The 142,130-nt window shown below is 45.6% G+C and overlaps 10 protein-coding genes, 1 long non-coding RNA gene and 1 pseudogene across 11 annotated transcripts; 3 read left to right on the forward strand and 9 right to left on the reverse strand.

The window, feature by feature from the left end:
* Nucleotides 1-835: 835 nt before the first annotated feature.
* Nucleotides 836-7,430, forward strand: IFNE (interferon epsilon). The gene is given in 3 exon segments (XM_016218197.2): nt 836-1,399; nt 1,402-1,457; nt 7,253-7,430. Coding segments are annotated over 3 exon segments (798 nt in total).
* Nucleotides 7,431-19,771: 12,341 nt separating this feature from the next.
* Nucleotides 19,772-20,374, reverse strand: LOC107541196 (interferon omega-1-like). The gene has a single exon (XM_087823158.1). The coding sequence runs from the start codon at nt 20,372-20,374 to the stop codon at nt 19,772-19,774; it is 603 nt and encodes a 200-aa protein (XP_087679284.1).
* Nucleotides 20,375-22,004: 1,630 nt separating this feature from the next.
* On the reverse strand, nt 22,005-22,607 carry LOC148091781 (interferon omega-1-like). Its single transcript, XM_087823159.1, has one exon. The coding sequence runs from the start codon at nt 22,605-22,607 to the stop codon at nt 22,005-22,007; it is 603 nt and encodes a 200-aa protein (XP_087679285.1).
* Nucleotides 22,608-30,450: 7,843 nt separating this feature from the next.
* Nucleotides 30,451-30,978, reverse strand: LOC107541197 (interferon omega-1-like). Its single transcript, XM_016218193.2, has one exon. The coding sequence runs from the start codon at nt 30,976-30,978 to the stop codon at nt 30,451-30,453; it is 528 nt and encodes a 175-aa protein (XP_016073679.2).
* An 11,461-nt stretch (nt 30,979-42,439) lies between these two features.
* On the reverse strand, nt 42,440-43,042 carry LOC148091782 (interferon omega-1-like). The gene has a single exon (XM_087823122.1). The coding sequence runs from the start codon at nt 43,040-43,042 to the stop codon at nt 42,440-42,442; it is 603 nt and encodes a 200-aa protein (XP_087679248.1).
* Nucleotides 43,043-55,259: 12,217 nt separating this feature from the next.
* Nucleotides 55,260-55,862, reverse strand: LOC107541199 (interferon omega-1-like). The gene has a single exon (XM_087823123.1). The coding sequence runs from the start codon at nt 55,860-55,862 to the stop codon at nt 55,260-55,262; it is 603 nt and encodes a 200-aa protein (XP_087679249.1).
* A 12,197-nt stretch (nt 55,863-68,059) lies between these two features.
* On the reverse strand, nt 68,060-68,662 carry LOC148091783 (interferon omega-1-like). Its single transcript, XM_087823124.1, has one exon. It carries the CDS (start codon nt 68,660-68,662, stop codon nt 68,060-68,062), a length of 603 nt encoding a protein of 200 aa, XP_087679250.1.
* Nucleotides 68,663-80,862: 12,200 nt separating this feature from the next.
* LOC148091784 (interferon omega-1-like) lies at nt 80,863-81,465 on the reverse strand. The gene has a single exon (XM_087823125.1). The coding sequence runs from the start codon at nt 81,463-81,465 to the stop codon at nt 80,863-80,865; it is 603 nt and encodes a 200-aa protein (XP_087679251.1).
* Nucleotides 81,466-93,655: 12,190 nt separating this feature from the next.
* LOC148091785 (interferon omega-1-like) lies at nt 93,656-94,258 on the reverse strand. The gene has a single exon (XM_087823127.1). The coding sequence runs from the start codon at nt 94,256-94,258 to the stop codon at nt 93,656-93,658; it is 603 nt and encodes a 200-aa protein (XP_087679253.1).
* Nucleotides 94,259-106,462: 12,204 nt separating this feature from the next.
* On the reverse strand, nt 106,463-107,065 carry LOC148091786 (interferon omega-1-like). The gene has a single exon (XM_087823128.1). The coding sequence runs from the start codon at nt 107,063-107,065 to the stop codon at nt 106,463-106,465; it is 603 nt and encodes a 200-aa protein (XP_087679254.1).
* A 12,102-nt stretch (nt 107,066-119,167) lies between these two features.
* On the forward strand, nt 119,168-121,555 carry LOC107531436 (uncharacterized). Its single transcript, XR_001602624.2, has 3 exons — nt 119,168-119,551; nt 119,645-119,737; nt 121,541-121,555. It is a non-coding gene; the product is annotated as an uncharacterized LOC107531436 (long non-coding RNA).
* Nucleotides 121,556-123,057: 1,502 nt separating this feature from the next.
* Nucleotides 123,058-124,567, forward strand: LOC107531435 (large ribosomal subunit protein eL21 pseudogene; annotated as a pseudogene).
* Nucleotides 124,568-142,130: the final 17,563 nt, after the last annotated feature.

Genomic DNA, 142,130 nt, shown 5'->3' on the forward strand with positions numbered 1-142,130 from the left:
TTCACATACATAATTTTAACGTTTGTAATGCTTACATAGCATTTTGGTATATGGGTTTACCAACAGTTTTTAAGCATTCCCCTATTGTTGGACCTATAGGCTGTCTCTGATATTCTGCAACTGCAATAGCTTTTTAATGACCTTCTTTTGCTCATTTTTTATCTTTCATAAAAAATGAAAGTGTCTCATTTGTTACTTCCATAGACTAGCATCTTAGATATTAAACTGCTTGGTTAAGATATAAAACAACTTTAAATGGCCAGATCATATTTTAAGGTTAATTTGCTCAAGCATTTGTGCAAATTTTTAGTTCTCCTTGAGATTTCAAATTTAGTAGTCTGTGTAGATTTTAATTTTTGCTCCTAAGTACCGTATAGATGCTGCTAAGCATCTATCTGATAAATACTACTCTATGAAAAACTACCCCTTAAGAAAATATTTCAGTAAAAGAATTTTAATAAGCTTAACTAAATATTTAGAAAGTGTATTGTGTTGAGTGAAACTTTGTATGTAATAAATAATGAGAGTAATAGATCTTACTGGATGACTAACCTGTAATTGTCTCAAGGAAAGCATACAGTGAAACAAATTGTTTTGATTACTTCCTCAAACAGCCAGCACAATGGGGAAAAAAGAGGAAATGTCCCAGGAACACTATAAATAGGGAACCAAAAAGCTCGAGGTGTAAGCTTGGAGAAATGACAGCTTTAGAAAACAAAACCAACAAAAGAAAACACCTGCCAGAACAATCTGAGATGCAAGAAAGGCAAACATTCACTAGAATTAGAGTTTTACTAAGTCTGCAGAGAGCTAAGTGGCATATTTGACCTTCACCATGGTTCACAAGCACTTCTTTGCAATTGTGTTGGTGCTGTTGGCCTGCTCCACTGTCTTCTCCCTAGAAATGAAACTTGTTCTCCAGCAAAGAAGAGTGAACCGAGAAAGCCTCAAACTCTTGAATAAATTGCAATCCTCATCAATTCAGCAGTGTCTACCACACAGGAAAAACTTCCTGCTTCCCCAGAAGGCTGTGAAACCTCCCCAGGACGAGAACGGATATGCACTGACCATTCTTCACGAGATGCTTCTGCAGATCTTCAACCTCTTCGGGGCAAATGTTTCTCTGGATGGTTGGGAGGAAAGCCGTATGGAGAAGTTCCTCACTGAACTTCATCAACAGCTAGAATACCTAGAAAAGTTCATGGGCCTGCAAGCAGATCAGAAAAGTGGCACCGCAGATAGTGAGAACCTTAGGTTACAGGTGAAAATGTACTTCCGAAGGATCCGGGATTACCTGGAAAGGCAGGACTACAGCAGCTGCGCCTGGACTATCGTCCAGGTGGAGATCAACCACTGTTTGTTCTCTGTGTTCCCGCTCACGGGCAAGCTGAGCAAACAAGAAGTGGACGTTTGAACCATATGGAGCAAGAGGCAACTGCAGGCTTTAAAAGCGTAGGGTAAGTGGAGGGGTGGGAGGGCTTCTCCAGACATTATTCTTTTTGTTGTGAAATGGTGATATTGTTTTGGTTTGGTGTGTGTATACATATGTATTTATCTGCACTTTAATACTACAGATATTGACAACTGTATGTATTTGGTAATGTCACTTTCTATTTTCTATCCGTCTTAAATTTTTATGAGTTGAAATGGATTCACTAGTGTTTCATAATTGGTTCTTTAAATGGGTATATTTTCCTAAAAGTTGGCTGGTAGATATAATGAAATATGTTTCCACTGTAATCATTCTTTTCTAGGCATAGGACATCATTCCAATGATTTTCTTATTTGCTAGAAATTGATAGAAATGATGGGAAATACTAGGAATAACTTACATTACAAGATTCAAAAATACCATCACACTGAATATTTGTTACAGGGGACACAATAGAAATGAAACCAAAATATATGAACCAACAGTTTGCAGAGAAAAAAAAAACATGAAAAGAAGTTCAACCTCATTCATAATAATGAAAATACAAATTAAAAGTGAATGTGACATTCATAACCTATCAAGATAGGTAAAAGCCCAAAGTTTGATTTTTTTAAAAAAAATTCTTGCAGAGACTTTGGGGAGGGATGCTCTTAAATTTTTCCAGAGCACCGGGAGTTAGTGATACGTATTTTTCATATAGTCTGTGACCCATCAATTCCAGGTCTGGAAATATATCTGTAAAAATAATTGCACATGTGTGAGATGACTTACAATATTATTCATTGAAACATTATTTATAGTATTAAATGAAAGGAAACCACCCAATTTCTTCTAATTAGAGACTGGTAAGGTGTAGTCAAACAAAGGAGCACTAAGCTGGAGTAAAGCATGAGGGTTGCTCTTTCTGTAAAAAAGTCAAAAGTAAAGTAAAAGAGTAAAAAACCAGGCAAGATGCAGAAGTGTGTATAAAATGCTATATTTGAGATTACAGTGTAAAATAAATTTTCTGGTTGGCCTTACTTGTGTATGAATAAATAAAGAATATATAAGAAATAAATTACAGTGATTCTTTGTATGGGGGGTGGTGGTGGGGAAGGTGGAGAGACTGTGGGGGAGGAAGACAGTGTGGGAGAGGATTTGCAGCATATTTCTATATTTTAATTTTTAATTATGTGAAATTTAGCAACTAAAATAATAAATCGAAATGTATCCAACAAGTCGCACTTATCAGAAATATGGATGGAGTCTTGCTGGTGAAAGGACGTGCTAGGTGCAGGTTAGAAGAAGCAGGACCGAGCCAGCCTACCCTTGGTTAGGGTGGCCAGAAGGAGGAGGGCTGGACAGACAGACGGACACCCATGCCAAGTGGAGAGGGTTCCTGCCCCTGGGAGGGGCCCGTGATGAAGGAATCCAGCCCTTCCAGCTAGCAGCTCCCAGAAATCATTATGAAGCAAACGGGAGGCCAGAGAAACTGAAGTTCGCAGAGCCTTGGGGACCTCCCCACAGTCACATGGCTTTTGCCCGATGTAAGAAGCAGAGCCATGGCCCCCAAGTCTGCAGCTAGTTCAACTACTTTGTCATGTTCTGCTTCAGGTTCATTGTATAACTCGAGAGAAAAGTTATCACCGCATGTAAAACCTGCTGAGAAACAAAACCTATTCCATGTCAGTTTAATGAGTGTAACTGAGTAAGTGTAAAAGCTCCTGACCGACGCCTCCAGATTTGGCTAAAAGGAAGGAGGAACCCAATGGGTCCTGAGAGGGAGGCGGGTGCCCTGCACGGGCCAGGGGGCGGGAGGCGAGGCTGCCGTCGGGAGGTCTGCCAACCTCCCATTTGGGCCCAAGGTTGACCTCTTTACCCTCAAGTTCACACGGAGGGAGATTTTACAGCGCTCAACTGCAGGCACAGGGCGTTTGCTTTTGTTGTAGTTTTCTTTAAAGCCAGAAAATTTTAAAACTAAGTGATTCATTTATTATATAACATGTTATTCAGTTCTCGAGTTAACCTTGCAAGGTGGTTACATTATTTTCCTTTCTTCTCAGGTGAGGAGTTGAAGACTTTAAAGATTAAGTAACTTGCTCAGAGTAACAGAGCAAACCACAGAGCTAGCAAGCGCCAGAGCCAAGACTGCCTCCCAGGTCCGCTGACCCGAAAGCCAGCCCCGTGTTCGCGACCCCACAGACCTCAACGACATCGTACAGTGTCACTGCAAAGCTGCGACGACACTAGCCATAACACTTTGCGCCTGCCTTTTCTGACCTTCACACACTGTCTTCGTGGAGTAAAAAATAAAGTGTCTTTCTCTGACGGAAGGTGGTTTTGGTTCTTGTATGGGATGGGCACAGTGTAACTAGGACATGATATGTAGAGCAGAAGTCCAGGCGGGGGCCTTTCTTCGGACTACTCTGGTCATCTTAAAAAATGCTCTTCTTGTGGGCCTTTGGTCCCTGTCAGCCTGGTGATGGTTCGGTCATGCTTTCAAAGGCCAAGTAATCTAGAAACCACTGGCACCAACCTGAGTGATACCAATGGGATCTACTTTTGGTTCAGTTTATTTAAAACTTAATATGTTGGGGAAATTATGAAAACGATACATGCAGACAGTGTAAGTGGTTCAGTTGTACAGAGTGCAACACTTCCCATTGTTCGTTCAAAAGACCACTTGCCTTGTCACTGTCCAAAATGCGTGGCCACTGGATTCGTTTTTCTACCAGCTATTGGTAAAACGATGACAATCTCCCTGGTTTCTTTGGATTGCGCACTTGAAACATTAGGGGAGGCAGAAGGTAGCCAGTGTGTAGCGAGTGTTTAGCGGTCAGAGTCTCATTGTAGGTGTGCAGGGAAGGGATCATAATACAAGACAGTCCTGTGGATTTACCTTCAGTGCAAGAAGAATGCAGCTCCTCAGAAGCGTGGAAACCTGTTCAACCAAGTTTGTCATCACTGAACGTGGACATGTGTACCTCCTGGGAAGGGTGGAGCAAGGTTTGACTGAACAAAGGGCAAGGTTCTCTTGACCCATAAATCATGTAACCTTTTCTGGGTAAGAGAGCTAGGTACACATTGTTTTAGTGAATGTAGTCCAAGTTAAGGTTCAATATAAGCCTTATACTAAATAAGATAGAGGTCTCTGGGAAGAAATTTAATTATTTCAGGTAGAAATTCATGTCAGATGAACAAGGTGGTTATCAATCTGATCAAAATGTTAATTTGAGAGAATTAAGAATTAAATTCTTGGTGTATTATTCAGTATAGCAGACTTTTTTTTTTTTTTTTTTTTTAGTAACAGCTTCTAATCTATTCTTACTCCTTGGGAGAAACTATAGCTTTCTTATCTTTTAAAACATATACTTCACTATCAGTGAGGAAGTATCCAATGTGAACAAGCAATTCACAAAAGAGGGTAGCCAAATGATCTATAAACCAAGAAAAACGTGTTCAATGTCATTACTGCTCATGGGTTGCAAATTAAAACCAAAATGTTGTAGTACAACACACACCAGAATGGTTAAAACCAAAGAGATATAATTGAGAAATTGAAATGACGGACATACAATTGTTGATAATGGGACTGTAAATGTTTAAAACTTTGAAAATTATTTGGCAGTACTTATAAAGACAAACATGTAAACATACCCTGTGACAAAGTCAGTTCACTCCTTGGGGTATGTCCAGCAGAAATTATTGCTTAGGTCCACCAAAGAAATGTCCAGGTATAGTCACAGAAGCTTTAATCATAGTAACCCCCACACATGCCAAAGAAACAAAAGTACATTAATACTAGAATTGACACGTCTATTCAAACTGTAATAGTACATAGCAATGAAAATAATGAACTATTGATACACGAAACAATATGCACAGTTTCATAGACACGACACTGAGTGAAAAAACTTGATGTAAAATGTACCTGAAGAGTGTTTTCATTTATAGAAAGTTCAGAAACTGGCTAGAAACCAATCTAGAGTGGTAGAGGACCCAAGAGGTTTTAGATTTAGAGAGGGGACAGGTGTTAAGAGGGCACAAAAGGAGCCTAACTTTTACCTTAAGGAGCCATATTATCTACATATTATAACTTTGATTCCTCTTGTTTGTTTTATAGCTTATTAATTTGCTGTTATCCCACCACAGTATTAAAAATTTGAGTGGGAATAAATATTGCTACGCTTTACCTACTTTTAAAAAATTTATCTTTATTGTGGAAAGTATTACAGATGTCCCCACTTTTCCCCCCACTGACCCCCTCCACCCTGCACGCCCCCACCCCAGGCCTACTGCACTATTATCTGTGTCCATGGGTTATGAATATATACATGTAAGTTCTTTGGTTAATCTCTTCCTGCCCCCCTCCCAACTTTTACCTAATTTTTAAGAAGAATATTCTGTTTTATAAATTTTTTTTGTTTAAAAAGAAACATGTTTGATGATATTATTCATATGTTTATTTATTCTTAGTTTGGAGTCATAAAAGTTGTGTGTGTGTGTATATATATATATATATATATTTTACAAATATCACATCAAAATATTTGCAATGACAGTTTCTTTTCTTCACATTAAATACAGATGAATAGATTGTTTCGAATTGTTTCCAGTAGTTGGATCAAAAGTCCATGTTATTGATCACATTATGCATTGTGGTAACTAGCTTAGAAACAATTTGTACAAAAATTTTCCAAGTGTCATTATATTTAAACAGCAAATATATTTATGGAAATCTAGAATAAGAAATAATGCAAAATAAAGGGCAAAAGGGTAGCTTCAAAATTGTGATGTCATTTTTATCTCATCCGAATGCATCAGGCCATTCAATATAATCATTTTTAAAGGAATTATTGGAAATTTTTTGCATTCGGATTTTAGTAACTTAGCTTTGTCCTCTGGTTCTCTGCTGAGAAGCATATCTGAGTGGCTGAGTGATGGTAAAAAAGGAAAAAAAAAAAAGCCTTAGTTGTGTTCATGATTTTATTTGCTTACGGTTGAAACACTGAGCAAACGCATTCTAGTAACTAATGTTATTCTGCCATCTACTGGTTCAAATTGAAATCCCCTATTTTAATAAATCCCAGGAAAATAGCTTTAGGGCATAATCTTTATGAAATGTTCCCCTTAAAAAGAAGAGGGAAAAAATAAAATAGCATGGAAAACTTGATGTATATACATCATTAAATCAGAATTATTTTCATCCCATTATTTTCCAGGTTTGCATTGTTTAGCCCATTACATCGTTCAAAAGCTTTCAAAACTGCAGCATTTCACCTTAAGCATTCAGAGCCACTGGGAGAGTTCGCCAATGGCTTCCCATGCCATTTTCTGGGCAGAGTCCCATATATTAGTTAGAAATAATATATTAGTTAGAAGTAAAAATAATGGAAAATATTTTTAAACAGTGTGAGAATTGAAAAACTTCCTTGAAACTGAAAAAAGCAACTGCAGTCCTTCAGATGTTCTCTAGAATCAAAGGCATGTTCCTCTCCAGTGTCTAATAGTGTCCATAAAATGGAATATTATTCAGCAATACAAGGAATCACCTTTTGAAACATGATAAAATATGGATGAATCTTAACACTTTGAAACTGAATGGAAGAAGAAAAAGAATACATACTGTGTTTTCCCACTCACATAAAGCCCTAGGAAATGCAAATTCATCTGTAGGGACCGAGAGGGATGGCTGGGGGTGGGGATGGGAGGGTAGAGAGGCATGGAAAAGGGCATTACAAAGGGCCATGAAGAAACTCAGGGTGGCAGTTACCTTCATTGTCTTGATTGTTGGGATGTTTTATGGGTATTTATGTGTGCATGTCAAAACTTATGATTTAGGTTTATGTTCTCTGCAAGTGGTAGATCTCTGCTGCGCCTGTACCAGAAGCCCTTGTCCAGTGCCTGCTGTAGGCTCGTTGCAGTTCATCCAGGAGTGTCCTTCCTAAGTGGGGGAGAGACCATGGGGGATTTCTTCGCTGATGAAACAGCCAAGGGTAAATTTGGAGCAGGATATTGAATCAGGGGAGTCCTGTTTGGTATAAACTCAGGCTCTTTCAAAGGAAACAAATCACTACCAAGAAGAGGAGAAACATAGCTCCAAGGCCTAGAAGAGTCTGGAGAAAAAAATAAAATGAAATTAGCCACTCAGAGAAAGACAAGCACCGTATGATTTCACTCCTATGTGGAATCCAATGAACAAAATGAAATAACAAGCAAAATAGAGACAGACTCATAGATAGACAGCAGGTAGACAGCTGTCGGGGGGTGGGGTGGGGAGGGGTCTGGGTGGGGAGGCATAGAGGGATTGAGCCAAAAAGAAAAAAAAAAAGAACTCATGGAGGTGGAGGAAAGTAAAGGGGATAAATGGTGATGGAAGGAGACTTGACTTGGGGTGATGAACACAAAATACACTGTACAGGTGATGTGTTGTGGAATTGTGCATCTGAAACCTGTATAATTTTGTTAACCAATGTCACCCCAATAAATTCAATAAAAAGAAAAAAATAATTAAAATTGTGCTTTAAAAAATTTATCTTTATTGTTGGAAGTATTACAGATGTCCCCTTTTTTCCCCATTGACCCCTTCTACCCCACACCCACCCCCTGCCCCAGGCCTTCATCACACTATTGTCTGTGTCCACAGGTTATGCATATGTGCATATAGATTCTTCGGTTAATCTCTCCCCACCCACCCCCCCACCCACCCCTGCCTTCCATCTGAGATTCATCAGTATGTTCCATGCTTCTGTCACTGAATCTGTTTTGTTCATCAGTTTATTATGTTCTTTAGATTCCAGATATAAGTGAGATCATGTGTTACTTCTCTTTCTCTGCCTGGCTTATTTCACTTAGCATAATACTCTCCAGTTCCATCCTTGCTGTCCCAAAGGGTAAGAGATCCTTCTTTTTTATGGCTGAGTAGTATTCCATGGTGTGACTGTGCCACAGCTTTTTTATCCACTCATCTACTGATGGGCATTTGGGCTGTTTCCAGATCTTAGCTGTTGTAAATAATGCTGCTATTCATTCATACTACTACTAAAACTCATATATTACAAAAGAAATAAACTTCCAAGATTCAAAACATTAATTTTATATAAAATTATCTTAACATTTTTATTTGTTAAATGAGAACTGTTCATTAGCATTTTCTTATTTCTGTATTGGTAGAAAATTTCTTATTTCTGTATTGGTCAGAACTGTTACCAAAAGTTTTAAGTGATCTGCCCTGGCCAGGTAGCTCACTTGGTTAGAGTGTCATCCCTACACTCCAAGGTTTCAGGTTTGATCCCCAGTCAGGACACATACAAGAATCAACCAATGAATGCATGAGTATGTGGAACAACAAATCAATGTTTCTCTCTTTCTTTCTCTCCCCCCACTTCCCCTCTCTCTCTAAAACTGAAAACTGAAGTTTTAAGTGATCGATGCTCTCTGTTCTACCTCTAGCTTTTAAAAAGTCCAGCAAAGCATTCTCCCCCAAGTTTTCTCCTGGTGATGCAAACACAGTGCTCTTTTTCCAGTTGCAAATGCGTGCAGTACTGAGCAAAGAGGAACATCCCTTACTTCAATCTAACAGAAGTGTTGGAAACAACATTAAAAAATCAATTTTAAACATATAGCTAATTTTTTAAAGTACACAGGAGAGATATCTAGGTTCCAGTAAAACAAAAAGTCAAATGATCCTATATCTACCCTTTTATTTCCTCAAATCCTTATATTTAGGTATAACTAGATATCAATTTTCACCAATGTGATCCTTCCTCATAATTACATAAACACCCTTGAATGCTGATGAGTGTTGATCTGTGTCATTCAACTTAATGTGGCTACATAATAGAACATAAATCAATCATAGTTTTTCTTAATAGTTAATCTTTTTTGTTTATCAGCTTTTTCATTTGCAATTTCATTTGTCTGCAAAATTCATAATCAGTAGGAGGGCTGATTATTTGGTATAAGTATATTATCCACTCAGTTATTTCTGCTTCTTTAAATGGTCTCTTCATATTCTTTTGCTCAGATTTTTATTGAATTCTTAAACTTTCTTGAGCTCTTTCTATATTGAAAATGTTGATACCCTATTATATGTTATATGGTTTTGTAACCTCATGTAATTTAAATTTTATTTTATTTTTGTTGGACAGGCTTTCTAAAAATTAATGTGTTAAAATGTGTTGTTCTATTCTTCTATGTTTTTTGGATCTCTACCTTCTCATATCTTTGATCTAGTAACAGAACAGGCTGATGTGGGTTCTTTCATTATCCTCATTTTATAGAGAAGAAAACAGAGCCACAGAGAGATTAAGTAACTTTCCCAAGATCATGGCCTCATTTGGAATCCAGACCCTCTGACTCCACATCCTGTACCATTTCTGTGGATATTTCTGTCCACAAGAACCAGAGAGATTGCTAAGAATCTGAGCATCCTCTCTGCAGGACAGTCTTAAATAATAAGTTCTTCCTCCTCACTTCCCATTTGTCCCAGTCATGACAGGCACCATTCCCTTGTGACAGACAATTTCTGATACAATTAATTTAGTCATCACTTTCCTCATACTCATCCTGAGGAGGTTTCCTTCTAAGTTTGACTAGCAGAGTTTTCTAAAAATGGAATTTGGGGGCATATACATGTTGTGTTGTATGAAGTGTTTATTTTCAGCCTTTATTGAATTTCCAATCTCAGGCTCCGATTGCCTCCTCCAGCCAGCCAGCCTGCCTGCAATTGCCTAAAATGTAGCTGGAGGTACATCCAGATCTTCCACAGGATAGACCAGCAGACCTCCAACTTGGCAAACCAACACACTTGTAACTTAAATGAAACAAACTTGACATCTTCTATTTTAATCTGCAGCCCAGAGCCCGATATTCCAGAATGAGCTGCATTTCTGACATTTCAAATTCTCGAGCTGCTGCTGGCTCTTACAATATTTTCATTGTCTTTGTTTCTTTGTTTATTGAGCAAATGAGCGTCACCTGCCTGGTGCAGCGTCCTAGTGGAATCAGAACTTAAAAGCATCTGGAGTCTTTGTCAGCTTGTGTCGTGTCGATGTGTGGGCGGCGTCGGTCCCTCAGCTGCCTTTATTTACTGTGTTTCTGTGCCTGGCTGGGTATCGGGGCGCCGTGGCCTCTGCAGAGGGGGATGGCAGGTGGAGAGGTTCCAGGCGTGGCCACGTCCATACAGTCACTCCTGCAGCCAGCAAAACTCAGCTGCTTCTCGCTGACACCGCATCGTGACCCCCTGCACAAGCTCATGGCCACCAGAGCCACCACCCCGTCTCCCCTCGTTCTCCCCCCCAGGGGGCCCCGCGTGTCTTAGGTGGCTAAAGTCCAGAGCCTGGGCAGGACCTGTGCAGGGCCAGCCAACAGCTCAGGTCGTCAGCGGCTCACTCATCCCCAGCCTCGTTTGGCCAGCCCCACGTCTTGCTTCTCCAATACTTTGGAACATACAAGTTAATAGCAAAATGAACAAAAAGTAAAATTATACATGTATTTGCATAGCAACTGCCCAATAGGTCGATCAGGCCCGAATGCTATATTATGAGGTATAGATGACTCCTTAAATTTCATATTATGGATGTCTGTCAACATTTTAAAATTTAAATTTATGCAATCACTAAACTCTCTCTTGTTCCAAGTTCTTCTTTGTGGCTAATGTAATTTTTCCTGCATTTAACTTAATATTTCTTCTTCGCCTTTGGTGTTGGGAGAAAGAGTCTCTGATCCAGTTTCTTGCATTCATTTTTATTGGTTATCTCATTCTTTGTTATAAATAGCCATTTCGGGTTCCACAAATGTTTATGATTTTTATGAAGCCCATGCTCTGGACCTTAGAACAACTCTAAAGTTAAACAGGAAATAATTCAAACAATAATATTAAAAATGGGAAGGAATTCTTGACCTTAGCTACCTTAGCTTTAAATGAGTTTTAACGTATCCTTAGTAAAAGAAGTAGAGCAATACATAAAGTTCAGTAATCATATTAAAAAAGCAAACAAGCTAAAAAAATAGTTGTATTATCAGAATTAATAGATTTAGGGTAAAGGTGCATGTGTTGTCAATAGGAAAAGAATGAACATTTCAGTATAACTTTCTAGGAAAATTGACGCTCTAACAGAAAGCAATTTAGATGGAATACTGAATTTAATGTAAAAATGGATTAACAAAAAAGGGATCTGAATATGTGTAAAATCAAAAGAGGACTGTGACTAGGAGGAGGCTTGGCTCTATGTTCTAAGGCCTTGGAGAAATGTACAAGGAAATGTCCAACTCTTTATATACAGGTGAAATTAAAAACAAGTGTACATCAAAAGAATATGGCTATAATTTACGGAAAATGTTTATGTCAAAGGTTAGAAATTTTAAAATTATAAATAATGTAAATGACCAACATAAAACTAGAGTAAATGAAGTAACAAATAAAAGAAAATGAATCTTGACTGTTAAATGTGGAGGGTCTTCAGGCCTCGGTTTAGCTCTCCTCATTGTCCACGCCATAAGTTACCGCATCCATTCCGATGCTCTAGTTACCAGATATGCAATAAGGAATCCCAGCTTAATCCCTCCTCGTGGCATTTTTGTAAACTCTAGACCCATATTTTCAACTGCCAATAAGACATATTTTCAACTGCCAATAAGACTTCTACACTTATATGTCTCCCAGGCTCTTTATTTTTTTTAACACTTTATTAAATTTATTGGGGTGACAAGGGTTAATATGAACATATAGGTTTCAGTTGTATGTTTCTATGTTGCAAGATCTATATATTGCTCTGTGTGCCTATCACCTAAAGTTGTATCTTCTCCCGTCACCGTCACTGTATATTAAGACCCCCTTCACCCCCCACCCCCTTCCCTCTGGCAACCACCACACTGCTGTTTGTGTCCACGAGTTTCAGTTTTATATCCCACACGTGAGTGAAACCATAGGGTTCTTAGCTTTTTCTGGCTGACTTACTTCACTTAGCATAATATTCTCAAGGTCCACCCATGTTGTTGCAAATGGCAGTATTCCATCCTTTCTCATGGCTGAGTGCTGTTCCATTGTGTACACGTCCCACACCTTCTTTATCCAGTCCTCTAACACAGGGACACTTTGGTTTCCATGTCTTGGCCACTGTGAATAATGCTGCAATGAACACGGGGGGTGCATATATCTTTGTGAATACATGTTTTTGAGTTTTTCTGGTATATACCCAGGAGAGGGATTGCTGGGTCGTATGGTAGCTCTAGTCTTAATTTCTTGAGGAATCGCCAGACTGCTGTCCACAGTGGCTGTACCAGTCCACATTCCCAGCAGCAGTGAACGAGGGCTCCCTTGTCTCCACACCCTCTCCAACACTTGTTATTTCTTGTCTTGTTGATAACAGCCACCCTAACAGGTGTGAGGTGGCATCTCATTGCAGTTTTGATTTGCATTTCCCTAATTGCTAGTGAGGTTGAGCATCTTTTCATCTATCTGTTAGCTGTTCGTATGTCTTCTTGGGAGAGGTGTCTGTTCAGGTCCTCTGCCCTCTTCTTGATTGGGTGGTTTGTTTGGGGTTGAGTTTTATGAGTTCTTTATCTATTTTGGAAATTAAACCTTTGTGGGAGCTACTGTTTGCAATTATCACCTCCCCTCTGGCTGGCTGCCTCTGTGTTTTGTTGTCAGTTTCTTTTGCGGTGCCGAAGCTTTTTAGTTTGATATAGTCCCGTTCATTTATTGTTGCCTTTACTTCCTTTGCCTTTGGGGTCAAGTTCATAAATGTTCTCTATGACCAAGGTCCATAACTTCGGCGCCTATGTTTTTTTCTATTTAACTTACCGTTTTGGGTCTCATATTTAGGTCTTTGATCCATTTTCAGTTAATTTTTGTACATGGGGACAAACTGTAATCCAGTTTCATTCTTTTGCATGTGGCTTTCCAGTTTTTCCAATAAAATATTTGTAAATACAGATACAAGAGACTATCTTTACTCTATTGTGTGTTTCTGGCTCCTTTGTCAAAAATTATTTGCCCATATACATGTGGTTTTATATCTGGGCGCTCTATTCTGTTCCACTGATCTGTGTGTCTGTTTCTGTGCCAATACCACGCTGTTTTAATTATCGTAGCTCTGTAGTATAATTTGAAGTCAGGTAGAGTTGATACCTCAAGCTTTGTTCTTTTTCTCAGAATTGATTTGGCTATTCTGGGTCTTTTGTGGTTCCATACAAATCTGATGATTTCTCATTCTATTTCTTTAAAAAAATGACATTGGTATTTTGACAGGGATTGCATTAAATCTGTATATTGCTTTGGGTAATATGGCCAGTTTGACTATGTTGATTCTTCCAATCCTGAACATGGAATATTTTTCCATTTTGTTGTGTCTTTTTCAATCTCTTTTAATAATGCTTTGTAATTTTAGTATATAGGTCTTTCACGTTCTTTGTTAAGTTTATTCCTAGGTATTTTATTCTTTTGGTTGCAATTGCAAAAGGAATTTTTTTTTTCTTTTCTTTTTCTGAAGTTTTGTTGTCAGTATACAGGAAGGCAATGTATTTTTGTACATTGGTTTTGTATCCTGCAACTTTACTGTATTTGTTCATTGTTTCTAATAGTTTTTTGGTGGAGTCTTTAGGGTTTTCTGTATACAGGATCATGTCATCTGCAAAAAGTGAGTTTTATTTCTTCCTTCCCTATCTGGATGTCTTTTATTTCTTTCACTTGCCTTATTGCTCTGGCTAGGACTTCCAGGACTATGTTGAATAAGAGTGGTGAGAGTGGACATCTTTGTCTTGTTCCTGATCTTAGAGGAAAAGCTTTCAGTTTTTCATCATTGAGTATGATGATATTGGCTGAGGGTTTATCATGTATGGCCTTTATTATGTTAAGATACTTTCCTTATAGTCCTATTCTATTGAGTGTTTTCATCATAAATATATGTTGTATCTTGTCAAATGCTTTTTCTGCATCTATTAACAAGATCATATAATTTTTATCTTTTTCTTTTGTTAATGTGATGTATTACGTTGATTGATTTACATATGTTGAAACATCCTTGTGCCCCTGGAATGAACCCCATTTGATCATTGATGTATTATTTTTTTGATGTACTCCTGTATTCAATTTGCTAGTATTTTGTTTAGGATTTTTGCATATGTATTCATCAGAGATATTGGTCTGTAGTTTTCTCTTTTTGCGTTATCCTTGTCAGGCTCTGGTATCAGGGTTATATTGGCCTCATAAAATGTGTTAGGAAATATTGCCTCTTCTTCAACTTTTTGGAAGAGTTTGAGGATAGGTTTTAATTCTCCTTTGAACATTTGATAGAATTCACTGGTAAAGCCATTTGGTCCTGGACTTTTACTTTTGGGGAGGTTTTTGATAGTTGTTTCAATGTCCTCACTGCTAATTGGTCTATTTAGATTTTCCAGTTCTTCATGATTTAGTCTAGGCATGTAATATATTTCTAGGAACTTATCCATTCTTCTAGGTTATTGAATTTGGTGGCATATAGTCTTTCATAATATTCTAGTATGATCCTTTGTGTATATGTAATGTCTGTGGTGACTTCTCTCTCATTTCTGATTTTGTTTATATGATAAAGGGGACACTACATCAAGAAAACATAATGCTTCTTAATATATATACACCCAAACAGGGAGCACCGCATATATAAAGCAACTACTCACAGAACTAGAGGAAGAAACAAATCAAAACACAATCATAGTTAGGGACCTTAATACTCCATTGACAGCTCTAGACAGATTAACCAAACAGAAAATCAATAAAGAAATATATGATTTCCCTTTTTTTCTTAGTGAGAATCTAGCCAGGGGGGTTGTCAATTTTATTTATCTTTTCAAAGAACCAGTTCTTTGTTGTATTAATTTTTTGTATAGTCTTTTTGTTCTCTATTTCATTCAATTCTGCTCTAATTTTTATGATTTCCTTTCTTCTGCTGACTTTGGGTTGCTTTTGTTCTTTTTCTAGTTCTTTAAGATGTGATGTTAGGTTGTTTACTTGGGATTTCTCCTCTTTCTTGAGATAGGCCTGTAATGATATGAACTTCCCTCTTATTACTACTTTTGCTGCATCCCAGAATTTTGATATGTTGTATTGTCATTCTCATTTGCCTCTATATATCTTTTGATCTCATTTTTAATTTTTCTTTGACCCAGTCATTTTGAGTAGTATGTTGTAGGTTTCTTTACTTCCTTTTTTCAGTTGATTTCTAGTTTCAAGGCATTGTGGTCAGACAATATGGTTGGTACCATTTCAATCTTGAATTTGTTGATGCTAGTTCTGTGACTCAGCATATTGTCTCTCCTTGAGAATGTTCCATGTGCACTGGAGAAGAATGTGTAACCTGATGTTCTAGGATGAAAGACTCTGTAAATGTCAATTACAATGGCCATTTAGTCTAGCGTTTCATTTAAGGCCGATATTTCTTAATTGGTTTTCTGTTTGGTTGATCTGTCTACAGCTGTCAATGGAGTATTAAGGTTCCCAACTATGATTGTGTTTTGATCTGTTTCTTCCTTTAGTTCTGTGAGTAGTTGCTTTATATATTGTGGTGCTCCCTGGTTGGGTCTCTATATATTAAGAAGCATTATGTTTTTTTCTTGTTTTTTTAAATATATCTTTATTGATTTCAGAGAGAGGAAAGGAGAGGGGGAGAGAGAGAGCTAGAAACATCAATGATGAGAGAGTCACTGATCGGCTGCCTCCTGCACGCCCCTGACTGGGGAATCGAGCCTGCAACTGCCCTGACCGGGAATAAATCCCGATCGCCTGGATCCTAGGTCGACACTCAACCTCTGAGCCATGCCTGGCCAGGCAGCATTATGTTTTCTTGATGTAATGTCTCCTTTATCATTATAAAGTGTCCATCTTTTTCTCTTGTTATCTTTGTTGTCTTGAAGTCTATGTTGTCAGATGTAAGTATGGCTACACCTACTTTTTGGTGGATGTTATTTGCTTGGAGCATCATTTTCCACCTTTTTACTTTGAATCTATCTTTGCCTTTGCAGCTTAGATGTGTCTCTTATAGGCAGCATATGGTTAGGTATTGTTTCTTGATCCACTCTGCTACTCTGTGCCTCTTGGTGAGTTCCAACCGTTTATATTTAGGGTAATTACTGATGTGTGAGGATTTCCTATAGCCATTTTACCTTTTGTTTTCTGGTAGCTCTGTGCCTCCATTGGTTCTCTTCCTTTGTATTTCTGTCTGTTGTTTTTGTTTGGTGGTTTTTCATACTTCTTTCCTCTGTGCCCTCTTTTATTAAGCTATGTGTTCCTGGTTTGGGGATTTTTGTGTGTGGTTACCATTAGGTTTATAAAAATTGAAGTTGCATCTATACAATAGTATTTTGTCTTCTGAGTTCCTCCTCCTTTGCCAGTTAAGACCTTTACCCCTCCCTTTTTATGTTTTTGTAGTCACAAGTTATCCCTGTTTATGCTGTAAGTTTTTTGGTGATCTTATTCATAGTGTTGTGACCTTATGTTCTTTGTTTCAAATAGAATCACTCCCTTGAGTACTTCCTGCAATGGAGGTTTTCTGGTGATAAAATCCTTCAGCTTCTGTATGTCTGGGAATGTCTTTATTTCTCCTTCCTATTTATAGGATAATTTTGCTGTATATATTATTCATGGCTCGTAATTTCTCTCTTTCAGACATTTGAATATATGGTTTCACTCTCTTCTGGCTTGTAGAGTTTCTGTTGAGAAGTCAGATGAAATTCTGGTGGGTTTTCCTTTGTAGGTCACTTCTTCCTTTTCCCTGCCTGCTTTGAGAATTTTTTCTGTATCAGTAATTTTTGGCAGTTTTAATACAATATGCCTTGGAGAGGGTCTCTTTGGATTGAGGTAACTAGGTGTTCTGTTTGCTTCTTGGATTCAAGGATCTAGTTCTTCCCATAGGTTTGGGAAGTTCTCATCCACTATATGTTTGAATAGACTCTCAATTCCCTTTTCCCTCTCTTCTTCCAGGATGCCTATTATTCTAATATTGCTTTTTCTGATGAAGGCAGATAGTTCTCGGGGGAGCTCTTTCATTTTTCTTTATGCTCAGGTCTCTCTCTTCTCCCCTCTGCATCATTTCTAGGTTCCTATCTTCAATATCACTCATTCTTTCCTTCATCTGGTTGGCTCTGTTTTCTATGCTCAGTAGCTCATTCCTAATCTCCTAAATTGCATGCTTCATTTCCAGGATTTCTGATTGGTTCTTTTTTAAAGTTTCAATCTCTTTGGTAAAGTTCATTGATTTGTTTTCTGAGTGTACTGAATTGCCTGTCTGTATTTTCTCACATCTCATTGAGTATTTTCAGAATTGCAATCTTGAAATCTCTTTCATTTATATCACATATTTCCATGTATTCCAGCTTGCTTTCTGGGGATTTTTCATTTTCTTTCTAATGATCCTCATTATCATGGTTGTTCATGGTATTTGCTACTCTCCTTTTTCTAGGCATAAATATCCTTTCTATAGCAACGTTCTCTGAAGAGGTCTTTCCACTATTTTTCAGTAGATGGCGCTGCATCACAGGGAGTTTTTACCTCTATGATTTCCCAGACTTGACCTCCGCTGGCTTATGTAAGATAGCACAGCAGCACGAGTTGGGGGTGGGGTTTGTTTTACCCTCACCTTAATGACGACCCAGACCTCCATGGAGTCCAGCCCCGAACACCAAACCCAGAGATCAGTCACAGAGGGAAGCAGCAATTCCACTGCAATAGCTCTTGGTTTACAGATAAAAATGTTCCTCGACCCGACACTGAAGCAATGGGAGGCAAGTTTTGGGAGTCCAAGGGATGCCGGGGCTCTATGGTTCCATTTCTTTGTCAGAAACACCCCCACCCAGCAGTGGGTAGCTGCACAGCAGAACTCCGAGCTCTGTCAGACATCTACAGGCTTAATTGCTGTGCTCTCTGGTTGCCCTACTGGACTGCCCCTATAGTTCTCTGTTCCTCCCAGCTGAAGAAGCGCCTGCTACTGTCAACGTCCTCTCCTGTTTCAGCACACTTAGAGCTCCTGTCTGTAGGGCTGCGCCTGAGGGCCATCCCAGCTTTCCTCCCTTTTCTCCTCCTGACTTATTCCCAGTTGCCCACCTTTAGATGTTTTGATGGGTGGGTCTTTCAGGCATGCCTCTGTATTGAGTATGGAATTCTTTGTTGAATTATAGTTGGTTAACTTTTGAAATTTCAGGGGGGGAGCCAAGGTGATCTCTCATGCTGGCATTCCTCTGACCCCTCCTAGGCTCTTTAGAAAGGGCATCTAATATTGTTTCTCCTTTTTAACCTCATTTGTATGTAAAATTTCTGGTGTGAGCACACCATTTTCCTTTCCTCTGTAGTGTTTAATACAATAGAAATAAAATAAATATTAGACTATTTTTTATTTTTTTGCTAATCATCACCCAAGGATATTTTTTCCATTGCTTTTCAGAAAGAAAGTCAGAAGGATGGGGGGAAGAGGAGAGAGAGAGAAAGAGAGAAACATCAATGTGAGACATACATGACCAGGGAGCAGGGAGTGAACCCACAACCCAGGTACATGCCCTAGACTGGGAATCAAACCAGCAAACATTTGGATGTGAAGGCCGGGGCTCTAACCACTAAGCTACACCTGCCAGGGCAGTACTGTTTTTATGTCTCCTTTCCTGTAAGACAAATTTTCAACAACTATACATATTTATTTTGTTAACTTGTATTTCTTGATGGAAATTACACCATATGTCACTTAGATATGCAACTTATACATATAATCTGAATAGAAATGAATAAATAAATTTTACTATTCATTCTTCAATATCATTTACACAATGAAGGTTTTGATTTTGATTTTATAATAAACAAATTTAAGAAGTTTTCTTTGATAAAAATTTATTTAAAAAATGAAAATTAATAACATGGAAAGGTAAACATGTTTTGTAAGTTTAAATATAATGTAAAGGTGAACATGTAATTACATGATTTTTTAATATTATAGACATGATAGATGCAAGAAAGGACAGATGAAATAAACAAATACAGATAGATAATAGATGGATGATAGATGATGTAGATAGCTAGATAGATGATAGATAGATGAAAGATGATGATAGATAGATAGATGATAGATAGATAGATGATAGATAGATGATAGATAGATAGATGGATGATAGATAGATGATAGATAGATAGATAGATGGTAGACAGATGATAGACAAGCAGTAGGGCAGAAACCTCTTAGGGACTGATAAACCTGGAACTGAAATTTTTAAAATACTCTTATTCAAAAGTACTGATGATATATCTGCTGAATAAAATTCAGTAAATTCTGTGACTAAAGCAGAAATAAGAGCCTTTGACATGACGCAACACTCATGTGCAAAGGTGATCTGGCTCTTTCGTCAACGAGGATCATTTCCAGGAGGAGGCAGGTCTCGGTCCTTGTCGCTCAGCCTTTCCTGCAGGGTCCTTGCTGAAGAGAAGGCCCTCATGACTTCCACTCTGACCACTTCCCAGGCGCAGTCGCTGTGTCCCTTCCCTTTGAGGTAGAGCCGGATGCCCTGGAAGTAGCTCTTCAAGGCCCGCGCAGGGCCCCGCGTCGCCAGGGCCGAGCCCTCCTCGGCCGTCCCCTGCCCCAGGCAGGCGTGCAGGTCCCCCAGCTGCCGGTGGAGCCCCGCGCCCAGCTGGCCCAGGAGGGTCGTGTTCCAGGCGGCAGGGGGGGGCGCTGTGAGCAAGAGGTTGAAGACCTGCTGGAGCAGCTCGTGGAGGACAGTGGCGGCCTGGGCCCCCTGCACCTCACGGCCCTCCACCATTTGCCTGGGGAATCGGAAGTCTTTTCTGTCCTTGAGACACAAGAAAGGGGACATTGTGCTCATTTGGCTCAGAAGCACTAAGTTGTCCCCGCTGAGCAGGACGTGGTGCTGAGGCAGGTGACAGCCCAGAGACCCCCCGGGGCCACAGCTGAGCAGCAGCAGGGCCGAGAGGAGAGAGAGCAGGAGGGCCATGGGCGAGCGAGGGCGCTGCTGGCCTGCTGAGCTGGGTGTCTGGTGAACAGTCTTGGAGAAAGTGACAGAACAAGGCTGGCTAAGAGATTTTTCACACAATATATCATAACAGAATGAACAAAAGTAAAAATTATAGGCGTGAATGTATGTATAGATATGTATTATAATCCTTCTTTAGAAAGTGTAATATTTGAAAGGTGTTAACAATTGAAAGAAACAGAAGAAGTCCAGAATTGCCTGGCTGAGCGTGGCTCAGCGGTTGAGCATGGACCTAAGATCCAGGCGATCGGGGTTTGATTCCCGGTCAGGGCATTTGCCCGGGTGGTGGGCTCGATCCCCAGTTGGGGGAATGTAGGAGGCAGCCGTTCAATGACTCTCTCATCATTGATGTTTCTCTCTCTCTCTCTTTCTCCCTCCCTCTTTTTTCCTCTGTCTGAAATCAATAAAGATATATATATTTTTTAAAAAAAGGTCCAGAATTGACAAGTTTTTCTCCTTTGGCTAAACTGGTTCATAAAGAAGTAGTAGAGGAGAGAAATACAAGGAACAAAAGATTAATGTCTTACAACTTATGGACAAGCAAACTAAAGCATTGGCTGGGCCATCTGAGGCAAAGATTCAAGAAATCCTCTCAAATTGATATTTCTCTCTGTGCTACATGAGAAATTCACACACCACACAAATAATTCAACTGATTCCTTTAACTTCACCACCTATTTCATCATTTTAACAATGACGTTTGCTCAGGGCCCCCAAATATACATCAGGACACTCACAGAAACAAACCTGCATACAACAGTTTTGAAGAACATAGAGCTTCCACTCAACTTTGCTCTCTCACTTTGGCTTTCTATTCAGAATAGAAGCCTTGAAGCTGAAACCACAACAGAGCCAGAGCACCTGTGCTTGGGGCCGGGCACGAAGGAGGGTGCAGGAGGGGATGGTATGAGGGGTGAATGCAGTCACTAAGCAGGACTGGGGACAGGGAGGGAGGAAGAGGAGCGGGTGCCCACATCAGCCACCAAATGCCCTGTATCTTCCCTGCTTCTCCCTACACGACCTCTCTCGGATATTTCTGCCACTGCTCCTTGCTGATGGAATAGAACTCAGTACAACCCTGACATAAGTACTGAATGTCTTCCATGTTTTCCAGGACTCTTCTCAATTCCTTGGAATTTCCAGCTTTTGATAGGCACTTTCTGACTAGTGGTGGAACTGTTCTATAGGATTTAATAGACAGGTACTATTCTGAGATAGATTTATATAGAACAAAATAAGGATTTAGGTTTTCAGAACAAAAGAACTCACGAAGTTTACTTTGATTAGAATTTAATAAATACAGAAAAATGCAATTTTAATAACATAAAAAAGTAAGCATGATTTGTAAATTATAATATGAGGTAAGGGGAAATATTGGTCATATAAATACATAAATATGATAATATGGAATAATAAATAATAAACAATAGATAAATAAATAACATCAGGGCAGGTATTGTTTAGGGACTAATGTCCCTCCCAGGAGCTAAGTTTCATAAAATCTTCTTGCTTAATACTCTGTGACTAAAGCAGAAATAAGAGCCTTTGACATGACGCAACACTCATGTGCAAAGGTGATCTGGCCCTTTGGTCAACGAGGATCATTTCCAGGAGGAGGCAGGTCTTGGTCCTTGTCGCTCAGCCTTTCCTGCAGGGTCCTTGCTGAAGAGAAGGCCTTCATGACTTCCACTCTGACCACTTCCCAGGCGCAGTCGCTGTGTCCCTTCCCTTTGAGGTAGAGCCGGATGCCCTGGAAGTAGCTCTTCAAGGCCCGCGCAGGGCCCCGCGTCGCCAGGGCCGAGCCCTCCTCGGCCGTCCCCTGCCCCAGGCAGGCGTGCAGGTCCCCCAGCTGCCGGTGGAGCCCCGCGCCCAGCTGGCCCAGGAGGGTCGTGTTCCAGGCGGCAGGGGGGGGCGCTGTGAGCAAGAGGTTGAAGACCTGCTGGAGCAGCTCGTGGAGGACAGTGGCGGCCTGGGCCCCCTGCACCTCACGGCCCTCCACCGTTTGCCTGGGGAATCGGAAGTCTTTTCTGTCCTTGAGACACAAGAAAGGGGACATTGTGCTCATTTGGCTCAGAAGCACTAAGTTGTCCCCGCTGAGCAGGACCTGGAGCTGAGGCAGGTGACAGCCCAGAGACCCCCCGAGGCCACAGCTGAGCAGCAGCAGGGCCGAGAGGAGAGAGAGCAGGAGGGCCATGGGCGAGCGAGGGCGCTGCTGGCCTGCTGAGCTGGGCGCCTGCTGAACAGTCTGGGACCTCAGGTCCTCCAGTGGCCTTCTTTCTAAGCATGGCCTTTAAATAGGAAGCATGTTTCCCTTTCTAGACTCTTCTTTCTGTTTTCCGTTCCTTTTTTTACTTTCATTTGAGTTCTCCTTGTGGTCTAAGAGGATGTCATCACTCTACACTATTGGTTTTGCCGTTGTAATTTTCACACTAGATTTCAGATGTGTCCATCCAAGAGGATACATATCGGTCAAATGAGAAAGTTCTTAGTCCTAAAAGCAGAAGTGTATGTAGGTGTGTAAATACTCCCACACGTGAACATTCTCATGTATATACTTTATTACATATATTGCTCTTCTCTATTAGCAACAAGATGTGGCCTTGAGCCCAGCTGGGTTGTCTGAGTGGTTGAGTGTCCACTTATAAAGCAGCAGGTCCTCCTTCAGTTCTTGGTATGGCACATGCCCTGGCTGTGGGCTCCGTCCCAGCAAGGGGCCTGCAGGAGGCAGCAGATCAAGGATCCTCTTATCATTGAAGTTTCTCTCTCTCTCTCACTCTCCCTTCCACTCTGAAATCTATCATCTATCTATCTATCTATCTATCTATCTATCTATCTATCTATCTATCTATCTATCATCTATCTATCTATCTATCTATCTATCTATCTATCTATCTATCTATCTATCTATCTATCTATCTATAATAAAGGCAGTTGGCTTGAATGTGGGCAACATTTGTGGCCTGCTTCCTTTACATATGGAGCCAGGCTCCCTCAGCCCTGGGTGTGTATTTTGTCAGGAACTTATCGGACCATGTATGGTAAATAAGCTCCTTAGAACCAAGGACTGGGTTTTGTTTACTGTTTCATTCACAGCAGAGGCTGAGATTTGAAGTGAACCAGTGTCTGGGATGTTTCTGTCCCCTCTGGATCTCATTCATGCAGGTCTATGTGTTTATGTGTCAGGGGGCCACTAGGTCAGGACTTCTATCCACAGTGCCACTTCTTTCCAGCGTTTTGTAACTGGTCCTTCAGGTTCCTCAGACTGTGCCAGTCTCCACAGCAGGAATCTTCTTTCTTGGCTGGTGATGCCCTTGGGGAGATTCTAATATCAAGATAAGTTTTCCCAGCACCACCTCATTCACAAGTTTGATACGAGCTCTAGTAACCGCTTTCCTCTCAAATCACAGAGTGTCCGCAATGGAAACACTCCTGGACTCACTCCCAGAGGGCAAGCTGACCCCATTGTGAGGTCTTTATGCTTCCCTCGAAGTGGAGAGGCTTGTGTCTTTGCTGCAAAACAGTCTGTCAGGCTCCTAGCCCTGCTCCCTGAAGTGTTTGTGTGAAGGACCCTGGTTCTCAGTGGTGGCCTCCTGCTCTCGGAGCCATTACCCAGGTAGCAGGAAATCTATAGACCTAAACGCTGAGAGAAAAAGTTTATTTTGTCTTTGTAGGTAGAGGAATTAGTGATCCAATTGCATGTATTTTACCTTTAGTAGGCCAATCATTTTTATTTGGCCAGTACAAGTTTCATTGTTCAATTCTTTACCTAAATTATTGAAAACATGCTCAAAGTTTCTCAGCTGGTCACAGGAGATTCAGTGACATCCCTCAGTGGAAACTTTTAGTAGAGAAAGTGGTGAACTCCAGCTGTTCATCGAGTCTGTGAGTTTCCTGGGGCTTCTCTGTTGGTCCATCTCTGCCCCATGCTCAGAGTGGAGGGCAGTGAGGCCCAGGCTGCTAGGTCAGGGAGAAAGAGCCTCCTTTCCCCTCCTGACTCGCTGTGTTTCATTTTAATTTCAGTGACAGCATAGTTCCTCAGAGAGGTCTTCTGGTTGTGGTCTGTCTTGCTCCTCTGGCATTACTTCCTCCTTCATCCTGAGGCTCATACGAAGGGACGGAAAAGAAAGGCAGAGGCGCTTCACTGTTTTTCTCTAAGTTTTCAAGATTTCAGATTTTTCAGTTCAACTTTCCCAGGAAGCAAAACTGGCAGTTGTTTGTGGGGGGAAATAAAACAAATATAATCCTGGATGTCACAGAAGTGAAAGAAGGGAAGGGACCTGTGTGCTGGCAAAATGACCAAGTGTAAGTTGGCAAAATTCACTGTGGCCCACTTGAGGCCCCGGTGCCATGGCAGAGGGAAGGACGGAGGCCAGTGCTGAGCCCCCAAAGGCAGGAACCGGCTGCCTGGGCCAGAGGCTCCAAGAGGCCCCCTGGTCAGCGACCAGCCCCTCATTTCCCTTTCATTTAATCCTCATGGCACCAGTTCTGAGGACAGAAGGGAAGAGTCCCAGCCACCAACTCTCAAGGCACTGGCAACCCCGACCCTCAAGGCGGATATTAACCCTGGCCTGAGGGCTTCATCTAGTTGATAAATCCCCTCAGGCAATGAAAAGATTACCTCGAGGAATCCAGAATTAAGGAAAATGGAGCTTGATGATGCTAAAGTGTTCTGTTCTTCATCTAAATAATAATGATGAAAGTATTTGAAATAACAAAACCAAAATTTATTGAATGCTAACTATGAACTAGCGACCTTCCTAAGATCATTGAAATGATGAAATGAACCTTCTCAATAACCCTATTTGGATTGTGTTCATTTATGCCACTGTTTGGAGGGCACTATAAATCTGGAAGCTCAAGTATTGTGAAGGTACCAAATATATCAAGTGAAATTAGAATATCTTGGGAAACATTTTCCTCCCAAAAATTGTGTGGAAGGGAAATATTTTGATTTAGTTATATTTTTCAGCCTTATGAAGGAATTGTCGCAGACTAGTATTCTCATTGCAATTTCGTTGTCTGTGCATCCTAAAGAGGTTGTGATGTTCATGACCTTGATGCTGTCTACACTGTGAAGTATGTGTTTACCCAGGAAGAAGACAAATCAGGTTAAAAACAGAAGAATGCTTGCCAGATCTCTCTAATCTGGAAAATGAAGATTATAGTAATGATTCTAGAAACAGTGTGATAAAAGGAGAAATTAGGCAAACAAATGATTAAAGCCCACCTCTCTGAAATGCTATAATCGATATTAATTAGATTTAAGATAAAGGATCTGTCTGACAGGAATATGGTGGAAAGAAGTTTTTCACAAACAGTTCTAGGATGGCTAGTTCCACATCAAAGAAGAAATCAATGTCAAATCTCATCTCATAGCACAGGCCATAATAAAATCTTGATGGCATGAAGAGTTGACAGCCAGATTAGAGTTTTGAAACTTTTCTGTTAATCCTCACCTGAGATTTCCGGCATTTAACATTTAATCAGTAGACTTTGCATAAAGCACATTACCCTCCCTAAAGCGGTGGGCCTCATCCTAGTAGATGAGCTTAGTAGAAAAAGACTGACCACACAAGATAAGAAGTTCTGCCAACCTACTGACTATGAACTTGAAATGCAACTCTAATTCTTTGGAGGGTTTCCAAGCTCTTGGCCCTGGTTTTGGAAATTGCCAACTAATATAGTCTTGCCAAGTGATGCCAAGCATTGTCCATCTCCTAAATCATTCCTCCCCTCTCCCCGCAGCCTGAGGGAAAGACAAGGCAGCAAAGACCAAAACCTGTGCAAATTTAACTGAGGGCCTGGGCAAGCCCCAAGTGCAGAGCAGCAAATCCAAATGTTGACCATGAACCCAAAGGAGAGATGTGAGACCCCTGCCCACGTGCAGGCCCTCCCTGCCACCTTAGCAGTTCACACATCCTTCCTGGTGAAACACCTCAATGAAAATATTGTGCTGGTTATAGAAATTCCTTTCAAATTATGCCAAAATTGATACATTAGACTAAATAAAATGTCACTAGCTCTCAAGTAATGACGATACTATGCATTCACATTCCTTAGCTTAAATCAAATTTTGCTCTTCTGCTACCAAGGCAGAGTTTTTACTACTGAGTGAAAAAAATGTCAGGATCATTGTTCAGCAATATTCAATGAGAGTATTGTTCTATTTGATAATAGCTGATGTCCGATATGAGGAATAAATCTGTGGAACTAAAACTGCAGTATGGAGAGTTGTTTAATATTTCATGACATTTTCCTGCTTACCACGGAGTTCCATTCCTGGATCTGCAGGCCGCTCTGCCGGCCCCTAGAGGGCCATAGTGTGTGGAGGGGGGTTCACGGGGATGCTCCGGGCTGCAGAGCGGGTGTTAGGTAGAGAACACGTTTCCCTGTCCCTTTAACTGCCCAGTGCCAGGAACTCTTTCTCTTTGTGTAGACAAAGGGTAAGGAAACAGGCTCCCGACGCCATTAGAATCTACTGTTGCGGAGAAGCAGGCTTTTTGTAGCGCGAGGGGACACCCCCAGGAAGCAGTAGGGTTTCTGTCGAGAGCAGAAGCCTCCCCTCCACTGGGTTGGTGCCCCTTGCTGCGCGTGGCCACCAGGGGGCCGTCTTTCCCTGGGGGGAATTGCATTTGCCCTCCACAAACTGGATCTGGCTTCCCGTTTCCTTTGGCTGCAGGTTGAATTACATCATATCCCACCGACACTAAGGAAGGTTTCTCTTGCAGATGTTTCTGCAAAACCTGGAAATGTTCTTTAACTTTTGCTTTCTGCTTGAGATGTTCTGCTTTTTATGGAAACCTTGAAGCGGAGACCACACCGGAACAGAAAGCGGTTGTGCGAGGAGGCGCAGAGGGGAAGAGAGTAAATGACAGGGTGTGTGGGGATTTGAACCCGGAGAGGAAGGAAGCCGGTGTGACGGGGCAAGTGGTCTGGATTGCTGCGAGGGAGAGGGACCGAGGGGTTGTCCCAGGGACAGAATCATCAAAAGTCATGTTCTTCTGCCCTTTATCTAGGTATTTATTTCCCTCTCTTGGATATTAATACAAGCCACCAATTCAACGTGGAAAAAATAAGACACCTCTGAAATGAACTACAATTTTTCAGTCTTCTCTAGAATTCATGACCAATTTCTGTGTGTGTGTGTGTGTGTGTGTGTTTGGCTGCCTCCTTTGAGAGGTCCGTTACTGACCTGAAACAGGTCCTAAGAATTTTTTATAATGGGTAAATGAATAGTGCCATCTATTCTGGGGTTTTTTAAGTACTCTGTTTTTATGGATCTCTCCGAGAGGAAGGAAGAGAAGGAGAGAGAAATGTCAGTGATGAGAGAGGGTCATTGCTCAGCTGCCTCCGGCATGGTATCTGTGAGCCAGAAACAAGGGCATGGGCCTGAGCAGGAATCCAACTGAGATCTGCTGCATCACGGGGGACGCTTGACCACGGGGCCACGCAGGCCCGGCTGCCGCCGCTCATGAACCAAGGTGCGCCATCCAGCTTGGCGTTCCTCTGTCAATAAACACTAACAGTTTACGGGGGACAAAATAGAATATACACAAAGAAGGCTACATGGCTAAGCATAAAGAACATGTTTTTTAAAATAACACAATATAAAGGTACCCGTGCCTGATATTATATGAGCAAAACCAATGGAAATCTCATGAATAAATAAATACATAAGTAAGTAATAAGGAAAGAAATAATGGAGGTATGAACACACATCAGCATGGGCCTCTGTGAGTCACTAGGGCCTGCAGAGTTGAACCTGATGTGAAATAATATTCCTGAAAATGTAACAAATTGATCTATCTGGCCTTTATTTATATCTGTGTTTTATGCCTACAAGAAGAAAGTGTAAGTAAAATTTAGTCATTTTATTCAGTAAAGGATTAAGAATGGATAAATTAAATGTTAAGCTACAATTACATTTAAAAGTTACTGTCAGTTAATTTAATATCATTAAAATGTCAATTTAATTGACATTGGATTTAATTCTTTTAAAATATGTTTTTCTTGACTTGAGGGAGAGAGGAAGGGACAGGGATAGAGAGAGGACCATGGATGAGAGAGGCTGCCTCTGGCACGCCCCCTACTGGGGGTCAATCCCACAACCCGGGCATGTGTCCCGGCGGAAAATCGAGCCAGAGGCCTCTTGGTTTACGGCTCAATGCTCAACCACTGAGCCACACTGGCTGGGCTCGATCATTTTAATTCAAGTTACTTTAACTTTCTACATAATTTTGAAGAGCAACTTTTAATGTCATATATATTGCTTATAGAAATGGTAATGTATCCAATTATGTATTCAAATAAAAAATTTTATAACACTTCATAATAATACAAGTGTATAGAAAAAATTTAAAATCACTTGCACTGTTAAACACCATTGAAAACTTAGATTATTATTATCACTTTTTTGTTAACTCTCACCTGAGGGTATTTTTTTCCATGGATCTATAGGGGAGAGGGGAAGGGAGGGAGGAAGGGAGAGTGTGAGGGGAAGAGAAAAACAGAGAGGAAGAGACAGAGAGAGAGAGGAGAGAGTGAAACATCTATGTGAGAGAGAAGCGCCGATTTGTTGGCTCCCCCACACACCCTGACCTGAGCCTTGGCTCAGGCCTGCAGCCCGGGCACCTGCTTCCGACAGGGAACCCTGCCAGTGCTCTAACCACTGAGGGACACCAGCCAGGGGAAAACTTAAATTGTTTTTTAACATTTGTTTTTAAGTACTTCACTTGTGTTTCATTATTTTTTAAACATTTTCTTTATTCATTATTTATATGTTTGTTTGTTTAATTATTTATTTATTATATTTTTTCCATCACTTATTTCCCCTAATTCACTTTTAATTTTACTTCGTACAAGAAAATAATCTTTAACTTCACCAGCTGCCAGATATTCATCTGGATATTGTCAACAACTTTTCTGCTTACCATTTGCCACTATTATTGCTGTGTTGAATGACTTTAGTAGAACTAAATAATAAAATTATTTGCAGTGGAGAGAAAGTCCTCCAATGAGCTATCAGGTCTCCATAGGTTTGTAGCACTGATCTTGCATATATTTTGTGTGTCTTCCCTGAACTCAGTGCTAAGCCTTCCAATATGATAGGCAAGAAAATCCAAAGAGAAAAATGAACGCTAAGGAATTTGATTTTGTTACATAGGGTTGAGTTCTGGGGCACCAAGAACCATTGTGGTACCTATGATATCAAACACATTGGTTGGTTGTTTTCACCAAAAGTCCTTTAGTGCAAACAGGGTGAAGATGAAGAGTGGGTTCATTCACTAAGGGTGTCTCCTGATCCACTGAGCACCAGATCAGGGTCTATTTCTCAGCTTCTTTGCACTTAACGCATTTCATGAGAATAGTTTCAGACCAGCTTACAGGAGCATACGTGATATTGCCCTGCTCACTCCTGGCCTCCAACACATCCCATGTGTTCTACCATAATTTCTTTCTTTACAACCGAGTGGAATAGACTCAGGGTCTCAGAGAAATTGGATGTCCCACTACGAATATGGAAAGGTTTCAAAAGTAAACGAACCCATGACCGTCAATCGCTGCCTGCACAAGAGCCAAACGGAAGAGTCACCTGCTCAGGAATGCTTGCCTAGTGCTCCCATACAAAGGACACCTAAAGTCTATAATGATTGAAGTCTGGATAGTTTTCTTTTTATCAGAACAGCCAGCAGCAACTTAACTGACAAATGTCTTTAAGAAAACACTAAACTGAAGAATCCACTAAAAAAAAAAAAAAAAATGGGACCTCACCCTTTGGAAAAAGCAAATAGCCCCCACCAAATTTAAACCCCTAAAGAAATTACATCCTAAAAGTGTTTCCTGAAGGTTGTAGCTCATGAACTCCTCTCTAAATACAATTTTGTAAGTTGGTGATGTACAAGATGGTTTTAAAAGAACCCCACGCTTTTGGTTTCAGCTGTGTCTCAGCTGGTGCCCAAATGCCAGCTGATTGTTTGGGGACCTAGCAAACAATGCAACTGAATAGAGAGAGTCACCAGTATAGCTTTCTTCCTCATTTATTGAACTTTCTCAAAGTAATATTCTAGGATGATAATGCGTATTTTAATCTCGATCCTAACGATCTCCCAGGCACAGCCACTGTATTTCTTTTCCTTCAGGTATTTACGGATTCTTCGGAAGTAATCCTGGACAGGCAGCTGAAAATCGGAACAAACCCGGTCTTCCTGCGTCTCGGAGAGGCGGTCCAGGTGGTGATGGAGGCTGAGGAAGAGGTCGGAGAGGAGGGTGCTGTTCCAGGGAGCGTGGCTCTGCTCTGAGACGAAGAGGTTGAAGGTCTGCTGCAGCATCAGTTGGGTCAAACAGGTGTATTGTGTCTTCGACATTTCGGTGATAATCCGCTTTTCCCAAGGAAACTTGAAGTCCCTTCTGTCATTCAGGCATTGGTGGGGAGCGATATTTTTCATCTGTCTCAAAGCACTGACGATTCCCCAGTTGTCTAGGCCACGGATCCAAAGTTGGTCCCCGTCCAGAGCGCAAGCGGGGACCGAGCAGAGCATCGCTCCAGCCACCAGCCACAAATACATCTCGGCCAAGGGGAATTCCCGTGAGTCAGGGCACGGCCGCCAGGGGGCGCGTGGGCACGAGGGGCGCCAACTGTCTTGGCCGGTGCCCCGGAGCGCGCGGTTCTCCGACTGGCCGCCAGAGGGCGCGCAGGCGGCCTTGAGTGAGGCTGCCGCTGGGAAACGCAGACGCGGGAGCGCGCGGGGCGGTCGGGTGGCGGCGCGCAAAGGCCCGGGCCGCGCGCGCAGCAGCTTCGCGCGGCTTTAATAGCGAGCCGAGCACCGGCCGTTCCTCCGCTCCGACTGCGGAGAACGGAGCCCGGCCTGCGCCTGGCCGGAGCCCTGAGCCTCGGGAACGGAGCGCGGGACCTCGCCTTGGCTTTGCCTTCCCCGGACTCTGGGGCTTTCCTTTCGCCCAGAAACCGCAGCGAGGACATTTTTTACCAAGAATCCGCGTGCCGAGGGGACTGGAGAACGGGACCCGGAGCGTGTTGGGTGGTGTTTACAGACTCGGGGTGGTTTCTGCGCGAGATGCCCAGAGATTCTGAGCCGGGCTCGCGGAAACGATGGGGCGCGACGGCAGGGTGCTGGGGACCGCGGACGGCAGTCGGGCGCCGCCGGACGGGGCCCCGAGGCCGCTGGAGCGGCCCCTGCACGGGCCCGGGAACCGCAGTGGAACAGAAAGCCGCTGCGCGACGGGGCGCAGAGGTAAGGAGAGGGACCGGCCGGTGCCGTGCGCTTTGCGCCCGGAGGAAGAAACCGGCGCGCGGGGGCGCGGGGGCTGGCGGCGGGGAGGGGCGCGCGGGGACGGGCTTCGCGGCAGACCCCGCTGTCCTGCCTTTGCGGAGGCATTTACTGCGGGCTCTCGGATGTGAACGCCCCCTGCCCACCGGCTTTTCAAGCCGCAGCGCGCCCGAGCGGCCGGCTGCTTTGGCCCGCAAGGTGCTTGAAGTTCCTTACGGTCCTCTAAGCGCAGACGCGAGTTTGCTCGTGGGCGGTCAGTGGCGTTGGGACACGGACACGGGTATGCTCGTGGGCGGGCGGCAAGGACATCGAAACCACCATTTCATCATGGAAAAAATCAGACACCTGTTTGCAATGAGCAGTTTTTCAGGCTTCTCTGGAGTTCAGGACGGAATTCTGGGGTGTGTGTGTGTGTGTGTAGCTGCCTCCTTTTAGAGGCCAGTTACTGAACTGAAACAGGTGCGAAGGATTTCTTAGAAGGAACAAATAATGTTCTCCTATGTAGCTGGTCCAAGGAAAACAGGGAAATACCTACCACAGTGAAAGTTCTTCCTCTATGGAAGATATGATGCTAAGTGCCTCGAAATGCATGCGTTCGTCTAATAGTCACAGTAACTAAATATGTTTTGAACCTGTTCGATTGATGGGAAAACTGAGGCTTAGAAACCTAAGTAGGTTGCTCAGCACCGCACCAATGTTCAAGCCGAATGGAACTGCAACAAAATTTCTTCCCGGTGAGTTACGGCTGGTGCCTTTTTGTGAGTTCTGGTTTCTGGACTCCTGCTCTAATTGCTAAGTCTGTTGTTACTCCTGAATGACGCACAGCTTTCTCTTGCTCTGGGTTTACATTGTGTGTTTGATATTTTCAGCATTATTTCTTTTAAGTGTTGAGAAAGAGAGTGCATGGTCCGTTTCCCACGTTCATTTTTGAAGGAAGTTGTCAGTGTTTATGCCCATAGTATTTTGGTTCACTTGAGAGTCACCTGCGCTTGTGATACTCGTAACATTAGAAAAATGGCCAAAGCATCCTATGAAGAAACCCCTGTCACATCCAGCTCGGCCAGAACAGGGCGTGTGTTATAAAGCTGCTGTAGTAAACCAGTGTCACAATGATGTCAGTTAAGGAGCTTACCTAATAAAGGCAGTCATTCCAGGAATCACATTGATGGATTGAATTCGTTACGTATTCCCCCCTAAGAAATTCACAAAAACTGAGCCGCAGACTTATATACAGAGTAGTATTACTAAGACATGATAAATTATCATTGCAGATAATTGAGGAAGTCATGATTTAAAATAAATACAATGAAATGCATTAATATGATTTGCTAGTACATCGATTACATGAAATCATCTATTAAAAATATAGGCTGCATAAGAGGGAAAAATCCTCCGAGAAAAGCTAACCCCCATTCTTTCCCAGATCCCGCAGAGTCCTTCTCCGCTTCAGAGCCACTAACTTCTCTCACTCCCGCTGCCATCTGCTTTAATGTGAGGCTGCCTGTTACCTCCACCAACTGTGGAGGCCCCAAGGCCCCTTGTTTTCCCATCTAGTGGGTCGTTTCGATCCACTCCCAGCATGAACGCACTGATGCTCTTGGAAGCACATTTATTGTCTTAAGGACACTCCTACCACCTTTCTCTCTGGTTGTTTTTCTAATGTATGGCCGTTCTGCCTCGGTTTCCCTTGTAGCTCTTCTCTCCCTTCCCATTCAATGTTTAAGGGCCTCACAATCAAGTTTATGCGTCTTTGTGACTCTACACTGCCTCCCCACATGGCCACCTATGTTCCTGGCTTACAAAGGACACAGACGGACCTCCACCCATTTCTCATTTCTTGTAACTGGCAAACTCAGTATCCAACTGCCAACGGACCTGGCACTTAGACGTCTACCAGTCACTTGTAGCCTCTGTCTGCTGCTTTCCATCGCATTCCCTGGCTTCCTTCACTGTAGCTGCTGGTGAGAGAATTCATTTGGTTTTCCTTCTTCTCAATATAGCATTTAACATAACTGATGTTATTACTTTTTTAAAAATCTATCTTTATTGATTTCAGAGAGAGGAAGGGAGAGGGATAGATAGAGAAACGTGGACGAGAGAGGCTGCCTCTTGCATGCCCCCTACTGGGGATAATTCCCGAGCATATGTCTGGGTCAGGAATCAAACCACTGACCCCTTGGTTTATGGGTAGACTCGCAACCACAGAGCCACACTTGCTGGGCTCAATAATTTTAATTCAAGCTGCTTTCACTCAGAGCAACATTTAATGTATCATATATTGCTTATATAAATGTTATGTATCCAATTATGTATTCAAATAAATGTATATAACACTTCAGAATAATATGAATGTATAGTTAAAATTTAAAATCATTCAAAACTGTTAAACATCATTGAAATCTTAAATTATTATTATTTTTTTGTTAACCCTCACTGGAAGATTTTTTTTCATTGGTTTTTAGGGAGAGTGGAAGGGAGGGAGGGAGCAGGAGAGAGAAAGAGACAGAGACAGAGACAGAGAGAAACATGGATTGGTTGCATTCAGCACCTCGCAGTCCCGCAACCTGAGGATGTGCCCTTGACAGGGAATGCGGCGTATGCTCTAACGACTGAGCCACACTATATGTTTTTTAAACATTAAATAAACATCAATGCAAAATTTCAGAATTTTTAACATTAAAGCATCCTTCTATTAGATTTTAAAAAATGCTTACATTTTAATATTAAAGAAATATCAATGTAAAAGTTTAATTTTTAAAATTTTTTACATTCAGACCATGAAAGCAGCATTTATGAAACTTCACCTTTACTTAAACTCCATTTTATTTATACCAAAACAAGAAGTTAATATAATTGTACTTTTTCTTGGCTTTTAAAGAAGCAAACACATTAGCATTTTCTTTTTTCTTTATTTCCTTATTTTTTTAGAGAGTGGGAGAGGGAGAGCTAGACACATCCCCTGCCTGCCCCGCACAGCCCCTGCCGGGCATGGAGCCCGCAGCCCCCCTGGGCCTTATGCGCCCTGACCCGCAGGAGCAGGGGCCTCGGGGCCTGCGGGGTGCGCAGCCGCTGAGCCACAGCCCCGGGGAAATGGCTTCTTTCCAAGTGAGAGCATCGCCCGGTTGGACGTTTTCTTGTGGCTCCGTGACAACATGGAATCATTTTTAGCCTCACGTTGCTGAAGCGTCGTCACGGAGCCCACCCGGAGCGTATTGTGAGAAACAGATTCGTGCTGCGTGCGAGCGCTTGAGGGTCTTTAGCCGTCGGATCTTCTCTCTTTCTCTGCTTAGAATTTTGTAGACGGAATGGGCTCTGCCAGCATCACCTCTGCGCCGCGCCTCTTCCTTCCCAGCCTCTCAGGGACTCCCAAGGGGAAGGTCATTGCATGTGTTTAGGATTTTGGCACTTTGTTGATCACGGATGTTTTGGCATTAATATTTAGATTTACTATTGCATGAAAGTATTGTTTATTGTGATTACTTAGCTGCGGTGCCTTGTTAACTGCTGTGCCTGAGGGAAGTACTCTACCCTGTTACTGACCCTGGGACAAGCTTTGTTTTATTCTCTGTATTTGGCTGATCATCACTGGATGATATTTTTTCCACTGATTTTTCCGGGGGGGAGGGAGAAAAGAGACATGAATTGGTTGCCTCCTGCCCTCGGCCCCCGGGGGCCAGGCTCCCACCTACCACCATGGGTGGGATCCCATGACCCTTAGGTGCCTGTACCCACGCTCTAACCACTGAGCCACCCGGACCGGGGCCCAGGGAAATAGCTTTGAATTAGTGTTTGGATCTTCAGTGGCTGAAAATCGAGGTATGTCCTGTTTCTTATCACCATCACCACCCAAAACTCTTTTTCGTTTGTTTGTTTTTGTTTTCTGCGCCTTCAAATAATATCACCAGGGGTAGCCTGAATCTGAGGATGAAACAGGGATTGTTCAGCTCCTTTCTCCCATTCACAGAAAGCAATGTTTTCTCAGGAAACTTTCCTCCGTGCTGGTTCTCTGCAATGTGTACTCTGAGACCTCTCTCATTAATGTGCCTGGCAGGGATCTAAGGGTGGAAACGGGGGCTCTGTTCCTTCACAGCCCTACGGACAACCCCTCTGCTCCAGTAGCCATTGGCTGGGGGAGCTCAAGAGGTACCCCAGAGTGTTAAAGAAGATGCAGCCAGAGCCCCGCTTGGCCTGGCTACGCTGGGCGGAATGGGCACCATTCAGGTTATTGTGTGTTATGTGAATCCGAGAGCCAACTCTCATTCCCTGTGTTCTGATTCTCAACCTGTAATTTGCAAATATTATTTTATGTAATCTTTACATTTCCTGTGTGATCACTAGGAAAGTTGTCTTAGTGTTTCAGAAGAGGAAATGAAAATGTAATGTTATTTCAGTTCAGGAGCCACAGACTGATTTTGTCAGAAAGTAAAGCTTTTGTATGAAAGAGTATGTAGGTCCACTAAGAAACCAGACAGCATGGCCTATTGCCTTAAGTATATGTTTCCCTGGGCATGTTAAATAGCAAAACAAAAATGTTCTCTGCCTGGCCTACGTGGGGGTGATAGGAAAATAAATAAAAATACTTTAGGCCCTGGAATCAAGTGGGCTGTTTGTCTTCATTAACAAGATGACAGGTAAACTCAGGAATTAAGGAAATATTTTGACTCTTGTGATGCTGAAATTCACTGACTTTGGTACATGTGGTCTAGCAAAGGGCTTATTTCACTGCCCCTTTCTGACTGATCCCTATGAAATGAAGGATTGATGCAAATCTTTAGACCAGGTGCTACTTAGGGAACAATTGGTTAAATGGCCTCCAAATTCTTTCAAAAAGTAAAGAATAAAAATTGCTTTACACGTTTTATCAAGATTCTAATCTGGGGGGGACCAAACACAAGCATGTCTTTCCCATAGCCTCATCCTGCTTCTTGCAGATTCCTTTCTCTCATGAATACGCGATGCCTGCAGATGGGGCCGTGACTCCCCTTGTCTGTGATTCTGCATGTGTGATTTGTCCTGTGAGCACAGGTAGCAGGTCTTCCTTCCTAGGAAGGGGTTGAGAGTAAGTGTACATGGCAATTTCACCTCTGTCATGTATGACTTGAGCTTGAAATATCTGGGCACAGTGTGAACTAGCGTGTCGTAGGTGCCAAATGAATGATGCCACGTGTCATAGTTCAGGCTGCTGTAGAAAAGTCCCATGGACCAGGAGGCTCATAAACAACAATTTACTTGTCCCAGGTCTGGGGGCTTGAAGGCTGAGAGCAGGGCTGCGGCTGGCTGAGTTGGGTGGAGAGCCCCCCTCAGGGCTGCGGCTGGCTGAGTTGGGTGGAGAGCCCCCCTCAGGGCTGCGGCTGGCTGAGTTGGGTGGAGAGCCCCCCTCAGGGCTGCGGCTGGCTGAGTTGGGTGGAGAGCCCCCCTCAGGGCTGCGGCTGGCTGAGTTGGGTGGAGAGCCCCCCTCAGGGCTGCGGCTGGCTGACTTCTCTTTTAACTTCACATGGTGGAGAGCAGAGGGGAAGCCAGCGGTGAGTCTCATAAAGGCATTAACCCCATGGTGGGGGCTCCACCTTCCTAACTTCGTCTAATCTGAGTTTCTTCCCAAAGACCCCTCCTCCTAATACGTCACTGCATGTACTAGACCATCGCTGCTTTTCCTGGGAAGCCCTACTTCTAGCACATTGATGTCCTTTTATAGACTCCTACCTCCCTGATTGCAAATTCTCTTCCCATTGGTCTTTCACCTCCAAATCTGTAGATTCGTTGACAAAAAGCATTTTGATTACATGATAAACAAAATGAAAGTGTCCACTGGCAATTATTTCTTAGAGCAGTGTGACTAAACTACAATGTTGACTACTTAACTGTAGTCAACAAACTTTAGTAAGAAATATACAATAACCATATTTACTATATCCCGGGTGATTCCCATGTATTGCTGAGTTAACTCTCACCATAAATGGATGAGATGCCTGGGAGACAAGACCCATGAGAGTTAAGCCTCTGCGCCACAGAGTGATTTGAATGATAAACATTTCAGTGACTCCTCTTAGAAAACTCTGAGCTAGTGGCTCTTGTGGATTAAAAGGAGTAAATACATATGTTACCAACGTACATGAATGTGGGCCATGATTGGAGACATAAGATGGCATTTGGGAATGGGTGAAACGTGAGGGATGGGGCAGAGCAGCAGCCTTGCCATCAGTGAAGAGAGTAGGGAATTTGGAAATTCAGACTTCAGCTGGACCTCTGACAATGACAGAGCAGCCGCCACTCTTCAGAGGTTAATGCTCCCTTGTCTGCGCCCCAGAAGCCAGACGGGGGCGCCTAAACTCGCCATAAAGATCAGTGGGTGGTACCAAACCAGTGGGACCTGCCTGGTGGCCCAGAGCCCTGGACTTGGACACAGGGCCCACAGGGAGAACCAGGTTTTCTCCTTCAGCTGGATCTGTTCCTGCTGAAGGACCTTTCCTTCCTCAGGATATTTTCGCCAGACCATTTTACAAAAGTGCCCATTCATTCAGGAGTTGATGTCATAAAATCAGAGCCTGCTGCTTACTATGTGTCCAGATTCAGGAATGGTTCTGGGGGGAAAGACAGGAATTCAGGGAAAGGGGAAATATATACAACCTGGACAGGATCCCATGAAATATTAGGAACCTACCGTGGAATGACTTGGGGGCATGGCTGAGACTTGAAAGAGCTGTGGACATAAGGAAAAATGTGTGTGTGTGTCTGTGTAGTATATAGTTGCATTCAATATTAATGGTTAATTTCTCCTACAATGTTAAAGTGGTGAAAAAAATATGTTCAAGTTTTAAAGTAAGTATTAAAATTCACATTAATTTGAAATATTTTATTTATGCCGAAACCAGACTGTTATGATTTCTTGGCCTTAAGGGAAGGAAACTCGTCAGTAATATTATCAAAATTACTCTCCACTTACCTCTTTCTCAACTGAAAGTATTGCTGTATTTGGCAATACCTTATGACCTAGTGAATGTCCCCTTACAACACCTTTTTCCCTTCATTTGTTTTAAGCCAGGATTTTCTCTTAGGCATTCAGCTACATGTATATAGACATGATTTTTCTTTGGAGAGTTGTACTGACTTTTTCTAAGTGTCATCTCATAGGGATAACTAGCATAAATATTTGTAACCTATTTGTAAGAAGTGGCATCTGGGTGAGCTCTCCAAACTGGCAAAAGAGGAGCCCGGGTGTGTCAAGTGACACGAGGAGCAGGGACTATGTAGGAGACTTAGTGAAATGTTTCAGTGGGAATAGACTCTTTCAAAACTAATGCTCAGGAAATAAAATTCAAGGACAAAGGATGCGTGACAATAATATGAGGTCCACATGTGCATAAAACTTTCACTTTTTTTTCTTTTTTCTTAATTTTATTTTTGTTTAAAATATTACAGATGTCCCTTTTTCTCCCCAATGACCCCTCCCCCCCCAGTCCCTCTCCACACCATTGTCCGTGTCCTTGGGTTGTGCATATATACGTATAAATCCTTTGGTTACTGTCTCCCCCTCCACCCACCCGCCCTCCTCCATCCCTCTGACATTCGTCAGTCTCATCTATGCTTCCATGTCATTGAATCTATTCTGTTCATCAGTTTATTAAGTTCTTTAGATTCCACGTATAAACAAGATCATGTGATGTCTGTCTTTCTCTGCCTGGCTTATTTCACTTAGCATAATTTTCTCCTGTTTTTTTTTAAAGTGTTTTCAGACACATTGACCAAGGTGACCATGGCAACAACTGCAGGAGGTTTGTGGGTCAGGTCCTCTGTCAAGGAGATTGAAACTTAGAGAATTTGACTTCTCCAAAAATATTATGTCATAGTTTTGCCCCCCAAATAATCATTGTTCCACTACATCCCTATGGTCACCTAGAGGGTCAGACTCAGGTCCCAGCTCTGTCCTTGTTTCTTTCACAAGGAAGAGCAAGGACCAGAGCATGGATTAGGAGGTAGGTGTCCCAGGCTCTGATTCCTTTGCTTTCCTGCTGTGAGTCTGTCCTTTGACAGCTCTCCTGAGAAGGACCTGCTCTAGGAGATGAGACCATCAGCAGCTCTGGAGCTGAGACCTTCTGGAAAAGAGAAATGAGATTATACCCGGGAGATCCCCAACTTGAAGAGCAGAATCTGACTTTTTCCAGCTCCCCTTTTCCCTGCTGCTTCTTCATGGCTGCTGAAAAGCCAATAAAGAGAGTTCACGGGCCGGTGCTCTAACGACTGAGCCCGTACAGGCCACAGCCGCAATCATTCTTTAACCAATACGCAATGCTGTGGAAAAGATGACACAGTCTGTAAACACAGTTTGATTCAACACACCTTGGTTTGTGGAGGATGACCACTGACCTCTACATCGCATTTTTCAGAGGCTTTCACACATACCCTTAAAGATCTTATTTCCTAAATTGTGTCTCAAAAGGCAATAGAGGGCGGGAGTTTCAGAGAAGAGACTTGCCCGAAGGCCACAGCTGGTAAGGAACAGGGTGAGATTTGAGCACAGAATAGATGGGGAGCCATTGTTTCCCCCCTCTTCACAGAGAGGAGGAAGGCGGGGCCGGGGGGTGGAAGAGCTGTGGTCTCCCCTCTCCCCCAGGCCTGGCTCAGCTCTGATGTGCTGCTGCTGTCCCCCCATGAAGGCCCAGCTGCCCAGGTGTCTGCACTGGGTGTTTAGATGCTACTCCAACTGGAAACCCTTGGGAGAGGAGGGCCTGGGGTTTGAACTGCCCGTGTGGTGCAGATCTGTGACCCGTGTTCTAGAGAAACAAGGATTAGTAGGAGGAGTGAAGCACAAGTGAGCATGGCAGAGACCCTATGAATTCGGAGCTTCAATAGAGGTGACTGTGGGCACCTGCTGTGTCCTTACAACACACAGCCACCTTGGGGGAGGGTCATGGTGTCCACTCAGATACCCGCAATTTCACATAATATGGACGTCTGGGGTGTTCTTAATTGTCCAACATTGTATATAAACCCTGTGGTGTTCCTCCTTGTATATAGGAAAGATCATTTTGACTAAAAGAAAACTTACTTTAAACCCTTAATCACTCATATGGTTTTCCAGAGGATGTTCCGGGGCGGGGGGGGGGCGCTTCATGTCAGGTTGAAATGACATAACTGAATTCACACACGGTCCCTGTGGCTATAGCTGTACTGGTTAGCAATCCACTAGGTGTAGCAATACTTTATCTTAGATCCTTGTGTTTGTTAATTGTATGTGTCAGTTGGATTGACCCATGAGGTTTGGGATAATTGGTCAAACGTTCTGAGTGTGCCTGGGATGGTGTTTTGGGGTGAGATTGACATTTAAGTAGCTGAACTGAGTAAAGCTACTGTGCTCTCTAATATGAGTAGCCCTCAAGTAACCAGTTGGATGCCTTCATAGAACAAAAAGGATGATCTCCCAATAAGAAGCTGAAAAAATGTATCATTTAGCTAAATTCATAGAGATGCCACTCAAGTTTTTGTCTCTCCCTTTTACTCTGTGCTCTTAAGTAGAAACCTTGAAGCTGAAACGACAACAGAGCCAGAGCGCCCGTGCGTGGGGCGGGCACTAAGGAGGCTGCAGGAGGGGATGGTATGAGGGGTGAATGCAGTCACTAAGCAGGACTGGGGACAGGGAGGGAGGAAGAGGAGCGGGTGCCAGCATCCGCCACCAAATGCCCTGTATCTTCCCGGCTTCTCCCTACACGACCCCTCTCGGATATTTCTGCCACTGCTCCTTGCTGATGGAATAGAACTCAGTACAACCCTGACATAAGTACTGAATGTCTTCCATGTTTTCCGGGACTCTTCTCAATTCCTTGGAATTTCCAGCTTTTGATAGGCACTTTCTGACTAGTGCTGTCCTAATGACTTTAAAGGACAAGCACTATTGCCTGGCTGGGGTGTCTCAGCGGTTGAGCATTGACCCATAAAGCAAGAGGTCAGCGGTTCAATTTTGGGTGAGGGCACATGCCCAGGTTGCGGGTTCGATCCCCAGTAGGGAGTGTGCAGGAGGCAGCCAATGGATGATGTTTCTCTCATTGATGTTTCTATCTCTCTATCCCTCTCCCTCCTCTCTCTCTACAAATAAAAATAAAAACCTACTTTTAAAATAAAGACAAGTCCTATTGTGAGAAGGCTTTCTATAGAGGAAAATATGCCCAGGTTGTGGGTTCGATCCCCACTAGGGAGTGTGCGGGAAGCAGCCAATGGATGATGTTTCTCTCATTGATGTTTCTATCTCTCTATCCCCCTCCCTTCCTGTGTCTCTAAATATAAAAAATTTTATATTTATAATAAAGACAAGTAGTATTCTGAGACAGATTTCTATAAAACAAAATGTGCATTTTGTTTTTCAGAATTAATGAACTCAAGATGCCTCTGATAAAAATTTAATAAATAAAGCAAAATGCAAAGTCAGTAACATAAAAATGTAAACTAATTTTGGAAATTATAGTACAGGGTAAGGCAGATATTGATCATAAGAATATATCACTATGAGTACATTGAAAAAATAAATTAATAATAAATAAATACATAAATGAATAAACAACAATAAATAAATAACATTAGTGCAGACACCTCTTAGGAACTGATATCCCAGGAACTGAATTTTCGAACGTTTTCTTGCTTAATCTGACAAGACATTTGTTGAATAAAGTTCAATCCATTCTCTGATTAAAGCAGAAATCAGAGCCTTTGACATGACCCAACACTCATGTGCAAAGGTGATCTGGCCCTTTTGTCACCGAGGATCATTTCCAGGAGGAGGCAGGTCTCGGTCCTTGTCGCTCAGCCTTTCCTGCAGGGTCCTTGCTGAAGAGAAGGCCCTCATGACTTCCACTCTGACCACTTCCCAGGCGCAGTCGCTGTGTCCCTTCCCTTTGAGGTAGAGCCGGATGCCCTGGAAGTACCTCTTCAAGGCCCGCGCAGGGCCCCGCGTCGCCAGGGCCGAGCCCTCCTCGGCCGTCCCCTGCCCCAGGCAGGCGTGCAGGTCCCCCAGCTGCCGGTGGAGCCCCGCGCCCAGCTGGCCCAGGAGGGTCGTGTTCCAGGCGGCAGGGGGGGGCGCTGTGAGCAAGAGGTTGAAGACCTGCTGGAGCAGCTCGTGGAGGACAGTGGCGGCCTGGGCCCCCTGCACCTCACGGCCCTCCACCGTTTGCCTGGGGAATCGGAAGTCTTTTCTGTCCTTGAGACACAAGAAAGGGGACATTGTGCTCATTTGGCTCAGAAGCACTAAGTTGTCCCCGCTGAGCAGGACGTGGTGCTGAGGCAGGTGACAGCCCAGAGACCCCCCGGGGCCACAGCTGAGCAGCAGCAGGGCCGAGAGGAGAGAGAGCAGGAGGGCCATGGGCGAGCGAGGGCGCTGCTGGCCTGCTGAGCTGGGCGCCTGCTGAACAGTCTGGGACCTCAGGTCCTCCAGTGACCTTCTTTCTAAGCATGGCCTTTAAATAGGAAGCATGTTTTCCCTTTCTAGACTCTTCTTTCTGTTTTCCCTTCCTTTTTTTTACTTTCATTTGAGTTCTCCTTGTGGTCTAAGAGGATGTCATCACTCTACACTATTGGTTTTGCCGTTGTAATTTTCACACTAGATTTCAGATGTGTCCATCCAAGAGGATACATATCGGTCAAATGAGAAAATTCTTAGTCCTAAAAGCAGAAGTGTATGTAGGTGTGTAAATACTCCCACATGTGAACATTCTCATGTATATACTTTATTACATATATTGCTCTTCTCTATTAGCAACAAGATGTGGCCTTGAGCCCAGCTGGGTTGTCTGAGTGGTTGAGTGTCCACTTATAAAGCAGCAGGTCCTCGTTCAGTTCTTGGTATGGCACATGCCCTGGCTGTGGGCTCCGTCCCAGCAAGGGGCCTGCAGGAGGCAGCAGATCAAGGATCCTCTTATCATTGAAGTTTCTCTCTGTCTCTCACTCCCCTTCTTCTCTCTGAAATCAATAAAAGAATATAATAGAGGCAGTTGGCTTGAATGTGGGCAACATTTGTGGCCTCCTTCCTTTACATATGGAGCCAGGCTCCCTCAGCCCTGGGTGTGTATTTTGTCAGGAACTTATCGGACCATGTATGGTAAATAAGCTCCTTAGAACCAAGGACTGGGTTTTGTTTACTGTTTCATTCACAGCAGAGGCTGAGATTTGAAGTGAACCAGTGTCTGGGATGTTTCTGTTCCCTCTGGCTCTCATTCATGCAGGTCTATGTGTTTATGTGTCAGGGGGCCACTAGGTCAGGACTTCTATCCACAGTGCCACTTCTTTCCAGCGTTTTGTAACTGGTCCTTCAGGTTCCTCAGACTGTGCCAGTCTCCACAGCAGGAATCTTCTTTCTCGGTTGGTGATGCCCTTGGGGAGACTCTAATACCAAGATAAGTTTTCCCAGCACCACCTCATTCACAAGTTTGATACGAGCTCTAGTAACCGTTTTCCTCTCAAATCACAGAGTGTTCTCAACGCAAACACTCCTGGACTCACTCCCGGAGGGCAGGCTGACCCCATTGTGAGGTCTTTATGCTTCCCTGGAAGTGGAGAGGCTTGTGTCTTTGCTGGCAAAACAGTCTGTCAGGCTCCAAGCCCTGTTCCCTGAAGTGTTTGTGTGAAGGACCCTGGTTCTCAATGGTGGCCTCCTGTCTCGGAGCCATTACCCAGGTAGCAGGAAATCTATAGACCTAAACGCTGTGAACAAAAGTTTATTTTGTCTTTGTAGGTAGAGGAATTAGTGATCCAATTGCATGTATTTTAACTTTAGAAGGCCAATCATTTTTATTTGCCCAGTACAGGTATCATTGTTCAATTCTTCAGTTAAATTATTGAAAACATGCTCAAAGTTTGTCAGCTGAGCACAGGACATTCAGTGCCGTCCCTCAATGGAAAATTGTAGAACAGAAAGTGGTGAACTCCAGCTGTTCATCGAGTCTGTGAGTTTCCTGGGGCTTCTCTGTTGGTCCATCTCTGCCCCATGCTCAGAGTGGAGGGCAGTGAGGCCCAGGCTGCTAGGTCAGGGAGAAAGAGCCTCCTTTCCCCTCCTGACTCGCTCTGTTTCATTTTAATTTCAGTGACAGCATAGTTCCTCAGAGAGGTCTTCTGGTTGTGGTCTGTCTTGCTCCTCTGGCATTACTTCCTCCTTCATCCTGAGGCTCATACGAAAGGACGGAAAAGAAAGGCAGAGGCGCTTCACTGTTTTTCTCTAAGTTTTCAAGATTTCAGATTTTTCAGTTCAACTTTCCCAGGAAGCAAAACTGGCAGTTGTTTGTGGGGGGAAATAAAACAAATATAATCCTGGATGTCACAGAAATGAAAGAGGGAAGGGACCTTTGTGCTGACAAAATGACCAAGTGTAAGTTGGCAAAATTCACTGTGGCCCACTTGAGGCCCCGGTGCCATGGCAGAGGGAAGGACGGAGGCCAGTGCTGAGCCCCCAAAGGCAGGAACTGGCTGTCTGGGCCAGAGGCTCCAAGAGGCCCCCTGGTCAGTGACCAGCCCCTCATTTCCCTTTCATTTAATCCTCATGGCACCAGTTCTGAGGACAGAAGGGAAGAGTCCCAGCCACCAACTCTCGAGGCACTGGCAACCCCGACCCTCAAGGTGGATATTAACCCTGGCCTGAGGGCTTCATCTAGTTGATAAATCCCCTCAGGCAATGAAAAGATTTCCTTGAGGAATCCAGAATTAAGAGAAAGAGAGTTGGATGATCCTAAAATGAACGGTTCTTAATCTAAATAATAAGGATGGAGCTATGTTATTTCTTTCTTTATTCATTTTAAATTTATCTTTACTGTTGAAAGTGTTACAGTAGTCCGACTTTTTCCCTCACTGCACCCCTCCACCCAGCATCCTGCCCCCCCAGGCCTTCCCCGCAGTGTTGTGTGTGTCCATGGCTTATGCGTATATGCATCGAAGTTCTTTTCTTAATCTGTCTCCCCTCCACTCCCTCAGCCAGCCTTTCCTCAGAAATTCATCAGACTGCTCCATGGTTCTATGTCTCTCTATCTATTCTGTTTTTCAGTTTATTTTGTTCATTAGATTCCACATATGAGTGAGTTCATGTGATACTTGTCTTTCTGTGCTTGGCTTATTTCACGTAGCATGAGAGTCTGCAGTTCCATCCATGCTGTCCCAAAGGGTAAGAGATCCTTCTGTGCCACAGCTTCTTTATCCACTCACCTACTGATGGGCACTTGGGCTGTTTCCAGATCTTATCTGTTGTAAACTGTGCTGCTATGAACATAGGGGTGCATAAAAATGTAAAAAGCTTCTGCAGAGCGAAAGAAACCATCAACAAAAGGAAAAGGGAGCCCACTGTATGGGAGAACATGTTTGCCAGTGATAGATCTGATAAGGGGTGAGTTTCCAAAATGTATCAGGAGCTGAAATATCTTCACAAAAAGGAGACAAACAATCCAATTAAAAAATGAGCCAAGCACCTAAATAGATGATGCTTCTCCAAAGTGGACATACAGATAGCCAAGAGGCATGTGGAAAAATGTTCAGAGTCACTAATCCTCAGAGAGATGCAATTTAAAACAACAATGAGATGTCACCTGGCACCTGTCATAATGACGATCATCCACAATTCTTCAAGTGACAAGTGCTGGCCAGGATGTGGAGAAAAGGGAACTTTAGCACCCTGCTGGTGGAGTGCAGACTGGAGCAGCCACTGGAAAGCCGCTGGTGCCTGTCCAGGCTCTAACTGTCTCCCTTCTTCCCTGGTCTCAGCTGCTGCTGACTTTCAGCCTCTGTCTGCTCCTCCACGTGCTCTGTCTTGTTTTTGAGCCAGAGTGAGTCCCGCAGGGGTGCAGCTCCCGCCTGTTGGATTCGGAGGTGGAGCTGCCTAAAGGGGCAGGGTGAGCTCCTGGGTTCTTCCCGTTCAAGTGTGGACCCCGCTCCCTGTCTTTACTGAGTCTGTGTGAGGCGCTGGGCATCAGGGGGTCTTCACAGCTGCAGCCCAGGGATCAGCTGGCAGGGAGGGTGGAGGAGCGGCCACCTTCACACTCTGGCCCTGGACACTGGAAATGTGCTGCTGCTTCTGGTAGCAGGGAGTTAGACAGGAGCGGCTAGGGCGGGTCCTGCCCTGGGGCCCGCACAGGGTCCCCGCCAACCTGGCTTTCAGATGCCCCTCTATGGGCGGCCCAGCAGCCTGCCCACTGCCTGTGGGCATGCTCAGAGTCAGAGAGTTCCTGGCCCACAAGCTCAGAGGAAGCTGGCATGGCCTCAGTGCCACTAATTATAATAAAATTGGCACTGTGATTTTGACAACCCCCTCTCCCCCCCCCCGGTGCTTAACCCTTTCCTGTTAGTCAATCATCTGAGATGCCAAAGAAAGTGTCCTCCCAGAAAATCCCTCATTTAACCCCTATAACCCAGGAGTTGCAGTCACTGTCTCACTGGTTGACCTGCTCCTTACCTGGAGTGTATTGTCAATAAATTCTTACTTTTTTTTACGCTTTGTCTCTCGATTGAAATCTTTCCCTCAAGGGGACAAGAACAAGGTCTCCTCATCTCTTGGGGAACACTTCAAGCGGGTGCTACACCGATTTCCCTCACAGCCCAAATCTGGGCACCAGCTCTACCTTCTCTCGCCTGAGATAGGTCAGGCTCCAGTGCAGGACCTGTGTGAGGCCTGCAGTTGGCTCAGGGCTCACTGTCACTCGCCCAGCCCTCCCGCCTTGCTGCTGGATCTCCCAACAACTTCCAATATTTAAGAACTCTGAATATGAATCCATGTATGGCTACAGAGATTTTCAGGGCAAGGTGGCAGAACGGAACACAACTTTAAATTTTTTCACCCGGGAAGTATCATGAAAAAAAGCCAACAACCCACCAACCCGAAACCACAAAGTTTCAGTGTAAAAACAACAGCCAGAAACCAAAGAATGGAAGGAATCATAACATTGGAAAGCTGTTGGGCAATCCCAAAGGCAGAGCCATGTGAATCCAGAATAGTCCTTTTACTGCTGCTCCTGCGTCGTCCCCACAAGTACTAGGGGAAGGAGCAAATGCAAGGCACACAAATCCTGTGCCATGTCAACCAGAGCCCTTTAAGCCATCACCTGGGAAGAAGCAATGTAAAGATGGGGCCTGCACCCCGAGGCAGAGCTTTGAGAGAGCTGCCTGAGCAACTCACAGGCACTTCTCAGTTGGGGCCAGACAGATACTCCTCAGGCTCTCAGTTCCCAGCAGTTCTATTCTCTGAAAGTCCTTTAGGGTGTCATCTCTCCTACCACTCAGTCAAGGTGGAAGGCATGCAAGCGGAGTCATTACCCAAAGTGACAGTAAGAATTTTCTCCTCATTCTAAGGTCAAACAACATCTAAATAGGGGAATGAATTTGCAAAGCTGCCAACTTACTTTTGAGAAAGAGCTAATGGACCTTCAAACGGGAGGTCTTTCCGGATTCCCCTTGCTTCCCCACACCCACAAAGGCCACTTGGGAACCTGCAAGTGGCCTACAGGACTGTAAAGGAAATGAGGATGTTGAGGGCTCTGCGAGCTGCGCAGCCTGCAAGCAAGAAACACATTGTTAGCTGGGCCAGGTACAGAGAATGTGGCTACCGAGACTCACCAGGGCAGGGCAGGGCAGGGCAGGGCAGGAATCCCTGGTGCCTAGTAAGGGTAAACTGGGAAAACAAGAACCTTGTCCCCAGGGTAATCTCTCCCGCCTAGCATATTGCTGGTCACTCAGTTTAAGACCCCCCTGAGCATTCTTCCCGAAAGATAACATCTAGGCCTCAGTTGCATTTCAGGCCAGGCCCATATGAAGAGCAAAACCTCAGGAGTAGATACACTGACTAAGACCCCCGCCCTGACAGGGACCAGTCAGTGGAGAACGGACCCTGCAAGAGCACACCTGGAAAGTTGATGAATATATTGTATTGAGATGCTTCCCTGAGGCCTCCAGTAACATGCCTGTGCCTGCAAGAAAGAGAAATATGCTCAGGACAAAGGACCCAGCTCTTTTCCCCCCCAGCGCCATCTCCATCCCTCTGAGGGGACCCCAGGAGACATGCAACTAAGGGAGCAATGGGTAGTGGCAGCTACTCTCAGCCTTACCCCCAGAACCTGTTGCCCAAGGTCCCCGAACCTGCCTGTCTCCAAGGCCCACTTCTCTCTTGTTTCGCTGTCCCAGGTATGTTTTTGCTGACATCATGGACCCAATAGCCTTTGGCTCAGGGCGGTGTAGCCCTTCCCTTTGGATATCCCACCCCCCCACCCCTTTCCCTCAATAAATCGAATTTTTCGTTTTCTACCGTCTGACATAGCCGGTTAGGTGCCCACCCGGCAACACGGACCATAAACCTTCCGCGCAGTCCAGTTGGTTAGAATGCCGATCCCACACCCCAAGGTTGTGGGTTTGAACCCCAGTCAGGACACACACAGGGCTCAACCAATGAATGCATAAATCAGTGGAACAACAGTTGATATTTCTCTCTCTTTCCCCTTTCCTCTCTGTAAAATCAATAAGTAATAATTTCTTTTAAAAAAAGAAAAGAGAAACATTCTGACTGCTTGTCTCCCTGCAGCAGCACACTGCCCCAAGAGTGGATGCCCCGCCTGAAGCGGGGCGTCATTTCCTTCTCTAAGACACAAAAGCTAAGGAAGTGGGCTTAGTCAAGTCCTGGGGCCAGTTCTTTCCAGGACAGGGCCTCTTTGCTGCTTGAAGAAGTAGGTGGAAGGCACCAGACTTCTTTGCCTGGAACAGAAAGAAGCCTGCCCTCTGCAGCCTGGGTGGATGTCTTTGCTGCGTTGGCCAATAGGTGGCTGTGTTCCTGTGTAAATGTGTTAATGGTTCAAAATCAAATGGACCTGCTTTCAGTTCCTCACAGCCATGGCGACAGCAGTGTAGCAGGGACATTCCTCGGTTCAGAAAGCGCTCATCAGCAGAAAACACAGCCTCTTAGGAGTTTCTGCAAAACCTAGAACTGCCCCTCAGCTTCGCTCTCAAGTGCCGCTTTCTCCCCTTGAAGGGAAATCGGTGGCTGGAGACCACAAAGGACCAGGGAGCAGCGCACCCGGGGCGCAGGTGGAGGAGGCGGCGGGGGGTCAGCGGGCTGGGCGCCTCCACCCGGCGGCCAGGAAACAGTTGGGACATGGAATGGGAAGAGTGGGGTGCAGAGGAGCAGGGGGCAGGGGCCAGGCGTCCTGTAGCTGCTCTGCCAGAGAATCAGGGAGCCCCCCTTCCCAACAACACACAGACCCCACTCATCCTCAGTGTGAAGACTGAGTCTCCGTCAGCCTGTGCACAGCCCTCCCCAGAAGGTCCTTTCTTGTCTTTTGTTTTGGATCTTCCCCTGAGAATATATGTGTTTGGATTGGAGAGAGAGAGAGAGGAGGGGGGGAGGAGAGGGTGATGTGAGGGAGAAGCAGGGATGTGTTGCCCCCTGTCCCATCCCAGCTGACCCTGCAGCCTGGGTGCGGTCCTTGATCAAGAATCTAACCCGCAGCATTTGCTGTACAGATGACGCTCCCACCAACGCAGCCACCGGGCTGGGGCCGGGAATCTTGAACACTTTTCATTCAGTTTCCCGTTGCTTAAACGTCTTTCACATTACCCCGCGGTGAGTGCTGTGTGCAAAATGAAAATTAGCCCCCTGGTCGTTGGGGTTCAGCGGGGAGAGCGTGAGCCCACGCACCGAAGGGCCTGGGCTTTGACTGCAGGTCGGGGCGCATCCACGGGTTGCGGGGTGGGTTTTTGCTTGGGGGAGGCAGCCAGTCCATGTGTCGCTCTCACAACAATGTTTCTCTCTCTCTTTCTCCCATTCTCTTGCCCCTTCCCTTCCTCCCGCCCACTCTCTCTAAAAATAGGGGAACGTCATTTCATATGTTTAAAATTTTATATTTTGTTCATCATTGATACTTGTCTGCTGATTTTCATTTCTTAGTATGGCATGAGAGCGACTTTTGTCTTCATTAGGTAGGTGTGATGCTATCTTCAATTCAGTGTGAGTGGCCCAGGAGTTAGCTTTTGAATTAGTGTTTTGATCTTCGACAGGTATAAACCTAGTTATGTCTCATTTCTTATCATCATCACCACCCAACTCTTTTTTGGTGTGTGTAACCATTTTCCTGTTCTTTACCACTTTTTTATGTCATCATTGCCTTCAAATAATATCCCCAGAGATATTCTGAATGTGAGGAAAGAGGGATTGTTTAGCTCCTTTCTGCCATTCACAAAACAGCAGCGTTTTGTCAGGAAACTTTCCTCCTTGTTGGTTCTCTGCAAAGTGTAGTCTAAGATTTCTCTCAATGACGTGGCAGGCAGGGATCTAAGGGTTGAAACTGGGACTCTGTTCCTACACAGTCCTACAGACAGTCCCCCTCCTAGAGTTGCCATTGGCCGGGGAAGCTCAACAGGCTCACCCCAGAGTGTTAAAGAAGGTGCAGTCAGAGCCCCGCTGGGCCCGACTACGGCAGGTGGAATGGGCACCATTCAGATTATTGCATGTTAGGTAAATCCGAGAGCCAACTCTCATTCCCTGTGTTCTGATTCTCAACTTGTAATTTGCAGTTATCATTTTATGTAATCTGTACATTTCCTGTGTGATCACTAGGAAAGCTGTCTCCATTGTTTTGAAGAGGAAATGAAAGTGTAATGTTATTTCAATTCAGGAGCCACAGACCGATTTTGTCAGAAAGTGAAGCTTTTATATGAGAGAGTATGTAGGTGTACTAAGAAAGCAGAAAGTATGTCCTACTGCCTTAAGAATATCTTTTGCTGGGCATGTTAAGTTGCAAAACAAAAACGTTCTCTGCCTGGCCTACACAGGGGTGATAGGAAAATAAATAAAATAGTTTCGGACCAGGAAAAAAAAGCGGGCTGTTTCTCTTCATTAATAAGATGACAGGAAAAGTCAGGAATTAAGGAAAAATATTTTGACTCTTGTGATGCTGAAATTTGCTAAAATTCACTGCCTTTGGTACATGAAGTCTAGCAAAGGGCTTATTTCACTGCCCCTTTCTGACTGATCACTGTGAAAGGATGGATTGATGCAAATCTTTAGTTCAGGTGCTGCTTAGGGAACAATTGGTTAAGTGGCCTCTAAATTCTTTCAAAAACTAAAGAATAAAAATTGCTTTACACGTTTTATCAGGATTCTAATCTGGGGGGAACCAAACACAAGCATGTCTTTCCCATAGCCTCATCCTGCTTCTTGCAGATTCCTTTCTCTCATGAATACGCGATGCCTGCAGATGGGGCCGTGACTCACCGTGTCTGTGATTCTGCATGTGTGATTTGTCCTGTGAGCACAGGTAGCAGGTCTTCCTTCCTAGGAAGGGGTTGAGAGTTAGTGTACATGGCAATTTCACCTCTGTCATGTATGACTCGAACTTGAAATATCTGGGCACAGTGTGAACTAGCGTGTCGTAGGTGCCAAATGAATGATGCCACGTGTCTTAGAAGTATAATACACAGATACTGCAAGTATCCCCAGCAAACAGCACAAGGAATATGCATTCACTGAATGTACGTGAACCTAATAGCCATGTAGAACCCAAAACCATAAACAAGCAAAAATGGTTTGCCCGGGACCTAGCAGCCTCCCTGGGGTTGCCTTCTAGTCACCACCTCAACCAGCTCTCCTGGCTCCTCTCTGCGGAGTGCCCTCTGTGGTGATTGTTTCCACCAGGCACACTGACATGCTCTGTGTGTGTATTTACTGCTTCAACCCTGACAAAAGTCCTATGAAAAAATACTATAATTGTCCCCACAGCGAAGAGGAGGAAAGCCAGGAGCACAAGTGTGTACATTATTTGTCAAGGTCCCCCTGCTGTTCAGTAGAGTTGGTGCCAAGCCCCAGCTCTGGGTGCAGAATCACATTCTTCTGTTGTTGTTAATCACCCCCTGATTAACAATGGATATTTTTCCATTGACTTTTTTAGAGAGAGTGGAAAGGAGGAAAGAGGGAGGGAGGGAGGGAGGGAGACAAAGAGAGGAGAGAAATTCCATGTGAGAGGAACATGATTTGTTGCTTCCCCACCTGGGATTGAACTTGAGGGCCAGGTACCTGCCCTTTCCTCACAGTGGAACTCGGGATGCAGGGGACCCCGCGCTATCCTCTGAGCCGAACAGGCCACAGCCTCAGTCATTCTTTAACCAATACGCAATGCTGTGGAGAAGATGACAGTCGGAAAACACAGTTTGATTCACGACACCTTGGTTTGTGGAGGATGACCACTGACCTCTACATCACATTTTTCAGAGGCTTTCACACATACCCTTAAAGATCTTATTTCCTAAATTGTGTCTCAAAAGGCAATAGAGGGCGGGAGTTTCAGAGAAGAGACTTGCCCGAAGGCCACAGCTGGTAAGGAACAGGGTGAGATTTGAGCACAGAATAGATGGGGAGCCATTGTTTCCCCCCTCTTCACAGAGAGGAGGAAGGCGGGGCCGGGGGGTGGAAGAGCTGTGGTCTTCCCTCCCCGTCAGGCCTGGCTCAGCTCTGATGTGCTGCTGCTGTCCCCCCATGAAGGCCCAGCTGCCCAGGTGTCTGCACTGGGTGTTTAGATGCTACTCCAACTGGAAACCCTTGGGAGAGGAGGGCCTGGGGTTTGAACTGCCCGTGTGGTGCAGATCTGTGACCCGTGTTCTAGAGAAACAAGAATTAGTAGGAGGAGTGAAGCGGAAGTGAGCATGGCAGAGACCCTATGAATTCGGGGCTTCAATAGAGGTGACTGTGGGCACCTGCTGTGTCCTTACAACTCACAGCCACCTTGGGGGAGGGTCATGGTGTCCACTCAGATACCCGCAATTTCACATAATATGGACGTCTGGGATGTTCTTAATTGTCCAACATTGTATATAAACCCTGTGGTGTTCCTCCTTGTATATAGGAAAGATCATTTTGACTAAAAGAAAACTTACTTTAAACCCTTAATCACTCATATGGTTTTCCAGAGGATGTTCCGGGGTGGGGGGGGGCGCTTCATGTCAGGTTGAAATGACATAACTCAATTCACACACGGTCCCTGTGGCTATAGCTGTACTGGTTAGCAATCCACTAGGTGTAGCAATACTTTATCTTAGATGCTTGTGTTTGTTAATTGTATGTGTCAGTTGGATTGACCCATGAGGTTCGGGATAATTGGTCAAACGTTCTGAGTGTGCCTGGGATGGTGTTTTGGGGTGAGATTGACATTTAAGTAGCTGAACTGAGTAAAGCTACTGTGCTCTCTAATATGAGTAGCCCTCAAGTAACCAGTTGGATGCCTTCATAGAACAAAAAGGATGATCTCCCAATAAGAAGCTGAAAAAATGTATCATTTAGCTAAATTCATAGAGATGCCACTCAAGTTTTTGTCTCTCCCTTTTACTTTGTGCTCTTAAGTAGAAACCTTGAAGCTGAAACGACAACAGAGCCAGAGCACCCGTGCGTGGGGCGGGCACTAAGGAGGGTGCAGGAGGGGATGGTATGAGGGGTGAATGCAGTCACGAAGCAGGACTGGGGACAGGGAGGGAGGAAGAGGAGCGGGTGCCAGCATCCGCCACCAAATGCCCTGTATCTTCCCTGCTTCTCCCTACACGACCTGTCTCGGATATTTCTGCCACTGCTCCTTGCTGATGGAATAGAACTCAGTACAACCCTGACATAAGTACTGAATGTCTTCCATGTTTTCCGGGACTCTTCTCAATTCCTTGGAATTTCCAGCTTTTGATAGGCACTTTCTGACTAGTGCTGTTCTATGAACTTTAAAGGACAAGCACTATTGCCGGGCTGGGGTGTCTCAGCGGTTGAGCATTGACCCATAAAGCAAGAGGTCAGCGGTTCAATTTTGGGTGAGGGCACATGCCCAGGTTGCGGGTTCGATCCCCAGTAGGGAGCGTGCAGGAGGCAGCCAATGGATGATGTTTCTCTCATTGATGTTTCTATCTCTCTATCCCTCTCCCTCCTCTCTCTCTACAAATAAAAATAAAAACCTACTTTTAAAATAAAGACAAGTCCTATTGTGAGAAGGCTTTCTATAGAGGAAAATATGCCCAGGTTGTGGGTTCGATCCCCACTAGGGAGTGTGCGGGAAGCAGCCAATGGATGATGTTTCTCTCATTGATGTTTCTATCTCTCTATCCCCCTCCCTTCCTGTGTCTCTAAATATAAAAAATTTTATATTTATAATAAAGACAAGTAGTATTCTGAGACAGATTTCTATAAAACAAAATGTGCATTTTGTTTTTCAGAATTAATGAACTCAAGATGCCTCTGATAAAAATTTAATAAATAAAGCAAAATGCAAAGTCAGTAACATAAAAATGTAAACTAATTTTGGAAATTATAGTACAGGGTAAGGCAGATATTGATCATAAGAATATATCACTATGAGTACATTGAAAAAATAAATTAATAATAAATAAATACATAAATGAATAAACAACAATAAATAAATAACATTAGTGCAGACACCTCTTAGGAACTGATATCCCAGGAACTGAATTTTCGAACGTTTTCTTGCTTAATCTGACAAGACATTTGTTGAATAAAGTTCAATCCATTCTCTGATTAAAGCAGAAATCAGAGCCTTTGACATGACCCAACACTCATGTGCAAAGGTGATCTGGCCCTTTTGTCACCGAGGATCATTTCCAGGAGGAGGCAGGTCTCGGTCCTTGTCGCTCAGCCTTTCCTGCAGGGTCCTTGCTGAAGAGAAGGCCCTCATGACTTCCACTCTGACCACTTCCCAGGCGCAGTCGCTGTGTCCCTTCCCTTTGAGGTAGAGCCGGATGCCCTGGAAGTAGCTCTTCAAGGCCCGCGCAGGGCCCCGCGTCGCCAGGGCCGAGCCCTCCTCGGCCGTCCCCTGCCCCAGGCAGGCGTGCAGGTCCCCCAGCTGCCGGTGGAGCCCCGCGCCCAGCTGGCCCAGGAGGGTCGTGTTCCAGGCGGCAGGGGGGGGCGCTGTGAGCAAGAGGTTGAAGACCTGCTGGAGCAGCTCGTGGAGGACAGTGGCGGCCTGGGCCCCCTGCACCTCACGGCCCTCCACCGTTTGCCTGGGGAATCGGAAGTCTTTTCTGTCCTTGAGACACAAGAAAGGGGACATTGTGCTCATTTGGCTCAGAAGCACCAAGTTGTCCCCGCTGAGCAGGACGTGGTGCTGAGGCAGGTGACAACCCAGAGACCCCCCGGGGCCACAGCTGAGCAGCAGCAGGGCCGAGAGGAGAGAGAGCAGGAGGGCCATGGGCGAGCGAGGGCGCTGCTGGCCTGCTGAGCTGGGCGCCTGCTGAACAGTCTGGGACCTCAGGTCCTCCAGTGACCTTCTTTCTAAGCATGGCCTTTAAATAGGAAGCATGTTTTCCCTTTCTAGACTCTTCTTTCTGTTTTCCCTTCCTTTTTTTACTTTCATTTGAGTTCTCCTTGTGGTCTAGGAGGATGTCATCACTCTACACTATCGGTTTTGCCGTTGTAATTTTCACACTAGATTTCAGATGTGTCCATCCAAGAGGATACATATCGGTCAAATGAGAAAATTCTTAGTCCTAAAAGCAGAAGTGTATGTAGGTGTGTAAATACTCCCACACGTGAACATTCTCATGTATATACTTTATTACATATATTGCTCTTCTCTATTAGCAACAAGATGTGGCCTTGAGCCCAGCTGGGTTGTCTGAGTGGTTGAGTGTCCACTTATAAAGCAGCAGGTCCTCCTTCAGTTCTTGGTATGGCACATGCCCTGGCTGTGGGCTCCGTCCCAGCAAGGGGCCTGCAGGAGGCAGCAGATCAAGGATTCTCTTATCATTGAAGTTTCTCTCTGTCTCTCACTCCCCTTCTTCTCTCTGAAATCAATAAAAGAATATAATAGAGGCAGTTGGCTTGAATGTGGGCAACATTTGTGGCCTCCTTCCTTTACATATGGAGCCAGGCTCCCTCAGCCCTGGGTGTGTATTTTGTCAGGAACTTATCGGACCATGTATGGTAAATAAGCTCCTTAGAACCAAGGACTGGGTTTTGTTTACTGTTTTATTCACAGCACAGGCTGAGATTTGAAGTGAACCAGTGTCTGGGATGTTTCTGTTCCCTCTGGATCTCATTCATGCAGGTCTATGTGTTTATGTGTCAGGGGGCCACTAGGTCAGGACTTCTATCCACAGTGCCACTTCTTTCCAGCGTTTTGTAACTGGTCCTTCAGGTTCCTCAGACTGTGCCAGTCTCCACAGCAGGAATCTTCTTTCTTGGCTGGTGATGCCCTTGGGGAGATTCTAATATCAAGATAGGTTTTCCCAGCACCACCTCATTCACAAGTTTGATACGAGCTCTAGTAACCGTTTTCCTCTCAAATCACAGAGTGTCCTCAACGCAAACACTCCTGGACTCACTCCCGGAGGGCAGGCTGACCCCATTGTGAGGTCTTTATGCTTCCCTCGAAGTGGAGAGGCTTGTGTCTTTGCTGCAAAACAGTCTGTCAGGCTCCTAGCCCTGCTCCCTGAAGTGTTTGTGTGAAGGACCCTGGTTCTCAGTGGTGGCCTCCTGCTCTCGGAGCCATTACCCAGGTAGCAGGAAATCTATAGACCTAAACGCTGTGAGCAAAAGTTTATTTTGTCTTTGTAGGTAGAGGAATTAGTGATCCAATTGCATGTATTTTAACTTTAGAAGGCCAATCATTTTTATTTGCCCAGTACAGGTATCATTGTTCAATTCTTCAGTTAAATTATTGAAAACATGCTCAAAGTTTGTCAGCTGAGCACAGGACATTCAGTGCCGTCCCTCAATGGAAAATTGTAGAACAGAAAGTGGTGAACTCCAGCTGTTCATCGAGTCTGTGAGTTTCCTGGGGCTTCTCTGTTGGTCCATCTCTGCCCCATGCTCAGAGTGGAGGGCAGTGAGGCCCAGGCTGCTAGGTCAGGGAGAAAGAGCCTCCTTTCCTCTCCTGACTCGCTCTGTTTCATTTTAATTTCAGTGACAGCATAGTTCCTCAGAGAGGTCTTCTGGTTGTGGTCTGTCTTGCTCCTCTGGCATTACTTCCTCCTTCATCCTGAGGCTCATACGAAGGGACGGAAAAGAAAGGCAGAGGCGCTTCACTGTTTTTCTCTAAGTTTTCAAGATTTCAGATTTTTCAGTTCAACTTTCCCAGGAAGCAAAACTGGCAGTTGTTTGTGGGGGGAAATAAAACAAATATAATCCTGGATGTCACAGAAGTGAAAGAAGGGAAGGGACCTGTGTGCTGGCAAAATGACCAAGTGTAAGTTGGCAAAATTCTCATTAGCCCACTTGAGGCCCCGGTGCCATGGCAGAGGGAAGGACGGAGGCCAGTGCTGAGCCCCCAAAGGCAAGAACCGGCTGTCTGGGCCAGAGGCTCCAAGAGGCCCCCTGGTCAGTGACCAGCCCCTCATTTCCCTTTCATTTCATCCTCATGGCACCAGTTCTGAGGACAGAAGGGAAGAGTCCCAGCCACCAACTCTCGAGGCACTGGCAACCCCAACCCTCAAGGTGGATATTAACCCTGGCCTGAGGGCTTCATCTAGTTGATAAATCCCCTCAGGCAATGAAAAGATTTCCTTGAGGAATCCAGAATTAAGAGAAAGAGAGTTGGATGATCCTAAAATGTACTGTTCTTAATCTAAATAATAAGGATGGAGCTATGTTATTATCTCTTTATTCATTTTAAATTTATCCTTATTGTTGAAAGTGTTGCAGTAGTCCCGCTTTTTCCCTCACTGCACCCCTCCACCCAGCATCCTGCTCCCCCAGGCCTTCCCCGCTAGTTGTGTGTGTCCATGGCTTATGCATATATGCATCGAAGTTCTTTTCTTAATCTGTCTCCCCTCCACTCCCTCAGCCAGCCTTTCCTCAGAAATTCATCAAACTGCTCCATGGTTCTATGTCTCTGTATCTATTTTGTTCTTCAGTTTATTTTGTTCATTAGATTCCACATATGAGTGAGTTCATGTGATACTTGTCTTTCTCTGCCTGGCGTATTTCACGTAGCATGAGAGTCTGCAGTTCCATCCATGCTGTCCCAAAGGGTAAGAGATCCTTCTGTGCCACAGCTTCTTTATCCACAAACCTACTGATGGGCACTTGGGCTGTTTCCAGATCTTATCTGTTGTAAACTGTGCTGCTGAGAACATAGGGGTGCATAAAAATGTAAAAAGCTTCTGCAGAGCGAAAGAAACCATCAACAAAAGGAAAAGGGAGCCCGCTGTATGGGAGAACATGTTTGCCAGTGATAGATCTGATAAGGGGTGAGTTTCCAAAATGTATCAGGAGCTCAGACATCTTCACAAAAAGGAGACAAACAATCCAATTAAAAAATGAGCCAAGCACCTAAATAGATGCGTCTCCAAAGTGGACATACAGATGGCCAAGAGGCATGTGGAAAAATGTTCAGAGTCACTAATCCTCAGAGAGATGCAATTTAAAACAACAATGAGATGTCACCTGGCACCTGTCATAATGACGATCATCCACAATTCTTCAAGTGACAAGTGCTGGCCAGGATGTGGAGAAAAGGGAACTTTAGCACCCTGCTGGTGGAGTGCAGACTGGAGCAGCCACTGGAAAGCCGCTGGTGCCTGTCCAGGCTCTAACTGTCTCCCTTCTTCCCTGGTCTCAGCTGCTGCTGACTTTCAGCCTCTGTCTGCTCCTCCACGTGCTCTGTCTTGTTTTTGAGCCAGAGTGAGTCCCGCAGGGGTGCAGCTCCCGCCTGTTGGATTCGGAGGTGGAGCTGCCTAAAGGGGCAGGGTGAGCTCCTGGGTTCTTCCCGTTCAAGTGTGGACCCCGCTCCCTGTCTTTGCTGAGTCTGTGTGAGGCGCTGGGCATCAGGGGGTCTTCCCAGCTGCAGCCCAGGGATCAGCTGGCAGGGAGGGTGGAGGAGCGGCCACCTTCACACTCTGGCCCTGGACACTGGAAATGTGCTGCTGCTTCTGGTAGCAGGGAGTTAGACAGGAGCGGCTAGGGCGGGTCCTGCCCTGGGGCCCGGACAGGGGCCCTGCCAACCTGGCTTTCAGATGCCCCTCTATGGGCGGCCCAGCAGCCTGCCCACTGCCTGTGGGCATGCTCAGAGTCAGAGAGTTCCTGGCCCACAAGCTCAGAAGAAGCTGGCATGGCCTCAGTGCCACTAATTATAATAAAATTGGCACTGTGATTTTGACAACCCCCACCCCCCGGTGCTTAACCCTTTCCTGTTAGTCAATCATCTGAGATGCCAAAGAAAGTGTCCTCCCAGAAAATCCCTCATTTAACCCCTATAACCCAGGAGTTGCAGTCACTGTCTCACTGGTTGACCTGCTCCTTAGCTGGAGTGTATTGTCAATAAATTCTCACTTTTTTTTTACGCTTTGTCTCTCGATTGAAATCTTTCCCTCAAGGGGACAAGAACAAGGTCTCCTCATCTCTTGGGGAACACTTCAAGCGGGTGCTACACCGATTTCCCTCACAGCCCAAATCTGGGCACCAGCTCTACCTTCTCACGCCTGAGATAGGTCAGGCTCCAGTGCAGGACCTGTGTGAGGCCTGCAGTTGGCTCAGGGCTCACTGTCACTCGCCCAGCCCTCCCGCCTTGCTGCTGGATCTCCCAACAACTTCCAATATTTAAGAACTCTGAATATGAATCCATGTATGGCTACAGAGATTTTCAGGGCAAGGTGGCAGAACGGAACACAACTTTAAATTTTTTCACCCGGGAAGTATCATGAAAAAAAGCCAACAACCCACCAACCCGAAACCACAAAGTTTCAGTGTAAAAACAACAGCCAGAAACCAAAGAATGGAAGGAATCATAACATTGGAAAGCTGTTGGGCAATCCCAAAGGCAGAGCCATGTGAATCCAGAATAGTCCTTTTACTGCTGCTCCTGCGTCGTCCCCACAAGTACTAGGGGAAGGAGCAAATGCAAGGCACACAAATCCTGTGCCATGTCAACCAGAGCCCTTTAAGCCATCACCTGGGAAGAAGCAATGTAAAGATGGGGCCTGCACCCCGAGGCAGAGCTTTGAGAGAGCTGCCTGAGCAACTCACAGGCACTTCTCAGTTGGGGCCAGACAGATACTCCTCAGGCTCTCAGTTCCCAGCAGTTCTATTCTCTGAAAGTCCTTTAGGGTGTCATCTCTCCTACCACTCAGTCAAGGTGGAAGGCATGCAAGCGGAGTCATTACCCAAAGTGACAGTAAGAATTTTCTCCTCATTCTAAGGTCAAACAACATCTAAATAGGGGAATGAATTTGAAAAGCTGCCAACTTACTTTTGAGAAAGAGCTAATGGACCTTCAAACGGGAGGTCTTTCCGGATTCCCCTTGCTTCCCCACACCCACAAAGGCCACTTGGGAACCTGCAAGTGGCCTACAGGACTGTAAAGGAAATGAGGATGTTGAGGGCTCTGCGAGCTGCGCAGCCTGCAAGCAAGAAACACATTGTTAGCTGGGCCAGGTACAGAGAATGTGGCTACCGAGACTCACCAGGGCAGGGCAGGGCAGGGCAGGGCAGGGCAGTAATCCCTGGTGCCTAGTAAGGGTAAACTGGGAAAACAAGAACCTTGTCCCCAGGGTAATCTCTCCCGCCTAGCATATTGCTGGTCACTCAGTTTAAGACCCCCCTGAGCATTCTTCCCGAAAGATAACATCTAGGCCTCAGTTGCATTTCAGGCCAGGCCCATATGAAGAGCAAAACCTCAGGAGTAGATACACTGACTAAGACCCCCGCCCTGACAGGGACCAGTCAGTGGAGAACGGACCCTGCAAGAGCACACCTGGGAAGTTGATGAATATATTGTATTGAGATGCTTCCCTGAGGCCTCCAGTAACATGCCTGTGCCTGCAAGAAAGAGAAATATGCTCAGGACAAAGGACCCAGGTCTTTTCCCCCCCAGCACCATCTCCATCCCTCTGAGGGGACCCTAGGAGACATGCAACTAAGGGAGCAATGGGTAGTCGCAGCTACTCTCAGCCTTACCCCCAGAACCTGTTGCCCAAGGTCCCCGAACCTGCCTGTCTCCAAGGCCCACTTCTCTCTTGTTTAACTGTCCCAGGTATGTTTTTGCTGACATCATGGACCCAATAGCCTTTGGCTCAGGGCGGTGTAGCCCTTCCCTTTGGATATCCCACCCCCCACCCCTTTCCCTCAATAAATCGAATTTTTCGTTTTCTACCGTCTGACATAGCCGGTTAGGTGCCCACCTGGCAACACGGACCATAAACCTTCCGCGCAGTCCAGTTGGTTAGAATGCCGATCCCACACCCCAAGGTTGTGGGTTTGAACCCCAGTAGGACACACACAGGGCTCAACCAATGAATGCATAAATCAGTGGAACAACAGTTGATATTTCTCTCTCTTTCCCCTTTCCTCTCTGTAAAATCAATAAGTAATAATTTCTTTTAAAAAAAGAAAAGAGAAACATTCTGACTGCTTGTCTCCCTGCAGCAGCACACTGCCCCAAGAGTGGATGCCCCGCCTGAAGTGGGGCGTCATTTCCTTCTCTAAGACACAAAAGCTAAGGAAGTGGGCTTAGTCAAGTCCTGGGGCCAGTTCTTTCCAGGACAGGGCCTCTTTGCTGCTTGAAGAAGTAGGTGGAAGGCACCAGACTTCTTTGCCTGGAACAGAAAGAAGCCTGCCCTCTGCAGCCTGGGTGGATGTCTTTGCTGCGTTGGCCGATAGGTGGCTGTGTTCCTGTGTAAATGTGTTAATGGTTCAAAATCAAATGGACCTGCTTTCAGTCCCTCACAGCCATGGTGACAGCAGTGTAGCAGGGGCATTCCTCGGTTCAGAAAGCGCTCCTCAGCAGAAAACACAGCCTCTTAGGAGTTTCTGCAAAACCTAGAACTGCCCCTGAGCTTCGCTCTGAAGTGCCACTTTCTCCCCTTGAAGGGAAATCGGTGGCTGGAGACCACAAAGGACCAGGGAGCAGCGCACCCGGGGCGCAGGTGGAGGAGGCGGCGGGGGGTCAGCGGGCTGGGCGCCTCCACCCGGCGGCCAGGAAACAGTTGGGACATGGAATGGGAAGAGTGGGGTGCAGAGGAGCAGGGGGCAGGGGCCAGGCGTCCTGTAGCTGCTCTGCCAGAGAATCAGGGAGCCCCCCTTCCCAACAACACACAGACCCCACTCATCCTCAGTGTGAAGACTGAGTCTCCGTCAGCCTGTGCACAGCCCTCCCCAGAAGGTCCTTTCTTGTCTTTTGTTTTGGATCTTCCCCTGAGAATATTTGTGTTTGGATTGGAGAGAGAGAGAGGAGGGGGGGAGGAGAGGGTGATGTGAGGGAGAAGCAGGGATGTGTTGCCCCCTGTCCCATCCCAGCTGACCCTGCAGCCTGGGTGCGGTCCTTGACCAAGAATCTAACCCGCAGCATTTGCTGTACAGATGACGCTCCCACCAACGCAGCCACCGGGCCGGGGCCGGGAATCTTGAACGCTTTTCATTCAGTTTCCCGTTGCTTAAACGTCTTTCACATTACCCCGCGGTGAGTGCTGTGTGCAAAATGAAAATTAGCCCCCTGGTCGTTGGGGTTCAGCGGGGAGAGCGTGAGCCCACGCACCGAAGGGCCTGGGCTTTGACTGCAGGTCGGGGCGCATCCACGGGTTGCGGGGTGGGTTTTGGCTTGCGGGAGGCAGCCAGTCCATGTGTCGCTCTCACAACAATGTTTCTCTCTCTCTTTCTCCCGTTCTCCTGCCCCTTCCTTTCCTCCCGTCCACTCTCTCTAAAAATAGGGGAACGTCATTTCATATGTTTAAAATTTTATATTTTGTTCATCATAGATACTTGTCTGCTGATTTTCATTTCTTAGTATGGCATGCGAGCGACTTTTGTCTTCATTGCGTAGGTGTGATGCTATCTTCAATTCTGTGTGAGTGGCCCAGGAGTTAGCTTTTGAATTAGTGTTTTGATCTTCGACAGGTATAAACCTAGTTATGTCTCATTTCTTATCATCATCACCACCCAACTCTTTTTTGGTGTGTGTAACCATTTTCCTGTTCTTTACCACTTTTTTATGTAATCATTGCCTTCAAATAATATCCCCAGAGATATTCTGAATGTGAGGAAAGAGGGATTGTTTAGCTCCTTTCTGCCATTCACAAAACAGCAGTGTTTTGTCAGGAAACTTTCTTCCTTGTTGGTTCTCTGCAAAATGTAGTCTAAGATTTCTCTCAATTATGTGGCAGGGAGGGATCTAAGGGTTGAAACTGGGACTCTGTTCCTACACAGTCCTACAGACAGTCCCCCTCCTAGAGTTGCGATTGGCCGGGGAAGCTCAACAGGCTCACCCCAGAGTGTTAAAGAAGGTGCAGTCAGAGCCCCGCTGGGCCCGACTACGGCAGGTGGAATGGGCACCATTCAGATTATTGCATGTTAGGTAAATCCGAGAGCCAACTCTCATTCCCTGTGTTCTGATTCTCAACTTGTAATTTGCAGTTATCATTTTATGTAATCTGTACATTTCCTGTGTGATCACTAGGAAAGCTGTCTCCATTGTTTTGAAGAGGAAATGAAAGTGTAATGTTATTTCAATTCAGGAGCCACAGACCGATTTTGTCAGAAAGTGAAGCTTTTATATGAGAGAGTATGTAGGTGTACTAAGAAAGCAGAAAGTATGTCCTACTGCCTTAAGAATATCTTTTGCTGGGCATGTTAAGTTGCAAAACAAAAACGTTCTCTGCCTGGCCTACTCAGGGGTGATAGGAAAATAAATAAAATAGTTTCGGACCAGGAAAAAAAAGCGGGCTGTTTCTCTTCATTAATAAGATGACAGGAAAAGTCAGGAATTAAGGAAAAATATTTTGACTCTTGTGATGCTGAAATTTGCTAAAATTCACTGACGTTGGTACATGAAGTCTAGCAAAGGGCTTATTTCACTGCCCCTTTCTGACTGATCACTGTGAAAGGATGGATTGATACAAATCTTTAGAGCAGGTGCTGCTTAGGGAACAATTGGTTAAGTGGCCTCTAAATTCTTTCCAACTAAAGAATAAAAATTGCTTTACACATTTTATCAGGATTCTAATCTGGGGGGAACCAAACACAAGCATGTCTTTCCCATAGCCTCATCCTGCTTCTTGCAGATTCCTTTCTCTCATGAATACGCGATGCCTGCAGATGGGGCCGTGACTCCCCTTGTCTGTGATTCTGCATGTGTGATTTGTCCTGTGAGCACAGGTAGCAGGTCTTCCTTCCTAGGAAGGGGTTGAGAGTAAGTGTACATGGCAATTTCACCTCTGTCATGTATGACTCGAACTTGAAATATCTGGGCACAGTGTGAACTAGCGTGTGGTAGGTGCCAAATGAATGATGCCACGTGTCTTAGAAGTATAATACACAGATACTGCAAGTATCCCCAGCAAACAGCACAAGGAATATGCATTCACTGAATGTACGTGAACCTAATAGCCATGTAGAACCCAAAACCATAAACAAGCAAAAATGGTTTGCCCGGGACCTAGCAGCCTCCCTGGGGTTGCCTTCTAGTCACCACCTCAACCAGCTCTCCTGGCTCCTCTCTGCGGAGTGCCCTCTGTGGCGATTGTTTCCGCCAGGCACACTGACATGCTCTGTGTGTGTATTTACTGCTTCAACCCTGACAAAAGTCCTATGAAAAAATACTATAATTGTCCCCACAGCGAAGAGGAGGAAAGCCAGGAGCACAAGTGTGTACCTTATTTGTCAAGGTCCCACTGCTGTTCAATAGAGTTGGTGCCAAGCCCCAGCTCTGGGTGCAGAATCACATTCTTCTGTTGTTGTTAATCACCCCCTGATTAACAATGGATATTTTTCCATTGACTTTTTTAGAGAGAGTAGAAAGGAGGAAAGAGGGAGGGAGGGAGGGAGACAAAGAGAGGAGAGAAATTCCATGTGAGAGGAACATGATTTGTTGCTTCCCCACCTGGGATTGAACTTGAGGGCCAGGTACCTGCCCTTTTCTCACAGTGGAACTCGGGATGCAGGGGACCCCGCGCTATCCTCTGAGCCGAACAGGCCACAGCCTCAGTCATTCTTTAACCAATACGCAATGCTGTGGAGAAGATGACAGTCGGAAAACAGTTTGATTCACGACAACTTGGTTTATGGAGCATGACCACTGACCTCTACATCACATTTTTCAGAGGCTTTCACACATACCCTTAAAGATCTTATTTCCTAAATTGTGTCTCAAAAGGCAATAGAGGGCGGGAGTTTCAGAGAACAGACTTGCCCGAAGGCCACAGCTGGTAAGGAACAGGGTGAGATTTGAGCACAGAATAGATGGGGAGCCATTGTTTCCCCCCTCTTCACAGAGAGGAGGAAGGCGGGGCCGGGGGGTGGAAGAGCTGTGGTCTCCCCTCTCCCCCAGGCCTGGCTCAGCTCTGATGTGCTGCTGCTGTCCCCCCATGAAGGCCCAGCTGCCCAGGTGTCTGCACTGGGTGTTTAGATGCTACTCCAACTGGAAACCCTTGGGAGAGGAGGGCCTGGGGTTTGAACTGCCCCTGTGGTGCAGATCTATGACCCGTGTTCTAGAGAAACAAGAATTAGGAGGAGGAGTGAAGCACAAGTGAGCATGGCATAGACCCTGTGAATTTGGGGCTTCAATAGAGGTGACTGTGGGCACCTGCTGTGTCCTTACAACTCACAGCCACCTTGGGGGAGGGTCATGGTGTCCACTCAGATACCCGCAATTTCACATAATATGGACGTCTGGGATGTTCTTAATTGTCCAACATTGTATATAAACCCTGTGGTGTTCCTCCTTGTATATAGGAAAGACCATTTTGACTAAAAGAAAACTTACTTTAAACCCTTAATCACTCATATGGTTTTCCAGAGCATGTTCCGCGGTGGGCGTGGGGGGGCTTCATGTCAGGTTGAAATGACATAATTCACACACAGTCCCTGTGGCTATAGCTGTACTGGTTAGCAATCCACTAGGTGTAGCAATACTTTATCTTAGATGCTTGTGTTTGTTAATTGTATGTGTCAGTTGGATTGACCCATGAGGTTTGGGATAATTGGTCAAACGTTCTGAGTGTGCCTGGGATGGTGTTTTGGGGTGAGATTGACATTTAAGTAGCTGAACTGAGTAAAGCTACTGTGCTCTCTAATATGAGTAACCCTGAAGTAACCAGTTGGATGCCTTCATAGAACAAAAAGGATGATCTCCCAATAAGAAGCTGAAAAAATGTATCATTTACCTAAATTCATAGAGATGCCACTCAAGTTTTTGTCTCTCCCTTTTACTCTGTGCTCTTAAGTAGAAACCTTGAAGCTGAAACGACAACAGAGCCAGAGCACCCGTGCGTGGGGCGGGCACTAAGGAGGCTGCAGGAGGGGATGGTATGAGGGGTGAATGCAGTCACTAAGCAGGACTGGGGACAGGGAGGGAGGAAGAGGAGCGGGTGCCAGCATCCGCCACCAAATGCCCTGTATCTTCCCGGCTTCTCCCTACACGACCTCTCTCGGATATTTCTGCCACTGCTCCTTGCTGATGGAATAGAACTCAGTACAACCCTGACATAAGTACTGAATGTCTTCCATGTTTTCCAGGACTCTTCTCAATTCCTTGGAATTTCCAGCTTTTGATAGGCACTTTCTGACTAGTGCTGTCCTAATGACTTTAAAGGACAAGCACTGTTGCCTGGCTGGGGTGTCTCAGCGGTTGAGCATTGACCCATAAAGCAAGAGGTCAGCGGTTCAATTTTGGGTGAGGGCACATGCCCAGGTTGCGGGTTCGATCCCCAGTAGGGAGTGTGCAGGAGGCAGCCAATGGATGATGTTTCTCTCATTGATGTTTCTATCTCTCTATCCCTCTCCCTCCTCTCTCTCTACAAATAAAAATAAAAACCTACTTTTAAAATAAAGACAAGTCCTATTGTGAGAAGGCTTTCTATAGAGGAAAATATGCCCAGGTTGTGGGTTCGATCCCCACTAGGGAGTGTGCGGGAAGCAGCCAATGGATGATGTTTCTCTCATTGATGTTTCTATCTCTCTATCCCCCTCCCTTCCTGTGTCTCTAAATATAAAAAATTTTATATTTATAATAAAGACAAGTAGTATTCTGAGACAGATTTCTATAAAACAAAATGTGCATTTTGTTTTTCAGAATTAATGAACTCAAGATGCCTCTGATAAAAATTTAATAAATAAAGCAAAATGCAAAGTCAGTAACATAAAAATGTAAACTAATTTTGGAAATTATAGTACAGGGTAAGGCAGATATTGATCATAAGAATATATCACTATGAGTACATTGAAAAAATAAATTAATAATAAATAAATACATAAATGAATAAACAACAATAAATAAATAACATTAGTGCAGACACCTCTTAGGAACTGATATCCCAGGAACTGAATTTTCGAACGTTTTCTTGCTTAATCTGACAAGACATTTGTTGAATAAAGTTCAATCCATTCTCTGATTAAAGCAGAAATCAGAGCCTTTGACATGACCCAACACTCATGTGCAAAGGTGATCTGGCCCTTTTGTCACCGAGGATCATTTCCAGGAGGAGGCAGGTCTCGGTCCTTGTCGCTCAGCCTTTCCTGCAGGGTCCTTGCTGAAGAGAAGGCCCTCATGACTTCCACTCTGACCACTTCCCAGGCGCAGTCGCTGTGTCCCTTCCCTTTGAGGTAGAGCCGGATGCCCTGGAAGTAGCTCTTCAAGGCCCGCGCAGGGCCCCGCGTCGCCAGGGCCGAGCCCTCCTCGGCCGTCCCCTGCCCCAGGCAGGCGTGCAGGTCCCCCAGCTGCCGGTGGAGCCCCGCGCCCAGCTGGCCCAGGAGGGTCGTGTTCCAGGCGGCAGGGGGGGGCGCTGTGAGCAAGAGGTTGAAGACCTGCTGGAGCAGCTCGTGGAGGACAGTGGCGGCCTGGGCCCCCTGCACCTCACGGCCCTCCACCGTTTGCCTGGGGAATCGGAAGTCTTTTCTGTCCTTGAGACACAAGAAAGGGGACATTGTGCTCATTTGGCTCAGAAGCACTAAGTTGTCCCCGCTGAGCAGGACGTGGTGCTGAGGCAGGTGACAGCCCAGAGACCCCCCGGGGCCACAGCTGAGCAGCAGCAGGGCCGAGAGGAGAGAGAGCAGGAGGGCCATGGGCGAGCGAGGGCGCTGCTGGCCTGCTGAGCTGGGCGCCTGCTGAACAGTCTGGGACCTCAGGTCCTCCAGTGACCTTCTTTCTAAGCATGGCCTTTAAATAGGAAGCATGTTTTCCCTTTCTAGACTCTTCTTTCTGTTTTCCCTTCCTTTTTTTTACTTTCATTTGAGTTCTCCTTGTGGTCTAAGAGGATGTCATCACTCTACACTATTGGTTTTGCCGTTGTAATTTTCACACTAGATTTCAGATGTGTCCATCCAAGAGGATACATATCGGTCAAATGAGAAAATTCTTAGTCCTAAAAGCAGAAGTGTATGTAGGTGTGTAAATACTCCCACATGTGAACATTCTCATGTATATACTTTATTACATATATTGCTCTTCTCTATTAGCAACAAGATGTGGCCTTGAGCCCAGCTGGGTTGTCTGAGTGGTTGAGTGTCCACTTATAAAGCAGCAGGTCCTCGTTCAGTTCTTGGTATGGCACATGCCCTGGCTGTGGGCTCCGTCCCAGCAAGGGGCCTGCAGGAGGCAGCAGATCAAGGATCCTCTTATCATTGAAGTTTCTCTCTGTCTCTCACTCCCCTTCTTCTCTCTGAAATCAATAAAAGAATATAATAGAGGCAGTTGGCTTGAATGTGGGCAACATTTGTGGCCTCCTTCCTTTACATATGGAGCCAGGCTCCCTCAGCCCTGGGTGTGTATTTTGTCAGGAACTTATCGGACCATGTATGGTAAATAAGCTCCTTAGAACCAAGGACTGGGTTTTGTTTACTGTTTCATTCACAGCAGAGGCTGAGATTTGAAGTGAACCAGTGTCTGGGATGTTTCTGTTCCCTCTGGCTCTCATTCATGCAGGTCTATGTGTTTATGTGTCAGGGGGCCACTAGGTCAGGACTTCTATCCACAGTGCCACTTCTTTCCAGCGTTTTGTAACTGGTCCTTCAGGTTCCTCAGACTGTGCCAGTCTCCACAGCAGGAATCTTCTTTCTTGGCTGGTGATGCCCTTGGGGAGATTCTAATATCAAGATAGGTTTTCCCAGCACCACCTCATTCACAAGTTTGATACGAGCTCTAGTAACCGCTTCCCTCTCAAATCACAGAGTGTCCTCAACGCAAACACTCCTGGACTCACTCCCGGAGGGCAGACTGACCCCATTGTGAGGTCTTTATGCTTCCCTCGAAGTGGAGAGGCTTGTGTCTTTGCTGCAAAACAGTCTGTCAGGCTCCTAGCCCTGCTCCCTGAAGTGTTTGTGTGAAGGACCCTGGTTCTCAGTGGTGGCCTCCTGCTCTCAGAGCCATTACCCAGATAGCAGGAAATCTATAGACCTAAACGCTGTGAGCAAAAGTTTATTTTGTCTTTTTAGGTAGAGGAATTAGTGATCCAATTGCATGTATTTTAACTTTAGAAGGCCAATCATTTTTATTTGCCCAGTACAGGTATCATTGTTAAATTCTTCAGTTAAATTATTGAAAACATGCTCAAAGTTTGTTAGCTGAGCACAGGACATTCAGTGCCGTCCCTCAATGGAAAATTGTAGAACAGAAAGTGGTGAACTCCAGCTGTTCATCGAGTCTGTGAGTTTCCTGGGGCTTCTCTGTTGGTCCATCTCTGCCCCATGCTCAGAGTGGAGGGCAGTGAGGCCCAGGCTGCTAGGTCAGGGAGAAAGAGCCTCCTTTCCCCTCCTGACTCGCTGTGTTTCATTTTAATTTCAGTGACAGCATAGTTCCTCAGAGAGGTCTTCTGGTTGTGGTCTGTCTTGCTCCTCTGGCATTACTTCCTCCTTCATCCTGAGGCTCATACGAAGGGACGGAAAAGAAAGGCAGAGGCGCTTCACTGTTTTTCTCTAAGTTTTCAAGATTTCAGATTTTTCAGTTCAACTTTCCCAGGAAGCAAAACTGGCAGTTGTTTGTGGGGGGAAATAAAACAAATATAATCCTGGATGTCACAGAAGTGAAAGAAGGGAAGGGACCTTTGTGCTGACAAAATGACCAAGTGTAAGTTGGCAAAATTCTCTGTAGCCCACTTGAGGCCCTGGTGCCATGGCAGAGGGAAGGACGGAGGCCAGTGCTGAGCCCCCAAAGGCAGGAACTGGCTGTCTGGGCCAGAGGCTCCAAGAGGCCCCCTGGTCAGTGACCAGCCCCTCATTTCCCTTTCATTTAATCCTCATGGCACCAGCTCTGAGGACAGAAGGGAAGAGTCCCAGCCACCAACTCTCGAGGCACTGGCAACCCCGACCCTCAAGGTGGATATTAACCCTGGCCTGAGGGCTTCATCTAGTTGATAAATCCCCTCAGGCAATGAAAAGATTTCCTTGAGGAATCCAGAATTAAGAGAAAGAGAGTTGGATGATCCTAAAATGAACGGTTCTTAATCTAAATAATAAGGATGGAGCTATGTTATTTCTTTCTTTATTCATTTTAAATTTATCTTTACTGTTGAAAGTGTTACAGTAGTCCGACTTTTTCCCTCACTGCACCCCTCCACCCAGCATCCTGCCCCCCCAGGCCTTCCCCGCAGTGTTGTGTGTGTCCATGGCTTTTGCGTATATGCATCTAAGTTCTTTTCTTAATCTGTCTCCCCTCCACTCCCCCAGCCAGCCTTTCCTCAGAAATTCATCAGACTGCTCCATGGTTCTATGTCTCTGTATCTATTTTGTTCTTCAGTTTATTTTGTTCATTAGATTCCACATATGAGTGAGTTCATGTGATACTTGTCTTTCTCTGCCTGGCGTATTTCACCTAGCATGAGAGTCTGCAGTTCCATCCATGCTGTCCCAAAGGGTAACAGATCCTTCTGTGCCACAGCTTCTTTATCCACTCACCTACTGATGGGCACTTGGGCTGTTTCCAGATCTTATCTGTTGTAAACTGTGCTGCTGAGAACATAGGGGTGCATAAAAATGTAAAAAGCTTCTGCAGAGCGAAAGAAACCATCAACAAAAGGAAAAGGGAGCCCGCTGTATGGGAGAACATGTTTGCCAGTGATAGATCTGATAAGGGGTGAGTTTCCAAAATGTATCAGGAGCTCAGACATCTTCACAAAAAGGAGACAAACAATCCAATTAAAAAATGAGCCAAGCACCTAAATAGATGCGTCTCCAAAGTGGACATACAGATGGCCAAGAGGCATGTGGAAAAATGTTCAGAGTCACTAATCCTCAGAGAGATGCAATTTAAAACAACAATGAGATGTCACCTGGCACCTGTCATAATGACGATCATCCACAATTCTTCAAGTGACAAGTGCTGGCCAGGATGTGGAGAAAAGGGAACTTTAGCACCCTGCTGGTGGAGTGCAGACTGGAGCAGCCACTGGAAAGCCGCTGGTGCCTGTCCAGGCTCTAACTGTCTCCCTTCTTCCCTGGTCTCAGCTGCTGCTGACTTTCAGCCTCTGTCTGCTCCTCCACGTGCTCTGTCTTGTTTTTGAGCCAGAGTGAGTCCCGCAGGGGTGCAGCTCCCGCCTGTTGGATTCGGAGGTGGAGCTGCCTAAAGGGGCAGGGTGAGCTCCTGGGTTCTTCCCGTTCAAGTGTGGACCCCGCTCCCTGTCTTTGCTGAGTCTGTGTGAGGCGCTGGGCATCAGGGGGTCTTCACAGCTGCAGCCCAGGGATCAGCTGGCAGGGAGGGTGGAGGAGCGGCCACCTTCACACTCTGGCCCTGGACACTGGAAATGTGCTGCTGCTTCTGGTAGCAGGGAGTTAGACAGGAGCGGCTAGGGCGGGTCCTGCCCTGGGGCCCGCACAGGGGCCCTGCCAACCTGGCTTTCAGATGCCCCTCTATGGGCGGCCCAGCAGCCTGCCCACTGCCTGTGGGCATGCTCAGAGTCAGAGAGTTCCTGGCCCACAAGCTCAGAAGAAGCTGGCATGGCCTCAGTGCCACTAATTATAATAAAATTGGCACTGTGATTTTGACAACCCCCACCCCCCGGTGCTTAACCCTTTCCTGTTAGTCAATCATCTGAGATGCCAATGAAAGTGTCCTCCCAGAAAATCCCTCATTTAACCCCTATAACCCAGGAGTTGCAGTCACTGTCTCACTGGTTGACCTGCTCCTTAGCTGGAGTGTATTGTCAATAAATTCTCACTTTTTTTTTACGCTTTGTCTCTCGATTGAAATCTTTCCCTCAAGGGGACAAGAACAAGGTCTCCTCATCTCTTGGGGAACACTTCAAGCGGGTGCTACACCGATTTCCCTCACAGCCCAAATCTGGGCACCAGCTCTACCTTCTCACGCCTGAGATAGGTCAGGCTCCAGTGCAGGACCTGTGTGAGGCCTGCAGTTGGCTCAGGGCTCACTGTCACTCGCCCAGCCCTCCCGCCTTGCTGCTGGATCTCCCAACAACTTCCAATATTTAAGAACTCTGAATATGAATCCATGTATGGCTACAGAGATTTTCAGGGCAAGGTGGCAGAACGGAACACAACTTTAAATTTTTTCACCCGGGAAGTATCATGAAAAAAAGCCAACAACCCACCAACCCGAAACCACAAAGTTTCAGTGTAAAAACAACAGCCAGAAACCAAAGAATGGAAGGAATCATAACATTGGAAAGCTGTTGGGCAATCCCAAAGGCAGAGCCATGTGAATCCAGAATAGTCCTTTTACTGCTGCTCCTGCGTCGTCCCCACAAGTACTAGGGGAAGGAGCAAATGCAAGGCACACAAATCCTGTGCCATGTCAACCAGAGCCCTTTAAGCCATCACCTGGGAAGAAGCAATGTAAAGATGGGGCCTGCACCCCGAGGCAGAGCTTTGAGAGAGCTGCCTGAGCAACTCACAGGCACTTCTCAGTTGGGGCCAGACAGATACTCCTCAGGCTCTCAGTTCCCAGCAGTTCTATTCTCTGAAAGTCCTTTAGGGTGTCATCTCTCCTACCACTCAGTCAAGGTGGAAGGCATGCAAGCGGAGTCATTACCCAAAGTGACAGTAAGAATTTTCTCCTCATTCTAAGGTCAAACAACATCTAAATAGGGGAATGAATTTGAAAAGCTGCCAACTTACTTTTGAGAAAGAGCTAATGGACCTTCAAACGGGAGGTCTTTCCGGATTCCCCTTGCTTCCCCACACCCACAAAGGCCACTTGGGAACCTGCAAGTGGCCTACAGGACTGTAAAGGAAATGAGGATGTTGAGGGCTCTGCGAGCTGCGCAGCCTGCAAGCAAGAAACACATTGTTAGCTGGGCCAGGTACAGAGAATGTGGCTACCGAGACTCACCAGGGCAGGGCAGGGCAGGGCAGGGCAGGGCAGTAATCCCTGGTGCCTAGTAAGGGTAAACTGGGAAAACAAGAACCTTGTCCCCAGGGTAATCTCTCCCGCCTAGCATATTGCTGGTCACTCAGTTTAAGACCCCCCTGAGCATTCTTCCCGAAAGATAACATCTAGGCCTCAGTTGCATTTCAGGCCAGGCCCATATGAAGAGCAAAACCTCAGGAGTAGATACACTGACTAAGACCCCCGCCCTGACAGGGACCAGTCAGTGGAGAACGGACCCTGCAAGAGCACACCTGGGAAGTTGATGAATATATTGTATTGAGATGCTTCCCTGAGGCCTCCAGTAACATGCCTGTGCCTGCAAGAAAGAGAAATATGCTCAGGACAAAGGACCCAGGTCTTTTCCCCCCCAGCACCATCTCCATCCCTCTGAGGGGACCCTAGGAGACATGCAACTAAGGGAGCAATGGGTAGTCGCAGCTACTCTCAGCCTTACCCCCAGAACCTGTTGCCCAAGGTCCCCGAACCTGCCTGTCTCCAAGGCCCACTTCTCTCTTGTTTAACTGTCCCAGGTATGTTTTTGCTGACATCATGGACCCAATAGCCTTTGGCTCAGGGCGGTGTAGCCCTTCCCTTTGGATATCCCACCCCCCACCCCTTTCCCTCAATAAATCGAATTTTTCGTTTTCTACCGTCTGACATAGCCGGTTAGGTGCCCACCTGGCAACACGGACCATAAACCTTCCGCGCAGTCCAGTTGGTTAGAATGCCGATCCCACACCCCAAGGTTGTGGGTTTGAACCCCAGTAGGACACACACAGGGCTCAACCAATGAATGCATAAATCAGTGGAACAACAGTTGATATTTCTCTCTCTTTCCCCTTTCCTCTCTGTAAAATCAATAAGTAATAATTTCTTTTAAAAAAAGAAAAGAGAAACATTCTGACTGCTTGTCTCCCTGCAGCAGCACACTGCCCCAAGAGTGGATGCCCCGCCTGAAGTGGGGCGTCATTTCCTTCTCTAAGACACAAAAGCTAAGGAAGTGGGCTTAGTCAAGTCCTGGGGCCAGTTCTTTCCAGGACAGGGCCTCTTTGCTGCTTGAAGAAGTAGGTGGAAGGCACCAGACTTCTTTGCCTGGAACAGAAAGAAGCCTGCCCTCTGCAGCCTGGGTGGATGTCTTTGCTGCGTTGGCCGATAGGTGGCTGTGTTCCTGTGTAAATGTGTTAATGGTTCAAAATCAAATGGACCTGCTTTCAGTCCCTCACAGCCATGGTGACAGCAGTGTAGCAGGGGCATTCCTCGGTTCAGAAAGCGCTCCTCAGCAGAAAACACAGCCTCTTAGGAGTTTCTGCAAAACCTAGAACTGCCCCTGAGCTTCGCTCTGAAGTGCCACTTTCTCCCCTTGAAGGGAAATCGGTGGCTGGAGACCACAAAGGACCAGGGAGCAGCGCACCCGGGGCGCAGGTGGAGGAGGCGGCGGGGGGTCAGCGGGCTGGGCGCCTCCACCCGGCGGCCAGGAAACAGTTGGGACATGGAATGGGAAGAGTGGGGTGCAGAGGAGCAGGGGGCAGGGGCCAGGCGTCCTGTAGCTGCTCTGCCAGAGAATCAGGGAGCCCCCCTTCCCAACAACACACAGACCCCACTCATCCTCAGTGTGAAGACTGAGTCTCCGTCAGCCTGTGCACAGCCCTCCCCAGAAGGTCCTTTCTTGTCTTTTGTTTTGGATCTTCCCCTGAGAATATTTGTGTTTGGATTGGAGAGAGAGAGAGGAGGGGGGGAGGAGAGGGTGATGTGAGGGAGAAGCAGGGATGTGTTGCCCCCTGTCCCATCCCAGCTGACCCTGCAGCCTGGGTGCGGTCCTTGACCAAGAATCTAACCCGCAGCATTTGCTGTACAGATGACGCTCCCACCAACGCAGCCACCGGGCCGGGGCCGGGAATCTTGAACACTTTTCATTCAGTTTCCCGTTGCTTAAACGTCTTTCACATTACCCCGCGGTGAGTGCTGTGTGCAAAATGAAAATTAGCCCCCTGGTCGTTGGGGTTCAGCGGGGAGAGCGTGAGCCCACGCACCGAAGGGCCTGGGCTTTGACTGCAGGTCGGGGCGCATCCACGGGTTGCGGGGTGGGTTTTGGCTTGCGGGAGGCAGCCAGTCCATGTGTCGCTCTCACAACAATGTTTCTCTCTCTCTTTCTCCCGTTCTCCTGCCCCTTCCTTTCCTCCCGTCCACTCTCTCTAAAAATAGGGGAACGTCATTTCATATGTTTAAAATTTTATATTTTGTTCATCATAGATACTTGTCTGCTGATTTTCATTTCTTAGTATGGCATGCGAGCGACTTTTGTCTTCATTGCGTAGGTGTGATGCTATCTTCAATTCTGTGTGAGTGGCCCAGGAGTTAGCTTTTGAATTAGTGTTTTGATCTTCGACAGGTATAAACCTAGTTATGTCTCATTTCTTATCATCATCACCACCCAACTCTTTTTTGGTGTGTGTAACCATTTTCCTGTTCTTTACCACTTTTTTATGTAATCATTGCCTTCAAATAATATCCCCAGAGATATTCTGAATGTGAGGAAAGAGGGATTGTTTAGCTCCTTTCTGCCATTCACAAAACAGCAGTGTTTTGTCAGGAAACTTTCTTCCTTGTTGGTTCTCTGCAAAATGTAGTCTAAGATTTCTCTCAATTATGTGGCAGGGAGGGATCTAAGGGTTGAAACTGGGACTCTGTTCCTACACAGTCCTACAGACAGTCCCCCTCCTAGAGTTGCCATTGGCCGGGGAAGCTCAACAGGCTCACCCCAGAGTGTTAAAGAAGGTGCAGTCAGAGCCCCGCTGGGCCCGACTACGGCAGGTGGAATGGGCACCATTCAGATTATTGCATGTTAGGTAAATCCGAGAGCCAACTCTCATTCCCTGTGTTCTGATTCTCAACTTGTAATTTGCAGTTATCATTTTATGTAATCTGTACATTTCCTGTGTGATCACTAGGAAAGCTGTCTCCATTGTTTTGAAGAGGAAATGAAAGTGTAATGTTATTTCAATTCAGGAGCCACAGACCGATTTTGTCAGAAAGTGAAGCTTTTATATGAGAGAGTATGTAGGTGTACTAAGAAAGCAGAAAGTATGTCCTACTGCCTTAAGAATATCTTTTGCTGGGCATGTTAAGTTGCAAAACAAAAACGTTCTCTGCCTGGCCTACTCAGGGGTGATAGGAAAATAAATAAAATAGTTTCGGACCAGGAAAAAAAAGCGGGCTGTTTCTCTTCATTAATAAGATGACAGGAAAAGTCAGGAATTAAGGAAAAATATTTTGACTCTTGTGATGCTGAAATTTGCTAAAATTCACTGACGTTGGTACATGAAGTCTAGCAAAGGGCTTATTTCACTGCCCCTTTCTGACTGATCACTGTGAAAGGATGGATTGATACAAATCTTTAGAGCAGGTGCTGCTTAGGGAACAATTGGTTAAGTGGCCTCTAAATTCTTTCCAACTAAAGAATAAAAATTGCTTTACACATTTTATCAGGATTCTAATCTGGGGGGAACCAAACACAAGCATGTCTTTCCCATAGCCTCATCCTGCTTCTTGCAGATTCCTTTCTCTCATGAATACGCGATGCCTGCAGATGGGGCCGTGACTCCCCTTGTCTGTGATTCTGCATGTGTGATTTGTCCTGTGAGCACAGGTAGCAGGTCTTCCTTCCTAGGAAGGGGTTGAGAGTAAGTGTACATGGCAATTTCACCTCTGTCATGTATGACTTGAACTTGAAATATCTGGGCACAGTGTGAACTAGCGTGTGGTAGGTGCCAAATGAATGATGCCACGTGTCTTAGAAGTATAATACACAGATACTGCAAGTATCCCCAGCAAACAGCACAAGGAATATGCATTCACTGAATGTACGTGAACCTAATAGCCATGTAGAACCCAAAACCATAAACAAGCAAAAATGGTTTGCCCGGGACCTAGCAGCCTCCCTGGGGTTGCCTTCTAGTCACCACCTCAACCAGCTCTCCTGGCTCCTCTCTGCGGAGTGCCCTCTGTGGCGATTGTTTCCGCCAGGCACACTGACATGCTCTGTGTGTGTATTTACTGCTTCAACCCTGACAAAAGTCCTATGAAAAAATACTATAATTGTCCCCACAGCGAAGAGGAGGAAAGCCAGGAGCACAAGTGTGTACCTTATTTGTCAAGGTCCCACTGCTGTTCAATAGAGTTGGTGCCAAGCCCCAGCTCTGGGTGCAGAATCACATTCTTCTGTTGTTGTTAATCACCCCCTGATTAACAATGGATATTTTTCCATTGACTTTTTTAGAGAGAGTAGAAAGGAGGAAAGAGGGAGGGAGGGAGGGAGACAAAGAGAGGAGAGAAATTCCATGTGAGAGGAACATGATTTGTTGCTTCCCCACCTGGGATTGAACTTGAGGGCCAGGTACCTGCCCTTTTCTCACAGTGGAACTCGGGATGCAGGGGACCCCGCGCTATCCTCTGAGCCGAACAGGCCACAGCCTCAGTCATTCTTTAACCAATACGCAATGCTGTGGAGAAGATGACAGTCGGAAAACAGTTTGATTCACGACAACTTGGTTTATGGAGCATGACCACTGACCTCTACATCACATTTTTCAGAGGCTTTCACACATACCCTTAAAGATCTTATTTCCTAAATTGTGTCTCAAAAGGCAATAGAGGGCGGGAGTTTCAGAGAACAGACTTACCCGAAGGCCACAGCTGGTAAGGAACAGGGTGAGATTTGAGCACAGAATAGATGGGGAGCCATTGTTTCCCCCCTCTTCACAGAGAGGAGGAAGGCGGGGCCGGGGGGTGGAAGAGCTGTGGTCTCCCCTCTCCCCCAGGCCTGGCTCAGCTCTGATGTGCTGCTGCTGTCCCCCCATGAAGGCCCAGCTGCCCAGGTGTCTGCACTGGGTGTTTAGATGCTACTCCAACTGGAAACCCTTGGGAGAGGAGGGCCTGGGGTTTGAACTGCCCCTGTGGTGCAGATCTATGACCCGTGTTCTAGAGAAACAAGAATTAGGAGGAGGAGTGAAGCACAAGTGAGCATGGCATAGACCCTGTGAATTTGGGGCTTCAATAGAGGTGACTGTGGGCACCTGCTGTGTCCTTACAACTCACAGCCACCTTGGGGGAGGGTCATGGTGTCCACTCAGATACCCGCAATTTCACATAATATGGACGTCTGGGATGTTCTTAATTGTCCAACATTGTATATAAACCCTGTGGTGTTCCTCCTTGTATATAGGAAAGACCATTTTGACTAAAAGAAAACTTACTTTAAACCCTTAATCACTCATATGGTTTTCCAGAGCATGTTCCGCGGTGGGCGTGGGGGGGCTTCATGTCAGGTTGAAATGACATAATTCACACACAGTCCCTGTGGCTATAGCTGTACTGGTTAGCAATCCACTAGGTGTAGCAATACTTTATCTTAGATGCTTGTGTTTGTTAATTGTATGTGTCAGTTGGATTGACCCATGAGGTTTGGGATAATTGGTCAAACGTTCTGAGTGTGCCTGGGATGGTGTTTTGGGGTGAGATTGACATTTAAGTAGCTGAACTGAGTAAAGCTACTGTGCTCTCTAATATGAGTAACCCTGAAGTAACCAGTTGGATGCCTTCATAGAACAAAAAGGATGATCTCCCAATAAGAAGCTGAAAAAATGTATCATTTACCTAAATTCATAGAGATGCCACTCAAGTTTTTGTCTCTCCCTTTTACTCTGTGCTCTTAAGTAGAAACCTTGAAGCTGAAACGACAACAGAGCCAGAGCACCCGTGCGTGGGGCGGGCACTAAGGAGGCTGCAGGAGGGGATGGTATGAGGGGTGAATGCAGTCACTAAGCAGGACTGGGGACAGGGAGGGAGGAAGAGGAGCGGGTGCCAGCATCCGCCACCAAATGCCCTGTATCTTCCCGGCTTCTCCCTACACGACCTCTCTCGGATATTTCTGCCACTGCTCCTTGCTGATGGAATAGAACTCAGTACAACCCTGACATAAGTACTGAATGTCTTCCATGTTTTCCAGGACTCTTCTCAATTCCTTGGAATTTCCAGCTTTTGATAGGCACTTTCTGACTAGTGCTGTCCTAATGACTTTAAAGGACAAGCACTGTTGCCTGGCTGGGGTGTCTCAGCGGTTGAGCATTGACCCATAAAGCAAGAGGTCAGCGGTTCAATTTTGGGTGAGGGCACATGCCCAGGTTGCGGGTTCGATCCCCAGTAGGGAGTGTGCAGGAGGCAGCCAATGGATGATGTTTCTCTCATTGATGTTTCTATCTCTCTATCCCTCTCCCTCCTCTCTCTCTACAAATAAAAATAAAAACCTACTTTTAAAATAAAGACAAGTCCTATTGTGAGAAGGCTTTCTATAGAGGAAAATATGCCCAGGTTGTGGGTTCGATCCCCACTAGGGAGTGTGCGGGAAGCAGCCAATGGATGATGTTTCTCTCATTGATGTTTCTATCTCTCTATCCCCCTCCCTTCCTGTGTCTCTAAATATAAAAAATTTTATATTTATAATAAAGACAAGTAGTATTCTGAGACAGATTTCTATAAAACAAAATGTGCATTTTGTTTTTCAGAATTAATGAACTCAAGATGCCTCTGATAAAAATTTAATAAATAAAGCAAAATGCAAAGTCAGTAACATAAAAATGTAAACTAATTTTGGAAATTATAGTACAGGGTAAGGCAGATATTGATCATAAGAATATATCACTATGAGTACATTGAAAAAATAAATTAATAATAAATAAATACATAAATGAATAAACAACAATAAATAAATAACATTAGTGCAGACACCTCTTAGGAACTGATATCCCAGGAACTGAATTTTCGAACGTTTTCTTGCTTAATCTGACAAGACATTTGTTGAATAAAGTTCAATCCATTCTCTGATTAAAGCAGAAATCAGAGCCTTTGACATGACCCAACACTCATGTGCAAAGGTGATCTGGCCCTTTTGTCACCGAGGATCATTTCCAGGAGGAGGCAGGTCTCGGTCCTTGTCGCTCAGCCTTTCCTGCAGGGTCCTTGCTGAAGAGAAGGCCCTCATGACTTCCACTCTGACCACTTCCCAGGCGCAGTCGCTGTGTCCCTTCCCTTTGAGGTAGAGCCGGATGCCCTGGAAGTAGCTCTTCAAGGCCCGCGCAGGGCCCCGCGTCGCCAGGGCCGAGCCCTCCTCGGCCGTCCCCTGCCCCAGGCAGGCGTGCAGGTCCCCCAGCTGCCGGTGGAGCCCCGCGCCCAGCTGGCCCAGGAGGGTCGTGTTCCAGGCGGCAGGGGGGGGCGCTGTGAGCAAGAGGTTGAAGACCTGCTGGAGCAGCTCGTGGAGGACAGTGGCGGCCTGGGCCCCCTGCACCTCACGGCCCTCCACCGTTTGCCTGGGGAATCGGAAGTCTTTTCTGTCCTTGAGACACAAGAAAGGGGACATTGTGCTCATTTGGCTCAGAAGCACTAAGTTGTCCCCGCTGAGCAGGACGTGGTGCTGAGGCAGGTGACAGCCCAGAGACCCCCCGGGGCCACAGCTGAGCAGCAGCAGGGCCGAGAGGAGAGAGAGCAGGAGGGCCATGGGCGAGCGAGGGCGCTGCTGGCCTGCTGAGCTGGGCGCCTGCTGAACAGTCTGGGACCTCAGGTCCTCCAGTGACCTTCTTTCTAAGCATGGCCTTTAAATAGGAAGCATGTTTTCCCTTTCTAGACTCTTCTTTCTGTTTTCCCTTCCTTTTTTTTACTTTCATTTGAGTTCTCCTTGTGGTCTAAGAGGATGTCATCACTCTACACTATTGGTTTTGCCGTTGTAATTTTCACACTAGATTTCAGATGTGTCCATCCAAGAGGATACATATCGGTCAAATGAGAAAATTCTTAGTCCTAAAAGCAGAAGTGTATGTAGGTGTGTAAATACTCCCACATGTGAACATTCTCATGTATATACTTTATTACATATATTGCTCTTCTCTATTAGCAACAAGATGTGGCCTTGAGCCCAGCTGGGTTGTCTGAGTGGTTGAGTGTCCACTTATAAAGCAGCAGGTCCTCGTTCAGTTCTTGGTATGGCACATGCCCTGGCTGTGGGCTCCGTCCCAGCAAGGGGCCTGCAGGAGGCAGCAGATCAAGGATCCTCTTATCATTGAAGTTTCTCTCTGTCTCTCACTCCCCTTCTTCTCTCTGAAATCAATAAAAGAATATAATAGAGGCAGTTGGCTTGAATGTGGGCAACATTTGTGGCCTCCTTCCTTTACATATGGAGCCAGGCTCCCTCAGCCCTGGGTGTGTATTTTGTCAGGAACTTATCGGACCATGTATGGTAAATAAGCTCCTTAGAACCAAGGACTGGGTTTTGTTTACTGTTTCATTCACAGCAGAGGCTGAGATTTGAAGTGAACCAGTGTCTGGGATGTTTCTGTTCCCTCTGGCTCTCATTCATGCAGGTCTATGTGTTTATGTGTCAGGGGGCCACTAGGTCAGGACTTCTATCCACAGTGCCACTTCTTTCCAGCGTTTTGTAACTGGTCCTTCAGGTTCCTCAGACTGTGCCAGTCTCCACAGCAGGAATCTTCTTTCTTGGCTGGTGATGCCCTTGGGGAGATTCTAATATCAAGATAGGTTTTCCCAGCACCACCTCATTCACAAGTTTGATACGAGCTCTAGTAACCGCTTCCCTCTCAAATCACAGAGTGTCCTCAACGCAAACACTCCTGGACTCACTCCCGGAGGGCAGACTGACCCCATTGTGAGGTCTTTATGCTTCCCTCGAAGTGGAGAGGCTTGTGTCTTTGCTGCAAAACAGTCTGTCAGGCTCCTAGCCCTGCTCCCTGAAGTGTTTGTGTGAAGGACCCTGGTTCTCAGTGGTGGCCTCCTGCTCTCAGAGCCATTACCCAGATAGCAGGAAATCTATAGACCTAAACGCTGTGAGCAAAAGTTTATTTTGTCTTTTTAGGTAGAGGAATTAGTGATCCAATTGCATGTATTTTAACTTTAGAAGGCCAATCATTTTTATTTGCCCAGTACAGGTATCATTGTTAAATTCTTCAGTTAAATTATTGAAAACATGCTCAAAGTTTGTTAGCTGAGCACAGGACATTCAGTGCCGTCCCTCAATGGAAAATTGTAGAACAGAAAGTGGTGAACTCCAGCTGTTCATCGAGTCTGTGAGTTTCCTGGGGCTTCTCTGTTGGTCCATCTCTGCCCCATGCTCAGAGTGGAGGGCAGTGAGGCCCAGGCTGCTAGGTCAGGGAGAAAGAGCCTCCTTTCCCCTCCTGACTCGCTGTGTTTCATTTTAATTTCAGTGACAGCATAGTTCCTCAGAGAGGTCTTCTGGTTGTGGTCTGTCTTGCTCCTCTGGCATTACTTCCTCCTTCATCCTGAGGCTCATACGAAGGGACGGAAAAGAAAGGCAGAGGCGCTTCACTGTTTTTCTCTAAGTTTTCAAGATTTCAGATTTTTCAGTTCAACTTTCCCAGGAAGCAAAACTGGCAGTTGTTTGTGGGGGGAAATAAAACAAATATAATCCTGGATGTCACAGAAGTGAAAGAAGGGAAGGGACCTTTGTGCTGACAAAATGACCAAGTGTAAGTTGGCAAAATTCTCTGTAGCCCACTTGAGGCCCTGGTGCCATGGCAGAGGGAAGGACGGAGGCCAGTGCTGAGCCCCCAAAGGCAGGAACTGGCTGTCTGGGCCAGAGGCTCCAAGAGGCCCCCTGGTCAGTGACCAGCCCCTCATTTCCCTTTCATTTAATCCTCATGGCACCAGCTCTGAGGACAGAAGGGAAGAGTCCCAGTCACCAACTCTCGAGGCACTGGCAACCCCGACCCTCAAGGTGGATATTAACCCTGGCCTGAGGGCTTCATCTAGTTGATAAATCCCCTCAGGCAATGAAAAGATTTCCTTGAGGAATCCAGAATTAAGAGAAAGAGAGTTGGATGATCCTAAAATGAACGGTTCTTAATCTAAATAATAAGGATGGAGCTATGTTATTTCTTTCTTTATTCATTTTAAATTTATCTTTACTGTTGAAAGTGTTACAGTAGTCCGACTTTTTCCCTCACTGCACCCCTCCACCCAGCATCCTGCCCCCCCAGGCCTTCCCCGCAGTGTTGTGTGTGTCCATGGCTTTTGCGTATATGCATCTAAGTTCTTTTCTTAATCTGTCTCCCCTCCACTCCCCCAGCCAGCCTTTCCTCAGAAATTCATCAGACTGCTCCATGGTTCTATGTCTCTGTATCTATTTTGTTCTTCAGTTTATTTTGTTCATTAGATTCCACATATGAGTGAGTTCATGTGATACTTGTCTTTCTCTGCCTGGCGTATTTCACCTAGCATGAGAGTCTGCAGTTCCATCCATGCTGTCCCAAAGGGTAACAGATCCTTCTGTGCCACAGCTTCTTTATCCACTCACCTACTGATGGGCGCTTGGGCTGTTTCCAGATCTTATCTGTTGTAAACTGTGCTGCTGAGAACATAGGGGTGCATAAAAATGTAAAAAGCTTCTGCAGAGCGAAAGAAACCATCAACAAAAGGAAAAGGGAGCCCGCTGTATGGGAGAACATGTTTGCCAGTGATAGATCTGATAAGGGGTGAGTTTCCAAAATGTATCAGGAGCTCAGACATCTTCACAAAAAGGAGACAAACAATCCAATTAAAAAATGAGCCAAGCACCTAAATAGATGCGTCTCCAAAGTGGACATACAGATGGCCAAGAGGCATGTGGAAAAATGTTCAGAGTCACTAATCCTCAGAGAGATGCAATTTAAAACAACAATGAGATGTCACCTGGCACCTGTCATAATGACGATCATCCACAATTCTTCAAGTGACAAGTGCTGGCCAGGATGTGGAGAAAAGGGAACTTTAGCACCCTGCTGGTGGAGTGCAGACTGGAGCAGCCACTGGAAAGCCGCTGGTGCCTGTCCAGGCTCTAACTGTCTCCCTTCTTCCCTGGTCTCAGCTGCTGCTGACTTTCAGCCTCTGTCTGCTCCTCCACGTGCTCTGTCTTGTTTTTGAGCCAGAGTGAGTCCCGCAGGGGTGCAGCTCCCGCCTGTTGGATTCGGAGGTGGAGCTGCCTAAAGGGGCAGGGTGAGCTCCTGGGTTCTTCCCGTTCAAGTGTGGACCCCGCTCCCTGTCTTTGCTGAGTCTGTGTGAGGCGCTGGGCATCAGGGGGTCTTCACAGCTGCAGCCCAGGGATCAGCTGGCAGGGAGGGTGGAGGAGCGGCCACCTTCACACTCTGGCCCTGGACACTGGAAATGTGCTGCTGCTTCTGGTAGCAGGGAGTTAGACAGGAGCGGCTAGGGCGGGTCCTGCCCTGGGGCCCGCACAGGGGCCCTGCCAACCTGGCTTTCAGATGCCCCTCTATGGGCGGCCCAGCAGCCTGCCCACTGCCTGTGGGCATGCTCAGAGTCAGAGAGTTCCTGGCCCACAAGCTCAGAAGAAGCTGGCATGGCCTCAGTGCCACTAATTATAATAAAATTGGCACTGTGATTTTGACAACCCCCACCCCCCGGTGCTTAACCCTTTCCTGTTAGTCAATCATCTGAGATGCCAATGAAAGTGTCCTCCCAGAAAATCCCTCATTTAACCCCTATAACCCAGGAGTTGCAGTCACTGTCTCACTGGTTGACCTGCTCCTTAGCTGGAGTGTATTGTCAATAAATTCTCACTTTTTTTTTACGCTTTGTCTCTCGATTGAAATCTTTCCCTCAAGGGGACAAGAACAAGGTCTCCTCATCTCTTGGGGAACACTTCAAGCGGGTGCTACACCGATTTCCCTCACAGCCCAAATCTGGGCACCAGCTCTACCTTCTCACGCCTGAGATAGGTCAGGCTCCAGTGCAGGACCTGTGTGAGGCCTGCAGTTGGCTCAGGGCTCACTGTCACTCGCCCAGCCCTCCCGCCTTGCTGCTGGATCTCCCAACAACTTCCAATATTTAAGAACTCTGAATATGAATCCATGTATGGCTACAGAGATTTTCAGGGCAAGGTGGCAGAACGGAACACAACTTTAAATTTTTTCACCCGGGAAGTATCATGAAAAAAAGCCAACAACCCACCAACCCGAAACCACAAAGTTTCAGTGTAAAAACAACAGCCAGAAACCAAAGAATGGAAGGAATCATAACATTGGAAAGCTGTTGGGCAATCCCAAAGGCAGAGCCATGTGAATCCAGAATAGTCCTTTTACTGCTGCTCCTGCGTCGTCCCCACAAGTACTAGGGGAAGGAGCAAATGCAAGGCACACAAATCCTGTGCCATGTCAACCAGAGCCCTTTAAGCCATCACCTGGGAAGAAGCAATGTAAAGATGGGGCCTGCACCCCGAGGCAGAGCTTTGAGAGAGCTGCCTGAGCAACTCACAGGCACTTCTCAGTTGGGGCCAGACAGATACTCCTCAGGCTCTCAGTTCCCAGCAGTTCTATTCTCTGAAAGTCCTTTAGGGTGTCATCTCTCCTACCACTCAGTCAAGGTGGAAGGCATGCAAGCGGAGTCATTACCCAAAGTGACAGTAAGAATTTTCTCCTCATTCTAAGGTCAAACAACATCTAAATAGGGGAATGAATTTGAAAAGCTGCCAACTTACTTTTGAGAAAGAGCTAATGGACCTTCAAACGGGAGGTCTTTCCGGATTCCCCTTGCTTCCCCACACCCACAAAGGCCACTTGGGAACCTGCAAGTGGCCTACAGGACTGTAAAGGAAATGAGGATGTTGAGGGCTCTGCGAGCTGCGCAGCCTGCAAGCAAGAAACACATTGTTAGCTGGGCCAGGTACAGAGAATGTGGCTACCGAGACTCACCAGGGCAGGGCAGGGCAGGGCAGGAATCCCTGGTGCCTAGTAAGGGTAAACTGGGAAAACAAGAACCTTGTCCCCAGGGTAATCTCTCCCGCCTAGCATATTGCTGGTCACTCAGTTTAAGACCCCCCTGAGCATTCTTCCCGAAAGATAACATCTAGGCCTCAGTTGCATTTCAGGCCAGGCCCATATGAAGAGCAAAACCTCAGGAGTAGATACACTGACTAAGACCCCCGCCCTGACAGGGACCAGTCAGTGGAGAACGGACCCTGCAAGAGCACACCTGGGAAGTTGATGAATATATTGTATTGAGATGCTTCCCTGAGGCCTCCAGTAACATGCCTGTGCCTGCAAGAAAGAGAAATATGCTCAGGACAAAGGACCCAGGTCTTTTCCCCCCCAGCACCATCTCCATCCCTCTGAGGGGACCCTAGGAGACATGCAACTAAGGGAGCAATGGGTAGTCGCAGCTACTCTCAGCCTTACCCCCAGAACCTGTTGCCCAAGGTCCCCGAACCTGCCTGTCTCCAAGGCCCACTTCTCTCTTGTTTAACTGTCCCAGGTATGTTTTTGCTGACATCATGGACCCAATAGCCTTTGGCTCAGGGCGGTGTAGCCCTTCCCTTTGGATATCCCACCCCCCACCCCTTTCCCTCAATAAATCGAATTTTTCGTTTTCTACCGTCTGACATAGCCGGTTAGGTGCCCACCTGGCAACACGGACCATAAACCTTCCGCGCAGTCCAGTTGGTTAGAATGCCGATCCCACACCCCAAGGTTGTGGGTTTGAACCCCAGTAGGACACACACAGGGCTCAACCAATGAATGCATAAATCAGTGGAACAACAGTTGATATTTCTCTCTCTTTCCCCTTTCCTCTCTGTAAAATCAATAAGTAATAATTTCTTTTAAAAAAAGAAAAGAGAAACATTCTGACTGCTTGTCTCCCTGCAGCAGCACACTGCCCCAAGAGTGGATGCCCCGCCTGAAGTGGGGCGTCATTTCCTTCTCTAAGACACAAAAGCTAAGGAAGTGGGCTTAGTCAAGTCCTGGGGCCAGTTCTTTCCAGGACAGGGCCTCTTTGCTGCTTGAAGAAGTAGGTGGAAGGCACCAGACTTCTTTGCCTGGAACAGAAAGAAGCCTGCCCTCTGCAGCCTGGGTGGATGTCTTTGCTGCGTTGGCCGATAGGTGGCTGTGTTCCTGTGTAAATGTGTTAATGGTTCAAAATCAAATGGACCTGCTTTCAGTCCCTCACAGCCATGGTGACAGCAGTGTAGCAGGGGCATTCCTCGGTTCAGAAAGCGCTCCTCAGCAGAAAACACAGCCTCTTAGGAGTTTCTGCAAAACCTAGAACTGCCCCTGAGCTTCGCTCTGAAGTGCCACTTTCTCCCCTTGAAGGGAAATCGGTGGCTGGAGACCACAAAGGACCAGGGAGCAGCGCACCCGGGGCGCAGGTGGAGGAGGCGGCGGGGGGTCAGCGGGCTGGGCGCCTCCACCCGGCGGCCAGGAAACAGTTGGGACATGGAATGGGAAGAGTGGGGTGCAGAGGAGCAGGGGGCAGGGGCCAGGCGTCCTGTAGCTGCTCTGCCAGAGAATCAGGGAGCCCCCCTTCCCAACAACACACAGACCCCACTCATCCTCAGTGTGAAGACTGAGTCTCCGTCAGCCTGTGCACAGCCCTCCCCAGAAGGTCCTTTCTTGTCTTTTGTTTTGGATCTTCCCCTGAGAATATTTGTGTTTGGATTGGAGAGAGAGAGAGGAGGGGGGGAGGAGAGGGTGATGTGAGGGAGAAGCAGGGATGTGTTGCCCCCTGTCCCATCCCAGCTGACCCTGCAGCCTGGGTGCGGTCCTTGACCAAGAATCTAACCCGCAGCATTTGCTGTACAGATGACGCTCCCACCAACGCAGCCACCGGGCCGGGGCCGGGAATCTTGAACACTTTTCATTCAGTTTCCCGTTGCTTAAACGTCTTTCACATTACCCCGCGGTGAGTGCTGTGTGCAAAATGAAAATTAGCCCCCTGGTCGTTGGGGTTCAGCGGGGAGAGCGTGAGCCCACGCACCGAAGGGCCTGGGCTTTGACTGCAGGTCGGGGCGCATCCACGGGTTGCGGGGTGGGTTTTGGCTTGCGGGAGGCAGCCAGTCCATGTGTCGCTCTCACAACAATGTTTCTCTCTCTCTTTCTCCCGTTCTCCTGCCCCTTCCTTTCCTCCCGTCCACTCTCTCTAAAAATAGGGGAACGTCATTTCATATGTTTAAAATTTTATATTTTGTTCATCATAGATACTTGTCTGCTGATTTTCATTTCTTAGTATGGCATGCGAGCGACTTTTGTCTTCATTGCGTAGGTGTGATGCTATCTTCAATTCTGTGTGAGTGGCCCAGGAGTTAGCTTTTGAATTAGTGTTTTGATCTTCGACAGGTATAAACCTAGTTATGTCTCATTTCTTATCATCATCACCACCCAACTCTTTTTTGGTGTGTGTAACCATTTTCCTGTTCTTTACCACTTTTTTATGTCATCATTGCCTTCAAATAATATCCCCAGAGATATTCTGAATGTGAGGAAAGAGGGATTGTTTAGCTCCTTTCTGCCATTCACAAAACAGCAGTGTTTTGTCAGGAAACTTTCTTCCTTGTTGGTTCTCTGCAAAATGTAGTCTAAGATTTCTCTCAATTATGTGGCAGGGAGGGATCTAAGGGTTGAAACTGGGACTCTGTTCCTACACAGTCCTACAGACAGTCCCCCTCCTAGAGTTGCGATTGGCCGGGGAAGCTCAACAGGCTCACCCCAGAGTGTTAAAGAAGGTGCAGTCAGAGCCCCGCTGGGCCCGACTACGGCAGGTGGAATGGGCACCATTCAGATTATTGCATGTTAGGTAAATCCGAGAGCCAACTCTCATTCCCTGTGTTCTGATTCTCAACTTGTAATTTGCAGTTATCATTTTATGTAATCTGTACATTTCCTGTGTGATCACTAGGAAAGCTGTCTCCATTGTTTTGAAGAGGAAATGAAAGTGTAATGTTATTTCAATTCAGGAGCCACAGACCGATTTTGTCAGAAAGTGAAGCTTTTATATGAGAGAGTATGTAGGTGTACTAAGAAAGCAGAAAGTATGTCCTACTGCCTTAAGAATATCTTTTGCTGGGCATGTTAAGTTGCAAAACAAAAACGTTCTCTGCCTGGCCTACTCAGGGGTGATAGGAAAATAAATAAAATAGTTTCGGACCAGGAAAAAAAAGCGGGCTGTTTCTCTTCATTAATAAGATGACAGGAAAAGTCAGGAATTAAGGAAAAATATTTTGACTCTTGTGATGCTGAAATTTGCTAAAATTCACTGACGTTGGTACATGAAGTCTAGCAAAGGGCTTATTTCACTGCCCCTTTCTGACTGATCACTGTGAAAGGATGGATTGATACAAATCTTTAGAGCAGGTGCTGCTTAGGGAACAATTGGTTAAGTGGCCTCTAAATTCTTTCCAACTAAAGAATAAAAATTGCTTTACACATTTTATCAGGATTCTAATCTGGGGGGAACCAAACACAAGCATGTCTTTCCCATAGCCTCATCCTGCTTCTTGCAGATTCCTTTCTCTCATGAATACGCGATGCCTGCAGATGGGGCCGTGACTCCCCTTGTCTGTGATTCTGCATGTGTGATTTGTCCTGTGAGCACAGGTAGCAGGTCTTCCTTCCTAGGAAGGGGTTGAGAGTAAGTGTACATGGCAATTTCACCTCTGTCATGTATGACTTGAACTTGAAATATCTGGGCACAGTGTGAACTAGCGTGTGGTAGGTGCCAAATGAATGATGCCACGTGTCTTAGAAGTATAATACACAGATACTGCAAGTATCCCCAGCAAACAGCACAAGGAATATGCATTCACTGAATGTACGTGAACCTAATAGCCATGTAGAACCCAAAACCATAAACAAGCAAAAATGGTTTGCCCGGGACCTAGCAGCCTCCCTGGGGTTGCCTTCTAGTCACCACCTCAACCAGCTCTCCTGGCTCCTCTCTGCGGAGTGCCCTCTGTGGCGATTGTTTCCGCCAGGCACACTGACATGCTCTGTGTGTGTATTTACTGCTTCAACCCTGACAAAAGTCCTATGAAAAAATACTATAATTGTCCCCACAGCGAAGAGGAGGAAAGCCAGGAGCACAAGTGTGTACCTTATTTGTCAAGGTCCCACTGCTGTTCAATAGAGTTGGTGCCAAGCCCCAGCTCTGGGTGCAGAATCACATTCTTCTGTTGTTGTTAATCACCCCCTGATTAACAATGGATATTTTTCCATTGACTTTTTTAGAGAGAGTAGAAAGGAGGAAAGAGGGAGGGAGGGAGGGAGACAAAGAGAGGAGAGAAATTCCATGTGAGAGGAACATGATTTGTTGCTTCCCCACCTGGGATTGAACTTGAGGGCCAGGTACCTGCCCTTTTCTCACAGTGGAACTCGGGATGCAGGGGACCCCGCGCTATCCTCTGAGCCGAACAGGCCACAGCCTCAGTCATTCTTTAACCAATACGCAATGCTGTGGAGAAGATGACAGTCGGAAAACAGTTTGATTCACGACAACTTGGTTTATGGAGCATGACCACTGACCTCTACATCACATTTTTCAGAGGCTTTCACACATACCCTTAAAGATCTTATTTCCTAAATTGTGTCTCAAAAGGCAATAGAGGGCGGGAGTTTCAGAGAACAGACTTGCCCGAAGGCCACAGCTGGTAAGGAACAGGGTGAGATTTGAGCACAGAATAGATGGGGAGCCATTGTTTCCCCCCTCTTCACAGAGAGGAGGAAGGCGGGGCCGGGGGGTGGAAGAGCTGTGGTCTCCCCTCTCCCCCAGGCCTGGCTCAGCTCTGATGTGCTGCTGCTGTCCCCCCATGAAGGCCCAGCTGCCCAGGTGTCTGCACTGGATGTTTAGATGCTACTCCAACTGGAAACCCTTGGGAGAGGAGGGCCTGGGGTTTGAACTGCCCCTGTGGTGCAGATCTATGACCCGTGTTCTAGAGAAACAAGAATTAGGAGGAGGAGTGAAGCACAAGTGAGCATGGCATAGACCCTGTGAATTTGGGGCTTCAATAGAGGTGACTGTGGGCACCTGCTGTGTCCTTACAACTCACAGCCACCTTGGGGGAGGGTCATGGTGTCCACTCAGATACCCGCAATTTCACATAATATGGACGTCTGGGATGTTCTTAATTGTCCAACATTGTATATAAACCCTGTGGTGTTCCTCCTTGTATATAGGAAAGACCATTTTGACTAAAAGAAAACTTACTTTAAACCCTTAATCACTCATATGGTTTTCCAGAGCATGTTCCGCGGTGGGCGTGGGGGGGCTTCATGTCAGGTTGAAATGACATAATTCACACACAGTCCCTGTGGCTATAGCTGTACTGGTTAGCAATCCACTAGGTGTAGCAATACTTTATCTTAGATGCTTGTGTTTGTTAATTGTATGTGTCAGTTGGATTGACCCATGAGGTTTGGGATAATTGGTCAAACGTTCTGAGTGTGCCTGGGATGGTGTTTTGGGGTGAGATTGACATTTAAGTAGCTGAACTGAGTAAAGCTACTGTGCTCTCTAATATGAGTAACCCTGAAGTAACCAGTTGGATGCCTTCATAGAACAAAAAGGATGATCTCCCAATAAGAAGCTGAAAAAATGTATCATTTACCTAAATTCATAGAGATGCCACTCAAGTTTTTGTCTCTCCCTTTTACTCTGTGCTCTTAAGTAGAAACCTTGAAGCTGAAACGACAACAGAGCCAGAGCACCCGTGCGTGGGGCGGGCACTAAGGAGGCTGCAGGAGGGGATGGTATGAGGGGTGAATGCAGTCACTAAGCAGGACTGGGGACAGGGAGGGAGGAAGAGGAGCGGGTGCCAGCATCCGCCACCAAATGCCCTGTATCTTCCCGGCTTCTCCCTACACGACCTCTCTCGGATATTTCTGCCACTGCTCCTTGCTGATGGAATAGAACTCAGTACAACCCTGACATAAGTACTGAATGTCTTCCATGTTTTCCAGGACTCTTCTCAATTCCTTGGAATTTCCAGCTTTTGATAGGCACTTTCTGACTAGTGCTGTCCTAATGACTTTAAAGGACAAGCACTGTTGCCTGGCTGGGGTGTCTCAGCGGTTGAGCATTGACCCATAAAGCAAGAGGTCAGCGGTTCAATTTTGGGTGAGGGCACATGCCCAGGTTGCGGGTTCGATCCCCAGTAGGGAGTGTGCAGGAGGCAGCCAATGGATGATGTTTCTCTCATTGATGTTTCTATCTCTCTATCCCTCTCCCTCCTCTCTCTCTACAAATAAAAATAAAAACCTACTTTTAAAATAAAGACAAGTCCTATTGTGAGAAGGCTTTCTATAGAGGAAAATATGCCCAGGTTGTGGGTTCGATCCCCACTAGGGAGTGTGCGGGAAGCAGCCAATGGATGATGTTTCTCTCATTGATGTTTCTATCTCTCTATCCCCCTCCCTTCCTGTGTCTCTAAATATAAAAAATTTTATATTTATAATAAAGACAAGTAGTATTCTGAGACAGATTTCTATAAAACAAAATGTGCATTTTGTTTTTCAGAATTAATGAACTCAAGATGCCTCTGATAAAAATTTAATAAATAAAGCAAAATGCAAAGTCAGTAACATAAAAATGTAAACTAATTTTGGAAATTATAGTACAGGGTAAGGCAGATATTGATCATAAGAATATATCACTATGAGTACATTGAAAAAATAAATTAATAATAAATAAATACATAAATGAATAAACAACAATAAATAAATAACATTAGTGCAGACACCTCTTAGGAACTGATATCCCAGGAACTGAATTTTCGAACGTTTTCTTGCTTAATCTGACAAGACATTTGTTGAATAAAGTTCAATCCATTCTCTGATTAAAGCAGAAATCAGAGCCTTTGACATGACCCAACACTCATGTGCAAAGGTGATCTGGCCCTTTTGTCACCGAGGATCATTTCCAGGAGGAGGCAGGTCTCGGTCCTTGTCGCTCAGCCTTTCCTGCAGGGTCCTTGCTGAAGAGAAGGCCCTCATGACTTCCACTCTGACCACTTCCCAGGCGCAGTCGCTGTGTCCCTTCCCTTTGAGGTAGAGCCGGATGCCCTGGAAGTAGCTCTTCAAGGCCCGCGCAGGGCCCCGCGTCGCCAGGGCCGAGCCCTCCTCGGCCGTCCCCTGCCCCAGGCAGGCGTGCAGGTCCCCCAGCTGCCGGTGGAGCCCCGCGCCCAGCTGGCCCAGGAGGGTCGTGTTCCAGGCGGCAGGGGGGGGCGCTGTGAGCAAGAGGTTGAAGACCTGCTGGAGCAGCTCGTGGAGGACAGTGGCGGCCTGGGCCCCCTGCACCTCACGGCCCTCCACCGTTTGCCTGGGGAATCGGAAGTCTTTTCTGTCCTTGAGACACAAGAAAGGGGACATTGTGCTCATTTGGCTCAGAAGCACTAAGTTGTCCCCGCTGAGCAGGACGTGGTGCTGAGGCAGGTGACAGCCCAGAGACCCCCCGGGGCCACAGCTGAGCAGCAGCAGGGCCGAGAGGAGAGAGAGCAGGAGGGCCATGGGCGAGCGAGGGCGCTGCTGGCCTGCTGAGCTGGGCGCCTGCTGAACAGTCTGGGACCTCAGGTCCTCCAGTGACCTTCTTTCTAAGCATGGCCTTTAAATAGGAAGCATGTTTTCCCTTTCTAGACTCTTCTTTCTGTTTTCCCTTCCTTTTTTTTACTTTCATTTGAGTTCTCCTTGTGGTCTAAGAGGATGTCATCACTCTACACTATTGGTTTTGCCGTTGTAATTTTCACACTAGATTTCAGATGTGTCCATCCAAGAGGATACATATCGGTCAAATGAGAAAATTCTTAGTCCTAAAAGCAGAAGTGTATGTAGGTGTGTAAATACTCCCACATGTGAACATTCTCATGTATATACTTTATTACATATATTGCTCTTCTCTATTAGCAACAAGATGTGGCCTTGAGCCCAGCTGGGTTGTCTGAGTGGTTGAGTGTCCACTTATAAAGCAGCAGGTCCTCGTTCAGTTCTTGGTATGGCACATGCCCTGGCTGTGGGCTCCGTCCCAGCAAGGGGCCTGCAGGAGGCAGCAGATCAAGGATCCTCTTATCATTGAAGTTTCTCTCTGTCTCTCACTCCCCTTCTTCTCTCTGAAATCAATAAAAGAATATAATAGAGGCAGTTGGCTTGAATGTGGGCAACATTTGTGGCCTCCTTCCTTTACATATGGAGCCAGGCTCCCTCAGCCCTGGGTGTGTATTTTGTCAGGAACTTATCGGACCATGTATGGTAAATAAGCTCCTTAGAACCAAGGACTGGGTTTTGTTTACTGTTTCATTCACAGCAGAGGCTGAGATTTGAAGTGAACCAGTGTCTGGGATGTTTCTGTTCCCTCTGGCTCTCATTCATGCAGGTCTATGTGTTTATGTGTCAGGGGGCCACTAGGTCAGGACTTCTATCCACAGTGCCACTTCTTTCCAGCGTTTTGTAACTGGTCCTTCAGGTTCCTCAGACTGTGCCAGTCTCCACAGCAGGAATCTTCTTTCTTGGCTGGTGATGCCCTTGGGGAGATTCTAATATCAAGATAGGTTTTCCCAGCACCACCTCATTCACAAGTTTGATACGAGCTCTAGTAACCGCTTCCCTCTCAAATCACAGAGTGTCCTCAACGCAAACACTCCTGGACTCACTCCCGGAGGGCAGGCTGACCCCATTGTGAGGTCTTTATGCTTCCCTCGAAGTGGAGAGGCTTGTGTCTTTGCTGCAAAACAGTCTGTCAGGCTCCTAGCCCTGCTCCCTGAAGTGTTTGTGTGAAGGACCCTGGTTCTCAGTGGTGGCCTCCTGCTCTCAGAGCCATTACCCAGATAGCAGGAAATCTATAGACCTAAACGCTGTGAGCAAAAGTTTATTTTGTCTTTTTAGGTAGAGGAATTAGTGATCCAATTGCATGTATTTTAACTTTAGAAGGCCAATCATTTTTATTTGCCCAGTACAGGTATCATTGTTAAATTCTTCAGTTAAATTATTGAAAACATGCTCAAAGTTTGTTAGCTGAGCACAGGACATTCAGTGCCGTCCCTCAATGGAAAATTGTAGAACAGAAAGTGGTGAACTCCAGCTGTTCATCGAGTCTGTGAGTTTCCTGGGGCTTCTCTGTTGGTCCATCTCTGCCCCATGCTCAGAGTGGAGGGCAGTGAGGCCCAGGCTGCTAGGTCAGGGAGAAAGAGCCTCCTTTCCCCTCCTGACTCGCTGTGTTTCATTTTAATTTCAGTGACAGCATAGTTCCTCAGAGAGGTCTTCTGGTTGTGGTCTGTCTTGCTCCTCTGGCATTACTTCCTCCTTCATCCTGAGGCTCATACGAAGGGACGGAAAAGAAAGGCAGAGGCGCTTCACTGTTTTTCTCTAAGTTTTCAAGATTTCAGATTTTTCAGTTCAACTTTCCCAGGAAGCAAAACTGGCAGTTGTTTGTGGGGGGAAATAAAACAAATATAATCCTGGATGTCACAGAAGTGAAAGAAGGGAAGGGACCTTTGTGCTGACAAAATGACCAAGTGTAAGTTGGCAAAATTCTCTGTAGCCCACTTGAGGCCCTGGTGCCATGGCAGAGGGAAGGACGGAGGCCAGTGCTGAGCCCCCAAAGGCAGGAACTGGCTGTCTGGGCCAGAGGCTCCAAGAGGCCCCCTGGTCAGTGACCAGCCCCTCATTTCCCTTTCATTTAATCCTCATGGCACCAGCTCTGAGGACAGAAGGGAAGAGTCCCAGCCACCAACTCTCGAGGCACTGGCAACCCCGACCCTCAAGGCGGATATTAACCCTGGCCTGAGGGCTTCATCTAGTTGATAAATCCCCTCAGGCAATGAAAAGATTTCCTTGAGGAATCCAGAATTAAGAGAAAGAGAGTTGGATGATCCTAAAATGAACGGTTCTTAATCTAAATAATAAGGATGGAGCTATGTTATTTCTTTCTTTATTCATTTTAAATTTATCTTTACTGTTGAAAGTGTTACAGTAGTCCGACTTTTTCCCTCACTGCACCCCTCCACCCAGCATCCTGCCCCCCCAGGCCTTCCCCGCAGTGTTGTGTGTGTCCATGGCTTTTGCGTATATGCATCTAAGTTCTTTTCTTAATCTGTCTCCCCTCCACTCCCCCAGCCAGCCTTTCCTCAGAAATTCATCAGACTGCTCCATGGTTCTATGTCTCTGTATCTATTTTGTTCTTCAGTTTATTTTGTTCATTAGATTCCACATATGAGTGAGTTCATGTGATACTTGTCTTTCTCTGCCTGGCGTATTTCACCTAGCATGAGAGTCTGCAGTTCCATCCATGCTGTCCCAAAGGGTAACAGATCCTTCTGTGCCACAGCTTCTTTATCCACTCACCTACTGATGGGCGCTTGGGCTGTTTCCAGATCTTATCTGTTGTAAACTGTGCTGCTGAGAACATAGGGGTGCATAAAAATGTAAAAAGCTTCTGCAGAGCGAAAGAAACCATCAACAAAAGGAAAAGGGAGCCCGCTGTATGGGAGAACATGTTTGCCAGTGATAGATCTGATAAGGGGTGAGTTTCCAAAATGTATCAGGAGCTCAGACATCTTCACAAAAAGGAGACAAACAATCCAATTAAAAAATGAGCCAAGCACCTAAATAGATGCGTCTCCAAAGTGGACATACAGATGGCCAAGAGGCATGTGGAAAAATGTTCAGAGTCACTAATCCTCAGAGAGATGCAATTTAAAACAACAATGAGATGTCACCTGGCACCTGTCATAATGACGATCATCCACAATTCTTCAAGTGACAAGTGCTGGCCAGGATGTGGAGAAAAGGGAACTTTAGCACCCTGCTGGTGGAGTGCAGACTGGAGCAGCCACTGGAAAGCCGCTGGTGCCTGTCCAGGCTCTAACTGTCTCCCTTCTTCCCTGGTCTCAGCTGCTGCTGACTTTCAGCCTCTGTCTGCTCCTCCACGTGCTCTGTCTTGTTTTTGAGCCAGAGTGAGTCCCGCAGGGGTGCAGCTCCCGCCTGTTGGATTCGGAGGTGGAGCTGCCTAAAGGGGCAGGGTGAGCTCCTGGGTTCTTCCCGTTCAAGTGTGGACCCCGCTCCCTGTCTTTGCTGAGTCTGTGTGAGGCGCTGGGCATCAGGGGGTCTTCCCAGCTGCAGCCCAGGGATCAGCTGGCAGGGAGGGTGGAGGAGCGGCCACCTTCACACTCTGGCCCTGGACACTGGAAATGTGCTGCTGCTTCTGGTAGCAGGGAGTTAGACAGGAGCGGCTAGGGCGGGTCCTGCCCTGGGGCCCGCACAGGGGCCCTGCCAACCTGGCTTTCAGATGCCCCTCTATGGGCGGCCCAGCAGCCTGCCCACTGCCTGTGGGCATGCTCAGAGTCAGAGAGTTCCTGGCCCACAAGCTCAGAGGAAGCTGGCATGGCCTCAGTGCCACTAATTATAATAAAATTGGCACTGTGATTTTGACAACCCCCTCTCCCCCCCCCGGTGTTTAACCCTTTCCTGTTAGTCAATCATCTGAGATGCCAAAGAAAGTGTCCTCCCAGAAAATCCCTCATTTAACCCCTATAACCCAGGAGTTGCAGTCACTGTCTCACTGGTTGACCTGCTCCTTACCTGGAGTGTATTGTCAATAAATTCTTACTTTTTTTTACGCTTTGTCTCTCGATTGAAATCTTTACCTCAAGGGGACAAGAACAAGGTCTCCTCATCTCTTGGGGAACACTTCAAGGGGATGCTACACCGATTTCCCTCACAGCCCAAATTTGGGCACCAGCTGTACCTTCTCACGCCTGAGATAGGTCAGGCTCCAGTGCAGGACCTGTGTGAGGCCTGCAGTTGGCTCAGGGCTCACTGTCACTCGCCCAGCCCTCCCGCCTTGCTGCTGGATCTCCCAACAACTTCCAATATTTAAGAACTCTGAATATGAATCCATGTATGGCTACAGAGATTTTCAGGGCAAGGTGGCAGAAAGGAACACAACTTTAAATTTTTTCACCCGGGAAGTTTCATGAAAAAAAGCCAACAACCCACCAACCCGAAACCACAAAGTTTCAGTGTAAAAACAACAGCCAGAAACCAAAGAATGGAAGGAATCATAACATTGGAAAGCTGTTGGGCAATCCCAAAGGCAGAGCCATGTGAATCCAGAATAGTCCTTTTACTGCTGCTCCTGCGTGGTCGCCACAAGTACTAGGGGAAGGAGCAAATGCAAGGCACACAAATCCTGTGCCATGTCAACCAGAGCCCTTTAAGCCATCACCTGGGAAGAAGCAATGTAAAGATGGGTCCTGCACCCCGAGACAGAGCTTTGAGAGAGCTGCCTGAGCAACTCACAGGCACTTCTCAGTTGGGGCCAGACAGATACTCCTCAGGCTCTCAGTTCCCAGCAGTTCTATTCTCTGAAAGTCCTTTAGGGTGTCATCTCTCCTACCACTCAGTCAAGGTGGAAGGCATGCAAGTGGAGTCATTACCCAAAGTGACAGTAAGAATTTTCTCCTCATTCTAAGGTCAAACAACATGATCTAAATAGGGGAATGAATTTGAAAAGCTGCCAACTTACTTTTGAGAAAGAGCTAATGGACCTTCAAACGGGAGGTCGTTCCGGATTCCCCTTGCTTCCCCACACCCACAAAGGCCACTTGTGAACCTGCAAGTGGCCTACAGGGCTGTAAAGGAAATGAGGATGTTGAGGGCTCTGCCAGTTGAGCAGCCTGCAAGCAAGAAACACATTGTTAGCTGGGCCAGGTACAGAGAATGTGGCTACCGAGACTCACCAGGGCAGGGCAGGGCAGGGCAGGAATCCCTGGTGCCTAGTAAGGGGAAACTGGGAAAACAAGAACCTTGTCCCCAGGGTAATCTCTCCCGCCTAGCATATTGCTGGTCACTCAGTTTAAGACCCCCCTGAGCATTCTTCCCGAAAGATAACATCTAGGCCTCAGTTGCATTTCAGGCCAGGCCCATATGAAGAGCAAAACCTCAGGAGTAGATACACTGACTAAGACCCCCGCCCTGACAGGGGCCAGTCAGTGGAGAACGGACCCTGCAAGATCACCCCTGGGAAGTTGATGAATATATTGTATTGAGATGCTTCCCTGAGGCCTCCAGTAACATGCCTGTGCCTGCAAGAAAGAGAAATATGCTCAGGATAAAGGACCCAGGTCTTTTCCCCCCCAGCGCCATCTCCATCCCTCTGAGGGGACCCCAGGAGACATGCAACTAAGGGAGCAATGGGTAGTGGCAGCTACTCTCAGCCTTACCCCCAGAACCTGTTGCCCAAGGTCCCCGAACCTGCCTGTCTCCAAGGCCCACTTCTCTCTTGTTTCACTGTCCCAGGTATGTTTTTGCTGACATCATGGACCCAATAGCCTTTGGCTCAGGGCGGTGTAGCCCTTCCCTTTGGATATCCCACCCCCCACCCCTTTCCCTCAATAAATCGAATTTTTCGTTTTCTACCGTCTGACATAGCCGGTTAGGTGCCCACCTGGCAACACGGACCATAAACCTTCCGCGCAGTCCAGTTGCTTAGAATGCCGATCCCACACCCCAAGGTTGTGGGTGTGAACCCCAGTCAGGACACACACAGGGCTCAACCAATGAATGCATAAATCAGTGGAACAACAGTTGATATTTCTCTCTCTTTCCCCTTTCCTCTCTGTAAAATCAATAAGTAATAATTTCTTTTAAAAAAAGAAAAGAGAAACATTCTGACTGCTTGTCTCCCTGCAGCAGCACACTGCCCCAAGAGTGGATGCCCCGCCTGAAGTGGGGCGCCATTTCCTTCTCTAAGACACAAAAGCTAAGGAAGTGGGCTTAGTCAAGTCCTGGGGCCAGTTCTTTCCAGGACAGGGCCTCTTTGCTGCTTGAAGAAGTAGGTGGAAGGCACCAGACTTCTTTGCCTGGAACAGAAAGAAGCCTGCCCTCTGCAGCCTGGGTGGATGTCTTTGCTGCGTTGGCCAATAGGTGGCTGTGTTCCTGTGTAAATGTGTTAATGGTTCAAAATCAAATGGACCTGCTTTCAGTCCCTCACAGCCATGGTGACAGCAGTGTAGCAGGGACATTCCTCGGTTCAGAAAGCGCTCCTCAGCAGAAAACACAGCCTCTTAGGAGTTTCTGCAAAACCTAGAACTGCCCCTGAGCTTCGCTCTCAAGTGCCGCTTTCTCCCCTTGAAGGGAAATCGGTGGCTGGAGACCACAAAGGACCAGGGAGCAGCGCACCCGGGGCGCAGGTGGAGGAGGCGGCGGGGGGTCAGCGGGCTGGGCGCCTCCACCCGGCGGCCAGGAAACAGTTGGGACATGGAATGGGAAGAGTGGGGTGCAGAGGAGCAGGGGGCAGGGGCCAGGCGTCCTGTAGCTGCTCTGCCAGAGAATCAGGGAGCCCCCCTTCCCAACAACACACAGACCCCACTCATCCTCAGTGTGAAGACTGAGTCTCCGTCAGCTTGTGCACAGCCCTCCCCAGAAGGTCCTTTCTTGTCTTTTGTTTTGGATCTTCCCCTGAGAATATATGTGTTTGGATTGGAGAGAGAGAGAGAGGAGGGGGGGAGGAGAGGGTGATGTGAGGGAGAAGCAGGGATGTGTTGCCCCCTGTCCCATCCCAGCTGACCCTGCAGCCTGGGTGCGGTCCTTGACCAAGAATCTAACCCGCAGCATTTGCTGTACAGATGACGCTCCCACCAACGCAGCCACCGGGCCGGGGCCGGGAATCTTGAACACTTTTCATTCAGTTTCCCGTTGCTTAAACGTCTTTCACATTACCCCGCGGTGAGTGCTGTGTGCAAAATGAAAATTAGCCCCCTGGTCGTTGGGGTTCAGCGGGGAGAGCGTGAGCCCACGCACCGAAGGGCCTGGGCTTTGACTGCAGGTCGCGGCGCATCCACGGGTTGCGGGGTGGGTTTTGGCTTGGGGGAGGCAGCCAGTCCATGTGTCGCTCTCACAACAATGTTTCTCTCTCTCTTTCTCCCGTTCTCCTGCCCCTTCCCTTCCTCCCGTCCACTCTCTCTAAAAATAGGGGAACGTCATTTCATATGTTTAAAATTTTATATTTTGTTCATCATTGATACTTGTCTGCTGATTTTCATTTCTTAGTATGGCATGAGAGCGACTTTTGTCTTCATTAGGTAGGTGTGATGCTATCTTCAATTCAGTGTGAGTGGCCCAGGAGTTAGCTTTTGAATTAGTGTTTTGATCTTCGACAGGTATAAACCTAGTTATGTCTCATTTCTTATCATCATCACCACCCAACTCTTTTTTGGTGTGTGTAACCATTTTCCTGTTCTTTACCACTTTTTTATGTCATCATTGCCTTCAAATAATATCCCCAGAGATATTCTGAATGTGAGGAAAGAGGGATTGTTTACCTCTTTTCTGCCATTCACAAAACAGCAGCGTTTTGTCAGGAAACTTTCCTCCTTGTTGGTTCTCTGCAAAGTGTAGTCTAAGATTTCTCTCAATTACGTGGCAGGCAGGGATCTAAGGGTTGAAACTGGGACTCTGTTCCTACACAGTCCTACAGACAGTCCCCCTCCTAGAGTTGCCATTGGCCGGGGAAGCTCAACAGGCTCACCCCAGAGTGTTAAAGAAGGTGCAGTCAGAGCCCCGCTGGGCCCGACTACGGCAGGTGGAATGGGCACCATTCAGATTATTGCATGTTAGGTAAATCCGAGAGCCAACTCTCATTCCCTGTGTTCTGATTCTCAACTTGTAATTTGCAGTTATCATTTTATGTAATCTGTACATTTCCTGTGTGATCACTAGGAAAGCTGTCTCCATTGTTTTGAAGAGGAAATGAAAGTGTAATGTTATTTCAATTCAGGAGCCACAGACCGATTTTGTCAGAAAGTGAAGCTTTTATATGAGAGAGTATGTAGGTGTACTAAGAAAGCAGAAAGTATGTCCTACTGCCTTAAGAATATCTTTTGCTGGGCATGTTAAGTTGCAAAACAAAAACGTTCTCTGCCTGGCCTACTCAGGGGTGATAGGAAAATAAATAAAATAGTTTCGGACCAGGAAAAAAAAGCGGGCTGTTTCTCTTCATTAATAAGATGACAGGAAAAGTCAGGAATTAAGGAAAAATATTTTGACTCTTGTGATGCTGAAATTTGCTAAAATTCACTGACGTTGGTACATGAAGTCTAGCAAAGGGCTTATTTCACTGCCCCTTTCTGACTGATCACTGTGAAAGGATGGATTGATGCAAATCTTTAGTCCAGGTGCTGCTTAGGGAACAATTGGTTAAGTGGCCTCTAAATTCTTTCAAAAACTAAAGAATAAAAATCGCTTTACACGTTTTATCAGGATTCTAATGTGGGGGGAACCAAACACAAGCATGTCTTTCCCATAGCCTCATCCTGCTTCTTGCAGATTCCTTTCTCTCATGAATACGCGATGCCTGCAGATGGGGCCGTGACTCCCCTTGTCTGTGATTCTGCATGTGTGATTTGTCCTGTGAGCACAGGTAGCAGGTCTTCCTTCCTAGGAAGGGGTTGAGAGTAAGTGTACATGGCAATTTCACCTCTGTCATGTATGACTCGAACTTGAAATATCTGGGCACAGTGTGAACTAGCGTGTGGTAGGTGCCAAATGAATGATGCCACGTGTCTTAGAAGTATAATACACAGATACTGCAAGTATCCCCAGCAAACAGCACAAGGAATATGCATTCACTGAATGTACGTGAACCTAATAGCCATGTAGAACCCAAAACCATAAACAAGCAAAAATGGTTTGCCCGGGACCTAGCAGCCTCCCTGGGGTTGCCTTCTAGTCACCACCTCAACCAGCTCTCCTGGCTCCTCTCTGCGGAGTGCCCTCTGTGGTGATTGTTTCCGCCAGGCACACTGACATGCTCTGTGTGTGTATTTACTGCTTCAACCCTGACAAAAGTCCTATGAAAAAATACTATAATTGTCCCCACAGCGAAGAGGAGGAAAGCCAGGAGCACAAGTGTGTACATTATTTGTCAAGGTCCCCCTGCTGTTCAGTAGAGTTGGTGCCAAGCCCCAGCTCTGGGTGCAGAATCACATTCTTCTGTTGTTGTTAATCACCCCCTGATTAACAATGGATATTTTTCCATTGACTTTTTTAGAGAGAGTGGAAAGGAGGAAAGAGGGAGGGAGGGAGGGAGACAAAGAGAGGAGAGAAATTCCATGTGAGAGGAACATGATTTGTTGCTTCCCCACCTGGGATTGAACTTGAGGGCCAGGTACCTGCCCTTTCCTCACAGTGGAACTCGGGATGCAGGGGACCCCGCGCTATCCTCTGAGCCGAACAGGCCACAGCCTCAGTCATTCTTTAACCAATACGCAATGCTGTGGAGAAGATGACAGTCGGAAAACACAGTTTGATTCACGACACCTTGGTTTGTGGAGGATGACCACTGACCTCTACATCACATTTTTCAGAGGCTTTCACACATACCCTTAAAGATCTTATTTCCTAAATTGTGTCTCAAAAGGCAATAGAGGGCGGGAGTTTCAGAGAAGAGACTTGCCCGAAGGCCACAGCTGGTAAGGAACAGGGTGAGATTTGAGCACAGAATAGATGGGGAGCCATTGTTTCCCCCCTCTTCACAGAGAGGAGGAAGGCGGGGCCGGGGGGTGGAAGAGCTGTGGTCTTCCCTCCCCGCCAGGCCTGGCTCAGCTCTGATGTGCTGCTGCTGTCCCCCCATGAAGGCCCAGCTGCCCAGGTGTCTGCACTGGATGTTTAGATGCTACTCCAACTGGAAACCCTTGGGAGAGGAGGGCCTGGGGTTTGAACTGCCCCTGTGGTGCAGATCTATGACCCGTGTTCTAGAGAAACAAGAATTAGGAGGAGGAGTGAAGCACAAGTGAGCATGGCATAGACCCTGTGAATTTGGGGCTTCAATAGAGGTGACTGTGGGCACCTGCTGTGTCCTTACAACTCACAGCCACCTTGGGGGAGGGTCATGGTGTCCACTCAGATACCCGCAATTTCACATAATATGGACGTCTGGGATGTTCTTAATTGTCCAACATTGTATATAAACCCTGTGGTGTTCCTCCTTGTATATAGGAAAGACCATTTTGACTAAAAGAAAACTTACTTTAAACCCTTAATCACTCATATGGTTTTCCAGAGCATGTTCCGCGGTGGGCGTGGGGGGGCTTCATGTCAGGTTGAAATGACATAATTCACACACAGTCCCTGTGGCTATAGCTGTACTGGTTAGCAATCCACTAGGTGTAGCAATACTTTATCTTAGATGCTTGTGTTTGTTAATTGTATGTGTCAGTTGGATTGACCCATGAGGTTTGGGATAATTGGTCAAACGTTCTGAGTGTGCCTGGGATGGTGTTTTGGGGTGAGATTGACATTTAAGTAGCTGAACTGAGTAAAGCTACTGTGCTCTCTAATATGAGTAACCCTGAAGTAACCAGTTGGATGCCTTCATAGAACAAAAAGGATGATCTCCCAATAAGAAGCTGAAAAAATGTATCATTTACCTAAATTCATAGAGATGCCACTCAAGTTTTTGTCTCTCCCTTTTACTCTGTGCTCTTAAGTAGAAACCTTGAAGCTGAAACGACAACAGAGCCAGAGCACCCGTGCGTGGGGCGGGCACTAAGGAGGCTGCAGGAGGGGATGGTATGAGGGGTGAATGCAGTCACTAAGCAGGACTGGGGACAGGGAGGGAGGAAGAGGAGCGGGTGCCAGCATCCGCCACCAAATGCCCTGTATCTTCCCTGCTTCTCCCTACACGACCCCTCTCGGATATTTCTGCCACTGCTCCTTGCTGATGGAATAGAACTCAGTACAACCCTGACATAAGTACTGAATGTCTTCCATGTTTTCCGGGACTCTTCTCAATTCCTTGGAATTTCCAGCTTTTGATAGGCACTTTCTGACTAGTGCTGTCCTAATGACTTTAAAGGACAAGCACTGTTGCCTGGCTGGGGTGTCTCAGCGGTTGAGCATTGACCCATAAAGCAAGAGGTCAGCGGTTCAATTTTGGGTGAGGGCACATGCCCAGGTTGCGGGTTCGATCCCCAGTAGGGAGTGTGCAGGAGGCAGCCAATGGATGATGTTTCTCTCATTGATGTTTCTATCTCTCTATCCCTCTCCCTCCTCTCTCTCTACAAATAAAAATAAAAACCTACTTTTAAAATAAAGACAAGTCCTATTGTGAGAAGGCTTTCTATAGAGGAAAATATGCCCAGGTTGTGGGTTCGATCCCCACTAGGGAGTGTGCGGGAAGCAGCCAATGGATGATGTTTCTCTCATTGATGTTTCTATCTCTCTATCCCCCTCCCTTCCTGTGTCTCTAAATATAAAAAATTTTATATTTATAATAAAGACAAGTAGTATTCTGAGACAGATTTCTATAAAACAAAATGTGCATTTTGTTTTTCAGAATTAATGAACTCAAGATGCCTCTGATAAAAATTTAATAAATAAAGCAAAATGCAAAGTCAGTAACATAAAAATGTAAACTAATTTTGGAAATTATAGTACAGGGTAAGGCAGATATTGATCATAAGAATATATCACTATGAGTACATTGAAAAAATAAATTAATAATAAATAAATACATAAATGAATAAACAACAATAAATAAATAACATTAGTGCAGACACCTCTTAGGAACTGATATCCCAGGAACTGAATTTTCGAACGTTTTCTTGCTTAATCTGACAAGACATTTGTTGAATAAAGTTCAATCCATTCTCTGATTAAAGCAGAAATCAGAGCCTTTGACATGACCCAACACTCATGTGCAAAGGTGATCTGGCCCTTTTGTCACCGAGGATCATTTCCAGGAGGAGGCAGGTCTCGGTCCTTGTCGCTCAGCCTTTCCTGCAGGGTCCTTGCTGAAGAGAAGGCCCTCATGACTTCCACTCTGACCACTTCCCAGGCGCAGTCGCTGTGTCCCTTCCCTTTGAGGTAGAGCCGGATGCCCTGGAAGTAGCTCTTCAAGGCCCGCGCAGGGCCCCGCGTCGCCAGGGCCGAGCCCTCCTCGGCCGTCCCCTGCCCCAGGCAGGCGTGCAGGTCCCCCAGCTGCCGGTGGAGCCCCGCGCCCAGCTGGCCCAGGAGGGTCGTGTTCCAGGCGGCAGGGGGGGGCGCTGTGAGCAAGAGGTTGAAGACCTGCTGGAGCAGCTCGTGGAGGACAGTGGCGGCCTGGGCCCCCTGCACCTCACGGCCCTCCACCGTTTGCCTGGGGAATCGGAAGTCTTTTCTGTCCTTGAGACACAAGAAAGGGGACATTGTGCTCATTTGGCTCAGAAGCACTAAGTTGTCCCCGCTGAGCAGGACGTGGTGCTGAGGCAGGTGACAGCCCAGAGACCCCCCGGGGCCACAGCTGAGCAGCAGCAGGGCCGAGAGGAGAGAGAGCAGGAGGGCCATGGGCGAGCGAGGGCGCTGCTGGCCTGCTGAGCTGGGCGCCTGCTGAACAGTCTGGGACCTCAGGTCCTCCAGTGACCTTCTTTCTAAGCATGGCCTTTAAATAGGAAGCATGTTTTCCCTTTCTAGACTCTTCTTTCTGTTTTCCCTTCCTTTTTTTTACTTTCATTTGAGTTCTCCTTGTGGTCTAAGAGGATGTCATCACTCTACACTATTGGTTTTGCCGTTGTAATTTTCACACTAGATTTCAGATGTGTCCATCCAAGAGGATACATATCGGTCAAATGAGAAAATTCTTAGTCCTAAAAGCAGAAGTGTATGTAGGTGTGTAAATACTCCCACATGTGAACATTCTCATGTATATACTTTATTACATATATTGCTCTTCTCTATTAGCAACAAGATGTGGCCTTGAGCCCAGCTGGGTTGTCTGAGTGGTTGAGTGTCCACTTATAAAGCAGCAGGTCCTCGTTCAGTTCTTGGTATGGCACATGCCCTGGCTGTGGGCTCCGTCCCAGCAAGGGGCCTGCAGGAGGCAGCAGATCAAGGATCCTCTTATCATTGAAGTTTCTCTCTGTCTCTCACTCCCCTTCTTCTCTCTGAAATCAATAAAAGAATATAATAGAGGCAGTTGGCTTGAATGTGGGCAACATTTGTGGCCTCCTTCCTTTACATATGGAGCCAGGCTCCCTCAGCCCTGGGTGAGTATTTTGTCAGGAACTTATCGGACCATGTATGGTAAATAAGCTCCTTAGAACCAAGGACTGGGTTTTGTTTACTGTTTCATTCACAGCAGAGGCTGAGATTTGAAGTGAACCAGTGTCTGGGATGTTTCTGTTCCCTCTGGCTCTCATTCATGCAGGTCTATGTGTTTATGTGTCAGGGGGCCACTAGGTCAGGACTTCTATCCACAGTGCCACTTCTTTCCAGCGTTTTGTAACTGGTCCTTCAGGTTCCTCAGACTGTGCCAGTCTCCACAGCAGGAATCTTCTTTCTTGGCTGGTGATGCCCTTGGGGAGATTCTAATATCAAGATAGGTTTTCCCAGCACCACCTCATTCACAAGTTTGATACGAGCTCTAGTAACCGCTTCCCTCTCAAATCACAGAGTGTCCTCAACGCAAACACTCCTGGACTCACTCCCGGAAGGCAGACTGACCCCATTGTGAGGTCTTTATGCTTCCCTCGAAGTGGAGAGGCTTGTGTCTTTGCTGCAAAACAGTCTGTCAGGCTCCTAGTCCTGCTCCCTGAAGTGTTTGTGTGAAGGACCCTGGTTCTCAGTGGTGGCCTCCTGCTCTCAGAGCCATTACCCAGGTAGCAGGAAATCTATAGACCTAAACGCTGTGAGCAAAAGTTTATTTTGTCTTTGTAGGTAGAGGAATTAGTGATCCAATTGCATGTATTTTAACTTTAGAAGGCCAATCATTTTTATTTGCCCAGTACAGGTATCATTGTTAAATTCTTCAGTTAAATTATTGAAAACATGCTCAAAGTTTGTCAGCTGAGCACAGGACATTCAGTGCCGTCCCTCAATGGAAAATTGTAGAACAGAAAGTGGTGAACTCCAGCTGTTCATCGAGTCTGTGAGTTTCCTGGGGCTTCTCTGTTGGTCCATCTCTGCCCCATGCTCAGAGTGGAGGGCAGTGAGGCCCAGGCTGCTAGGTCAGGGAGAAAGAGCCTCCTTTCCCCTCCTGACTCGCTGTGTTTCATTTTAATTTCAGTGACAGCATAGTTCCTCAGAGAGGTCTTCTGGTTGTGGTCTGTCTTGCTCCTCTGGCATTACTTCCTCCTTCATCCTGAGGCTCATACGAAGGGACGGAAAAGAAAGGCAGAGGCGCTTCACTGTTTCTCCCTAAGTTTTCAAGATTTCAGGTTTTTCAGTTCAACTTTCCCAGGAAGCAAAACTGGCAGTTGTTTGTGGGGGGAAATAAAACAAATATAATCCTGGATGTCACAGAAGTGAAAGAAGGGAAGGGACCTTTGTGCTGACAAAATGACCAAGTGTAAGTTGGCAAAATTCACTGTGGCCCACTTGAGGCCCCGGTGCCATGGCAGAGGGAAGGACGGAGGCCAGTGCTGAGCCCCCAAAGGCAGGAACTGGCTGTCTGGGCCAGAGGCTCCAAGAGGCCCCCTGGTCAGTGACCAGCCCCTCATTTCCCTTTCATTTAATCCTCATGGCACCAGCTCTGAGGACAGAAGGGAAGAGTCCCAGCCAGCAACTCTCAAGGCACTGGCAACCCCGACCCTCAAGGCGGATATTAACCCTGGCCTGAGGGCTTCATCTAGTTGATAAATCCCCTCAGGCAATGAAAAGATTGCCTCGAGGAATCCAGAATTAAGAGAAAGGGAGTTGGGTGATCCTAAAATGTACTGTTCTTAATCTAAATAATAAGGATGGAGCTATGTTATTTATGTATTCATTTAAAATTTATCTTTATTGTTGAAAGTATTATAGATGTCCCTCTTTTCTCCCCATTGCACCCCTCTCTCCTTAACCCAACCCACGCACCCAGACTTTCCCCACACTATTGTCTGTGTCTATGGCTTATGCATATATGCATCTAAATTCTTTTTTTCTTTTTTTAAAAATATATCTTTATTGATTTCAGAGAGAGGAAAGGAGAGGGAAAGAGAGAGATAGAAACATTAATGATGAGAGAGTTGTTGATGGAGCCCACAACCCAGGCACGTCCCCTGAAGAGGAATGGAACCACGATCTCCTGGATCCCAGGTCGACGGGCAACTGCTGAGCCACGCCCTGCTGGGCTGTTCTTTTCTTAATCTCTCTTCCCTCCACTCCATCACCCAGCCTTTCCTCAGAAATTTGTCAGACTCCTCCATGGTTCTATGTCTCTGTATCTATTTTGTTCATCAGTTTATTTTGTTCATTAGATTCCACATATGAGTGAGATCATGTGGTACTTGTCTTTCTCTTCCTGGCTTATTTCACTTAGCATAAGATTCTACAGGTTCATCCATACTGTTTCAAAGGTACAAGATCCTTCTTTACAGCTGCGTAGTATTCCATAGTATAAATGTCCCACAGCTTTTTTATCCACTCATCTACTGATGGGCACTGGGGCTGTTTCCAGATCTTAGCTAGTGTAAACTGTGCTGCTATGAACATAGGGGTACATTAAAAATTTTAAAAGCTTTTGCACAGCGAAAGAAACCATCAACAAAACGAAAAGGGAGCCCACTGTATGGGAGAACATATTTGCCCATGATACATCTGATAAGGGGTTAATTTCCAAATTGCCTGCAGACTGGAGCAGGCAATATGGAAAACAGTATGGAATTTCTTCATAAAATTAAAAATGGAACTTCCATTTGACCCAGTGATCCTACTTTTAGAAATATATCCTAAGAAACTCGATAACAAAACCAAAATTCATTGCCTGAGAACTATGAAGCAGCCACTGTTCTAAGATCTTTGAAATTATGAAATGAACCTTCTTGATAACCCTATTTGGATTATGTTCACTTATGCCACTATTTGGAGGGCACTAAAATCTGGAGGGTGAATTATTTTGAAAGTACCAAGAATCCAAGGTCAAAACCTTATTGAATCTTCAGCAAGGGACTGTTAAATGAAGGATAGAAATGGACACGGGATTTTTGACCAAGGAGAGGCCATGGCATGAAATCACAGAGCAGGGAGGGTGAGGTGAGCAAGGACCCCAAGCTCTACTTCAAGTGCCAAAGGCTTGCTGTCTATGGGTTTGTATGGCAGCCATGGGTGTGGTAAGAGTCCATTGAATTGACTGCCTTTCAATTCCCAGGAAAAGTAGACAAATTCCTTTTTAATAGTCTTAAGGGAGTAAAATTTTCTGAAAATTGAAACAAATTTGCTTCTGACAGTGGAGTAACCCTCATCCCTTCCAATTCCCAGCAGGCTGCTTGTTGTATCAGTGTCACCCATGCTGAGGACACTGCCATCAGACAGTCTACATGGGAAAGCTCTGTGCTCTCAGCATCCACTTCAAACTTCAATCTTCTCGCCCTCTGAACCTGAATGATCTGGAGAAACAGTTCACTCTGTGCTGGCCATTCCCATTGTTCCCCCTCCTGAGGTCCTGCCGGTACCAGTCCAGGCTTTAACTGTCTCCCTTCTTCCCAGTTCTCAGCTGCTGCTGACATTCAACTCCTTCCTGTTCCTAGATGTGTTCTGTCCATTTTTCAGCCAATGTGAGTCCTGCACAGATGCAGCCTCCTCCTAGTGGAATCAGATGTGGAGCTGCCTAACCCAAGGCAGGATGAGCTCCTGGATTCTTCTCATTCAAGTGTGGGCCCGGCTCCCTGTGTTTACTGAGTTTCTGTGAGAGAGTGGGCATCAGGGGTTCTTCACAGCTGCACCCCAGGGATCAGCTGTCAGGGAGGGTGGAGGAGCGGCCACCTTCACACTCTGGCACTTGATGCTGGAAAATCTCTGCTGCTTCGAGCTGGTGCTGCACAACCCATTCCTGGGCACTGGGTGTCCCTTCACATGCCTTGCATGCAAAATCTAGTTCCAGTGTAGACCCGTACAGGGCCTGTGAGCAGCTCAGGGCTCTCTCTACCTCGCCCAGCCCTCTAGCCCTGCTGCTTCAAACCTCAGCAACTGGAAATATTTAAGAACTCTGGGATATGAAATGGTATGGCCAAACAGATTTGGGGGGCAAGGTGACACTATGGAACTAAATTATAAACATTTGTACCCCAGAACTATAATGAAAAACAACAAAAATATAAAGTTACAGTTAAAAAGAAAGCAAGTAAAAAGTAAAAGGAGGCATAGTATTTGAAAGTGTTTGGGCAATCACAAAGACAGAGCCAGGTGAATAAGAAAAATGTCCTGTTTATCCTGCTCCTACCTGGCCCTCCACGTGCTGTGGAGGAAGAAAGAAATGTGAGGGTGAAACAGTCCAACTCAGGCCCTTTAGGCCATCAATTGGAGACAAGCTGTCTAAAGCTTGAGTCTGTAATCTGATGCACAGATCTGAGAGTTCCCTTCCACCTGAGGAGTTCACTCACACTTCCTGACATACACTTTCAGACTTAATACCTCACAACTCTATATGCACAATATTTTCAGATAGACTTGAGTAACATGTTTTCTTCTCAAAGGTGTGTACATGTCATGATCGATGTTAAGAAACTAGTCATAGCCTGGCCGGGTGTGGCTCAGTGGTTGAGCGTCGACCTAGGATCCAGGTGATCGGGGTTCAATTTGTGGTCAGGGCACATGCCCGGGTTGCGGGCTCGATCCCCAGTCAGGGGCGTGCAGGAGGCAGCCGATCAATGATTCTCTCATCATTGATGTTTCTATATCTCTCTCAGCCTCTCCTTTCCTCTCTGTGAAATCAATAAAGATATATTAAAAAGAAACTAGTCATAGGCCAAGATCAAGATACTTCTCTGGGGAAAGCTGATGCTGCTTTACAAAGTCATACAATGAGTGTTTGACTTAAGAAAGATTCTCATATTTAAGAGATTTGCATCTTGGAAATATATCAAGTGAAAATTAGAATCTCTTGGGAAACATTTTCCTCCTAAAAAATTGTGTGGAAGGAAAATATTTTGATTTAGTTATATTTTTCAGCCTTATGAAGGAATTGTCCCAGACTAGTATTCTCATTGCAATTTCATTATCTGTGCATCCCAAAGAGGTTGTGATGTTCATGACCTTGATGCTGTCTACACTGTGAAATATCTGTTTACCCAGGAAGAAGACAAATCAGGTTAAAAACAGAAGAATGCTTGACAGATCTCTCTAATCTGGAAAATGAAGGGAAATTCTAATAATGACTCTAGAAGCAGTGTGATAAGAGGAGAAATTAGGCAAACAAATGATTAAAGCACATATCTCTAAAATTGTATAATCTGTATTAATTAGACTTAAGATAAAGGACCTATCTGACAGGAATATGGTGGAAAGAAGTTTTTCATAAACAGTTCTAGGATGGCTAGTTACAAATCAAAGAAGAAATCAATGTAAAATCTCATCTCATAGCACAGACCATAATAAAATCTTGATGGCATGAAGAACTGATAATCAGATTAGATTTTTAGTTTTTTTGTTAATCCTCACCTGAGGATAATTTTTCCATTGATTTTTAGAGGGAGTGGGATGGAACGAGGGAGGGGGAGGAACAGAGAGACCGAAACATCTACGTGAGAGACACAAATTGATCGGTTGCCTCCCTCACACACCCAAACCAGGGTCAGGGATTGAACCTGCAACCAATGTAGGTGCCCTTTACCTGGAGTTGAACCTGAAACCCCTTTGTGTGGGGGCTGACACTCTAGTCACTGTGCCACACTGGCCAGGTCGGTAATTATATATATACAAACTTCAAACTTCTTCATGTGAAACAGGACATGGCCACAGAGACTTTCCTGGTAAGGTGGCTGAATGGAATCTGAATCAGGATTCTCTCATCCAGAGACCAACAAAATAAGGACAGTGAAAGACTATATATAAAATACATAAGCAGCCATTATACACTGCAAGAGGAATGTTTGAAAAATGTGGAGACTGAGGATGGCGGTGCACCGAGTGGGAGCTACACTGACACTCTCGCAGGACCAAACTGGAATTACAACTAAAATATAGAAAAAACATCCTAAATAATCAACTGCAACTGAAGAGGAGCTGGAGAGCACCCTCCTAACCAAGGACGTAAAGTGGAGACCACATAGGGACTGGGAAGAAGTGCAGAGGCCCGAGAGGGCTGGCTGGGCCCCCACAGGCAGCAGCTGAAGGTCCAGAGGGATAGGAGAGCTCAGTTATGGGGGGTTCCGACTGAGGACCCTGGGGCCTAAACCCCAGGCTGGGCTTCCCAGCCCAGAGCACCAGAACTGAGAAAGGTGCCCACACAACAGCTGGCTGTGAAAAGCAATCAGGTTTCTATCTGCCAGGGAGAGGGCTGGAAATGCAGGCACCCTCTTAATGGGCCAGTGCACAACGTTTCATGTGCTGCCACTCACGTTGGGATCCTGCCAAGGGCAGAGTGACTAGAGCTGTGAGAGGAGAATCTCGGGTTGTGGGCTCTGGAGGTAGAGCCCAGAGGGCACCCCTCTGGCTTCCTGTGCCGAGTCATTCCCCCAAACTGCAGAGGCAGACATTTACCCTCCAAGCAACTTTGCCTGAGAAGGAAGCAATTGCTCCACCTTGCTGGGAAACCTCTCCCCCTACCCTGTGGAATTTTAGGACATCACTGAGGGAGGAGCAGTGTGATAGTTAATTTTATATGTCAACTTGTTATCAGGAAACCCCAGTGGGGTTCGGGCTGTGCTTATTGAGAATGCCGGCCAACCAAGAAGACAGGGAGCATACAAGCATCCAAAACCTGTCTTAAGGAGCGGCCTGAGGGATAGAGTTATATAGGGAAATGGGGCAAACTGTGGTTGGGACCGGAATGCAGCTACGTGCAATCCTGGAAGTCCACAGACGTCATTCTTTTGTTCTTGGTTGTCTGGCGATGTCTCCATAAGGTGTTACCTTGACTCATTGTTCACAGCTGCGTCATCTGCTTAGTTGCTTTTTCCGGGATCAAGGGGAGTGCACAGGTGCAAAGGCCTAGGAAACAGAAACTTAAGAAAAAGGAAATGTAAACCTCTACTCACATAAGTATATGTGTTCTACAATTTATAAGTAATATGATTATATTTCAGATTAATTCAGGTGCTCAATATTTGATAACTATAAGTGCCCCTATCATTTCCCCCTCTAGTTAGGTAAATTAGTTGATACCTATCAACCATATACTATACTAAGTCTTATTCTTATATCTGTCATGATGCTGTAGTTCTAAAACCTTTGCTTCTGCCACGCAGCGCCTGTCCGACTTGGGGCAGACAAACTGGCAGAGGCTGGAGAAGAGAGGCATACATTGTAGACAGCAACACAAAATAAGACAAATGAGTATGAAAAGTAAAAAGACCAGGACTGCTTCCTTTATCCCAGTCCAGCTGGGTAACCAAGAGGTCAGGGCAGCAAACTCAGTAAAGAAGCCTTCCCTTTGTGTGACATGGGAAAGAGTATCCTTGACATTCGGTAACTTATGCTCTATGAGTTCAGAGTTATCAGTTAGATTGAAACAGCACATACCCTTAAAATCTTTACACCCCTGATGGTGTCTGAGTAATAGGTAATCAATAGTGGCTTGATTTACTAGGACGGCTTCTCTTACTTGCCCTAGTTCCTGACCCATAGCTGCTATAGCCTGGGAGGTAGAATTTAGAGCTTTTACCATAGCACAAGCCAAGTTAGTTACTTCAGCATTCAATAATCCTACCATCACTGGAGTGACAAATACAGTCATAGGGATATATTCAGCCTGGCTAAACAGATGTACTTCACCATCGCAGTTTTCATCTAGTATGAGCTCAGGGCGCACCCACGGAGGGTGAGGCTTCTGTGGCAATATTACAGTCAAGTGTCCAATTGTGCAAGGGCCCCCAGCACTATTCATAGGTACATAAAACTATGCTGTTAAACCACAGAGTAAGAAAGAGTAAGAACCAACCAGGGGGAATGTGAACATACCCATTTCCGTAAGATATAGAGGAATTTTCTTTTGTACTGTTCAATTGCTGCTGATTTTTCAAAGACAATTTCTTGTAGAAGCCACCCCTGCTATTTTAATAGAAACATAGTACGTTTTCTTTCAACAACAACAGGGCAATTGGTAGCATCTGGCGACAGTGCACATGAGTCTCCTGACATAGTTTTGGCTCCCAACCTTTCCTGAGGCCAAGTGTTATCTCTACAGAGGAAAGGTCGGGGGTTGAAACCACATGACCAGTGATATGCTAGGACAGGCACTAGTGGTGGGGATGTCCCACCCTATCCTACAATTGCCCTTTGCTAGACACCTGGGGCTTTCTACCCTGATGACCTTGAGTACCTGGCCCCTTGTCCTTGCTCTGCTAGCGCCTGTCTAAAGGCCTGCTACATCCCCCTCAAGGATCTTGGCTCTGAATTGTTTTAGAGAAGATGGGCACAGAGTCTCTTCTTATAGTTACTTCCTGCTGAAAGGGGGTGACGTTTTCCTTCAGAGCCAAGAGATCCTTGCTCTCCGTGAGAGGGACAATGTGGCCTGGGCACAAAAGGAGATGGTCGTGGTATCTAGACGTGGTTTTCCCTGAGTATGAGTAGTGGCGACAAACTGTGTTATAAATTTTAGTATTATTGGGTCAAAGCTAGAACAACAAGAATTATGACAAATGGTCTGGTGGAAGGAAAAACAAAACAAAACAAAAACTAAACAAAACATTTCAGTTCTAATATTTCCCTATTGAAACAATTTTTCCCCCTAAAATCACCTTCATTTTATTAAAGAGCCAAATGAAACCAGTCTCTTTACTGTATCATTCAGTTTCAGTTTGGCCTGATTGTATGTATGAATCCAGTAAGAATAGCACTTGACCATATATGCTTTTTAAAACCTGCTTTGCTGGAATCTCATGATTGAGCTTTAATTAGCCCCTCAGGGCAAAGAAGCCAGCTCCCTAGTTGCCATCAAGTTTTGCCTGCAATATCTATAGACTTGAGTGAATTCCTGAAGTTCTTAAGGTACCAAAAATGTCTTGAGGTTCTTTCCTTGCCATCTCCCAGGAGAGCAACCTTTGTCCCTTACCTGGAAAGACTGTCATGAACCATATAACCAAGCAAGGTACCAGGCTTTCTCCAAGATGTTCTTATTGGCTTCAAAGTCAGTCTTCATTTTCTTGAGGCTTTCTGCTGACATCCAGAGTCCAGGCATTTCTCTCTCAGACATGGCATTCCAGTCCAAGTCTTGGTTAATAAAAACCACAATTGAAAACTGGTCTTATTGAATTAATGCAATGAAACATATTGACATGACTCACTCATTAAGAAATTGCCAAATTCTAGAGAGATCAGAATTTCTCTAGGGAGAAAAATATAATTTACCTAATTGCTTTAAGAAAAGTAACAAGTTTCCTTATGTCTGAAAAATAGAAAAATTAGAAATCAGAAATAATTTTAACAAAAGTTACAAAAACTATAATTATTTTCAGTTCATTCAGCCCCATAATCAATTTTTGTTTCTCTTTATTTTTCTTGCCAGTACTTCTATAAATCCAGATACTCTGTAGATTTCTAATAATTCTCATCCAGTTCGAAGGAGATGATCTGAAAATTTATTCTCAGAGATATGTAATTTAAAATAAGTCAGAGTCCTTTCTATGGATCCCTCAGACGATGTGACATTTCTGCAAGTGCATTACAATAAAACGGTGACTGTCTCTATATAACAAGAAGAAATTTTAAATGATGTGGTATGGATTTGATTATAATGCAGTTGACATGGAATCCTGTCCTTTCTACAAAACACAATGTTCCAGAATAACAGTTAGAGTTATAAATGAAAGTATGTCAGAATTTATAGACTCCTGGAGATTTTTTTACATCTATTTGGATAACATGTATATATAAATAAAATATAGTTATTATTTCTTTACTTGACAAAGCTTCCTTGTACCTTAAATATGAGCTTTTCCTTCATAAGGAGAGAAAACAAAATCCTTGAGGCATTCCAGGGCCTATTGGGATGACCTAAAGCCAATTCTGGGTCAGGAAAAAGTTTCTTAAAATTCAAACCCTGGGAAGGTTATCAAACTTATTTGACCAAAAGATCATATATTACTGTTATTAACAGCATTAGAGTGTTTATGCATTCAAAGTGACAATAAGAGAGAGTAAATACAAACGTAGGCTAGCAAAACTTCAGTTTCTAAGATTAGGAAGATGGCTTTTTTAGTAATCAAGTACCTGATTAATATAACTGTTTCAATAATTTATAAAACTTCCATATCCTAGGCAAATACAGGAAAGACTTTTCCTTTCAAATGTATCTCTATATCTCATGCCTTCTTTTACTAAAACTATACAATTTCTTTCCAATTAATTAGGATTCTTAACTCTTAGAAACCTTAATTTTTAGGTGACAGGTAATTAACATAGCTCAGGTTAGCAATACATTCACATTTTTTAAAAGATATATTTCAAATAAAATGCCAGACATATTCATTAACAGATTCAAATTCATCCTCTAGATTCTCTGTTATAAGCCAAAAGTAGGCAACTCAGATTAGCATTTCAGTGTCCTGTTATTTCAAAATACCTAGATATTTAATAATTTCTACTATTTAATGTAGCAAAACTGCAATCTTAAGTTACCAAAGATTTTGGAAAACTGTGTGTGTGTATGTATATATGTACATATATTCATATATATATATATATATATATATGTAAAAGCCTTTTTTTAAAGACCCTTTGTCTCAATTATATCTAATTTATTATGTTTCAACAACCTTGAGATTTTAAAGCCAATTATTATTTCCTAAGGCATTTTCTTGGCAAATTTTGTAACTTCTGGGCCTCAGGCGGCTTTAAAGTGAAAATACCTTTTTTTTTCCTTTACAGAGTGGATGTGGCCCTTCCCTCTACCTGAGGACATTTCAGCAGCTCTGGCCTTTCTGGGAGAAAAACTTGGGGGTTTAAAAAGATTTATTTCCCATATTTTTCTTTCTGAGTAGAATATAATAATAAGAAATCTTATACATAATAAGAGATCTTGTCCTATTTTAAAACAGAAACAAAACAACTCCTAAAGTAAAGGAAGGAAACTCTCAAAAGGAGGGACTGGGACAGGAGCCTTAGAATCTTTCTCTCACACTAACCCAGCTCAGCAGCAAAAGACCTTCATTCTGAGGGGCACACAGCCCAGACAGCAGGCAGGATTGCCAGTGTCCACAAATAGTGAAGGGCAGACTAAGTCCCTAAAAAGACAAAAGCAAGTAAAGAACATCTACAACCAAAGTCACATTGCAGACAGAAAAAACTCTCACTAGTTAAGCATTTCAGGCCGCTGATGCCCTGAGAGGAGGAAAGGGCAGCAAGTTCCTGCAGTCCCCTCCCCCTGCCCGGGTTCAGCCGGCCACAAGCAGCTGGGGACTCCAGCAAAGTGGGATGTGCTCCCATCTCACTCCCGCTGCCATCTGCTTTAACGTGAGGCTGCCTGTTACCTCCACCAACTGTGGAGGCCCCGAGGCCCCTTGTTTTCCCATCTAGTGGGTCGTTTCGATCCACTCCCAGCATGAACGCACTGATGCTCTTGGAAGCACATTTATTGTCTTAAGGACACTCCTACCACCTTTCTCTCTGGTTGTTTTTCTAATGTATGACCGTTCTGCCTCGGTTTCCCTTGTAGCTCTTCTCTCCCTTCCCATTCAATGTTTAAGGGCCTCACAATCAAGTTTATGCATCTTTGTGACTCTACACTGTCTCCCCACATGACCACCTATGTTCCTGGCTTACAAAGGACACAGACGGACCTTCACCCATGGCATTTCTCGTAACCGGCAAACTCAGTATCCAACTGCCAACGGACCTTGCACCTAGACGTCTACCAGTCCATTGTAGCCTCTGTCTGCTGCTTTCCATCGCATTCCCTGGCTTCCTTCACTGTAGCTGCTGGTGAGAGAATTCATTTGGTTTTCCTTCTTCTCAATATGGCATTTAACATAACTGATGTTGATTTTGATTGTTTTTACGTTTTTCCCTCCCCAGACTCAAAGATACCAGAGAGCAAGAACTGTATTGGTCATGATCACCTCTATATCATGAGGGCAACACACAGCCTGGCTTCGGGAAAGTCCATAGGTACTTACCATTTGAATGTAATATGGTGGGTAAATGAATTGTGCCACCCATTTTTTAAAAAATATATCTTTATTGATTTCAGGGAGAGGAAGAGAGAGAGATGGAGACATCAATGATGAGAGTCATTGATTGGCTGCCTCCTGCCCGCACCCTACTGGGCATGGAGCCCACAGCCCGGGCATGTGCCCTGACCAGGAATCGAACCCGGATCTCCTGGATCGTAAGGGGATGCTCAATCACTGAGCCACACAGGCCAGGCTGCCATCCATTCTGTAATCGAGGTGCACAATCTGGCATGGTGTTCCTTTTTAGAATAAACAACTAAAATGTTTACTGCGGCCAACATTTAATATATGCAAAAAATCATAAAACGGCTAACTATAAAGAATATATTTTTTATAATAACACAATATAAAGGTGCCTGTACCTGATATTATAGGAGAAAAAACAATTGAAATCTTATAAATAAATAAATAATTAAGTATTAAATAAACACATACACACAACAGCATGGACCTCTGTAAATCACTAGTGCCTATAGAGTTGAAACTGATGTGAAATAATATTTCTGAAAACGTGACAAATTGATCTATCTGTACTTTATTTATATCTGTGTTTTATGCATACAAGAAGAAAGTGTAAATAAAATTTAGTTATTTTATTCAGTAAAGGATTAAGAATGGATAAATTAAATGTTAAGCTACAATTACATTTAAAAGTTATTGTCAGTTAATGTAATATCATTAAAACGTTGATTTAATTGACATTGGATTTAATTCTTTTTAAATATGTTTTTCTTGACTTGAGGGAGAGAGGAAGGGACAGGGATACAGAGAGGACCATGGATGAGAGAGGCTGCCTCTGGCACGCCCCCTACTGGGGGTCGATCCCACAACCCGGGCATGTGTCCGGGTGGAAAATCCAGCCAGAGGCCTCTTGGTTTATGGGTCGATGCTCAACCACTGAGCCACACTGGCTGGGCTCGATCATTTTAATTCAAGTTACTTTAACTTTCTACATAAGTTTGAAGAGCAACTTTTAATGTCATACATATTGCTTATAGAAATGGTAATGTATCCAATTATGAATTAAAGTAAAAATTTGTGTAACACTTCAAAATAATACGAATGTATAGAAAAAGTTTAAAATCATTCAAACTGTTAAACACCATTATAAACTTAATTTATTATTATTATTATTTTTGTTAACCCTCACTGTAAGGTATTTTTTCCATTGGTTTTTCGGGAGAGTGGAAGGGGAGGGAGGGAGTGGGAGAAGGGAAGAGAAAGAGAGAGACAGAGAGAAAGTGGATTGGTTGCATTCATCACCCCCCACCCCGCCACAACCCAGATATGTGCTCTTGACAGGGAATGCGGCCTATATTCTAACGACTGAGCCACACTATATAGTTTATAAATATTAAATAAATATCAATGTAAATTTTAAAAAATATTTTAACGCTAAAACTATTAAAACATTGTATTAAAGTTTAAAATATTTAAATATTTTAATATTAAAAATATCAATGTAAGATTTCAAAAATGATAACGTTAAAACATCACTCTATTAGAATTTTTAAAATGCTTATTTATCTTAATATTAAATAAATATCAACGTAAAATTTTTAATTTTTTTAATTTTTTACATTCAGACCATGAAAATAGCATCTATGAAACTTCAGCTTTATTTAAACTATGTTTTATTTATACCAAAACAAGAAGTTAATATAATTGTACTTTCTTGGCTTTTAAAGAAGCAAACACATTAGCATTTTCTTTTTTCTTTATTTCCTTATTTTTTTAGAGAGTGGGAGAGGGAGAGCTAGACACATCCCCTGCCTGCCCCGCACAGCCCCTGCCGGGCATGGAGCCCGCAGCCCCCCTGGGCCTTATGCGCCCTGACCCGCAGGAGCAGGGGCCTCGGGGCCTGCGGGGTGCGCAGCCGCTGAGCCACAGCCCCGGGGAAATGGCTTCTTTCCAAGTGAGAGCATCGCCCGGTTGGACGTTTTCTTGTGGCTCCGTGACAACATGGAATCATTTTTAGCCTCACGTTGCTGAAGCGTCGTCACGGAGCCCACCCGGAGCGTATTGTGAGAAACAGATTCGTGCTGCGTGCGAGCGCTTGAGGGTCTTTAGCCGTCGGATCTTCTCTCTTTCTCTGCTTAGAATTTTGTAGACGGAATGGGCTCTGCCAGCATCACCTCTGCACCGCGCCTCTTCCTTCCCAGCCTCTCAGGGACTCGCAAGGGGAAGGTCATTGCATGTGTTTAGGATTTTGGTACTTTGTTGATCACGGATGTTTTGGCATTAATATTTAGATTTACTATTGCATGAAGGTATTGTTTATTGTGATTACTTAGCTGCGGTGCCTTGTTAACTGCTGTGCCTGAGGGAAGTACTCTACCCTGTTACTGACCCTGGGACAAGCTTTGTTTTATTCTCTGTATTTGGGTGATCATCACTGGATGATATTTTTTCCACTGATTTTTCCGGGGGGGAGGGAGAAAAGAGACATGAATTGGTTGCCTCCTGCCCTCGGCCCCCGGGGGCCAGGCTCCCACCTACCACCATGGGTGCGATCCCGTGACCCTCAGGTGCCTGGACCCACGCTCTAACCACTGAGCCACCCGGACCGGGGCCCAGGGAAATAGCTTTGAATTAGTGTTTGGATCTTCAGTGGCTGAAAATCGAGGTATGTCCTGTTTCTTATCACCATCACCACCCAACTCCTTTTCGTTTGTTTGTTTTTGTTTTCTGCGCCTTCAAATAATATCACCAGGGGTAGCCTGAATCTGAGGATAAAACAGGGACTGTTCAGCTCCTTTCTCCCATTCACAGAAAGCAATGTTTTCCGAGGAAACTTTCCTCCGTGCTGGTTCTCTGCAAAGTGTACTCTGAGACCTCTCTCATCACTGTGCCTGGCAGGGATCTAAGGGTGGAAACGGGGGCTCTGTTCCTTCACAGCCCTACGGACAACCCCTCTGCTCCAGTAGCCATTGGCTGGGGGAGCTCAAGAGGTACCCCAGAGTGTTAAAGAAGATGCAGCCAGAGCCCCGCTTGGCCTGGCTACGCTGGGCGGAATGGGCACCATTCAGGTTATTGTGTGTTACGTGAATCCGAGAGCCAACTCTCATTCCCTGTGTTCTGATTCTCAACCTGTAATTTGCAAATATTATTTTATGTAATCTTTACATTTCCTGTGTGACCATCACTGAAGTTGTCTCAGTTTTTTAGAAGAGGAAATGAAACTCTTGATGTCATTTAAATTCAGGAGCCACAGACCGATTTTATCAGAAAATGAAACTTTTATATGAGAGAGTATGTAGGTCCACTAAGAAACCAGACAGCATGGCCTACTGCCTTAAGAATATCTTTCCCAGGGCTTGTTAAATTTCAAAACAAAAATGTTCTCTGCCTGGTCTACTCAGGGGTGATAGGAAAATGAATAATAATAGTTTAGCCTTCCTTTCAGCTGGAACCACCATCTGCCAGTAATTCGCCAAAATGTCCAACACAAATGGAAAGAGGAGAGGCACCCACTATATGTTCTCTAGACCTTTTAGAAAACATGGAGTTGTTCCTTTGGCCACATACATGCGCATCTACAAGAAAGGCGACATTGTGGACATCAAGGGAATGGGCACTGTTCAAAAAGGAGTGCTCCACAAATGTTACCATGCTGAGTCTACAGTGTCACCCAGCATGCGGTGGGCATTGTTGTGAACAAACACGTTAAGGGCAAGATTTTTGCCAAGAGAATTAATGTGCATATTGAGCATATTAAGCACTCTAAGAGCCAAGGGAGCTTCCTGAAACGGGAGAAGGAAAATGATCAGAAAAAGAAGGAAGCCAAAGAGAAAGGGACCTGGGTTCAACTGAAGTGTCAGCCTGCTCCACCCAGGGAAGCGCACTGTGAGAACCACTGGGAAAGAGCCTGAGCTGCTGGAACCCGTTCCCTGTGATTTCATGGCATGATAAGTGTTAAAAAAAAAAAAAGACCTCTGTGCTGATAAAAATGTTTCTCTTAATTGGGTAGAAGTGTAGTATCCCTTCACCCCCAAAAATAATTTTAAAAATAATTAAAAAAAAAAAAGTTTAGGCTCTAGAATCAAGTGGGCTGTTTGTCTTCATTAACAAGATGACAGGAAAACTCAGGAATTAAGGAAAAATATTTTGACTCTTGTGATGTTGAAATTCACTGATTTTGACTGATACATGTGGTCTAGCAAAGGGCTTATTTCACCCCCCCTTTCTGACTGATCCCTATGAAATGAAGGATTGATGCAAATCTTTAGACCAGGTGCTGCTTAGGGAACAATTGGTTCAATGGCCTCCATATCCTTTCAAAAACTAAATAAAAATTACTTTAAACATTTCATCAGGATTATATCTGGAGGAACCAAACACAAGCATGACTCCCCCGTAGCCTCATCCTGCTTCTTGCAGATTCCTTTCTCTCATGAATACGCGATGCCTGCAGATGGGGCCGTGACTCCCCTTGTCTGTGATTCTGCATGTGTGATTTGTCCTGTGAGCACAGGTAGCAGGTCTTCCTTCCTAGGAAGGGGTTGAGAGTAAGTGTACATGGCAATTTCACCTCTGTCATGTATGACTCGAACTTGAAATATCTGGGCACAGTGTGAACTAGCGTGTCGTAGGTGCCAAATGAATGATGCCACGTGTCATAGTTCAGGCTGCTGTAGAAAAGCCCCATGGACCAGGAGGCTCATAAACAACAATTTACTTGTCCCAGGTCTGGGGGCTTGAAGGCTGAGAGCAGGGCTGCGGCTGGCTGAGTTGGGTGGAGAGCCCCCCTCAGGGCTGCGGCTGGCTGAGTTGGGTGGAGAGCCCCCCTCAGGGCTGCGGCTGGCTGAGTTGGGTGGAGAGCCCCCCTCAGGGCTGCGGCTGGCTGAGTTGGGTGGAGAGCCCCCCTCAGGGCTGCGGCTGGCTGACTTCTCTTTTAACTTCACATGGTGGAGAGCAGAGGGGAAGCCAGCGGTGAGTCTCATAAAGGCATTAACCCCATGGTGGGGGCTCCACCTTCCTAACTTCATCTAATCTGAGTTTCTTCCCAAAGACCCCTCCTCCTAATACATCACTGCATGTACTAGACCATCGCTGCTTTTCCTGGGAAGCCCTACTTCTAGCACATTGATGTCCTTTTATAGACTCCTACCTCCCTGATTGCAAATTCTCTTCCCATTGGTCTTTCACCTCCAAATCTGTAGATTCATTGACTAAAAAAGCATTTTGACTGATACATGTGGTCTAGCAAAGGGCTTATTTTTTAATTAAAAGCATTTTAATTACATGATAAACAAAATGAAAGTATCCACTGGCAATTATTTCTTAGAGCATCGTGACTAAACTACAATAGTCGACAAACTTTAGTAAGAAATATACGATAACCATATTTACTATATCCCAGGTGATTCCCATGTATTGCTGAGTTAACTCTCACCATAAATGGACGAGATACCTGGGAGACAAGACCCATGAGAGTTAAGCCTCTGCTCCACAGAGTGCTTTGAATGACAAACATTTCAGTGACTCCTCTTAGGAAACTCTGAGCTAGTGGCTCTTGTGGATTAAAAGGAGCAAATACATATGCTACCAGCGCACATGAATGTGGGCCATGATTGGAGACATAAGATGGCATTTGGGAATGGGTGAAACGTGAGGGATGGGGCAGAGCAGCAGCCTTGCCATCAGTGAAGAGGCTGAAGTGTTCAGAAATTCAGAACCTCACCAGGACCTCAGTGAAACAGAGGGACCAGCCCTGCTGCTCAGAGCTCAGTGCTCCCTTGGCTGCGCCTCAGCTGCAGGAAGGGGGCGCCCGAACCGGCTGTAAGCGCAATGGGAGCTGCCAGCCCAGCCAGGCCTGCCTCCTGCCAGAGCCTGGGATTTGGGAGCCAAGTCCTCCTGGAGAACCTGAGCTTCTCCTTCAGCAGGACCTGCTCCTGAGGTGACCTTTTCTTCCTCCGAGACCGTTTTAGCCAGACCGGTTCACATAGGCGTTATTTATTTAGGGAATGCCCTCTGGAAATCAGAGTCAGGATTGTTTCTGCGAGGAAAGACAGGAATTCAGGGAAAGGGGAAAACATCTATAATCTGAACACCAATATCTCTCTCTATATGATTTTATTAAATTTTAATGGTTAATTTCATCTACAATGTAAAAGAGTTGAAAAATATTGAAAAATGGGTGTATAAAAACTCACTATTTTAACTTTATTTTATTTATGCCCAAACCAGAATTTGTTATAATTTCCTGGGCTTTGTTGAAAGCAAATTTACCCATAACATTGTCAGAATTCTTGTTTTGCTTATCTCATTTATCATTGAGAGAATTGCCATTTTAAATAATTTAATTTTGGCAGACTGAAAGTTTCAGAGAGGCAGCATATATATTTCTGATTTACATTAATTCTTTTTCTCTGTCTTGTCCCTAATGTATTTCCAAATTACAGGAGATATTCTTCCTGTCCCACAGTTTGACAATATGATTTTATGACAGCCCAATATTTTGATATCAACTTTTTGTTGTTGGCAACTATGGTAACCTCTTTCTATTTTAACAAAATCAAAAATTTTCAAGTACTTCTGTATATATGGAGACTAAAAAGTGACCAAAAATTTTTACTATGAAAGCTTTAGCATCATAGGTAAGCAAATCATACCCCTGCTTTCCAGTGTTGTATGAAAGGTGCCCAGGATATTTAGCAAGTAAGCACATTTCAGTTTCTTCGTTGAGAAATTTATAGACTGAATGGGATTTATCAAAATTTAACTTTGTACTTTTCCCCCTCACCCCTGGCCCCCAACTTGTATAAGTCTCAGGTTTTTGTAATTGCAGGGCCAGATCTTATCTTTAAATTTTTGATTTTTCAAATGAAGGATTTCTTATTAATTTTGGTTTTTAAAAATATTGCATTAATATATTACTTTTCCTCATTACTAAGCCATTTGGCACCCCCTTTCAGTTTGTATCTGAGGCAAATTTCTAACTTGCCTAAATCTAATCCCCACATTGGACAGAGTTTTTATATAAAGTGCTGTGATTTTCCTTGGCTGAAAATTATGTTTGAAAATCAGAGAACATCCCCTTTTCCATCCTTCACTACGTTTTTAAAATAAGTTATCTTTGTATAACATTGTTTTTCCTGTACTTTAAACATTATAACCAGAGGTGGTCTGAATTAAGTGAAGATGAAGGAAGAGATTATTTATATCATTTATTCATACATTTCACAGAGTAGCTATGATCTGCCAAACAACTTGCTAATATACATGTTCTCCAGAAGGAGCTTCTGGTGTGCTGTGTGGTTTCTCTTGTGTGCCAGGCACAGCCTTAACAATGTAGCCTGGGCCTTTCTCCTTCGTAGTCCTGCAGACAACTCTCTACCCTAGAGTTACACTTGGGAGGTGCTAACTTCCCTGACCTTTAAGCTTAAAAACAACTGGGATATTGTCAAAGAGTCAGTTAAACTGTGTCACACCCAAAATACAAAATTAGGTCAATATATGTGAACTGCCATGGAAAGATTTTTCAGTGCATGTATTATAGAAAAATATCTAACTGTACAGTGATGCTTTGGTGTAATATAAAAGCATATCCAAAAAAAAAATACATTTGTCCTGCAGAGATAATTTGAGATGTCAGCCCTCTCAGCCTTAGTGAGCCACCTTGAAGTCTCTGGACCAGTCTTGATATTTCTAGGCACTGGGGCTCTTGAGGACTCGGGACAGTGTTACTTGCCAAGTCTGTGAGGCAATTTTAGCAAAGTCAGGCCTTAAATTTGTATAAAGTACTTACCTGTTCATTCTAATCTTCAGAATCATGATATTAGTACATTTGAATATTCTCCAGTTAGTAGGTGAGGTTTGGGAGTTGAGTACTCAGTTTTCTTTTTATATAACATAACTGTTATTACCATTGTTATCTTCATAGGTCTGCAGTGTGCAGAGTAGGTGGGCCCCACCCAGCAGGTTCAGATCCTGAGCAGCCCTTTGAAGACATTCTGAATCAGAGACCATTCATGGGGAATCTGAGGATCTGAGGTCTCCAAAGCTGAGCCCTGCCAGCCAAATAGTGATAGAGGAACTATGAGAATAGTTCCTCTGCCAGGGGAAAAAGCAAAGTTCCTCAGGATCCAGAAAGCTCCACCAGAACCTCATCTGTAAGGCTAAATCTCTAGCTCTGGTCTTCCAAAGCCATGGAGCCAGAATTCAGGTTTCTGAGGAGAAACCTGTGGTGGTTTCCAAGGGACAGCTTTAGGTGGACACCCCTCAGACTGCTCTCGCCTTTCTGGTGGCTCTGTTTTAGGACGTACTGGGTGGACCCTCTCCAATTAGCCCTCTCATTTCTCATTCATTTCCCAAATAGTTATGAGCAGTACCCACTAAATGCTAATCACCTAACGCTGATGACTGAGAAGTGAGTCCCTGTTCTGGGATAAGATAGATAATTAAGCCAAAAGTCACAGCATGGACTAACAAGTAGGTCTGGGGAAGTAAAGGCCCCTTTCCCAGCTGGAATGGTCAAAGGAATCACCCTGGGACACTTTTTTTCACTTGTAACAGGAAGCAAGGAGGAGAGGAGGGCTGGGAAACAAAAGTTTTTGAGTTTTGTGAAGAAAAGTTTTCTCCTGATGGCCACTGTTTCCTCTGTGAAGTGGCATCCAGCACACATGCAGAGGTTGGGGGAACAGAAGTTTATCAAAGTGGAGAATGTTTGAAAGAGATTAGTTAAGAATAAGAGAGTCGCCTGGCCAGGCGTGGCTCAGCGGTTGAGCATCGACCTAGGATCCTGGCGATCAGGGTTTGATTCCTGCTCAGGGCACATGCCCGGGTTACGGGCTTGATCCCCAGTTGGGGGCATGCAGGAGGCAGCTGATCAATGACTCACTCATCATTGATGTTTCTCTCTCTCTCTCCCTCTCCTTTCCTCTCTCTGAAATCAATAAAGATATATTTTTAAAAAAAAGAAAAAAAAAGAATAAGAGAGTCAACCACACAACAATGATATGAGCATCAAGAAGCAGGGAGCATTGTCAGTGTTGTTCACTTATGTATCCTAAGTGCACATAGAAGGAACTAACCAAATACATGCAATGAATGAAAGTATGAATTTCATGCAGTACTGTAGATGCCCTTTAGCTGTCAACCATAGAACTCTGGTGGCACAATATACTCAATTGTTGGATTTTATCCAGTAGGTTTCAGCCACTTGCTAGAGGTCAGGCTTAGAAGAGGCAGAGGGTTTGGACTTCTGCCAGGTAGGAAGGAGGAAACAAGAATGAGGTGAGAGGGCTGTTAGCGTGTTGCTTAAGTGATGAACCAGGAAGTATATCGGTTTGCTAGGGCTGCTGTAGCAAAACACCACTGACTGGGCGGCTTAAACAACAGAAATTTATTTTCTCAAAGTTCTAGAGGCTGAAAGTCCAAGATCAAGTTGTGGGCAGATTTCGTTTCTTCTGAAGCCTCTCTCCTTGGCTTGCAGGCGGCTGCCTTCTTGCTGTGTCCTCACGTGGCCTTATCTCTGTGTGCACTGATTCTTGGTGTCTCTTCCTTTGCTTGTAAGGAACCAGACATACTGGATTAGGACCCCGCCCTGAGGGCTTCATTTTATAACCTCTTCAAACCTTTTTAAAATCAAAATAGTTACATTCTGAGGTACTAGGGGGCTGGGATTTCAACATATGAATTTTTTTTTGAGGGGAGGAAGCAACTCAGCTCCTAACATCTACCACGGAGAGAGAGAGAACAAAGGCCAGAGGTTGTTGACGGACAAGGAGACCTGTAAGGGCAGTAAGCAGTAAGCAGTAAGCAGACTATAGGTCCTGACTAATTGGCACATGAGGGGCAATTTGGGGGAAAACTGCAGGTGGAGGTCAGAGGGTGTGATATAGGCTGTACTACTTCAGAATGCAGAGCAGCTCCTAGTGAAAAGCAAAGATCTGTGAGTCAGGTGTAAATTGTTATGTGACTCATGGCCAGTTATTCAGCACTTCAAGCCAGCACCTCTCCTCGGATGAGCAGTGTTTGGCTACGGGAGCATGAGGAGGGTCACAGTCCTGAGGATTAACTCCTCTGAATTGTCTAGGCCTTTATTTTCTACCTGTGTGGTTACTCATCCTGTCTGAACTTCAGGTTAGGAGAATCAGATTTTTAAAACTAATGTGTAATATTAATTACATAATAAACAGCAGAAATATCCCCTGGCTTTACTTGCTCTGTGTGAACTTCTCTGTAGGAGATAAAAGTTGCTTCTCCAGGCCTAGATATGGGAACCAAGGCAGGTGAAGAGACTGAAGTGGAGCGAGTACGAGCTACGTCAACTCTAAACTCTTCTCTCTTCCAGGTGGAAATAACATAGTAGGTGGCACCAGTGACACCTTTCTTTATTTCACGAGGATTCCTCCTTTTTGGTGACTCCATTTCATGGTTCTTTTTAGCAGTCATTCCACTCAGCCCTTTAATGGTGTTGAGCACATGGATGTCCTTTAGAATGTTTGGCCATGTTGTCTGAGTAGTGGTCCAAGGTGAGCCCAGAAAAATGCGCCCTTGTCATAAATTGCAGAACCCACCTGTGGTGCATGCGCTGTGCACATTCTGAAGAAGATATCCCATAACTCTACCAAACATATAACGATCACAGAGAACACCTCAACCCCGGTAGGCCAACTGTTTGCATTGAGCACAGAATCCTGCACAATGTCAGAAATAATGTCAGAAAGGAAGGCGCTTGTCCAAGATGGAGTAAGGAAGGCACTTGTCCAAAACAGAGTAAGGAAGGCACTTGTCCAAAATGGAGTTTGGCAGGCCTGAGAATATGCCCGCAGCCATTGTCTGTGCTTAGAGATAACCTTTCCCTCTTCCACCACCTGTTCTGAACACACACATACACACACTCTTGCCAAGATGACACCAAATCCATCTCACCTTGTCAGTGTTTTAGGCAGTCACCAGGAGGTGGAGTCTGAGTCAGATAGTGGGGGAAGGGCATGGAGTAAAAGTGGGCTGATTAGCAAGGATGGAGACACTCCCATTCCTTCCTACTCTGGGTCATTCTTTCCCTTCTTCATTCGTTCCCTTCCTTTCCACTCAGTCAACCTCCTACCTTTTCCTAACTCACTGTCTCATTTTTCTGTGGGTGCTGTGTGGCCACACCCTGAACATTCCCATCACTGATGACCATGTGATCCATTTGCCCTGCATTGATGTCATTGAACCAGGCAACGTGTAGTCTCAATGAAGAGTTGCTTCCTTGCCCAGGGTAACCAATCAGCAGGAATTCATTTCTGAGTTAGTTTGTTTCAAGAGGGATGAATATCACAGATAGCTGATCTTTAAATAGCACCTACCCTACTCTTGGCCTGAGCACATCCGTCCCTGTGTGCAATACAGCAACATCCCCCATTCTCCACCCAATACCACCCAGTGCTGTGGCCACTGTACAACAGCTACTTTCCTAACATCTAAAAAGCCACTTTTTCCACGAAAATTATCCTGTCACTGAACCCCTTCAGAAGTGGGCTTCCTGGGAGGCAGAGATGGGGTGACCCAGGTCATGGGTCAGTTTTCATGTCCCTACCTTTGAATCCAGTTCACTTCTAGTGGCTACCGAGTGACGTGGGCATTACTTGAAGATATGTGGAGATTTCTTCCCCAAGCCCATAAATGGTGTGTTCTCCTTCCCCCTCCAAGCTTTGCTAAGCCCTTTCATTGGCCTTTAGCCTCCTATCAGGAGGAAAAAGCAGAAGCCTTACCTGCTTCCAAACCCTAACACATTCTGGGTCACACTTCCCAACAGTCAAAGAGCTTTCATGCACCTGTGCCACTCACTCGGGGCTTTCTCAGGGGTGGAGATAGAAAGGAAGGTAGGTAACCTGTGAACACTTTCACATGGAGCAAGGAGGTGAACAAGGCCCACAGCAGCCTTACTGAGAGCCCCAATTCCTGCCTCCACCACCACCACCACTTACCAAAACACAAAGCCAAGAGGTCTGTGTCTTCCACTGGGGCTGGGCGCATGTCCCATGGAAGAGGAGAGGAGGTGTGGTAAGATCAGCTGTACATTTTCTTTAAGACAGAATTGACCAGCGGTGCTCACCTCTTCCCCGTTCACCACTGGGGAATAGGGTCTTGGGTGCACATGGAAGCTATGCCCCACCATAGATTCATGATCATAGATTTTTTTCCTCAGGGCCTTACTACTACAAAATTTTGAGTTCCACTTTTGGGAGTACAGAGCTTATTTTCTCTTACTACTCCTAGATGCTCAGTGAGGAAGCTTTGGCCCTATGAGGCGCATATAACCTGGCCCACTCCATGCTGTGACTATACTATGTTGACAGTAATGAGGGAAGCAAGGACAGTATATGAGGATGAGGGGAGAATTAGGGGGAGAAGTGTAGCCCAGGGCAGAGGCTCTCCATGAACCCGGACTCTAGAAAGGGTAACTTGTGGGCACCCTTGATTTTTCCTGACAGCCAACAGCCAGCCACCCTGGAGCAAGGGATTGTGACATTTACTCAATGCTATAGGCACAGAATCTTACACAATCTAGCTCTCCTGGGTACACTTAAAATGCCCCCAAAATTGTATGTGTATAAATTTTGTGCTATTTTTATTGTGACCAAAACAAAGCTTTCAACTTTAAACACATGTTGCATCCCTGAGAATGTCCACTTATGTCTTTAAGCCTGACTACCAAAGATTATGGATATACAGATACTCAGTATTTCACCCTTCTTGAGCACACATCTCCAATATGTTTATTTTTATTTATAATATACATATGTACTACAGTTAGCAAATACTATGCATATTATAAAGTATACACTTGTAATAGAAATTTAAAAATGGATGTCAATCTATGATAAAGCATTTTAAAAATGTATTTTTATTATTAAAAGGACATGATTTGTTCTCAAAAAATACACACATCTTCTAGGAAGATGTGACAGTTTGCATCAATATGTGTTGTAAGGTAATTATTACAGGAATACTGTGGTATCTCACAGAATCCATGTGAGGGTTAAGCAATAAAGCCTAAGAAGAGATAAGAATCATCTAACCCCCAGCAACCTCAGAGTATTCTCATTAATGTGAGCTAACTCCTAAGTCCAAGGTTCTGGCTTTCTTGAGTCAAATTCTTAAGACCAGCTTTCCGATTGGCTCACACTAGTTTTATCAGCCACAGGCGGCAGCGACATAGCTTCTAGGTCCCGATTTCATGGGCGGAGGGCACTTCCTATGGAAGGCTGTGAAATTAGGTAGTATGGCCTATGAAAGTCCATCCCTTGACTTCCCAGTATCTACATCAGTGATTTTCAACTGGTATGCCACTAGAGTTTTTAAATCATGCAATACTTACTCAGTCAGGGGTACTGACCTCCTTTCCCTTAGACTGTCAAGTAAAAAAATGACAACAGCCAACAATAGCCATCCAGTGTGAATGAATCAAAATTATACCTATTTTTTGTCAGATCAGCAAAAAACATATTTTTTGGTGTGCCGCAGAATTTTAGTAATTAGTATATGTGCCATGAGCTGAAAATGGTTGAAAATTGCTGCTCTCCATCGTTCCCATTCATACAGGTTCAAAGGTGCACAATCCAATTATCCCATACACTCAACAGACATCTATAAAGTGCTTCTATAAACATCACAGGGCCAAAAATCTTAGATGCACTTTGCCCATCAAAATCTCGTTATGCCTTTTTGCAACATATGTACCTAGGGCCTGGGTAGTTCTGCACTGATAGGCAAGCAGATGAGAGAGGATCTCAGGAAGACACGTCCTGAAGAGAGGGTTAGTGACGTGCAGACGGAGATCTGTTGGTTGGTGTGATGCTAATGCCTCCACCAGCCCCTTCCGCACCGCTGGGGTCTCTCCTAACCAAGTGCAGAGTGTCTGCCCCTGAGAGGCGACTGCATTGATGACCTTTCTGCCATGTACCTGTACGTCGAGGCACAGATTCATGGGTCTTCAGACGTGGAGCTTCCTCTTGCCTCCCTCTTCCCCCTTCAGATCTGCCCTCCTCCTGTGCCCAGGGTCGTAATCATTACGCTGCCCATCTCCCTGGGGGACCCCCAATAAATATTTGCTGAGTTGAAATGGTAATTTGTGGAGTGCTGATTTTATTGCATGTAGTGGGTGCCTAATTGTTTGACTGTAGAACTCACTGAAACTGAAAAGGTGTGCATTAGTTTAAGGGAGTCATTTTGATAGATGCTAACATGAATGGGTGCAAAAAAAACCTCAGTGCTACACCGGGTGAGCAAAATGGCTGCTTAATTAGCCTTTCGCTGTGGAGCTGCTGCTGTCAACTACGCCAGGTATGCAAATCACATCCCTGACTCCAGCCCTTAAAAGATTGGGTGCAGTCGGTTATGAAAAATCTTCAAGTCAGCGCAAAATGAAAAGTTTCATTTTGGGTGCTGAAGGAGCGAAGAGCTTTCTTCAATAACCCAGCAGCGTTTTATTCCTCAGCTGGTGGAATTCAAATTAGCAAAGGCTTCCATGGTTTCTCACAGGCCTCCTTGGTTTCAGGCGAAAGGCCCCGCTCCCACCCCCCACACTGAGTGTTTCACTTCCCTTTTATTGCTCAGCTTGTACATACCTTCTTTTTTCCTTTCCCTTTGCCCATTTTCTTTCCCTGCAAAAAGCTTTATTGTTTCCATTTGGTCCAAGGCATGGGAGAGGCCTCCAGGGTGGTTAAAAGGATGCCTAATGGTTTCAGGGAGAGGCTCAGGCAAAAGCCAGACACCAGGGGGATGCAGAAGCGCCCCTCAAAGGCCTGTGGGCGCCAAAGGCTCTTAGTCATGCTTGAGGGTGAGCCCTTGGAGGAGATGCTCGCCCAGCCCAGCCTGGGGGCCGGCCGCCAGCTTGCGGAGGTGAGTCAGGTGGTCCCCATCTTCTTGCTGAGTTTCACCTGCTCGCCTGGGACGTGTTTCTCCAGGAATCACAGGGCTGAGGTCTGTGCGGGTCAAACCCAGGGCCTGCAGGTCCAACAGGGCCTGATTCAGGTTCCTCTCCAAGGCCCTGGTGGTTTCCCTGGCATCCTGAGTTTTACCCACTCATCTTGGGAAGGCTTCAGCACGTCCTGGAAGGGAACTTGGTCACTGCACTGGCTTTGCATCTTTAAGAGACGCTCGGCTCCCTTGTGCTGCTTCTGGCCAACTCGTGGAAGAAGTGGCCCACGCCCTCCAGAGCCACGTCGTCGCAGTGGAACAGGAGACAGAAGCCCAGACAGAGGTAGGTGGGGGAGGCCCGCAGAGGTAGGTTGGCCAGGCAGTTGATGGCAACCTTCACCTCAGTGGAGTAATCCTGACAAATTTGGGAGCTCATGGTTGTTTGGCAATAAGAAGTTAAGCTAAAAAACGATGTTGCCTGGTCTTGGAGACTGAGGATGGCTAAGATGGTTCTGAAGGCAGTGACTGGAAAAGAGGTCGAAGGTGGTTGGACGCTGGAAGAAGGGGTATCTCTGGGTCTGTTCTGTCCAAACACAGTTGAAGCAAGAGACAGATCCAGGTGACCGTCGAGGGCACTGCTGCCCAAATTTTAGAAAACTATAAATTAGCACTTTCATTCCCTCATGGTTGGCCTCGGCTGCATTTCAAGTGAGAATGCATTAAAATCCCCTTTCAGGAGACTATCCCAATCAGAAAAGCATGTGAGCAGAATGCTGACATACTGGCTCCTCCTTTTTTATGATTATATTTATGAATATTCCATACATACAATGAGACACTACCTATAAAATTGTAAAGCATACTAAATAGTACATGATACTGTTTTGGATACGTATGTACATGATTAGTAAATATATTTAGAAATGCTTAGAAATTATAAGCACTTACTGAGGGGACCGCTGACCCAGGATACTTTTACTAGCCAGGTTGTAAACATGCTTACACACACAAATTTACATGAACACACACATTCTCTATTTGTTACATATATAATCAAGGTGTTCTGGAGTTTTATTACTAGTTTAGAGAAAGTCTCAGAAGACTTTTAATTTTACCTTTAAATGAAAAGGAACGCAGAACACGTGAGAGTTGTTGAGGGTGGGGGCGGGTAATGACCTCCCCCTGGGGGTTGACTTCCCTCCAGGAGGCCCTCTCCTGGGCTCATCCGAGGCGGGCTCAGGCTCGGCTCCAGGCCAGGGTGGCAGTCAGGGCCTGAGAAGTCTCTTCTTTCAGAGCCTTTCTCAGGTTTACCGTCCGGTGGACAGGAGGAGGGGCAGCGATGAAGGGGCAGGGACCACGCAGGATTGCTAAACTCAAGCAGGACGTCCTGCTGCTGGCCGGCTGCCCCCGCTCAGGGCTTCAGCTAACCCAGGGAGTCTGGGCCGCACTGGAGTCCTGCCTGTGAGAGGCTCCAAACCTCCCAAGGGCGCCCCGCACTCTCGCCTTCCAGCCAAGGTAGTTTAGAAGAACATGGAGCTCGGGAAAAACAAAAACAAAAGAGGAAAGAAAAAGAAACTATCACGTTAAAGCTCGTGCCTTGAAGCAGCTGTGGGCCAGACACGGAAAGGAGGATAAGCTGCCAAGGGGACAATTAGGGGAAGTGGGAACAAGTGCCGAATCAGGTGCTTTCAGCATTGCAAACAGCAGAGAGGGGCGGAGGCAGGAGGGAGCCTGTAAGCGGAGTGAAGGGTGAAGGGCCGACGCCCTCCTGCCAGGCAGGGAGAGGCCCGGCCCGCGGTGCCCGCGGGGCCCACGCGCAGCCCAGCTCCCGCCCACTGACACCCGCCGGCGGCTGCGGCACGGAGGGGGCGCCTCACGGGGCATCTCTGACCTTCTGCCTGGCTTTCACACGAAAAACTGTTCTGCCTCCAAAACCAAATGGAAGTTTGGTAGAGGCCTGTGCTTGCCTCGGGTTTTAGAGAAACGAACATCCCGCGTCTCTGCGCAGTTGCACTAGTTTCCTTCAAGGGAAAGGAGGGGTGAGGACGGGAGGCGCCCCGCGGAAACGGGTCAGAGAACCACGCTGCTGCTCCTGCAGAAGCAAGCCGTCCTATGTTTCCTTTTAACAGAGAAATGCGATTGGCTTTAAAGTCCATCTAAACACAGTACAAAAAACCTGTGGTTTTGGTAGGCTGTCATCGTGATTATTTATTTCCATTTTATTTTAGAACATTTCTTTGTGTTAGTGTTTGCAAGGCAAATGTCTGAAATGATATCCATTAACCTTGGCAGGAGTTAGCACTGGGTGCAGGGACTACAGGGGACTTTCGCATCCTAACTCATTTATTCCTGTAGAGATATATATATTTTTGCTTTGAGAATATTTTAATTTTGTAATAGGAAAAATAGAAGAAAATGTTATTGAACTGCAGTCATGTATTAGGCCCCAGCCTAATATAAAAATGAATTTAAAAGATAAAGATCTCATGGTCTGTGGTTCCTGCCCTCAAGGAGCTACTATCTATGAGGGAGGCAAGGAAAGTGGAGAGAAGCAGATAAATAACTGTATTTAATACAAAGTAAAAGGTGCTATAATTGAGTTAGGAATTAGGTTCTGCTGGATATATGTGAAGGAGTAATTATTTCTGTAGGACTCAAATTGATTAACCTTTCTGAGCCTCAGTTTCCTCATGGGATAAAAACATGGATAATAAAGTACCTACCTAACCTGGTTTCCTCAAAGGTTAAAAAAAAAAAAAGTGTATGTCAACACTTAGGATTGTTCCAGGCACGCAGTGAGTGCTCAGTAAATATTAGCTGTGATTATAATTACCACAGCTCTGTCATTTTGTGGCCATGAACTATGGACAGGTTACTTAAATTCCCTGAGACTCAGTTTCCTCATCTGTAATTGGAGGGGCAATAATACCTTATAGATTTATTATAAGGATTAAGTGAAGTAATCCATATAAAATGTCTTCACTACTAGTAAGTGCTGAGAAAATGATATCTGCTATTCTCATTGTTACTATTATTATTTACCTAATAGGAAGTGAGGAAGGGGTGAGGTCATAGCACCTGAGCTGACTCCCCACACTGTCTTCTTGGAGTGAGGATATACGCCTTACACAGACTAGACTGACCTACACAGATCGGTCCACACCCAAATAAAATGAAATGTGTATCACAGAACTTCCTTAACTACTCAGAAACTAAAACAAAGAAACTTGTTTGGGTAGAGGCCCTCTTCCAAATTTTGCTAAATAATGAGAATGCTGCAGTAAGGATTTTAAATAAAATCAATACAACAGAACACTTGTGGGTATTGCAGCCCTTCTATGCGCAGCATCATATTTTATTCCCATAGTGAGCCTGAGGTGTAGGTAGGGAAAGGATCACTGACCCCATCTTACAGGTGAAGAAACTGGGAGCTGGAGTAATCACTCAGCCTCCCACGCTAGATAGTGGCAGAATTAGAACTAGAACTTAGGTAGCTTGGCGCACCGTTTCTTCTGAATTTTCTGAAAACTATTCTCTACCTCACTTAGGAAGTTCTACAGGTCTTCTACTCAAAATGTTTAGTGGTTGACCTTTAGGCTCCAGATGACAATGCGCCCCTCATCTGGTGCCCATGGCAGACATGAACCCCAGAAACTTTATCAACAGCCCTTCAAGAGCCAACGCCACTTGATCAAATCTGGCAAGTGAGGCGACTAGATCTTATAGAATGAAAATGCCATTCCCTCCAAAAGGGACCAAGCTGGTCATGGAAATAAGTAAAACAGGTGGGGTATGAGTATCTGCATACCTTGTGTGAGTGTGCTGAACATGCGATCATTATGTCCTGGATGAAAGAGCAGTCAAGTCACCTCCAGCTAATGTCTTCCTATGTTGAAGTGCAAGTTCAGCATTGCTATAACTTCATATTTTTTAAAAAAAAGTAAAAGAAAGTGAAATCTGCATATGTACCTAAAGTCTCCTAATTACTCAATACTATGCAGCTTAAAACACAAAGTATGCATTCATGGGTCACACACAGCTACGAGACTGTCAGCTTATAACCTCTGCCAGACACCAAGTCTTACAATTCTTGCCTTTCTCTGAATTCTGAGCATTGCATGAGTTTTATGTCCTGATTCCTGGAAGCACAGCTCTCACCTCCATTAATGAGACCACTGAGATGCATCTGGACGAGCTGCTCAGAATCTGCAAGGCGCCAGCTGGCTCCAGCGTTTGCGGCCTCTAGACAGAGGGTCAGGATTAGTCTCTGCAGGCTTAGCCCACAGAGGAGGAGATAGTGGAAAAGGAAAGGCCCCCCTTCCTTGACATGGCGAGGAAAGCCAGAGAGGGGAGCAAGGCCAACCTTTGAGGAAATTTTGAAGGTTACATTTTGTCTCAGAATTTCCTCTTCACTCCTCTCTCTTCCCAAACCTCTTGCACTCTTTGGTATTTCCTCCCAACAAGGTTTCCCAGATTTGCCCTGACCTTTTTTTGCCATCTCTTCTAGAAGGACACAAACCTAGCAAATTCTACTGTGAATTCCTTTTCCTCTCCAATCTTTTCAAACAAATAAAGTCATGTTACAGTGAACACCAAGGTGAAATTGACCAAAATGTTAGCTGTGGCTTTCTCCACGTTGGGAGGCCATTATGACTTATATTTTCTTCATTAAGTATTTCCATCTTTGCCAAGTCTGCTATTATTAACAACCATCACTTTAATAATAGAGAAGATGGAAGTTATTTTTCACAAAAAATATTAAGGAAAACTAACTTTCAAGAATTATGCAATTTTGTTGGTCAAATTATAGGGTCTATCAGTTAAAATATATTTGGCTGCAGCAACTTCAAAAACCGTCTGAAATAGATTCAAACAATAAAGAAATACAGCTACAGGTAGGATGGCATTGGGGGTGGTTGATTCAACAGCTCAGTGGTTCTCAGAGGTCTAAGGTTCTTTCTAGGTCTTCCCTCTGCCACCCACGATGTATCGGTTGTGCTATAAGGCAGCAGCTTCCCTCTTGGACTCAAGATGCTGCTGCTGCTGCAGGCACCCTGGCCAGGCACCACAGTGTCAGGAGGTCGAAAGGGATCATCCTTCCTCTGTCTCCTAATTGAGAGCAAGGACATCTAGTCCAGACCCCCCAGCAGACTTCACCACATGCTTCAGTGGCCAGGACGTGGACCACCTGCTGATTCCTAGACCAGACAATGGCAAAGAGAATGAGACTGCAGTGAATAGTGTGGGCAGTTATTTGGGAGGAACAGATATTGGGGAGCCAGTCACAGGAACTATGAGATAATGCGTCACATGGTAGATAAAGGTAGACCATTATAAACAGTAATAAGATCATTATAAAGGTCATTTTAAAGAGCTCAAAGTCCACAAAAAAAGGCAATATTCAATTAAAAGGGTGTGTCTGGAAAGGCATATGGGTTGTGATCCTAATGTTACTTGACATTTATGCAGCAATCAATAGTTTGTATTGCGCTTTCCCACAAGCTCCTTCGTTGGTATTTCACAGCTCCAGGGATAGCGCTGCAACTATTATTTCATTCAGAAATAATAGAAAAGGAGGCAGTGAGCATTTTGTCTGGTGTCTAATGACTAGCCAGAGATGGAGGTGGGTCAGGATGCCAGGCCTTTTGACACCTAGTTCACAGGTCTTTCTGCTACATCAAGCTACTCCCTCCAAATACTGCCTAATGGGGACAGAGCACCCTGATTTTTCCCAAGTGCACACACATAATCTCTCTTGTTTCTCAGAATATCATGAGACATCCTAAGAAGGGGCAATGATTTCGCAGCTAGGGATATGGCAGCTCAGGCAGGTGGAGAGTAAAAAAACTCAGATTCAGGTGAATTGAATGGCTTGGTTTTGTTGGTTTTTTTACTACCAAGTGGTAGTTAGTTCCTTCTTATATGTCATTAGCTATTGTCCTAATCAGCAAGCACTTCTCCAAAAAACATGTGACCCCATTCCAAAGTTCCACTCTGAGCCCCCCGGCCCCACTCCACCCACCTTCATGTTATGCCTGACTAAGCAGCTGGTTCTCTGAGCTCCTGCAATCTCCCCTTTTATTGTTGCCTCAAGGCTCTTGACCTTTCTGGGATCATCGTTAATCTTATCGGCTAATTTGCTGAGGAAAGACTCCAGGTTCTTGGCCTTCTGGGGAAGAGTAACAATAGCATCCTAAAGTCTAGGCACCCACTTTTGTTGTCTATCCCAAGGCAGTTACCCCAATTGTGAGCACTTTAGGGCAGGCTAGAGGGAAGCCTTAACCCTTAGCCCTTGGGTGAGTAGGCCCACTCCCCCTGTAACTGTCCTAGAGGAGGGCAAAGGGAACAGTGTGATCCAGTAGGAAGGGCAGGGGCCCGAGAGAAGACATGCCTACTGAAGACCTCCAGTCCAGGCCACTTCCCAGAGTTTTTATAGGACTTTATCAGATTATTTTTGAATGCATTTTGAGCTAAACCTATTTGTCATAGTATTCACAGTAGCCTGAAAGGTTAAAAAGAATAAAGGGAGTGTCAGAGAAGCTGTGGCCATCTTCAAACATCACACTATTTTTCTGTTTTGTGAAGCAAGTTGAGCCCAGGCTTTAATTGTCTTGCTAACTTTAAAATGAAAGCGTTTGGCGCCCTGGCCTGTGTGGCTCGGTTGAGTGTAGTCCAGTGTACCAGGAGGTTGCCAGCTTGATTCCAGGTTAAGGGTACATGCCTGGGTTGTGGGCTCAATCCCTAGTGGGGGACATGCAGGAGGCAGCTGATCAGTGCTTCTCTCTCCCTCACCCTTCCTCTGTCTCTAAAATCAATAAACTGTTCTTTAAAAAAATGCAGGTGTGTGGGGAAACTGAAGACCAGTGGCTTGGGGAAAATGGTTTAGAATGTGAGACATATCATTGCAGTCAACTGTGCTTTCCTCTGATGCGTCCTTCCTGCTACGCCTTTGTTCTCCTGTACATACTCATGAAATGTAGCCATGCAGAAACCTTATTTTCTTTAATCTGGCCTTTTATTTTAATTTTTTTCCTTTAACTCAAACTGGCCTCACTTAGGACCCTGACTCATTCACCTGCCTCTCTCTTGTTTAATCACTAAGCCCTCAGGTCAGTGAGGTTCTGGTCAACAACCAGTGGTTTTAGGAACAAGGTCCTGGGTCTGTTGATTACTAAGACAGAATGAAACATAATATTTTGACCTCAGTTGTGTTTTGGCTCTGGATCCAGGCCTAGCACCAGCCACTCAGTAGAGACCACAACTCAAACTCCCTTAGTCACCATGATTAATGATTTTTTCCCTATATAATTCATCCCCTGGAAGCCATCGGGGATCCAGGTCTTTGAGCATGAGCTATCTGTGAATCCAGGCATGGGCCCCATCTCCTTAATGAATCCTTACTTTCTTTGTTGCAAACTCCTGTTTGTGGCTTACTGGGCTTTGATGCACACAGGCAAATGGACCCCTTTAGT

The sequence above is a fragment of the Miniopterus natalensis genome, chromosome 12 (assembly GCF_054644295.1).
Source record: "Miniopterus natalensis isolate mMinNat1 chromosome 12, mMinNat1.hap1, whole genome shotgun sequence".
Lineage (NCBI taxonomy): Eukaryota > Metazoa > Chordata > Mammalia > Chiroptera > Miniopteridae > Miniopterus > Miniopterus natalensis.

Coding starts and splice junctions, on each gene's coding strand:
- LOC107541196 (XM_087823158.1), bottom strand. CDS start 20,374: ATGGCCCTCCTGCTCTCTCTCCTCTCGGCCCTGCTGCTGCTCAGCTGT.
- LOC148091781 (XM_087823159.1), bottom strand. CDS start 22,607: ATGGCCCTCCTGCTCTCTCTCCTCTCGGCCCTGCTGCTGCTCAGCTGT.
- LOC107541197 (XM_016218193.2), bottom strand. CDS start 30,978: ATGTATTTGTGGCTGGTGGCTGGAGCGATGCTCTGCTCGGTCCCCGCT.
- LOC148091782 (XM_087823122.1), bottom strand. CDS start 43,042: ATGGCCCTCCTGCTCTCTCTCCTCTCGGCCCTGCTGCTGCTCAGCTGT.
- LOC107541199 (XM_087823123.1), bottom strand. CDS start 55,862: ATGGCCCTCCTGCTCTCTCTCCTCTCGGCCCTGCTGCTGCTCAGCTGT.
- LOC148091783 (XM_087823124.1), bottom strand. CDS start 68,662: ATGGCCCTCCTGCTCTCTCTCCTCTCGGCCCTGCTGCTGCTCAGCTGT.
- LOC148091784 (XM_087823125.1), bottom strand. CDS start 81,465: ATGGCCCTCCTGCTCTCTCTCCTCTCGGCCCTGCTGCTGCTCAGCTGT.
- LOC148091785 (XM_087823127.1), bottom strand. CDS start 94,258: ATGGCCCTCCTGCTCTCTCTCCTCTCGGCCCTGCTGCTGCTCAGCTGT.
- LOC148091786 (XM_087823128.1), bottom strand. CDS start 107,065: ATGGCCCTCCTGCTCTCTCTCCTCTCGGCCCTGCTGCTGCTCAGCTGT.